This window comes from Salmo salar, chromosome 07 (genome assembly GCF_965601325.2).
Source record: "Salmo salar chromosome 07, fSalSal1, whole genome shotgun sequence".
In the NCBI taxonomy this organism is placed as follows: Eukaryota; Metazoa; Chordata; class Actinopteri; order Salmoniformes; family Salmonidae; genus Salmo; species Salmo salar.
In genome coordinates, this window is record NC_138297.1 from 42,494,530 (window position 1) to 42,638,153 (window position 143,624).

Genomic DNA, 143,624 nt, shown 5'->3' on the forward strand with positions numbered 1-143,624 from the left:
CAGAAATACAGTGTAGATTTTGTTGATGTTGTAAATGACTATTGTAGTTGGAAACGGCTGATTCTTAATGGAATATCTACATAGGCGTACGGAGGCCCATTATCAGCAACCATCACTCCTGTGTTCCAATGGCATGTTGTGTTAGCTAATCCAAGTTTATCATTTTAATTGATCATTAGAAAACCCTTTTGCAATTATGTTAGCACGGATGAAAACTGTTGTCCTGATTAAAGAAGCAATAAAACTGGCCTTCTTTAGACTAGTTGAGTATCTGGCGCATCAGCATTTGTGGGTTTGATTACAGGCTCAAAATGTTCAGTAACAAAAAACTTTCTTCTGAAACTCGGCAGTCTATTCTTGTTCTGAGAAATGAAGTCTATTCTATGCGAGAAATTGCCAAGAAACTGAAGATCTCGTACAACGCTGTGTACTACTCCCTTGACAGAACAGCGCAAACTGTCTCTAACCAGAATAGAAAGAGGAGTAGGAGGCTCCGGTGTGCAACTGAGCAAGAGGACAAGTACATTAGAGTGTCAAGTTTGAGAAACAGACGCCTCACTCAGTCATTCACTGGAAATGTTTAACAATGTTGTATAGCCTAAGCAAACATCTCTTATTGACATAATTTATCTCTATGTGAGAGTGTAATACCAGGAGACTAAACACATAAATTAAAGGTATAACAAGACATAAATCATCAATAATAACATGACACTTTGGCTGCAGTTTACACAGGCAGGCCAAATCTGATATTTTTCCATGAATTTATTTCACAAATTGGTCTTTTGACTAATCAAATCATCTCTGAAAAAGAGCTGATGTGAAAAGACCTGATGTGATTGGTCAAAAGACCAATTAGTGAAAAAAAGATCAGAATTGTCTGCCTGTGTAAACGCAGCCTTGTTGTTGTCTATATGTGGCCTACTATAATTGTGTATTATTAAAGCTTTGTACATGTTTTAATTCATTTTCATTAAATATTATGTTATTTACACTAACATTGTAATTAATGTTAGTTAGAATAAGTCATTCATGTTAATTCGGACTAATACTAATAGATAGCTCAATAGACTAACATAGATTTACTAGACTAACATAATAGACTAACATGGACCTTATGCTTGATATGTAACCTACTGTCCAAAATAGTAATCTCAACTATAGGTCAAACTTTTTGAAAATGGCACAAAGCAACAACAAAAACATTTTGTGCCTAGTCAGTCCCATTGAGAACTTTTCGAGCGGGAGATGACTGTACCTAAATGAAACGTAGGCTAAACTGGGGGAGAAAAAAATACAAAATGGAGTAGAGGGTTGACTCGCTCACGTTGAAATTCAACGTGACTTGTGGTCTTGGAACCGAGCCAAGGAAAAACGTGACGCAATGCCAACATAAGAATGTGTCACATTCAAAAGAGCTGGGTAAATGGGTCCTATGTGCCAAGGTATTTTACCTAGAGAGAGGAGAACTCTCGCACAGTGCAACAAGTCTTTGCGCGCAGTTCGAATTTTACAACCGAACTTCAAAACGTTCTTATAATGAAAACGAGGTAGGAAATATTTTGAAAAACTCATAGAAAATGTGTTGGTTGATTTCAAAAAAGTAGTCTATACCAAGATGATTTTTATTGCATGCCAGATTGTACATTAACCTACACTCTTGAAAAAAGTGTTCCATAACGGTTCTTTGGCTGGCCCCATAGGATAACCCTTTTTGGTTCCGGCTAGAAAGAACCCTTTTAGGTTCCAGGTAGAACCCTCTGTGGAAAGGGTTCTACATGGAACCCAAAAGGGTTCTTCAAAGGGTTCTCATATGGGAACCATCGAAGAACCCTTTTCGGTTTTAGATAGCACCTTTTTTTTCCTAAGAGTGTATTTAATTAATAATGCAAGGCCAGGATGCGCACTTATACCAACTCTTTGTGTCATTGGATGAAATTGATTGAATCACTGATTATATAAAGGTGTTTTCCTTGGGCATTGTCCAGCTCAATGGTCCAGCTCCAAAAACCCGATTGTTATGATGATTATGACGTGATTAAGTCTTCTGCGGTGATTATCACGTGATGAAATCTTCTGTGGCAGTAGGACGTCCCATTGCCTTCTAGGAACAAACAAGTCACATAAGGGGACAAGCGAGCGCAATAACTGGGAGCTTTTAAAGTGATATTAGTTGATCGTGGGCAGTGAAGAGCATCAGTCTATACTTCGGTGAGGCGCGTCAATTTTAACCCACGACATCAGGAATCGCAACATTATTTCAGATTTGAGTGCATCATTGGACAGTGATGGTAAGAGAAGTCACATTGGCAACATTTGAGAAGCTTTGCATTATTGTTATTCAGACTTTGCAGAGTCAAACGATAGACAAATCTGTGCTTTTCGGGTTTTTATTGTCAATGTGTATTTTTTTCTGTTGCATCTCATTGACCAACTTCTCATGTAGTATGCGAATGGAACTGCGTCATCTGTGATTTATACTTCTGCTGTGTTATGTTCAAAATAAGGCTACTTTGAATCTATTTTAACATCTGGCAATGATATCGAGTGCTGTACTCTTAAAACGTGGTAGAGTTTCAAAGTTGTTCTCCTCTTATCGCCTATTTGGAGAAGTTGGGCACAATTATGATCGGAGATTGAGAATGTTTGTGTGGGTCTGGGGATTCCAGAGAGTTGTAAATGATCTAGTTACCGCGCCCACTTTTTGATGCAAACAACTTTCACTCCAAGGAGTTGAGCTGTTGCTGTTGAGGGAATGCCAGTTTATATTCGTTTAGAATAATGTTTTTGTTTTCATGAAAATATGTTATTGGAAAGAAGTCTTATTTTAATCAAAGGATTTTACGTAAAACTTTTTTTCTTCACGGAACAGGCTAAGAATTGTATCAAACTGCGTCATGAACGCAATGTAGAGAATAGGCATCTTTGGTATAGTAGGCCTAACCTATATCCTACTAGGCCTACTGTTCACTTTATGATTTTGCTTTATATAAGTTATTCAATATATATAGCTAGAGAGCAACGAATATAATGTAAACTCCCAGTTTAAGTGTGTACATTTGTTTTAAAACAGTTGACAGGCCATTGCGCAATGCTCAACTGAGTCGACCTCCACCTCATCAATTCCCTGGCTCTCGACCCTGTTTACACCCAAAAAAATGGTGGGTTAAAAACAACCCAATTTGTGTTATTTGGTAACCCAGCACTAGGTAAATATTGAACACAACATATGCTGAATTATTTATTGAATAACCCAACATTTTGGGTTGTTGGGATTACCCCAACATGGGTTAATTTAGCATCAATCGGTTTTTATTCACTTTCATGCAGGGTTGACCCACCAACTTTAAAAATGTTATTTTCAGGAGGGGTGGCCTATAAGAGGCGTGGCTTTAGGATAGTTACTTTTGGCCACCCGTGAGACTTAAGTGTCATTCTTGTTAATCATGTTAAGTTTGTTCAGTGCAAAATAAAATGTACCTATAATATTTTTGCACATGACATATTTTAATATAAAATGAGTAACATGATTACTTACATAACAAAGTGCTAACTATCCCAACATTTGGATATACATAGGCTCTTGAGGGACTCATACAGTTGTGTAAGCCTCATTAAAGCTATAAAAGGGTCAGTGTTCAACCTTAAAATGTGATAACAATTAGGGATGTGACAAATAGTAAACATTTCTTAACGTTTAAACTGCAATTTTTTTATCGGTTTTCCGTTAAAACACGAAGAAAAATTCATAAAATTCAACGTGAATTCACAATGGAGATGCGCTGCTGCAAGCAACGGTTTGAGGTATCACAGTGTGTCCTTTTCAGATGGTTAAGCATTACACCTGTACCTCCATTACTGTACCTCAATTCCACTTTGCAAGTTAGCATTTCCTTCTCATTTAACTTCTTAAAGTATTTCCATACGGGACTTTGCTGCTGTTGCTTGCCTTTCTCTGCCATTTTTCCAAATCTTAACGACGATGACATAGGGGTGGAGAGTTGACTCCAAAACAATTGATTCCTTCACTTCCTCCACGTTGACTCCCATTTCTAAGTGCAAGATTCGATTCCACTAGGAATCGACTCCTAAGATTCCGTAATTTTGGAATGGAGGAGACTGATTTGTTGCCGTACTTACGAAAATGCAAACACTTGCGTCTTTCATAGCGAGCCAGTGAGGGACAGAGGGAGAGGGAGGGCACAGTATAGGCAGGTTGGCCACCAGGCAGACAGAGTCCGAACTGACACTAGGCCTATTGATCGGCAATCAAAAGCTGTATCTCGCAATAGAATGCTGTATCTCGCAATTTCTTGGCTTGCAATGTCTCACAACTTCAGTAAAGCAGGGCCTATCATGAATGAATAGGCCACGATATTCTACACGCAACAAACCAAAGAGTGAACACAAACTGTCATCATTAGCGGAGCACGAGGGAGAGAAATGAGGGGGCAGGCAGAAACGAGTGTATATGTCTTGGTAATCTGTATCTCGCAATGTCTTGTCTTGCATGCCTTGCAAATTCACCAACGTCTTCTCCCCTGGTTTTATTTAAAATACATAACTTTCCCCAGGCCTTAATTGCCTATTGTCTAGATGTCCATAACATGGAAAATAATGTATTTTGTGATAACTGCATTTTGTAGGGTAAAAAACAGAAAAACTTTGTTTTTCATTTAGGGATTTTTCTTAACGTTGAAGATCCCAATTTCATTTAAACATGTTAACGTTCAGACTCCTAATAACAATACAACAGAACAGATTAACCGGAATGACATTTACTCTCACGGGTCACCAAGTGTCTGAAAGCTAGGTCCCTACTAAAGCTATGCTTCCAGTCTTCTGATCCAACCCGCTTGGTCATATCTTAATAACTTAGCATCAATAAAGAAAACAACCCAACTAAGTGACCGAATGCCTGCAACCCAGCAGTTGAGTCACCCAAGCAACCCAGCAGTTGAGTCACCCAAGCAACCCAGCAGTTGAGTCATCCAAGCAACCCAGCAGTTGAGTCATCCAAGCAACCCAGCAGTTGAGTCATCCAAGAAACCCAGCATAGTGTATGCGTCTCTCAAAGTACAACATACTAAAAATCTTATTTTACCTGTTTGATTCATATTTTTTAATTTTTTTGTATGTGTTTTATTTTCAATTTGGCTGTTTCTTTGCGTTTTCTTTATAGATGAACGTCTGAAAAGGTTGTCCATCTGATGCATAAAACCTAATGTTCACAATGTGGAATAATGGTTTCTGTTACACAAGCGTGTTTCTTTGTATGAGGGGGCTGGCATTTTAATGCAGACGTAGTTGCATCCCAGACGCTGTAAAGTTTGCTCAATCCCACCGGTTAACGATTTTTTTAGAAATGATTCACTGCCTGTCTGGCGCACCTTTTTTAGTGTGGTTCCTTCCCATTCACTGATGCTGATAGTGGGTAACTGACTGATACACTCTGGCGGGTAAAACTGTATTTCAAGGAGGCAAAATAATAAGAAAAAAAGATCTAGATGTTTCTAACTTTGATAAGAAAGGTCAGGGAAGGGAAGTTCTCATTATAGACCAGGGATAGACTCAGCAAGGCTAATCTGACCAACCTAACAGGTATTTATTTGAAAAATTCTGACTTACATGTGATCTATTGGATATTAATGAATATTTTCTAGACTTTGGAAGTTGTAATGTAGGCCTATACTGTATAATGGTTTACTTGCTATTGATTTTTTTTATTGAATTGCTGTGGTGAATTATGTGATTTTTGAACCTATTAATTTAAAAAAAAGCTGATCAGGGCCTGTATTTACAAAGAGTCTCAGAGTAGGAGTGCTGATCTAGGACCTGTCCATATAATCATATTCCTTATGATCTAAAAGGCAAAACTGATCCTAGATCAGCACTCCTACTCTGAGAGTCCTAGGTTTCCTTGGTGTGTAGAATGTTTGCGTGTCACTAAAAATAAGAAAGTGTTCATTTAAAACAGTAGTATTGGACGGTTGTAACTCGTAAACTACAAAAACGTGTAAAATTCCTGAAGTTCAGAATGTATCCCTGTAATTACATGGGGTGACTAGAAGAGCACATAAAACATTCTCACATGAGTTGAAACATTCTCCATACGTTTCCCGGGCCGCACTATGTGACCTTTCCTCCTGACCTTTCACCTCTGGCAGCCAGAGCAGAGACCAGAGCAGGTGGAGCAGGTTCATTTTTACATTCTTCAGGCGTTCTTCTATTCTGATTCTATGGATGTTGGAGATTTATTTGGTGTGTGAGTAATTAACCATATGATAAGAGACCAAGTGGGTTAGGTAGGGCAGGGGTACTCAACTCTTACCCTACAAGGTCCGGAGCCTGCTGGTTTTCTGTTCTACCTGATAATTAATTGCACACTCTTGGTGTCCAAGGTCTATATCAATCCCTGATTAGAGGGAAACAATGAAAAAAATGCAGTGGAACTGGCTTTAAGGTCCAGAGTTGAGTTTGAGGGAGGTAGGGCATGTGTGTTTGATCACATAAAATTCAACGATGCCCTAAAAGGGCAAACGCTGAACAGAACAGGTGTTCTGTGTGTTTAGTGTGTGTTGGTATGAGTGTGTGTGTGTGTGTGTCTAAACCTAGGCCACACCAGTAGTGACCTGGGCCACACCTCATAGAAAAACAGACACCTCACCTTTAACCCTCTCCCTTTCTCTCTCAGAGACATTGAGATGGCATCATCATTATCATCTGATGGGGCCATGCTGGTCTGTGGGAGTATGGAGGAGCTGAAGCAGAGGGCCCAGGGCCCGGTGAGAAGGAACCTGTTTGGGCCTGTGGACCACGAGCAGCTGCAACAGGACTTCCAGAGGCACCTGTGTATGAGCGTGGAGTCGGCCAACAAGCGCTGGGACTTTGACTTCAACGCCGGCCGGCCGGCCACCAACAGCGCCAGCGTGGAGTGGGAGGAGGTGAAGTGCCAGGATGTGCCGGCGTTCTACCACAGCTGTGTGGTAAAGAAGCCGGTGATTGGCATCGCCGGGCGGAGGGCAGAGAGCGAGAATGTCAGGCTGGCGCCGGCATCGTCTCCAGGGTCGTCCGGCTATGGAGAGGAGTACCTGGAGGTGACCACCAGGGAGAGCTATAGGATCCAGACGCCGGAGAAGATGGCGGCCAGCCAGAAGGCAGGAGCAGTCAAACGGAGACAAGCCGCCATAACAGGTCAGTGTCAATGAACGGGAGAGGTGCTGCACCTTTCCCCCTATTGTTTTCCTTCTATTGGGCTTGGTACAAAAATCATACGAAAAAAGGCAATAGAGAGTTAGTAGCCTACAAAATGTTGGATTCTAGAGGTTAACTTGACTATCATTATAATGATAATAAATAAATAATAATAATAAATACATTTGTATATTTTTTACTATTATTATGATTATTACAACCACAAGCCCTGAGGTCTTCATTTAAAGAGAGATAATAGAAGTTTATAGGTTGTTTTGAACTTCATATGAACCTGTTATTAACCTGTTAACTGTTATTAACCGTTGAGTGACAGCGGTGAATACCTCAGTGTGCTTGCAAAAGCACTGTATTTCAGCTATGTTAGGAACAGGCCTTACAACAACACTGTGTTGCCTAAGCCATTTTTCCAAACAGTTTCCCAGTTATAAGCCTTGCTGTGTGTGTGTCCCGTATTCCACCCTATCCTCTATATCTAGTGCACTACTTTTAACCCTATGGGTCCTGGTCAAAATTAGTACACTATACAGGGAATAGGGTGCCATTTGGGATGCAAACATTATTTCCCTTACATTACTGGGACTGGGAACTAACACCTGTTCTCTCTCTGCTGGTCATCCACAGAATTCTTTGTTGTGAAGAAGAGGAGGGCCATGCATCACAAACGGTCCTCCCTGCAGTAAACGCATCCCAAGAAAGAGCAACATTCAGTGGGCATGCTTCGTTTGGAAATCACCTCATGAAGATGAATTTATAATCTCTGCAGCTTTCTGTAGCGACTCTGACTGTCAAAAAGCTCATAGCTACAATATGTTTTAAAAACTCCTGACAAACTCTTGTTGATTTCCACACAAGGAAGCTAACTAACGTCCTCTCAAGAGTGAAACATCTCTGAGTGGAAATGATGGATATGTTTGTATATATATTTATATAGCTGTATTACATCTATTTTCTAAGCTTGCATGATTGTCTAAGCTTTAGATTATACTGTGAAATAATTCAAATAGACTCGTCAGGAAAAAACCTAATTGCCTCTGTTGTAGGAGACTTCTTCCAACAGTACCCTCGGTATAGTATTTCTTAACCCCTAACCACCTCAGCCCACTCTCTTAACAGCCTCTCTCAGAGTTTTGATAAGAGGAGTTCAACTATTCCTGACCTCACTCCACGTGTCGTCTTCAGTTTCACCACTGGCTGTAAAAGTATCAGCCACTCGAGTAAGAGGCCCCGGGGTCACCTCAGGTCAAATTGGCAACGCGACCGTGAATAGCCTAGGGTACGAAAGGTCAACGGTGAAGTTCCAGCACTTAGGCTATCAGGCGGTGCCTGCATCGGTAGGGACTTTTATGATGATGATACATCTTATTGAGTAATAATGCTTCTCAATATATGTATTTTATTACGGTAATTGTTTTATTCATAACAACAAGATACTAAAGTGTCATATCAGCTTTTTGGTTTTGAGTATTATTACAGAGTGATATAAGGTGTCAGCAGGCAACAAGCTTAAATGAGCTCAAGTTCATTCTCAAATATTGTTATTATGGCTGACATACTCTTCACCGTTGGCACCACCGTCTCTGTAAAATTCATCAAGAATTTAACTACAAAACTGAATAAAATGTAAAAAAATATATATATATTTAGCTCCCTTTATCTTTCCATTATCTATTTAGCCCGCTTAATTTTGCCCCATTTATCTTATTAAGGTATTAAAACATTTTCTTGGAAACTGTTTGGTAACAAAACTGAATATACCTTGTATGTTGGCTTTTGTTGGCTAAATCCTTTTTACAATGTCTCATTTTCCACTCTTGTCTTTGTATAATGACAGCCTCTAGGTTTTGAACACGACTCTTTTCTGTATGAAGGTAATGTAGCATTGACATTATTTGGAGTTCAAGTTATAATGGTGTTGTAGTTCACAAAAGTACTTTGATCCTTAATGCATACGGAACATTCCAAGTTCTGTCAGTAAATGATTATTTTAATGAGGAGCTGAGCTGTAACACATTTCCCTTGCTGTGCTAAATACTAGACTGTTGTGACAACTGAGGCAGTTGACCAAAATAAATGGAAACACATGATTTGTGAGACATATGTAAGCGTTGGCTTGAGTCAAGGGACATAGCCATAGAAATCCACATACCTTAAGCATCTCCAAATACATCTCAGATATACCTGTGATTAATGCACAGTATCACAGATTTATCCATTGGCATTACATTCCAAACTTTATACCATTCATTCTCCATAGCCAGAGTCACATCGCAATACTGTAAATAATAGTGGCAAAAATAGCAGTCCTACAGGGAGTGCCTTTCCTAAATGTGTCATGTTTGAACAAATAGCCATCATTTGGATTACCTACCTCATTGAGCGATTGACAAAAAAAGTGAAAATAATAGAAAAAAAGATATACAAAATAAAAATGGTCAAATAATTACAACATATTTGTTGGAAACTACAGGAGATCATTTTGTATTACTGTTCATAGCTGGTTCAGTGGGTAAGCGGGTTCAGACCATAGGCATTAGTTACACATCAGGTAAACGAGTCAGTGTGTCAGAGTGATAGGCCCATTCCAGCTCAAAGTAGGACTTAGCAAACTCAAGTCCCCTGGGAGTCCTGAGCTTTGTTATCTCTAGCTCTCTGGCTTGCTTTGCTTTGACTGGTTTCCCAGAAGTAGACAGAATGGAGGATAGGGGGTAGGGACGTTATTAATAGACAGCAACAGAATGATGTCCGAGACCCTGAATCAAAGTGGTTCTATAGCCAGACAAGTGGCCTGTGTTCTAGAGGGCTTTTGCCTGGATCCAAAGAGGTCATTATAACACCGCCCTCTTGACTTGCCAACGTAGAGAGACGTCAACAGGACGTCTTGATTTCCGTTTACACACTTCACCTCACAAATGGAATCGATTATCCATTTTTATTTAATAATGTTTTATGGCGTTTTTGTTGTTTTGTGTGTGTTTGGACTTGAGTCTATATGTGCATTTTGGTATATATGCACCTGTCTTTCAACGTGTTCAAAACAAATCTTTAAAAGTCTGTTAACTTATTTTTAACTATGTTTTGTTTTTGTAGGGAAATAATTCTAAATACCCTTAAGGTAAAACTAATTGATTATGTGTATTGTTGAACTGTCTTTGCACTAAAACATTATTGACAAGATAATTCTATAGTTCTGATTCTATAGAGCTACTCTCATGGAAGGGGAAGTGTTTAGAAAAAACAAACCTTCACTGCTGAACTGGGACACAGACTATGGGCTATCATAGTTTGGGTCGGACACAAAATGATAAATAGATATTAGGTGCTTTCTTGGTATTACAACAGTGTTAAAACAAGGTAATACTCAGCCCTAATATTACTGACTGTACTGGTTTTCCCAGAATTCGCTTGGCAAGCGAACTGTGATAAGTTAATGATCATAGATCTGTATACAGCTACTGGGCTGCTCAATCCTGCATCCCCCCTGGCCCACAGTGTGTCCCACAGTGGCAAAATATACTTTGATCTAAATCTAATTAACCTGTCTATCACAGGTATATCAAAACATAGTATTGCATGCCTTATATGAATGAATGGATAATATCCTCATATACGTTTTTGATAGGATAATGGTTAATGTATGCAAAATGTATTACAATGTAATTACATGGAAACAGACTATTAGCTTTGATTTGGTTTGGTAATAGTTTGAAAATAAAATGACACATTTCAAAATTGTGAACGTTTTTGTGGAGGATTCAATGACCGGTTTTTGGTGCACTGTTGACTTTGATGTTAATTTGTTACAGTATGTTTCAGATTATTAAAGATGTAAATAAATGATATAAATATACCACAAAGTATTGTTTGTTTAGACTCGTCTTCATTCATAATTTACTACCTCCTTCTACATTAATATGATCTTCAGTGTCAACACCTGGAAAATCTAGTAGGCCTACTAATTCAACACATATTAAGCCTACTAATTATATAAAACCTACTAATTATATTAGGGGCGACAGGTAGCCTAGTGGTTAGAGCGTTGGGCCAGTAACGGTTGCTTGATCGAATCCCCGACCTGACAAGGTAGAAATCTGTCGTTCTGCCCCTGAACAAGGCAATTAACTCGCTGTTCCTAGGCCGTCATTGTAAATAAGAGTTTGTTCTTAACTGACTTGCCTAGTTAAATAAAATAAAAAAATTAGGCCTACTAATACTACACGTTTTGATGGTATTATTTTTTGCCTTAAAGGCTCCTCCTGGTGGTTCTGAAGTGACGTAACACGTCTGTAACAGGGCTGAGCAGGCTGAGCAGAATGTATCCACTACTGCTCTACAGGGTGGCTATCCCATTAGTAATTTACCGCGAAAGTCCTTCTGAACAGATCCTCTTAATTTGTCTCCATTTTATATGTGAAAATAAATCATCCTGCCAAGTATGCTAATTCAATGTTTCTAAATGCTGGTTTCATGGCTTTATGAGATTTCTACAAAGAAGTCAGTTGTGTGAATACAGTTCAGGTCATTAAAGTTCAAATTCATTGAGGTGGTTTCACAAAATATATCGTAAATTCCCTTGTGAAGAATAAAATATAGGAGTCAACAGTTTTGAAAAAGTCAATTTTCTTTTCTTGAAAAAAAATAAAACATCACATAGGCTCATTAAAATATGAATTTAAAGTGCACATATGGAGAAAAAAACGAACATTCATCACAGATTAAGAACATACATTCGATAATGATACAATTAAATACACATTCCATTTCACCAAGTTTAGCAGGTCCTGGACCAGCTGAAATGCACTTGTGACCTTGGTTAAAACCACTACAGTAATTTAGCAACTGATCCCAGTCCAACCAGGAGAACTACTTGTACCGTTTTAATATATGTACCTACAGTAAATAAAATCAGTATACTTTTAACTCATTTTGATAAGACATTTTTTTTTTACATTGATGTAATCTTACTGTTCTTTAAATAAATAAAATATTTCAGAGGCGTGCAGTTAATGTTTACTGACCGTTAAGACTTAAAAAAGCTGCTTCAAAACTTTATCGGCAAACGTACATTGTTTTACACTGACCACGTTTAAATGCACACCAATATTCCGTTTTTATTCGGGGTACTCAAGTGGGTTGACACACGGTAACATCATATCCCGTTTACAATAATCCGAAAAAGTTTTGCTGATGCTCCGTATTGGACCGTGTAGCCTACTGGCTAATTTCACCCTTAATTTATACACTTTCTGTTTATAATTTCTGATAATTGGTAGGCCATTTGTTTGCCAACTATTGTTAGATAAAAGCATCTTCTCTTCTGTCATAATCTGTTGTCCCAGAAGACAAAATAAAGTAGTGCTCACCAGAATAACGTTTTACATCGATAGAATGAATGCAGTAGTAATCTAGCTAAAACCGGTAAAGTTGTCTGTTTCGTTTAGCGACCGGGGAGAACAGTGGAAAGATTCCAAAAACAATGGAACGATTGGTCTGTGCAAAATGTCCAAATGTCATCAGTTTGACCGGTTTTAATTAAATTAAAAGCTGAGAAAACGATTAAATAGGTTTATGATAAGACTGTCTGCTTGCATAACAGCATCAAAGATAACACATTACACACGCATTTTCTCAAGAGATGCTGAAAGAAAGAAATAATATTTCTCCACTCATGTTCCCGAGACAAAATTAACATTTGTTGTCTAATTTTACTGCAAAAAAAAAAAAAGAATAATTCTGCAGGAGTTAATATTATATTAAGCTACATGTGAGAGGTTATAGGCCATATTTCAGTTACTATTTAACCCATATGAATGAGCTACTATCCAGAATACTGTGTGCATGTAAACGTGGTCACTGACTACTGTATGTGCTACAAGCAATGACTGAAAATCCACCAAGCGGATGTGTGACTGTGAGATTCTAAGAGCGAGTGATGGACTCCAGTGAGTGTGTGTTTTGTGTGTCTTTGAAATCTGATCTCTACTAAGCAAATGAGCAGATCCAATCATTCTATACAAGTAATCATTATACACGCCAGTAAACAGGTAAAGGAATTTGATTAACTGACAGCTGCTTGGAACTTCCTATCTCAGACCACAAACATTGAGAGGGCCCTGCCCCCACTCGTAAAAGGCTCTGAAGTAATATCTTTAAAAAACGTGTTTCAGACCAAATATATACATAGATTGGACATACACATTAATAGACATGTTGTACAGACATCTACAGTAGTGATCAGTGGACATAGTCTGATTGACTGACAGCTAGTAGGCCCCATAGGGAAGGAGTAGGAAACAACATGGCCCCGTGAGGAAGGCGTCACAGCTGGTGTGTCCGCGCCTGTCTGTCCCTCCACATGGCCCGAATCTCGGTCACGATCAGCGGCAAGATGAAGACTATGCTGCCCCCCGTCTGTGAGGCAATCCCAACAGGACCAAATATGTCACAAACAGGGACAACACAGTACCTTATGTAAGATGCTCCTGAGGGGAATTAGTGACTAATTCACGGAATACATGAACATTGTCTCACATTATGGATTAGACAGATGATCTTACCATGACTATGAAGAAGTAGAACACACACATCCAGCCCAGTTTGCTCTCGATCAGCGACACCAAGTACTGAAAGACAAGGTAAAATACTCAACATTAAATCACTGGAAAGCACATATTTATGTATGTATGTATGTATGGGGCGGCAGGGTATCCTAGTGGTTAGAGTGTTGGGCTAGTAACCGAAAGATTGCAAGTTCGAATCCCCGAGCTGACAAGCTACAAATCTGTCGTTCTGCCCCTGAACAAGGCAGTTAACCCACTGTTCCTAGGCCGTCATTGAAAATAAGAATTTGTTCTTAAGTAACTTGCCTAGTTAAATAAAGGTAAAATACTTTCTCGGTCTCTAGTGTGTGTTACCTGTCCCGCTGCAGCTCCAATACTCCCAGTCCCGTCCACTATGCCGGTGACGGTAGCCAGAGCCTCCTGACTGCCCCTGAGGGCCTCCTGTCGCCCCAGGTCTGCAGAGATGGCTGAGCTGATCATGTTGGACGGCCCTCCTATGAAGAAACCCGTGGTGGCCAGGAGAGCTGCATTCACCACCTGGTCCGGAGGGGAGTCTGAGGGGGGACAACACAGGGTTAATTCACATGTTTTTTTGTGGATTATGTATGAGACAGGAAGGGATATGGTTCTAATTTTCGTTTTTCCCCTATCAAGGGCTCCCCTTGCTGGTCTAGAATTGACATAACACAATAATGAACAATTTCAATTTTTCTCTCTCTCTGACCTAAAATAAAAAAATGGGAATACTATTTCGTAATAAAATTGAATGTTGGCCTGAATAATATAGTGAGATGTTTTGGGCTAGAAAAAGGAGGAAGGCAGATGAAGAAAGGAGTACTCACGGCTGTACCCCACCAGGGCTCCCATAGCCAGCAGCAGACTGACAGCTAACACTGGAGCTCTCTTCCCCATGCAGTCTGAGATCAGGCCCTGGATCGTACCACCTGTGAGAGAGAGAGAGAGAGACAGAAAGCAGAAGATTAATACACAATTTACGGTCCCGTCTTAAGGGCTCTTAAGTCCGTCTGCATCGCGTTCCAAAAATTCAGTCGCACAAATGTACGTGGAACTACGTAGAGAGCGATGCAAACGGACCTCCATCGGCTTGCGTAAGACTACGTAGACCCCTTTAGACAGCATAGATAAACGACTCTGCATAGCTAGCTAGGATGTTACCACATCTAAACCGCAGTCAACAACACCAATGCCAATGTCATTCATATTAACCAGTCAATACAGCTAGTGTTAACTAGGCTTGGCCCGCGACACTCACCTATGATGCCTCCCACGTCGTACCACACAGAGAGCCTGTCGGCCTGGGCCTCCTTCCAGCCAAAGTTCCTGCTCAGGTAGAAGGGCAGCCAGAAGAAGAAGGAGTAGTTGACCAGCTTCAGACAAGCGTACGCCAGGGAATACTGGGGAGAGAGGATGACAGTCACCAGTTACTGAGAGAGTCATCACAGAAAGCCAGAACTAAAATCTTCACATCGTCAGATGCTCCATAATACAATACTTGCTTTATTGGTTAATTTGCACAGGCAAGGTTCTGGGAGGAGAGGTTGAGAGAAAGAGACTAACGCAACTAGCGACGTCTTCAACACCCCCTAAACAAAACTGTCAGCTAAAGAATAGAGACAGAATGGAAACGCTTAAACAGGGACGGGCAGATATCAGAGAGGCAGGGAGGATGATAAGATGATAGAGATATAGAAATAGATAGGGATGTAGACGGGGAGGGGTGAATGAAAGAGGGAGATAACAGGGTGAGTGCGAGAGAGTGAGTGGGTGACAGCCAGCCAGAGTTAGAGGGATCATGAGAAAGAGACAGAGAAAGAAAGAGGGAGAGAGAGAGACACACAGAGAGCTCTAGTAATATCCCACTCACTGGCAGCACCCCGGGCAGGCAGAAGGCCTGGCAGAATCCGATGGCTTTGGGTGTTTCCCGCGGCTCCTCATCCCCCTGCTGGATGGTGTAGTACCCTCCGTCACACACCTCCTCCGATCCCTCCTCTTCCCCCTCCTCTTCCTCATCCTCTTCATCACTCATCAGAGGCCTGTGGCTGTCTGCATCTCTCTCCACTGGACTCAGACCTGTCTCTGACTCCAAACACAGACCTGATGGGACAGAGAAACGACATTCTTCATCAAAAGAGTCACACAGTACATTGTAGCTATATGAGCTTTATATCATATTCCACATACCGTAATTTCCGGACTATAAGCCGCAACCTTTTTCCCACGCTTTGAGGTAGGCTACTGTTTACTGCAAATTTTTTATTTTTTGTTACAAGCCGTGTTTCGTTAAAGCCTATTTATTTTTGTTACAAGCCGTGTTTCGTTAAAGCCTGTGTAAAGTTCATTTGTTTCAATGTACCGGTAGGCACCTGCGGCTTATAGACATGTGCGGCTTATTTATGTTCAAAAAAAAAAAGTAAAATTCAGTGGGTGCGGCTTATATTCAGGTGCGCTCAATAGTCCGGAAATTACAGTACAGTATTACAACTTCCTCACAAATTTTTTAAAATGTTTATTCTATTCTACTGAGCCATTTACTTTATGTTCGTATTCTTATCTTTTATTATTTCTTATTCTTGTTCCATTTTCGAGAAGGAACCTGCAAGTAAGCATTTCATTGGACGGTGAATACCATGCGTATCCTGTACACGCGACTAATAGAAATCGAAACTTGAAGTGAAAGAAAGTACAGTACGATACAACGATAGGGAGACAATACCAGATCAATGAGGGAAACTGGGCATGCGTGGACCCAATACTCACCCACTTCTTTAGGGGAGGTGAGCAGACCAAAGAACACCACCACCCCACCAGCAAACTGCAGCACTGAAGTGACCAGGAAGGCATACTGCAGAAACACAGCATAACACCGAGGTGCCTTGTATTGTGAATTGTGCTGTTCATACTCTGTGCTTTCATGTTTTCTTCCCTGGGATCACAGATGGACTATATAGCTAACTATGTAGCAAGGGGTTGAGAGAAAGACAATACCGCATAAATTCACTTTTCTCTAGACAACAATGTAGTGACCTTTTCTTCTAGACTTACTGACTAGACCATACCAGGTATTGTCTATGCAACATGTCCCTTTTTCATCTAGACCTTATAAAAAGGTGAATCCCAGAGCAGATCTGTAATATGAATATCTGTGTGCATCTGCACTCACCTCATATCCGTACTTGAGAACACTGGATGCCAGGAAAGCTCCCAGAATGTTCCCAACAGAGGCACAGGCACTCCACAGGCCAAACACAAAACCTCGCCTGGAGGGAGGAGGAGACATACAGCAGTTACATCACTCTAAAGAACATGCACAATACATACAACATACTCAACACAATACTCAATTAGAACCTTCTCTTCTAGAATACAATAGAACCAGGAAGAAATCAGTACATCACTTCCTGTCCATATGATTTCAATCACTTTCTGACCGCACCTCTTCGATGTAAAATAAGATCTTAGATAATTTAAAATAGGGCCTAAGCTACAACATTTGTGAAAATGAGTCTAATCTGAGTTCACGTGTTTTTAGATAATTGGCGTTTAATGCTTAAAAATTGTATTTTTTTATTAAAAACGTTAAAAAAAAGAAATCATAGAATAGATTGACAACCCCGTTTGTAAACTTTTAAATTATATCAAACTCAACCGTTTATCTCTATCAGAGATAAAGACATGGACGTCTCATGGTAGGGTGGGGTATTGTTACAGGTTTTGCTTTTTTCATTTATGTTTTGAGGTTGGACTTTAGCACGTATAGCTTGTTAGCACATAGCGCGCACCGATTGGTGTCACCTCGTTAGTCAGTATGTGTTACACCTGTGCTGGTTTCCATCATGTTAGGGGATCGTGTTTTACCTGTCCTGGCCCAGGTGCTATTTAAGAGCGGCTGGCCCAGTGCTCCAGTTGTCTTGATAGATGTGGAGGGTTAACACCTTTACAATCCCGTATCTGATTTTGTTTTGCTTCCTGTCTTTAAGTTTGGTGTGGGTTTTTCTTTTGTTTGCCTCTTGGGCAAATTTAGTTGGTGTCTTTTAGGTTGCAATTGTTGTTGCTAGTCAACTTTCAGTGGACACGCCCGTGTCTTTCAGAACCTCTCCTAAAACCCCACCTGTTTCATTCTGGTTGTTGGTCAGTGACTCTGTTAGTTCCCCCTTCTGTTTGCGTGACATTTCTGGTTTTCTTGCTGGGGAACGCAACAGTGTGCGAAATGGGTCAACTTTGAACACCTATCTCCTGAATGTTTTGGCAATCAGGTCTAAAATGTTACTTTCTGACCAATTTCACCATGGGCAAACATGTATGAAAGGTTTCTGGCAAATCAGAAAGTGATTGAAATCATATGTAACGACCCCACAGTTAAAGCAATCCCTTAAGGCTACTGTTCGTAACGACAACTTCTGATTGTTGACAATCAGGGAGCCTTACTCAATCTGTGTGAATGATCGGCATTGATCAGTAGTGATCAATGCAGATCATTTTGACAATATTACAATATTATTTTTCCGCTAGTTTTCTGTACCTGCACCTAAACTCCAGTATTTTTCCTTCATAGCTTGTTCTCCATCTTATTTTTAGGGAGCCCATTTGTTTTCATCACTTTTATTTCCCTGACTGACCAAAACTAGTTTTCTCATGGCTCTTTCTCTAACATATGGTGAGGAATACGTTTGGACCATCGAATCGCAATAAAATCACAACATCCAATCACAATACATACAGAATTGTGGGAATCGCAATAAATATCGTATCGTTATAATATCGTATCATAAGGTCTCTGGCAATTCCCAGCCCTAATGATCAGCGTTGGAGTATACTAGTGCCATGGCAGAGAGAGGGATATGATACTCACCCCGACTTGCCGAACCAGTTCCCCATGACTGCCACCACACAGGGCCAGACAGCAGACTGCAGTAGGCCGTTCAGCACCCAAAGTCCACAGTACAGGTAGATGTTATAGAACTGCAGCCACTCAGTCAGGGTACCAAACACAAACTCCTGGGAAGTGAATGAGGGAAAAACAGAAGGTTATATTGGATTACGTCATCAATAGAGCACAATGAAATGTAATGGGCTCAAAATGCAGAATCTGCAGTATACATGACTATTGTAGTAACTCCGTTTTAACTAAGTACCTATTGTGAAAATCTGATGTAACAACCGTGTAGATGTATATGAAATATAAAAAGCAATGCCCCACTTACCACTATGGCTGAACCACACAGACCAAAGGAGAGGACATGCCGGAGGTTCATGCGGTCTCCGATCACTCCACTCATATAGAGGCCCTGCATGAATATTGAACAACACACGCATGTTTACTTTGTCCTCCTGCTTTGACTATTTAAAAATAATGATATATATATATATATTTAACTAGGCAAGTAAGTAAAGAACAAATTCTTATTTTACAATGATGGCCTTCCCCGGCCAAACCCTCCCCTGCGGGTCAGTACTCAACCTGTTTACAACTACTATATATCTTCAAGATTAGGACCTGTAATAAGAACTCCAGGCTATACGTCACTTCCTCATGACAGGGCCTGGAAAGCACAGCCACAAAATCTTTAGCCCAGCTGAGTGGGGTCAAAGGTCAGGGTTCAGAGTGGGGAGGTCAGAATAGGGAATGTGAGAACACTGCATCAGTGTGCTTGTTTCCATGTTGATAATGAAAGATAATATTCGCGAATTAACGCCACAGTCAACTTTCAGTGTGGGGCAGGAGAGCGAAGTAAATCTGATCTGACCGATTAGGTTACACCCCCCCCCCCCCCCCCCCATGACCCCAGCTGGCCCTGACACTCACCACGGCGTAGGAAAACAGGAAGATGGTGTCGAGGACACCCAGGAACAGAGTGGCTTCATCGGAGTCTGCAAACAGGTTATTCTCCTCCCATGTCAGGAGGAAGATTCCGAAGAGACAATCAAAGATACATACAGTAACACAATAAATAAACATTGTATCATATCAAACAAAAAGTTTGTCAGAGCAACTGAATAAAGGGATTTATTTAACCATTTGACCATTAGTGTTAGCTGTACTTCATGGTCTGTTTGAGCATTCATCAGTAGCTCCACTCCACACGTGATAACACTTCCTCATCCACTACACAAAAAGTAAATATTGAGGACTGCACCTGAAGAGATCACTAAACAAATCCAATAGTGCAAACTAAACTAATTATATCAGAGGCCATCATTTAGGGGAGGCGAAAAGGGGGGATAATTCAAGGAAGTGAATCCGCATCCTCCTGAGTACGTACCTCTCCGGGTGAGAAGGCAGGAGAGCTGGCATTCTGCACAGAGGGAGTCCACTGGGCTGAGATGCTCACTTTCACATTACTGAAGGTCTTCCTTGAGGCATGCAGGAGGACATAGCTGTAGAGAGAGGGAGGGGAGACTTAATAAAGCCCTGTTACATTCTTAGCAGAACAAGGGACCAGAAACATCCAGGGCCTTCCAATGCTGTGTTTAGCTGTTTAAAGCAGCTGGTGTGTAGGTCAGTACTCAACCCGTTTACAACTACTATATAACCTGTAATAAGAACTCTAGACTATACGTCACTTCCTGATGACAGAGCCTGGAAAGCACAGCCACAAAATCTTTGGCACAGCTGAGTGGGGTCAAAGGTCAGGGTTCAGAGTAGGGAGGTCAGGAGAGGTCATGTGAGAAACACAGGGACAGATTCAGTATTAATCGGCTTCTTACTGCTCAACTGTCTGATACGTTCACTTTCTCCTACTCTGATAACAACCAGTCTGACCAAGAAGCAATGATGTCATTTAAAAAATATATGTTTTTACAGTGTAATTACAGTGGAGAGCTGTATAAGACTGTGAGTACTGTAGCTCCGGTCCAGGCATTAGCACGTGTTGGGGCCCCTGGCTTAGTACTGTATTTACTTAAGGAGGATGTAGGCCTATATGAGCACAAGTGAGCCTGCGTATCAAATGCGTATGTATGCTCTGGTTTAAGTGCTTGTGTAGTGAGCATTTAGGGCAAAGAGAACTGGAATAAGAACTCGGAACATTCAGAGGGTCTTATACCAGATCTCGACAAGGCTGGTGGGAGTTCAGGAGTTGAGTTTACCTAAAGAAGGTGAGGAGGAAGGCAACCAGGTGATGGTGGGTGTACTGCGCCAGGAAGCCACAGCACGGGCACGACATCACAGGGGTCACCAGGAGGGATAGGAGGGGGTGGAGGCCTTCAAGGGAACAGCAGTAGGAGGCAGGAGTGGGAGGGGGTTCAGCGAGGGAACAGCACCACACTAGTTTATCCAGCAGTACAGCCTAGATCACAGCACAGCAGCAAACACAACTCTAAGTCAGAAACACAGGTTTGCCTGAAAAGAGAGAACTGGGATTTTAAAGTCCTACGAGACCAAGTGGATATTTGTTACCATGGTAAACATAGGTAAAAGGTATAGGACATAAATCCACAAACAGGTGACCAAAGGTCTTGGTTAGCCTCTTCCAAAGAATAAAACCACACGCTTGTTACCATTAACCTGCTTCTCATCATGGGACCTGTTAATGTTGCGACAGTTCTTTTCTGGTAACAGAACAAAATAGTCAGCTCATGGTAACTTCTGATATAGCTGTACTTTAATCAATGCAAACACGTGCGTGGTATATGTGTGGTTCGTATATATACGGTCTCGCTGTTTTGCCTCGCAGGGTAAAACAGAGAAGAGAGCGACACATCCTATTGTTCTCGCTTTTATACTCTGACAGAGATAGTTCCTGCTCAATGCTGGCCTGTCAGAGGGAGGAGGAGCGTGGTTTAAACTTGCTCCTCCTATCGTTGGCGTGCAGGCTGGTCTCAGCCTAGTGACGCACTTCCTGTCGCCGGTTGTAGTTCTTCTTGTCTTCAACAGTTGATTTATCCGTAGTTCATATACTTAATATTGTAGCATAGCGTCCCCAGTATATTATATAAGTTATGCATACAAATAGCCAGTTCAACCCTAACAGACCTTACTGTTAGTTATACAGCCAACAAACCTTGGAATCTGGTCTGAAACCTTTATCTGGTGTAAACACCCTCTGACTCACACTCTGCCAATAAAGGCAGCAACATACAAAAAAGATTTGAGATTTCCTTGCCTACTTTTTCCCATGTACTGATTCTAGATAGGAAGAATATAGCTATTGGTTTGCAATAAATAGTCTTGGGAGCTGTCTTCTGTCTGCTTCTGTTGCTGGCCAGCAGTGCAGCACTTAACTCAAGTGACTCACTGGTGATAGGTAATGCATATGGAATACACTAGCTTGATACTTCTCTTTCACTAAATATACATTTGGCATTGGACAACACTATATGGAAATGCAAATATGTAATCAACATTGAGGTCAGACGGATAAGGACTTACCTTTTTAATTCACCTAAACAGCGACGCTAGCTTGAGATCATCTGTTTACAGTCCAGTCTGCTATTGTACAGTGGAGCAATCGGTTTCTTTTTGTTTTCTTCTGCTGTGGTTTCACATTTCCTACTGCCACCAACAGGACTGGAGTGTACCGGAAGTGAAAGCACGCAACACAGATCCACATGCCCCTAGTTTCAGCCAATCGTGGTGTTTCGAGTCAGTAGGTGAAGGCATTAACCAATAAGATTGCGAGTCGTGGTGTTACAGCTCGGGAATGCAACCTGCTATCGTTTGTCACCTACGGATCAGCTGTGCGATTATCGTCTGATAGAAGAGCCGTTGTTGTTAGTGCTTTTCAAGGTAAGTTCTCTCTTTTATTGTGTTTTTTTTAAAGCTTATAATTAGCATACAGAACAGAAATGTGTTTCATAGTTTTCACAGGCTCTATGTGCTTGTTGTTCTGATACTCTTTTTCTCCCCCCATCCACCTTCAATGGTTTAAACTGCCTTACCAATTGCTTTAAACACAATGTAAATGGTTGGATCATTCTGTGGCTGATTCAACCGTCTATTCACTAGGATAAATACATTTTGTAGATCATGTCCCTAGCTAAAGTGGGATTTTAAAAAGAAAAGCCTATGTCACACAGCAAGTTTTACAGATTTGCCATGCCGTGCTTCCTTTCTACAGTACAGGTTAAAACATGCTTACATAGTTATACTTTTGTCAATTTTACATTATAATTTGCTTGTGTAAGTAGCAAACTGTAAACTAACTGTCAAACCTCTCTCTTTCCTGGGCAGGGAGGCAAGTGCGAACCACCGATATGGCCACAGCGCAGTCAGTCTTAATGTTAGCAGTATGCATTCTCATGATAACTGAGTTCATACTGGCACAGAGGGACTACTATGACATCCTAGGCGTGCCAAAAGATGCCTCCGAGCGCCAGATCAAGAAGGCCTTCCATAAGCTAGCCATGAAGTACCATCCTGACCGAAACAAGAGTCCTGACGCAGAGGCAAAGTTCAGGGAAATAGCCGAGGGTGAGTCCTGTCAACTTCTGGGCACTCCCCTTGTCTGTTACATCAGGGCTCCTTACATCAAGTCCACATCAAATGTATTGGATGGCGTGTTAATTATTCATCCTGTAATTGTATTGATACTTTTGTAAACATTTCAACAAGTAATAGATGTTTTTCAATCTTTTAATATGGTCAGTGTAATTGACATTTTCAGGTGAACAAGGAGAGCAGTCATAGATTTTTTTTTTATTGATATTATCAATCTGGTTTAATTACAAGTTTGCAAACGGGGATAACAATATCCCGCACAGGAGCAGAGAATGTCTAACTGGCCTTCGCTGAGAAGGCCCAATAGCCTAATCAGCGACACTAAATGTACTGCGAACAGCAGCCCGAGAGGCTTGTAGGAAGTCGAAACAAAAGGCCAGTGAGCTGCTACAGAATCACAGTGTTCGCAGACAATACAATAATAATCCGTGTGTTCTCAGTTCTTGTACGACTAGTCTGGCATCAGTCACTATACACAGATATGAGTTTAATCCGTAACATTCAGCATCGAATCTAGTGACCATCAACCCGAGTGTCACAAACAGAACACTGGAAATCACGTGTAATACAGAAAGGGAAAATGCATAAATATGCTTAACATTGAGTGAATCACTCTAAACTGAATATGAACGTTATTGATCTTAATATTCCCATTACAGTCAGTTATGAAGTTTTTAACTGTTAAAGCATTTGCTGTTTTTCTTATGTCTGTGGACACCACCAAGAGACTTATGTTTCCTTTCCTTTGCCAGCGTACGAGACGTTATCAGACGATAAGAGGAGACTGGAGTATGACCAGTTTGGACATGGCCCCTCCCCTGGTGAGCCAGGCACAGGAGGTGGGAGGAGTGGACAGCACTTCCACCAGAACTTTAACTTCAACTTTGATGACCTGTTCAGAGACTCTGACCTGTTCGGTCATAACCAGCACTCCCATCACAAGAGGGCCTTCAACAGCCACTTCCAGGCCCACCAGGAGGCCCAGAACAGGCACAAGAGACACTTCCGGGGCTCCTTTGGTGGAGCACTCTTTGATGACGTGTTTGAGGACATGGAGAAGATGTTCTCGTTTAACGGACACACAGGCGGGGCGGACAGCCGGTTCCAGGGCTCAGCGAAACATCACTGCAGGACAGTGACACAGCGCAGAGGGAACATGGTCACCACATACACAGACTGTTCTTGATTTATCACTACCAGAAATGCATCCCACATTCCACTACTCACTGGGTATGGGTTTAGCTATTGTGGTTATTTTGTAATTACTTTTAATTTAGAACTTTGTGGAACATGGTTTTGGAAAGAAAAAAGTGTGCTATAACTGTGTTGATGCCTATGGGCCATAAAACAAACTGTTCTCAAGCAATACCTTTCACTCGTTTTGGATATAATTTAGCTGGGCTTATGTATTAGGTTCTTACTTATGGATATCATTGCATGTTACGATGCCTCCATTCAGATTTAAATTTACTTTGTTTACATCGTGCTATGACAAGCGCCGACTCTCCCATTTCTCAGGATCTCTCTTGGCTTCCATCTTTGAGAGTAGCAAATGTATTGAGTTGGGAGAAAATATATCACGCTTTCTTTTATTTTCATTCTGGAACATTAAAATGGCAAAACCAAAGTAATTCTCTCTTTCAGAAATAGTTCTTCCAATATCGTGAAAGAAAGTCCAGTGTTATAGCACATTTTATATGGCTTATGGCTTGTAATTTTAGAGCTGTTGTATTTGATTGGGGACTTATTATGGCATCCCCCTCCAGTGTGTTAAGTTGCTATCACTTATTTCAAGGCCCATCTTAAACCTTTCCCAGTTGTGAATAGAGCACTTGAGTTGAATCTCATCGTGAAGTTGAAGAGAACCTAGCTATAAATGTATTTAACAACGCTATACACCATTATCAACTGTTACCTCTAGTTTTTTTTCCTGCAAAGTGTTCCTCTTCTGCCATTTTTATTTTGTGCAATATTTGCATTTGGCACCTTTTTTGTTCTGTTGTCTCTTTCTTTGACTTTGCTGCCTGATTTATCATTTTGTGTGAAACCAATGTTCACTTATTGAATGCTGTCTGCACTTTGTTAATCCTAAGGATGATCTATTTTTAAATATTGAAAGAATGAGTGGTACTTGTTTGGAAATAAAAATATATTTACTCTAAGGTCCCTGCAGACTAAAACATATTTCTACGCTATATGTAACAGTGTAGGTTCCGTCCCTCTCTTCGCCCCAACCCGGGCTCGAACCAGGGACCCTTGCACACATCAACAACTGACACCCACGAAGCATCGTTACCCATCGCGCCACAAAAGCTGCAGCCCTTGCAACGCAAGGGGAAACCCTACTTCAAGTCTCAGAGCGAGTGACGTCACTGATTGAAATGATATTAGCGCGCACCACCGCTAAATAACTAGCCATTTCACATATACATTTTAGTAATTTAGCAGATGCTCTTATCCAGAGCGATTTACAGTAGTGAATAGATATATTTCATGCATTTTTTTTAAAATATTTCTTTTGTACTGGCCCCCCGTGGGAACCGAACCCACAACCCTGGCGTTGCAGACACCATGCTGGCGTTGCAAACACCATGCTCTACCAACTGAGCCACAGTGAATCATGTTCTATATCACATTCTATACTCTAAATCCAGGGGTTTAGATTACTGTAGTATCTTCTAAATGTGTGTCTATTCTATTCATGCTCTGACATTTGATCAATTTGTGTAAATCTCTGAATAGGTTTACAAAACATATTTTTGCCTGCCACTGTAATGTAGCTACTACTTTTTAGCCTAGCGATTTGAGGTGAGCCAGCAACCAGAGGGTTGCCAGTTTGAGTCCGCGTCTGACGTTAGAAATCTGTCTTGAAGTGAGCTGGCGACTGGGGTGTTGATGGTATCAAATCATATATACATTGCCTGCCGTTGTGCCCTTGAGCAAGGCACTTAAGCCCCCACAAGAGCTCCCTGGGTGCCCAGTGTGTCTTTTGGAGGGGTTGGGTTAAAAGCTCAAATCAAATTTCGGTTGGAGCTTGTGTGCAGTTGACCAGTAAAGTAATCTTAATCTTACACGTCCATGGAAAAACAAACGTTTTTGAGCAGCAGCCCTATTCTGGGAAATGGAGTCCTATTTGTACAATTTTAGCAGCGTTTGGCATCTGGAAGACTACAAGTCCCAACAATACACAACGCAGTCGCAGACTGGTGGGAATGGTTTATTTCAATGGTGTCTGTGGGACATTGAATGACTTTTAACACAGCTGGTGGATAGCTGCTCCATTAACTTATCTCTCTAGAAAGGTGTCAATTTAGCTTGAACATGGAGGCACTAATCCCCGTTATAAACAAGCTTCAAGATGTCTTCAATACGGTGGGAGCAGACATAATACAGCTGCCGCAGATTGCAGTCGTTGGAACCCAGGTAAAATCCTTCCCCTTAGCTGTCAAAATAGGGCTTTGCTGCTAGGCTCTTCACATGACCCTGAAAGATGGCTAAATAGCTAGCTACATAACTAGCTACATGCATTGCTATCTATCCAGCTATTTTGTGTTCGAGGTTTTCATTATGTTCGGGCAAAACATCAGGATTGCTGAAAATGAGCCATTGAACTGGAGCGTGGTGCAGTTAAAAATACACCTCTTTCTATTCTGCTTGTGCACGAGTCAGTTGTGTGGCTATTATTGGTGTGCATGTGTTAATAGACAGCTGGAATGTTCCATTTGACCCGGGCAAAGCCTGGTTTTTGTCAGCAGCCATTATGAAGAACATCTGTCAATTACTGTAGGACCATTTTTAGATCATCTTCATTATCAGTTCTCCTATAATCAGGTCACCACCACCTTATGTACCATATTATTTTGTAACACTGCTGTTCTCAGATCTGTCCTTATGAGATGAGCTGTTAACCCAACTTCATGATGTGACATACTGTGATGCCTGTCTCCAGAGCAGTGGGAAGAGCTCTGTGTTGGAGAGCCTGGTTGGCAAGGACATGCTGCCCCGTGGGACAGGTGTAGTGACCCGCCGGCCACTCATCCTACAGCTAGTCCACGTGGATCCTGGAGATGGCAGGAAAATGATAGATGAGAATGGTATGCTGACTGACCACTAAGCGCGTGTGTGTGTGTGCGTGTGTGTGCGTGTGATTCCCCATTCTGTAGTTTCAGACCACTTTGTGTCATTGTTTCTGACCTGCCACTCACGTTGTTGTTTCTGACTCAGCGTTTTGCACCCCTTCACACCAATTGTACCGTTTCATACTTCAGCAAGTCGCGAAACTCAGAAGATCACACGCTCGTTTAACAAATTCAGTGGTTTTATCCGCCCCCCCCCCCCCCCCCCCAAAAAAAAATGGAACGTTTTGATTGAGGCGACCAGGTAGATGTGCAGCTCACACCAGTACTGTATCATGTTAAACCCAGAGGGAGCTGTTTTTGCAATAACCACATTGTTTTGGTTGGGTGAAAATGTGTATCTAAACCGTGTGTTATTGTATTCCACAGGCGTGGAAGGAGATGAATGGGGCAAGTTCCTACACACCAAAAACAAGGTATGACTCATCTTAAACACTGATACGTGTTGCTACTCATGATATTCAGTTTTCTGTGTTGTCGATTTGAAGAAAAAAATGCATTAACAAAGCTGGTCTATTTCAGATCTACCCAGACTTCAGTGAAATCAGGCAGGAAATCGAAAATGAAACGGAAAGAATTTCAGGTATTAACAAGGTAAGACGATCGCAGTGTAATTATTTAACACTTTTTATAAATTGATCTCCTTCACATCATACGTCCCTAACAATTTCAACAAAGCTAGTCATTGTTTGTCATTGTATTTCCTATAGGGGATCAGCGATGAGCCTATTCACTTGAAGATTTTCTCTCCTAATGTGGTGAACCTCACTCTGGTGGATCTACCCGGCATCACCAAGGTAACAGTGACTGGAGATGAACTGTACTAAGCGTCTGCTCTGTATAGGAGAACCTAGAAGCCTCGCAGACATGCAGGACAACAGAAACCTTGGCTGGAGCTTGATACACTAGAGAGACTCCGTCGTCAGTCACTCCTCTGTGTTTGTGCTCCCCCCCCATACAGGTCCCAGTGGGAGACCAGCCCCAAGACATAGAGGTGCAGATCAGAGAGCTGATCCTGAAGCACATCTCCAACCCCAACTCCATCATCCTGGCTGTGACCGCTGCCAACACAGACATGGCCACCTCAGAGGCCCTCAAAGTGGCCCGTGAGGTCGATCCCGACGGTCAGTACTGGGTTTGAGTTTTTCCCCGCTTATTTAGTTGATGGTAACAGTTTGGATGTCAGGGTTTTGACCTGCATTTCAGTTTTCACATCAATGTAAAAGGGCTATAATGCTCATTTTCATCCACAATGTTTGGGCAGCCACTTATCTCTCTCTGCGACTGGTAAAAGTGTATGGTGTGTACAGTATGTTGTGTTAGACTCATTTCTCTAGTCTGTTGTTGTGCACAGGCAGGAGGACACTGGCGGTGGTGACCAAGCTGGACTTGATGGACGCTGGTACCGATGCTATGGACGTCCTGCTGGGCCGGGTCATCCCTGTCAAACTGGGCCTCATCGGAGTGGTCAACAGGTCTGGCTTTAGACTCTACTGTGGCACGTTACACTCCCTCCCAATAGTAGCCTCTACTCTACCTTACATAAAAATGAACATTAGCTGAAATCTGTCTCGTGCTATTGTGAAGCTGACATGTTTCTATCTGTTTCATGCAGGAGTCAGTTGGACATCAACCATAAGAAGTCAGTGAGCGATGCCATCCGAGATGAACATGCTTTCCTGCAGAAGAGGTATCCCTCTCTCGCTAATCGAAATGGAACCAAGTATCTGGCCAGGACACTGAACAGGTGAGAATATTATTGTTCCCTTCCATACCGCAGTTTAGTATAAGTATTACATAAGCACATCAGAAATGGTAGTAGCAACTACATAGTTGCCAGTAAAGGTTCTTAACTCTGATTAGCCAATAAATCACAAAGTGCAAACTACTTTATCTAATGGAACTTTGAGATCTTAGATATGGTGCCCGTAGAATTACCACTACTAGAATGGAATTCTGTAATAGGATTTTCAAATAAAGGCAATCAAAAATCTATCCGATTTTATTACGAGTTGCGGCAGGAAGACTCCTCCAGCACAGAAGCAGATAAAATGTCTAACTGGTCATCACTAAGGCCCTTACAGTGCATTTGGAAAATATTCCGAAACTTTGATTTTTTCCACATTTTGTTACGTTACAGCCTTATTCTAAAATTGATTAAATAGTTTTTCCCCCTCATCAATCTACACACAATACCCCATAATGACAATTTATTTTGCAAATTTATTTTAAAAAATCACATTTACATACAGTAGGTATTCAGACCCTTTACTCAGTACTTTGTTGAAGTACCTTTGGCAGAGATTACAGCCTCTGGTCTTCTTGGGTATGACGCTACAAGCTTGGTACACATGTATTTGGGAAGTTTCTCCCATTTCTTCTCTGCTGATCCTCTCAAGCTCTGTCAGGTTGAATGGGGAGCGTCACTACACAGCTATTTTCAGGTCTCTCCAGAGATGTTCAAGTCCGGGCTCTGGCTGGGCAGTGAAGGACATTCAGAGACTTGTCCCGAAGCCACTCTGCATTTTCTTGGCTGTGTGCTTAGGGTCGTTGTCCTGTTGGAAGGTGAACCTTTGCCCCAGTCTGAGGTCCTGAGCGCTCTGGAGCAGGTTTTCATCAAAGATCTCTCTGTACTTTGCTCCGTTCATCTTTCCCTCGATCCTGACTAGTCTCCAAGTCAATGCCGCTGAAAAACATCCCCACAGCATGATGCTGCCAACACCATGCTTCACCGTAGGAATGGTGCCAGGTTTCCTCCAGACTTGACACTTTGCATTCAGGCCAAAGAGTTCAATCTTGGTTTCATCAGACCAGAGAATCTTGTTTCTCATTGTCTGAGAGTCCATTAGGTGCCTTTTGGCAAACTCCAAGCGGGCTGTCATGTGCCTTTTACTGAGGAGTGGCTTTCGTCTGGACACTACCATAAAGGCCTGATTGGTGGAGTGCTGCAAATACGGTTGTCTTTCTGAAAGGTTCTCCCATCTCCACAGAGGAACTCCGGAGCTCTGTCAGAGTGATCATCGGGTTCTTGTTCACCTCTCTGACCAAGGCACTTCTCCCCCGATTGCTCAGTTTTGCTGGGCGGCCAGCTCTAGGAAGAGTCTTGGTGGTTCCAAACTTCTTCCATTTAAGAATGATTAAGGCCACTGTGTTCTTAGGGACCTTCAATGCTGCAGACATTTTTTGGTACCCTTCCCCAGATCTGTGCTTCAACACAATGCTGTCTCTGAGCTCTATGTGCAATTCCAAAAACATGGCTTGGTTTTTGCTCTGACATGCACTGTCAACTGTGAGACCTTATATAGACAAGTGTGCGCCTTGACAAGTCATGTCCAGTCAATTGAATTTTCCACAGGTGGACTCCAATCAAGTTGTAGAAACATCTCAAGGATGATCCTTGGTTTCGAGTTACATAGCAAAGGGTCTGAATACTTACAGTATGTAAATACGTATTTTTTATTTTTTTTCTCAAAATGTAAAAACGTTTTTCGCTTTGTCATTATGGGGTATTGTGTGTAGATTGAGGAAAAAAACGATGTAATTCATTTTACAACAAGGCTGTATGTAACATAACAAAATGTGGAAAAAGTAAAGGAGTCTGAATACTTTCCGAATGCACTGTATATCCTAATCAGCTGACAACTGTTCTGTTAACACCAGCCCAGAGACTTGTAGGAAGTCAAAACAAAAGGCCAGTGACTTTGTCAGCTACTACAGAATCACACAGTGTTCACAGACAATACAATAATAATCACTGTGTCCTCGGTCCTTGTACCTCCAGTCTAGCGTCAATCACTATCAACAGATATGAGTTAATCCGTAACATTCAGCATCGAGTCTAGTGACCATCAACCCGAGTGTCACAAACAGAACACTGGAAATCATGTGTAATACAGGAAGGTAAATGTCACACTTAACTGAACATGAACTATTTTCATCTTAAATATTCTCATTACAGTAACCTACTGTATCTAATGAAACTTCAAGGTCTCAGATACTGTGCCCATAGAATTAGAACTATTGGATTGGAATACCCATTCAAGTGCCATTCAAATCAATGTTCTGTAATTCTATTTATATGATTCTATTTCTCCTGTCCCTGCTAGGTTACTGATGCACCACATCAGAGACTGTCTGCCGGAGCTGAAGACGCGTATCAACGTGCTGGCGGCCCAGTACCAGTCTCTGTTGAGCAGCTACGGCCAGCCCGTTGAGGACCGGAATGCCACACTTCTGCAGCTCATAACCAAATTCGCTGCAGAGTACTGCCACACTATCGAGGGCACCGCCAAGTACATTGAGACGGCTGAGCTGTGAGTAGTAGTACCATCTCAATTCCACAAGGTGGTGCCAATGTGTGGGCAAAATGCCTGTGAAAACCAAGATGCACTTTTTTTTTTATCTAGGCAAGTCAGTTAAGAACAAATTCTTATTTTCAATGAGGGCCTAGGAACAGTGGGTTAACTGCCTTTTTCAGGGGCAGAACGATAGATTTTTACCGTGTCAGCTCAGGGATTCGATCTTGCAACCTTTCGGTTACTAGTCCAACGCTCTAACCACTAGGCCACCTGCCTCCCCTACACTTCATGTAGTAGTACCTGTATTATGAAATGCTTGAGATGAGTTTGAGTGTTGGCACTATTACTTTGATTCATAGTAGCACATCATGTTTGTCACAACATGTTAACTTTATCTATCCTCTTGTTTTGTAGATGCGGTGGTGCCAGAATCTGTTACATATTTCACGAGACTTTTGGGCGAACATTAGAGTCAGTGGATCCCCTAGGAGGACTCAACACCATAGACATCCTGACTGCCATCAGGAACGCCACTGTGAGTAGAAGTTCTGAGACGTTCTTCTTCTCTCCTTACAACAACAGCATTGACTAAAGAGTGGGCATACCTTCAAACTGGGGAATGAATAAATAGTAATCGGTGTCTTTCTATCAATGCTACTTTGTCTGAACAACACAGGGTACACGTCTGTCTCTACTCTAATTTCTCTCTCGTTCTCTCCCTCTTTCATTCTCTCTCAAGGGCCCTCGTCCGTCTCTGTTTGTGCCTGAGGTGTCGTTTGAGCTGCTGGTGAAGAAGCAGGTGAAGAGACTGGAGGAGCCAAGCCTGCGCTGTGTAGAGCTGGTCCATGAGGAGATGCAGAGGATCATCCAGCACTGCAGCAACTACAGCACACAGGTAGACACTGTGCACGCACATACACACACAGACACGCACAGACACGCACACACACACACAGTCTTGTATAACTAACCTTGTGGGAACACACAATTCAGTCCCATTCAAAATATTATTTTCCCTAAACCTAACCCTTAACCTAACCATAACCCTGAACTTAGCCTAGCTCCTAACCCTAAACTTAATTCTCACCTTAACCCTAAACTCCATATAAATAGCATTTAACCTTGTGGGGACCAACAAAATGTCCACAGTTGGTCAACTTTTTGTTTGTTTACTATTCTTGTGGGGACTTCTAGTCCCCACAAGTAGAGTTAAACACATCCCCGCACACACACACACACACCTGATACCTGTGTTTTCCATAGGAGTTGTTGAGATTTCCAAAGCTCCATGATGCCATAGTAGAAGTGGTCACCTCTCTGCTCAGGAAAAGGCTGCCTATCACCAATGAGATGGTAAATTTAGGTTTAAACGGTTTAATGTGCACCTGGGTTATTTGTATGCCAATTGCATCCGGTTATTGTATCGCATCACATACATCTCTCTTACTCCAGGTGCATAATCTGGTGGCCATAGAGCTGGCCTACATCAACACCAAACACCCTGACTTTGCCGATGCCTGTGGGGTCATGAACAACAACATAGAGGTGACAGCTCATTACCTTTTCTCTTGACATGAATTCGGCATAATAATAGTTGTGTGATGTAATAATAGTTGTGTGATGTAATAATAGTTGTGAGATGTAATAATAGTTGTGTGATGATGTATAGTACCGGTCAAAAGTTTTAGAACACCTACTCATTCAAGGGTTTTTCTTTTCTTTTTACTATTTTCAACACTGTAGAATAATAGTGAAGACATCAAAACTATGAAATAACACATATGGAATCATGTAGTAATCTCAAAAGTGTTAAACAAATCAAAATACATTTGAGATTCTTCAAAGTAGCCACCCTTTGCCTAGATGACAGCTTTGCACACTCTTGGCACACTCAACCAGATTCATGAAGAGCGTCTGCTAAAATGACTAAAATGTAAATGATGTAGTCACCTGGAATGCATTTCAATTAACAGGTGTGCCTTGTTAATTTGTGGAATTTCTTTCCTTCTTAATGCGTTTGAGCCAATCAGTTGTGTTGTGACAAGGTAGGGTGGTATACAGAAGATAGCCCTATTTGGTAAAAGATCAAGTCCATATTATGGCAAGAACAGTACAAATAAGCAAACAGAAACGACAGTCCATTACTTTAAGACATGAAAGTTTCTTCAAGTGCAGTCGCAAAAACCATCAAGCGCTATGATGAAACTGGCTCTCATGAGGAACGCCACAGGATTGGAAGACGCAGAGTTACCTCTGCTGCAGCGGATAAGTTCATTTAGAGTTACCAGCCTCAGAAATTGCAGCCCAAATAAATGCTTCAGAGTTCAAGTAACAGACACATCTCAACATCAACTGTTCAGAGGAGACTGTGTGAATCAGGCCATGGTCGAATTGCTGCAAAGAAACCACTACTAAAGGACACCAATAAGACGAAGAGACTTGCTTGGGCCAAGAAACACGAGCAATGGACATTAGACCGGTGGAAATCTGTCCTTTGGTCAGGAATCCAACTTTGAGATTTTTGGTTCCAACCGCCATGTCTTTGTGAGACGTGGTGTGGGTGAAAAGATGATCTCCGCATGTGTGGTTCCCACCGTGAAGCATGGAGGAGGAGGTGTAGCCAACAAGTGCTCAGCATATTTGGGAACTCCTTCAAGACTGTTGGAAAAGCATTCCCGGTGAAGCTGGTTGAGAGAATTCCAAGAGTGTGCAAAGTGTCACCAAGGCAATGGGTGGTTACTTTGAAGAATCTCAAATATAAAATATATTTTGATTTGTTTAACACTTTTTTTGCTTACTACATGATTCCATATGTGCTATTTTATAGTTTTGATGTCTTCACTTCTATTCTACAATGTGAAAACCCTTGAAGGAGTAGGTGTTCTAAAACTTTTGACGGGTAGGGTATGTCATTTAGTAAACGCTTTTAGCCAAAGCGACTTACAGTCCTGCGTGCATACATTTTACATATGGGTGGTACCGGGAATCAACTGAGCAACAGAGGACATGTGTGTTGTAAAAGTGATGTAACTTTCCTCCTTGCTGTCTGTGTCCTGTAGGAGTCGAGGAGAAACAGAATGAGAGAGCTGCCCACTGCAGTCCCCAGGGATAAGGTAACTAACTATCCACCGTACTTTGAATCGCTTCTATAATACTCTAAACAAAATAGCTCCCATGCTCAATCTCTCCACCTCTCTTTAATTGCAATATAATACCAATTGTCCCTGGTCTTTTCTTCTTTACCTCTCCTGACTTCACAAGTCCCTTCTCCATTCCTCCTCTCCTCTCTTCCTCTTAGTCAGTAGTTAATGGTCCAGTCAGCCAGCCTCCCATTCCTACCGAGCCCCCTGCCCCTGTGGACGCGGAGGGTGCCAAGGTGGGGCATGGGTGTGGGCATGCTCCGTGCTTCCTGCTGTGCTCTGCTCTGTGTACTCAGTCTGCTCCCCAGCACTCATGCCCTCTCTTAACAATGTCCTCTCTGCCTTCTCCCTCTCTGTGCGTTTGAGCTTGGCTCTGACTTAAATAGATTGGTTTGCGTTGTGGTTCTGCAACTTGTGGCACAAGTTGCTGTAAAACCGGCTTTACATCTGATTGTTTGTGTTGTGTGTAACCTCAGCCTCCCGGAGCAGGGCCCCAGGGGGACCAGGAGGGGACAGGGAACTGGAGAGGCATGCTGAAGAAAGGGGACGACGGGGCCCCCGGCTCTGGCCCCGCCAGCCCCCATAAGGGCCTTGCCGTCAACCTGCTGGATGTGGTGAGCAAATAATAAAGTTATTCAATTTCAAAATGCTGTGTGGTGCCCTTCAATGATTGGCTGATGCTCCTCCCGCAGCCCGTTCCCGTTGCCAGGAAGTTGTCTTCTCGGGAGCAGCGTGACTGTGAGGTCATCGAGAGACTCATCAAGTCCTACTTTCTCATCGTCCGGAAAAACATCCAAGACAGGTGCATGTGTTTTCTGACACTGTCCCTCTCTTATTTGGAACGAGGTAGCCTAGTCAGTTGCACAACTGAATGCATTGAACCGAAATGTGTCTTCCGCATTTAATCCAACCCCTCTAAATCAGAGAGGGGGTTGCCTTAATTGACATCCACAGTGCCCGGGGAGCAGTTGTTGTTTGGGGTTAACTGGCTTGCTCAAGGGCAGAACGGCAGATTTTTTTTCACCTTGCCAGCTCGGGGATTCGAACCAGCGACATTTCGGTTACCGGCTCAATGCTCTTAACCTCTAGGTTGCCTGCCGCCCGTTGTATTTCTGCGCAGTGTTGAAGTCTAGAGGTATTTTCTCCCATTAGGCCAGCAGCTCAGATTTCTCCCTCCTGTCTTTCTCCCTTCCTCTGTCCTGTAGCGTGCCCAAGGCAGTGATGCACTTCCTGGTGAACCATGTGAAGGACAGTCTACAGAGTGAGCTGGTGGGTCAGCTCTATAAGTCTGGTCTTCTCAACGACCTGCTCACTGAGTCTGAGGACATGGCCCAGAGACGCAAGGAGGCTGCAGACATGCTAGAGGTTGGTACCTTAACCATGAACAGAGAGGTTTGACATGCACCCAAACATTGGTACAGGAAGTAGATCAAAAAAGCAACAACTAAAGGTAGCACTTCAATATTATATTATTCACAACAAGCTTCATAGTCAAGTGTATCTCGTTGTGTGTCCACAGGCTCTGCAGAAGGCCAGTCAGGTCATTGCTGAGATCAGAGAGACTAATCTGTGGTAAGGAGGAGAACTCCACTGAAGTCAATCTGTAATCTACTAATCATGTCTGGAAGACAGAAGGTGTGTATCTACTTATCATGTCCAGAAGGCTTGGGATTTGCCAATGTGAAAATGCACTGTTGTGGTTCATGTAAGTGTGTTGATTGAAATATGGTACTGGCTCACAGCTATGTTAAGGCTAAATACATATTTTCGCTCACCTGTATAAGAAACTGATACCTCATTAAGGCATATCTGTACTGTGTAGTTATAACCAAGATGATATTATTATTATTATTTTTTTTTAAATTGAACCTTTATTTAACTAGGCAAGTCAGTTAAGAACAAATTCTTATTTACAATGGAGGCCTACCCCGGCCAGACCCAAGCGACGCTGGGCCAATTGTGTGCCGCCCTATGGGACTCCCAATCACGGCCGGATGTGATACAGCCTGGATTCGAACCAGGTACTGCAGTGATGCCTCTTGCACTGTTTTGAAGGCCAAACCTATCTTCAGCTGTCTGAGTGTAACACAACAGGGAGAGATTGCTGGATTGTTCTTTCTGTAGCCTAAGTCAAAGCTGAAACTCAAACTTCAGTTTCACACCGTAGCCTTCAACTGGACAATATTTATTTGTGTAAATATTCTCCTGGTTCACATACATTTGATACTGCCATCCCACATTGTTTATGAAAATGTATAACACTCCAAAATATACCGTAACCCTAAAGATCTTTATTTATTAAATGCATTTAAGTTATGTCAAAAGCACTGGTGCCGCTTTCTATGTCATTTTATGTTTACAATGTGCAGGCAATATGTGGTGGATCCCTCACAGGGGGAAAAAAACACATGAATTTCACGTGATCTCGTGTGATTTTTATGTAAAGTTAATGTGACAACATATGAAGCAACGTGATAACATGAAGCTACACGTGACCACGTGACATTTGAGCACATGTGAAAACGTGATCTCATGTTAAATAAATGTTAACGTGATACCATGAACATTTTTGCATGTGAAAGTATCAAATGTCATTGAGAATATTTTTGCCTTAAAGGCATAATTGACATTCAAATTAAACAGTTCCGGAGACATCCCCAAGAACGTAATTGTGTTTTTTGTTGTTGTTGAAGTTACTGTATTTTTACAGCTAAGTGAAGGTGTTCACATTAAAGGACAGTATGCTGCTCTATGCTGATTACTTGGGAATCAACCTCACTTGGGATTTGAACTCACAACTTCTTGGTTGATAATTACCTGAAGTTTGTGCTGCACCACCAGGTCTGTGGACCTAAGGGAGATTGATTATACATACACTGAGTATACTAAATATTAGGAACACCTTCCTAATATTGAGTTGCAGTTTGCCTTGTTGCCCTCAGAACAGCCTCAATTCATCGGGACATGAAATCTACAAGTTGTCAAGCGTTCCACAGTGATGCTGGCCCGTGTTGACGCCAACGCTTCCCACAGTTGCGTCAAGTTGGCTGGATGTCCTTTGGGTGGTGGACCATTCATGATACACGCGGGAAATGCTTGAGTGTGGAAAAACCCAGCAGGGTTGCAGTTCTTGACACAAACCTGTCCGCCTGGCACCTATCACACTGTTCAAAGGCACTTAAATATTTCCTCTTGCCCATTCACCCTCTGAATGGCACACATACACAATCCATGTTTCAATTGTCTTAGGGCTTAAAAATCCTTCTTTAACCTGTCTCCTCCCCTTCATATACACTGATTGAAGTGGATTTAATAAGTGACATCAATAAGGGATCATAGCTGTCATTATTCTGTCATTATTCTTATTTATATATATATACACACTATCCTTTGGGGTCACTTAGAAATGATCTTGTTTTTGAAAGAAAAGCACATTTGTTGTCCATTAAAATAACATCAAATTGATCAGAAATACAGTGTAGACATTGTTAATGTTGTAAATGACTATTGTAGCTGGAAACGGCAGATTTTTTTTTAAATGGAATATCTACATAGGCGCACAGAGGCCCATTATCAGCAACCATCACCCCTGTGTTCCAATGGCACGATGTGTTAGCTAATCCAAGTTTATCATTTTAAAAGGCTAATTGATCATTAGAAAACCATTTTGCAATTATGTTAGCACAGCTGAAAACTGTTGTCCTGATTTAAAGAAGCAATAAAACTGGCCTTTAGGCTAGTTGAGTATCTGGAGCATCAGCATTTGTGGGTTTGATTACAGGCTCAAAATGGCCAGAAACAAAGACCTTTCTTCTGAAACTCGTCAGTCTATTCTTGTTCTGAGAAATGAAGGCTATTCCATGTGAGAAATTGCCAAGAAACTGAAGATCTCGTACGACACTACTCTCTTCACTGAACAGCCTAAACTGGCTCTAACCAGAATAGAAAGAGTGGGAGGCCCCGGTGCACAACTGAGCGAGAGAACAAGGACATTAGAGTGTCTAGTTTGAGAAACAGACGCCTCACAAGTCCTCAACTGGCAGCTTCATTAAATAGTACCCGCAAAACACCAGTCTCAACGTCAACAGTGAAGAGGCGACTCCGGGATGCTGGGCTTCTAGGCAGGAATATTTACACACTCTCGAAGAATAAGGGTATGGTTAGGGTACAGTGTTGTTACCTGGGGTATTTGCATATTTGGGGGCATGGTCAAATATATGTGTATTTGTGGCAACCATCAGTAGAAGTTGAAACGTTGGATGGTTTTGCCAATGGAAGTTAAGCACCTCCTTTGACATTGCAAACTTTGTAAAAGGATGTGTTGGTAATGAGCTGCACTGTAAAGAGGGTAGTGTGCATTTTCCACTAACTTAATGGCAGCTTGTTGCTGTGAATTTGTCATTTCTCAACTGAAAACCATTTGTCAGTAAATTATTGTAAGATTCACAATAACTAACTGGCAAAACATTGTCAGTAACCTACAGGCAACTTGCTGCCGCTAGCAATACATGCTAGTGACCTATTGTGTCTTCACTGAATCTTCTGTTGACAACATGCGCATCACTTGCTGATTGGCAGCATACTGTAACAGCAGCCTGTCAGAATATTGCAGGCATGGCTTTCAACTAGCTCTTTTTGGTCTCCCATGAGAAGGAGTGTCGTCCCAGTTAATGTGGTCTGTTGTGTTCTGTTCATAAACACTAAGCTTGTACGCTGTTGGTTATCCAGTCTTATTAATGGCTAACATAAGTGCATGTGATGTCAAAGAGCCATACAATATTTCAATCTTAGCTAGTCACCATGTCATTGTAATACTCACTTTCCTACCAGACCGTCAGGTCAGTGAGTGTGACAGATTAGCTACAGGAAGTTACTGTGAATCTTACAATAACCCACTTACAGCTCGTTGACAGTAAATTATTGAAAATAAAACTTTCTATGAACTAGCTGCCATTATGCTACTGGAAAGGCACAGTAACCTCTTAACAGTGCAACTTTTGACTGTCAGCTGTTCTTACAAAGACTGCAGCACTGACAGTGTCAAAAGAGGGGCTCAACCATCATCAACATCACGATGAACCAGTTAAACTGGTACAACATTTCCACTGACGGTTGGCACAAATACAACAAATGTCCCCAAATATGCTAATGAGCCCCTGCCAGCACATTGCATCACCTACATTTAAAACTGCAGTAATGATTGAATATATTGGGTACATAAAAAAAAAAAAAAAAAACATTTTACTAGATTATCCGCACATGTACTCTAAAAGGTACCGACCAGTACCATGTATACCTCTGAAGGTACCTTAAGTGTACCTTTGACCTTTTGTAAACCAGGGAACAACATTGTACCTTAACCATATTCTTATTTTTGAGTGTGTAGATATATGTTCTAGATAACAAATAAGTTACAAAGCACTGCTGACCAAAAGTGTGCAAGTTCAAGCCCAAGAGCATTTATGGACACTTAATGTTGTGTCCCTGAGCTATGCTACTTTTTTGTTGGTGTAGATAATCGCACAATTATTGACTTGATTCTTTGCAACTTGTTACAGTGCAGAAATGTATTCTTGCCAATAAATCAGTTGTTTATTTCTGTCATGGCCACAGACCAGGAAATTCAGGTTGCTGGTATCCCCCTTACGGAAATCCCACATGATTTCATATGTGAAATACCAGGTGAAAGCCTGTTTTTGGAACACTTCACATGACATTTCATATGTGAACACGTGTTTTTGGAACACTTCATATGTATTCACATGACATTTCATATGTTAAAACGTGTTTTTGGAACACTTCATATGTATTCACATGACATTTCACATGTGAAAACGTGTTTTTGGAACACTTCATATGTATTCACATGACATTTCACATGTTAAAACGTGTTTTTGGAACACTTCATATGTATTCACATGACATTTCACATGTTAAAACGTGTTTTTGGAACACTTCATATGTATTCACATGACATTTCACATGTTAAAACGTGTTTTTGGAACATCACATGAGATCATGTTTTCAGATGTGAATACCGTCCCAAACCGTCCCAAACAATTTATAAGTAAAGTCATGAAAAGGTATGGTGGTTTTAAAGTAAGTGGTTCGCTGTTCAGCTAAAAGGTGTGGTGATATTTCTGCAGCACCACAAAGTCTGTAGTATTTCCTTACATATTCATTACCTATGCACTTAGCAAAAGAATGCCATGTGCACTGCTATTTTAGTTATCAGTTAATCAGTATTTTCACATCATTGATTTAATTGATGTATTTCAGACATTTGAGGGTTTTCTGTATAGATATCTAATGTTGGTGGGGCATATTATTCTGCTTTAATGTTATTCCTGAATCACTATGGTAAATATAATCGTTTTTCTTGAGTGTATTTTTGAACAAAGCTGAGATTTACTTTTAAGTCCCAAAGTGCAGGAATACAGGTGAAATCAGTTGACACAGACATGGTGAAGTAGCAGGGAGATCGGAATGCTGTTCAAATCCCAGGTAAGGACACAATAATAATTACTGTTTAAATAAACATATACAATGTAATCGTGTGTCAAATATGTAAGTTGAACACACTACGTTAAAAGCGCTGTGTGTGTATCATAACTTATTTTTGTTTTCACATGTGTAGTGTTCCAAAAACACGATGTCGCATGTGAAACATCACATGTGAAGTGTTCCAAAAGCATGTTGTCAAGTGAAATGTCTTATGCGACATCGTGATTTTCTACATGTGACATCATGTGGTTCTTCTGTAAGGGATTGCACTGTGCAGGCAATATTATGTGTTATGTCGTACTGTGGTATTCTATGTGTGGTTAATAAATACATTTATTTCAATAACTTGTTGCTTTGTCTCAAAATAATAATTGATTGAGACCAAAGCTTTAGCGCTACTGGAGCCACAGTATTGTACATTATGCTATAGTAATATATGCCAATTGGCAGACGCTTTTATCCAAAGCGACTTACAGTGGGGGAAAAAAGTATTTGATCCCCTGCTGATTTTGTACGTTTGTCCACTGACAAAGAAAGGATCCGTCTATAATTTGAATGGTAGGTTTATTTGAACAGTGAGAGACCAAATAACAACAACAAAAAATCCAGAAAAACGCATGTCAAAAATGTTATAAATTGATTTGCATTTTAATGAGGGAAATAAGTATTTGACCCCCTCTCAATCAGAAAGATTTCTGGCTCCCAGGTGTCTTTTATACAGGTAACGAGCTGAGATTAGGAGCACACTCTTAAAGGGAGTGCTCCTAACCGCAGCTTGTTACCTGTAAAAGAGACACCTGTCCACAAAAGCAATCAATCAGATTCCAAACTCTCCACCGTGGCCAAGACCAAAGAGCTCTCCAAGGATGTCAGGGACAAGATTGTAGACCTACACAAGGCTGGAATGGGCTACAAGACCATCACCAAGCAGTTTGGTGAGAAGGTGACAACATTTGGTGTGATTATTCTCAAATGGAAGAAACACAAAAGAACTGTCAATATCCCTCGGCCTGGGGCTCCATGCAAGATCTCACCTCGTGGAGTTGCAATGATGATGAGAACGGTGAGGAATCAGCCCAGAACTACATGGGAGGATCTTGTCAATGATCTCAAGGCAGCTGGGACCATAATCACCAAGAAAACAATTGGTAACACACTACGCCGTGAAGGACTGAAATCCTGCAGCGCCCGCAAGGTCCCCCTGCTCAAGAATACATATACATTCCCGTCTGAAGTTTGCCAGTGAACATCTGAATGACTCAGAGGACAACTGGTGAAAGTGTTGTGGTCAGATGAGACTAAAATGGAGCTCTTTGGCATCAACTCAACTCGCCGTGTTTGGAGGAGGAGGAATGCTGCCTATGACCCCAAGAACACCATCTCCACCGTCAAACATGGAGGTGGAAACATTATGCTTTGGGGGTGTTTTTCTGCTAAGGGGACAGGACAACTTCACCGCATCAAAGGGACGATGGACGGGGCCATGCACTGTCAAATCTTGGGTGAGAACCTCCTTCCCTCAGCCAGGGCATTGAAAATGGGTCGTGGATGGGTATTCCTGCATGACAATGACCCAAAACACACGGCCAAGGCAACAAAGGAGTGGCTCAAGAAGAAGCACATAAAGGTCCTGGAGTGGCGTAGCCAGTCTCCAGACCTTAATCCCATAGAAAATCTGTGGAGGGAGCTGAAGGTTCGAGTTGCCAAACGTCAGCCTCAAAACCTTAATGACTTGGAGAAGATCTGCAAAGAGGAGTGGGACAAAATCCCTCCTGAGATGTGTGCAAACCTGGTAGCCAACTACAAGAAACGTCTGACCTCTGTGATTGCCAACAAGGGTTTTGCCACCAAGTACTAAGTCATGTTTTGCAGAGGGGTCAAATACTTATTTCGCTCATTAAAATGCAAATCATTTTATAACATTTTTGACATGCGTTTTTCTGGATTTTTTTGTTGTTATTCTGTCTCTCACTGTTCAAATAAACCTACCATTAAAATTATAGACTGATAATTTCTTTGTAAGTGGGCAAAGGTACAAAATCAGCAGGGGATCAAATACTTTTTCCCCCCACTGTACGTACAACAGTCGTCCGTGCATTTTCAAATGGGTAGCACCAGTCTTATACATTTCTTCAGCCTCAGACTTTTCATTCAAACTTTTCATCTTTTTCATTAAAATCAAACCAGACACTGAATTAAAAGCAAACGTCTCTTTATTGTTTCTAGCTTAATGCAAACAGTGACCGTGATAACAGTACATTTCCATAGTAATTTGCATGCACGCTGATAACAAGAACAACAACAAAACGATCCTCCGTCATCATCTGGCGTCTCAGTCCTGAAGACTTCATCCTGCCAGGTCTCATTATCTCCTGACCGCCTTGGCCTTGCCTCTGCCTTTGGCACTGTGAAACCACACAGCGTAGACAGACCAGTCAAACACCTCTGTCACTATCTATCTGACCAGTAGGTGGCGCTATTATATTGGTATACTTAGGAACAATACACGTAGTTATAGTAAGAGCTGAAAGAGATAAGCTCCTCTAGGAGCTAAAAGGAATACTAAAAGCGATTATTATACTAATGTAAGGGAATACATATGACCAGCAACATATTTTAAATATCGAGGACGTGTATAAGGTTCTACCAGGAACATCTTCAACAAATCTATCCTAAATATTTTCTATGATGTTTACAGCACCCGAGAGGAAGAGTAGAGTTTTGAAAGAACCAGTTAGAGATAGATAGATTGATGTATGAAAGAGGGGGGAGTGGAGGGATGGAGGAGGGGTTGGGAATGGAAACAGACAGTTCTGTGAGAGTTGGCATGCATCGCAGGATGAAAGGGAACACAGAACTTTCACACACAGGACCGAGGGTTAGTAAAGGACGAGGATGAATGAATGACATGGCGATCGTGTCCTATCTTCAGCGCTCTTACCGTGATGTTCTCTTAGGGCCAAATCCTAACTCTCATTTTCTCTTAGTTTCCCATTGACATCTGTGCATGACTAAGTGAACATTTGACTGAATTGGAAGTTAGAATTTCACCCATAATGCACCATTTAAATGTATAATTTATTATAGGCTCTCAATCTATCATTCCTCAAGCTTGACAGATGAGTTAGAAAGCTATAGCCAGCCAATACCTGTATGTAAAATTCAACTTACCATCAGAAAATAGTGGACAGGAGTCAACCCATTTTTCCAGAGGTCATTTTTTGGAGGCATTACAGTACATACTGTATGAACTGCAATACATACGACTTAACTACGTTTCTTAGCCTACAAATACTATAATCCTCTGTCAGTTTTGATGATGACACAATGTTCTGGGGCCAATAGTAGGCTGTTGATTAGGATCACGATCTTCCCAGACTATTGGGGTCTATTCTAGATGAATGGAGAGGGATGGATGGAATGGAAGGAGCCACTCTAAAGACTGGTCAAATTAGGATGCAGCACTACGATCCTAATGTTTTTCCCCAGGTTGGATCATATGCTCCGAGCTAGTTCTCTTCAAGCAGGATCATGTGACTTTAAAAGGCCTTGGGGTTAAGACAGTGAACAGTGAATGGATGAGAGACAATGGGTGTATCTCAATAGTCAAAAGTAGCTCCTTCTCCTTGTCTCATTTCCTTCATCTGCACGGATGAAAAAAAAGCAGGAAAGGTTGCTTTCCCATACCCTGTGTCTTCAGATCAATACCAATTAGTGAGAGGAGACGAAGAGAGGAAGCCACTTTAGACTTTTGAGACACCATTGAATGTTCCCAACTGCAAATGTCTTGATAGTATTCCAACACTTGGCTTTATTTAATGTTTTCTTTTAATGAGAAACATTAATTATAATTTGTTGGTTGGTTTAGGCCCCCCAGGCTCTTTTAAATAGAGAAGAATCTGACCAGTGTGGCTCTGGGTACTTACCTCTGGTGGTCCTGGACACGGGCCAGAAGCTGATTGATCTGTGAAGGGACACACAGTGGAGGCTGCCTAAGCACTGAGACAACACACTGACTGAAACCTGTAGGGAAACCTGGGATCCTGCCGTTTGGAGCCACGGCCTGGCTGCACCACCACCTGTCTGAGTGTGTGGAGTGTGTGGTTCACCTGTGGTCCACCACCTGACCTGACCCGGTCACCGGGTTGCGCTCCCCTGAGCCCCGAGTGTAAAATAAAAAACGCTCACTCTGACAACAACGACTGACAGCGGACTACACAACAGTGAGGTTGACGCCCCCACAGCCGATTACTCACAACTTCTGCTGCTCATTGATTCGGGTCTGGAGAACATTCATCTGGAAGCAAGTCAGAGTTTTAGACAGCTGCGCCCCTCGTAGGGTGTCCTCTTAGGCAGTAGGATTAACACTACCAGCTTCAGAATAGGGGATGTGGCTTGTTATGCATGTATATGTTTAAACTGCTTTGTATTTCGTGAGTGTAAGTTACTCTCTGTGAAATAGACTGCATTCACAGCATGTAAAGGGACACATATAATGCTTTGGTATAGAGCACAGGCGGCTGGTGGCACCTTAATTGGGGAGGACGGGCACATAGGAATGGCTGGAACGGAATAAATGGAATGGTATCAAACACGTGGTTTCCATGTGTTTGATACCGTTCATTTTACATGAACATTTGAGTCATTTAGCAGACCCTCTTATCCAGAGAGACGTAAACAGTTAGTGCATTCATTTTAAGATGGGTGAGACAACCCGGTCACAGTTGTAGTAAGTACATTTTTCCTCAATTCACTCCCGTCATTTATTATGAGCCGTCCTCCCCTCACCAGCCCCCTGTGGTACGCAGTCATTGGATGACAGAGGAGATGATAAGGAGTTCAGAGGAGATGGTATGGAGGTCAGGACACATGAAGAAGACCCAGACCCATTTGAAGTAAAACATCACAATCTTGTAATCATCACCGTATAATACTGTCATGTTATAGGCACGACCAGTGATCTTGTTTTTACCCTGTGGATCACTACGCGCAGTACAGCCATGGGTTTTGTCACCATAGCTTGGACCGGAGTGAGAACACTTACGTCGTATTTCTGCTTCTTCAGTTTCTCGCTGAGGTCGAACTTCTCCGCCTCCAGCTCCATCATCCACTGCCACAGCTCATTGGCCTTCTCCCTGCAGGACGACAACCAATGGGACGCCAGCGTTCAGTCAGCGCATGGGGTTCTACTTTTGGTCTCTCCTTCACAGGAGACTTTCTAAGCAACTATGTGTATTTATCTGCATTTCATGTTTTCTTCGATGTATAAACCTGTACAAGAGATACTTTCAACAATGAAATAGAGCTTTCGGTGTGTGTCTGAAATGATACCCTATTCCCCACTTTTGACCAGAGCCCGGGTGCCATTTGGGACTCAGTCAAAGGCCTGTGAGTATTTCGGGGTAATTAAATATATCATACTTGAGTTTGTCCTCGTTGAGATGGTCGATGATCAGAGCCTTCCTTCTGTCAGCCAGAATCTTCTTCTTCTTTTCTCTCTCCGTCTGCTTCTTGGCTCCCTTCTTGCCCTCTTGCTGTGGATGGACATCACCGCAGCACAGCGAGAGGGCATGCAAGTGTCAAGATAACCACGAGGGGGCAGCAACTCCGAGGCAAATGTTGTAATCATGAGAGAGAGCTAGCGCTAACCTTCTGTTGGATGCCACCGTACGTGTGAGTCATGGTAGTGAGGGCCTTCTTCTTCTTGGCGTCATCATCGTGCTTCCTACGCTGTTCGTCTTGCTCCCTCCTCTCTTTCTCTTCCTGCGTCGGGGAGTGAGCAACCGAAGGTTAAAGAAGAGGAGAAAACAACTTGGGCCGCAGTTGGCCTTGACATCACAATTCAAACGTTACACAATGCAATGAGAGACTCACGGCTAGACGGGCCTGCCTCTCTTTCTCTTGCTCAGCACGAATCCTCTGCTGCTCTGCCCTCTCGGTACGACGCTTCTCCTGCACGCACGCACGCACGCACGCACGCACGCACGCACGCACGCACACACACACACACACACACACACACACACACACACACACACACACACACACACACACACACACACACACACACACACACACACACACACACACACACAGTTACAGTCCGTGACAGATAAGCATCCAACCTGATTCATCTGTGTACCTGAAGACTACGTTGGCACACTGAGCCTGGGCTTAAGCTATGGGAGCCAACCAGAATGCCAGGTCTGCAACGTCACTCATTACGTGTGCAGTTCACCAACACGCCCATGTAGTGTTCCAGCAGTGTGTGTTTGAGCTCCAGCAGTAGAGGTAGAGGACTTACAATCCTGTTGACGAGACTGATGAGCTCATCTTCATCTTTCTTCCTCTGGACAAAGTGAGACTCAATCAGAGAGGTCAGCTCAGCCATGTCCTTCTCTTGACGCTTCCTGTGCAGGTCCTGTAAAACAAACAAACACACAGACACACAGACACACACACACACACACACACACACACACACACACACACACACACACACACACACACACACACACACACAGAGTGAATATTGCGTTGGGTACTCTTTTTGCTATATTCAGGTAATCTAGCTGGTAGGATTGCATCACTCACGTCAAAATCGACTTTACCATCTCCCTCTGGTAGCTTTGGAGGGGCAACATTTGGCATAAAACTTCTGAAAAACATCAGAGATGATTCCATCAAATACTCTCCACTTAATTACTTTGATTCAGTGACACGGCAAACCACAAGAGAAAGTTGTTGGCCGAAATAGAATCAAACACTTACTTTGGTTTGGCTTTGGAATCTGTAAGTCACAACAGAAAAGGCTTTTATATTTATTTCAAAGTAGAAATAAGAAGTGATCAAATTCAATATATATTTTTTCTAAATCTGATTAGTAAAAATCGAAATGTTTTGAAATGTCTCTTAACCAAATTTAGAAAAATCCTAAGGTTTGAAGTGTTTTTTAAAACATAAATGGCTTTGAAAATATTTCAACAGACGTTTTTCAAAACTTCAAAACCTTTTAACACGAAATCTAACTGTGCCTTCAGTATGGTCTGTTGTTTTATAGCAAAAATAATAAAACAAGAAATAACTCATTTTAGACTGAGACACATGACTCTGAAGAGAGAGTTTCTGAAATTCTATACAAAATACATCCAGAGAACTTCACAACAACACCTTAAACTGGTTACAGAGAACAAGACTAGACCTAGAACTATAGTTACAAAGAACTAGACCACACTCACCTTGAGTCTCTCCACTGGCTGTTGGTGAAAAACATACAGAAAAAGAAGGGATGATTACGCACAAGACTCATTCATACATGTTCAGTACACTATGGTAACACATTGGATTATTACTGCAGGATATTTCAATGATAGGCCTTATCTATTGAAACCTACTGTATGAAAGTGTGTATTACGCAACCAAAACCAATGCATTATCACATAGTGATGGCTCAATGTTCTGACAGGCAGCGGAATGGTATGAAACACAAAGTATTAGATACTAAGGAATACAAAAGAACATTCACAGCAGACCGCCACAGTCTATAGTTATAGGAGTACACTTCATGCATTCTGTACAAGACAACAACGTATAACAGGTACCTTCTTCTGCAGGTGTTTCTATGTGAGGGACATGAGAATGATTTGTTTAGTAGTCGATAGACTGAAATGTGGATCAGTGAAGTGTGAGAATATGACGTTGTAAAGCGCATGCTGTAAAGGTCTATTGATATTGAATCAGTACATATTAGTCAGCAATGGGGGTTAATCAGTATTAGCTGGGTATGCTAAGGTGGCACAAATGGTACCAGTGAAAGGTGTGCTATATAAGCAATAAGGCCCGAGGGGGTGTGGTATATGGCCAATATACCACGGCTAAGGGCTGTTCTTATGCACAACGCAGCGCGGAGTGCCTGGACACAGCCCTTAGCTGTGGTATATTGGCAATATACCACAAACCTCCGAGGTGCCTTATTGCTATTATAAACTGGTTCCCAACGTAATTAGAGCAGTAATAAAAAAAAACATGTTTTGTCATACTCATGGTATACATCTGATATACCACGGCTGTCAGCCAATCAGCATTCAGGGCTCGAACCACCCAGTTTATAATACAGCTTATAACATACATGCATCTGGGATATCAAATGCAGCTCAAACTAAGTGAATTCGAAGCCAAGAAAAGCTTTACTTTCTACTACTGCGGGGGGCAGCTCTGTTATAAAAGCATCATCAGACTGATTAGCAAAGATAGGAAAGCATGAAGCGAATAATACAATATGAGATGATGCACTGTACGTATTTGTAAGATGAAGCCAAAGCTTTACCTTCTACAACAGGTGGGGGCTCTGTTGCAAGGACACATGAATGAATCAATAAAGCAGGAAGCAAATAATTATGAAAATGAATGTGCAGAAATATTTTGTTGCGGCTTTGACAGCACAGGTGGGCCAGATTAGCTGCAAGCTGTTGTCGTGCCTAGTTAATACATTATGTTACTATTGCAGATAGAAGGCTACAGTATAATCCATGCAGGGGAAAACTTTGTAATGTAGAGGTAAAAAAATCAAAATTACCTTCTACTGCAGTGGGCTCTTTTGTAAGGATAAGAGAACGAGGAGTGGATCAGTTGAGTGTAAAAAATATGAGGTAAAGAAAAATGATATATATTATAATTGATATAATAATAAAAATAACTCAGTCAGTGTTGTGAAAATAAGCAGGTACTGTATGTTGCATTAATATAATGCCGATTGCTCATGTGTCTTAGATTGCTTCACTGGCATTAAGGAATGTGTACTATTAGCACAAATGCACATCTATACTAGAAACTAAAGACCATGGTAAAGCAAAAAAGGTCTTTACCTTCTATGTCTGGCTCTGGTTCTGGTTCTGGTTCTATGGTGAAGATACAATGTTAGTATGTGAATAAAGCTTGACGCAAAGAAGACAGAACCGAAACAAACATGTTCCACGACATAACGCCAAACTACTGTTGGTAAAATAATAACACCGGTATACTTTTACTCTCAACACTTAAGTCTAATATTGATACTGTAGCTAGGGTACATCCTAATATGCAGCAATGACATTTCATGTTAAAAGCAAGAGAGCATTACCTGGTTCTACGTCTGGTGTGGGCTCTACGGTAACGGTAGGGAAGGATTAGTAAGTGGATCAATGATTATGATTCACTAATAATAGTCATGTGCAAAAAACAAGAAGCATATCAAGCCATGACACGGTTTACCTACGACTGCAGTTCTGTGGTAAAGTCATATCGTTGATTAGTGAATTTGCAATGAGTGAAGCAAATAACTTAAAAAGGGAAGGTTCAGCAATTTTACACATTTAGACCTACAGTAGATACATCGCTTAACTATCACTGATAGAGATTATTACTTTTTTGGTACTAAGCCAATAATAATAATAATAATAATAATAGCCAAGACAAAATGTACCTTCCACAGGTTCTGAGGCAGATTCTGTTATAGCTAAAAGCATAGGATTGTTTAGTGTCAGCCACTGTTACGCTAAGGCAGAGTCAATAAGGCAGAGAGAAATACAGCCTTTGGCCTGATTATGAAGCAAATATTATTTTACAGCTCCGTGAGGAGAGATATTATGTACGTTATACATTACAGAATATCTGCGGGGCAATTGCTTTCAACTTCATTGACTACAAAAACACTGTGCTCATTCCACATTTCTTTCCTAAATGTTTCTAAATGTAACATATTTGTACAGTATGCAACTTGTATGTGGGGTACATTACATGTACATTAGCATGCAGAATCTGTACATAGGAAGCATTGAAAAAGCATTACCTTCCTCTGCAGGAGCAGCATCTATTGTAAGGACATCAGACATCTGAATAAATCTTAAAGCCATTGTTTTGTTCATAATTAATACAGCCAAAATCATTAATGCAGCATTAACTATAGGAATACTGTATGCCATCTGAAATGAAGGTACCAGTGACTAGAGCCAAAATGTTACAGTGCATTCTATGAAACTAGCATGTATGACATAGGAATATAGAGTATTTCAACACTGAAGCAAACTGAATCTCTAGCTGTACAATATCCATATCTTGATAATACTATTATTTATGGAACTGTATACATGCAGTTCACAGCACATGGGACGCTTTACCTTCCTCTGCTGGGACTTCAACCTCGACTGATGAGTGGACAGAAGATGAATTAGTGGTTCAATACAAGGCAATGAGTTGGTAGAAGCCCTAACCACTGAACTAGGGTCAGATATTGTTTAAAGATAATAATGATTATGGTTTAGAATTGGTGTATGGTGATCTGATCCTAGAGCTGTAGTCAGGGCCACTTCTACGATAAGATCAAGGCAAACTGTTTATTTACACCATCAAACTGGTATGAAACAAACGTTCATACATAATGATCAGATTGGATCAAATTGTTTGAATCTGATTCAGTATCAGTATGATTTCTATACAATACATACAAACATTTCATGCAACCTTTGTCAGAACATTGAAAACCATTCTAGAGTGAACAACACATTGTGTTTATGGAATGGAGAGTGCATGGTGTAACATCTGTTTAGCTATTGGATGGAATATGGAGTAGGACACATGAAAAGGGTATAAGTCTCATACACATTGGATATCCATGTAAGCATATACCACAAAGACAGAAGGGTAGGAAACCAGTATACAAATGATATGCACATTCCAAATGTTTATATTGACAGACAAATGTAGACATAGCATTTGAAATTTCTCATAAAAAATATCTAATTTAATGTATATTTTGATCAGATACACGAAGCATGCTTTTTTTTTTTTTAATTCATGAATAATTGTAGTTTAAACAGTAAAGAATGGCCTATAACAGGCTTTGTCAATGACACAAGAAGGACTTGCTACAGTATATCTATCATGCACTCAATCAAACAACGTCTAAGTAACGCACAAAGCCATACAAAGCTTTTACCTTCCTCTGTGGGGGTTTCTGCGACTGCGCAGACATAGGTTAAGTCAGCTCAGCAATATATTTGAAATATAGCTAATATAGTCAATCTTAGCAATATATGTGCAACTGAGTGTACAAAACATTAGGAATACCATCCTAATATTGAGTTGCACCTCCTTTTGCTCTCAGAACAGCCTCAATTCGTCAGGGCATGGACTCTACAAGGTGTCGAAAGCGTTCCACAGGGATGCTGGCCCATGTCGACTCCAATGCTTCCCACAGTTGTGTTAAGTTGGCTGGTTGTCCTTTGGGTGGTGGACCATTTTTTATACACACGGGAAACTGCTGAGCGTGGAAAAACCCAGCAGTATTGCAGTTCTTGACACACACAAACCGGTGCGCCTGGCACTTAAAGGCACTTAAATCTTTTGTCTTGCCCATTCACCCTCTGAATGGCACACACACAATATGTCTCAATTGTCCCACGGCAAAAAAATCCTTCTTTAACCTGTCTCCTCCTCTTCATATACACTGATTGAAGAGGATTTAACAGGTGACATCAATAAGGGATGATAGCTTTCACCTGGATTCACCTGGTCAGTCTATGACATGGAAAGAGCTCCTAATGTTTTGTACACTCAGCTTAAAGTGGCTTGAAGCATATTTCGTTTAGCCAAAAAGTAATAATCAATTCTCAAAGTCTTACTGTACCTTCCTCCCTGAAAAGAAAACAAACAAAAAAACATGAGACATGTTGTTGGAAGACATTGTTTTGAATAACATTTTCAGTACTAAATACACTGTAGTGTAGGCTATAGTTTCTGAGACGACAAAGATAAATATGCCATACTTACTCATTTTCTTCATCTGCCATGTTTAGATTGGATTACCTGGACATGAGAGACAAGAGTACTGATGTTTTCTGTTTCACACAAATAACCACGAGGAGAAGGAATACAGTGGTGAAATGACATGGATTGATTGCAAAAATACTAGACAAAGATTGAAACCTTTGAATCTTTCCTGCCCACACAAAGCTGTGTCTAAAATGGCACCCTACTCCTGATATAGTGCACTACTTTTAACCAGGGCTCTAGTGCACTAGATAAGGAATAGGGACCATTTTAAACGCACTCAGGCCTACTGACGTTTTCATCTGCGGCACATAGAGATACACAGTACAGTAATATCTGATGTGTTTGAGTTGAGTGTCTGTATGTGGTTCTTTCACCACTGGGACTGGCTGCCCTGAGGCCCTCAGCTCTAAACAGCTCCAAGACTAATCCTCAGCCATTTCCTCTTGGCATGGAGGGCTTCTCCTCTCTGCTCTATATGCAGGATAACCTGATGTCTGGATAACACACTAACCATTACACTGGGACTGGGACAGCAACAGACACTTTGAGGGCCACATTTAAGCATTTTTGCACCAGGCACTAAAAGGCACTGTTACTTCCCAATACTTTATTCATAGATTTCCAGTTTAAGACAAACAGATAACAGTAAATTAAACTTTTTTTATTTTATTTTTTACAACCCTGCCATCCCAATCGTAAATCAGTGTACTATAAATGTGTTTACACTCTTCTAGAAATAGCAGGTGAACACTTTGCACAGGTGCTAAGGAATAGCACATATCTCCCAAATATGTACTGGCATTAATTAAACTCCAACGTATTATTTCAAGCTGATGGCCTTGTCATACCAGATATGGTGCATTAAAGGGACAACCTGAAGGTTATCATTACCTTTACAGACAGGAACAGATTCATGAGGTTACACGGTTCTATATTTAACTAACAAATGTAAGAATGCTATCGTGTGGATGAATCATTTGAGATGACAACTTTCCGTTGAAAGATAAATCCTCAGATCATAAAACTAGAGTCACACCGTTGATATACAGAGGGGCTATTTTTAACAATAATAAAGCACAGTTCACCAGCAGGTGTTAGGTGCTATTCCAGACAATGAAGTTGGCTGAGCTTATTGAGCGCCTACATGCTTGCACACACACACACACACACACACACACACGCACACACACACACACACACACACACACACACACACACACACACACACACACACACACACAGTAAATCAATGAATAACATGCCAGTCAAGGCCAGCTATTTTGGACAACGGGTTGGCCAACCCTCTAGAGCTGTACATACAGCACCCATCAACTCCACAGCTTTTAGCAACATGCGTTACATTCCCAAAATGATCCCATTATGAAACTATCTATCAGAGGAGATGGGAGTCAATCTTAACATTGACCATATTTGCCATGAAGGTAAAACTGAAGCAAACCTAGAGGGCTGGATTAGAAAACCATTACTCCTCACCTCACCCATCCCTCCTTCCCTCCTTCCCTATCCTTCCCTGTGCCCATCCTCTGACCTTACATGCCAGTTCATGACAAGTGAAGTGTATTTGGGACACACTCCTATACATAACATACATTTGGACGGAAGTAACTAGCCTAGAGTGTATTTCTTCAACACCGACTTCAACTCAGTTGAGGACATAGTGTCCCAGTCCGACCTCCAAATGGCTACAACAGAGAACTCGAGCTAAGAGAGATGTGAACTAGAATATACACCATCTGTTTAAAGAGCTGTGTCTCAAAACATATTAACTGAAATCCACCAAGAATTTGCAGGCAATGAGTCTTGTTTCCCTGTGGAATTAAATGTGTTTTGCTTTAATGTGCGCGGTCAGCGTTGGGCCCTGGCTTGAGCGCTGGAATAAAATGGTTTGACAGTGGCAGGAATGTTGCGGGTGCCGCTTTCAGCATTAACCGGCATTAAGTCAAAGCCCAAAGCATGCTAACACCCAGGTCCCCCTACAGAAGACGAGCTTAGTGCCCACTGACTGTCTGTCTCTGTCCAGTCTGGGCCATGAGAAGCAAATCAAACAAACGCAAAGAAACAGAATCCATACACTTTTCTCTCTGGCATTGCCTGAAATGTATTAGTTCAGCATTTGTGAATGCAAAAAAAAATATGATATGGTCCTTCTTGCCCAGAAAACATTTATTCCACATCCCCAGATTGACATGGGTTACAAAACAGGAGTCGAACCCCAGACCAGGCATTCACTCACGCACGCATCCCAGTAAAGTGTCATTGTTACAGTCAAGTCAGGGGTCACAGTCAATAGCCTTACCTCCAAACCCCACGGGAAAGAGAAATGGACCGGTCTTATTCTTTCAGATCCAGAAACAGACAACTTCAATGAGACTCTAATGCTCACATAATGCAGCCCTGCCACCCATGTGACCACCTCTTATATCTGATTGGTTAGGGCAGTGAAGTCTATTGTTAGAGATAAAGGAAGCCTGATATATATCTCAACCATTAAAGCAGGTCGGGCTATATTCATGTCATACTCACACAGACTGTTAACATTCATTTGGTTCCGAGTTCCAAGATAGGTAGAGGTAAAGCTGTCTAAGCAGCCAATGATATAATGAGTTCCGTGTTAGAAAGAAAAAAAGGGAAAATAAACTGGACAAATTGGAACAATTTATATCTCTTTATTGCTGTTGTTGAGGCAACGGTACAAATATTTCATAACATTCATTCTGTAGGAAACTACTCACTACTAAAACAAGGTTGTATCTGAAACCGACAGATAGAGTTCCTTGCATAGTTAACTCTACACAATAAATGAGGATGTTTGAAATAAAAATACAATTTAAAAACGGACAAAAAAAAGCAAATGACCAAAATATGAAATAACAGCAATGTAAAATAATGTTAGATATTTTGGTCAGACTCCATTGCTTGTAGTTCTAAGGAGTCATGGAATGTGATTGTCAAGGTTTACACAGAACAATCTTACAATGCCCCTGCTAACCTTTATTTAATACCCATATTATCAAAGCATGTCATGCTAAATGAATGAATGAAATGTGAAACATAGAACATCAATAATGAAACGGTAAAAAAAGAAGAAAGAAACAGCTGAAGTCATACTGTGTTGGCAACGTGTAAGGTACAGTTTATTCGGTGCACGCAATAACAAGGCCGTGAGGCCGTTGTATGTAAAGGATTTGTGCTGTAAACACGATCTTACATACCACTATGGAACTTTTAGGAAAACTCAAACCCAGAACAAGCGTCAAGCGCAATTGTTGGCTGGAGTCAAAATCTGTCTTCTTTTGACTGACTCAATCCTCTATCATTGTCAATATCGAAATGTGCACTTTCCCTTTTTTTCAGAGTCCTATAGTCAGTACATCAGATTTGGGTTTAAACGGCAAGGCGACATACGGCTTAAACCAATGCCGTCTCAAGGTACAGGCACAGTATATAAATGTGTATCTGGCCTGCCATATTCAGACAAACTCACTGACAAAGCTGAGGTCCTTTACCTCCTAAATAGAAGCCATTGGAACATGTATGTGAATAAGCCCGGCGGTGTGGAACGACGTGGGTCAGAGAATTCTCTAAGGTGAGGATGTAACTCTAAGTACACCTGCAACATTATGGATTGTTTGAAAGTGTAACAAAGTGAATTAGAGATTCAAACAGCAGGTACAAAAGCTACAAAGACAGCCAATGACAAAACACGTAAAAAACATAAATAAATTGAAACTAGGATAATAAACGTTATAATAGCCGTCTTAATATACAACTTTCCTTTCGTTGCTTGCACTGCCTTTCATTGCCTCTTGTCGGTTGGTAGTCACTCAATTTTAGAGTACAAAAGCGAAACAAATCTTGAGTATAAAGCTGTAATAGAAGATACAGTATGATATTCATAACGACATGTACTTATGTGCTAACATATATTAACTCAGACCATTGTTGCACTATTGGTAAGACAAAAAAAGTGAAATAAGCCAAATCTACGGAGTCCGTATAATCTCTCTCCTGAACTGGTGAACATGAATAAAATAGCTGTGTGTGAAGCTTTGCTTTAAATATAAATAAAAAAGAAGTGAGATGGACGACATGGACAGAACATTGATGGTAGATGTCTGTCTTTGGAACACGGATATGATTGTGGAACTGGAAACCTCATATAAAAACATTTCTCTACTATATCAAAACTACACATGTACTGAAGAGCGCATGGGAAATATATCTAATTTCAATTAAGTTTTTTTCTTCTGTAAGTTTTTGCTTATAACATATAAAACAAATGACCATATCATAAAACATCCAAATTTCACAGCATATTCTTTTGTTTGTTTGTTGTGAAAGTAAGTCGTAGTAAATCGTTGTGCAAAGGCACTACACTGTCATGTTTTACGAGATGGTGGCTGTTCGTTTCAGTACAGTGCTTATTAAATAGAATCTCCTGTTTCTCTCCATTCCTTGGGTTCCCTCAGGGTGGTGGTCATATGTTTTTTTGGGTATAATACACATAGAAAAGGAAGAGTCTTGGATTGTCTTGGTCCCCACCAGCCATCAGAAGAAGCTCTTTGTAATCATTCGTGTCCCATACCTGCTGAGGGACAGAAACATCTCGATAAGAGTTACAGTCAGAATCTAAGCATTGAATACTCTAACCTCAAACCTACAGTACCAGTCAAAAGTTTGGACACACCTACTCATTCCAGGATTTTTCTTTATTATTATTTTTTACTATTTTCTACATTGTAGAATAATAAAGACATCAAAACTATGAAATAACACATATGGAATCATGTAGTAAGCAAAAAAGTGTTAAACAAATCAAAATATATTTTATATTTGAGATTCTTCAAAAGTAGCCACCCTTTGCCTTGACAGCTTTGCACCCTCTTGGCATTCTCTCAACCAGGTTCAGGAGGTAGTTACCTGGAATGCATTTCAATTAAAAGTTCATTTGTGGAATTTCTTTCCTTCTTAATTCATGCATTTGAGCCAATCAGTTGTGTTGTGACAAGGTAGGGGTGGTATACAGAAGACAGCCCTATTTGGTAAAAGACCAAGTCCATATTATGGTAAGAACAGCTCAAATAAGCAAAGAGAAATGACAGTCCATTACTTTAAGACATGAAGGTCAGTCAATATGGAAAAGTTGCTTCAAGTGCAGTTGCAAAAACCATTAAGCGCTATGATGAAACTAGCTCTCATGAGGACAGAGTTACCTCTGCTGCAGAGGATAAGTTCATTAGAGTTAACTGCACCTCAGATTGCAGCCCAAATAAATGCTTCACAGAGTTCAAGTAACAGACAAATCTCAAAATCAACTGTTCTGAGGAGACTGCGTGAATCAGGCCTTCATGGTCGAATTGTTGGAAAGAAACCACTACTAAAGGACACCAATAATAAGAAGAGACTTGCTTGAGCCAAGAAACACGAGCAAGGGACATAAGACCGGTGGAAATCTGTCCTTTGGTCTGACGTATCCAAATTTCAGATTTTTGGTTCCAACCTCCGTATCTTTGTGAGACGCAGAGTAGGTGAACGGATGATCTCCGCATGTGTGGTTCCCACCGTTAAGCATGGAGGAGGAGGTGTGATGGTGTGGGGGTGCTTTGCTGGTGACACTGTCAGGGATGTATTTAGAATTCAAGGCACACTTAACCAGCATGGCTACCACATCATTCTGCAGCGATACGCCATCCCATCTGGTTTGCTCTTAGTGGGACTATCATTTGTTTTTCAACAGGACAATGACCCGACACACCTCCATGCTGTGTAAGGGCTATTTGACCAAGAAGGAGAGTGATGGAGTGCTGCATCAGATGACCTGTCCTCCACAATCACCCGACCCCAACCCAATTGAGATGGTTTGGGATGAGTTGGACTGCAGAGTGAAGAAAAAGCAGCCAACAAGTACTCAGCATATATGGGAACTCCTTCAAGACTGTTGGAAAAGCATTCCAGGTGAAGCTGGTTGAGAGAATACCAAGAGTGTGCAAAGCTGGCTACTTTGAAGAATCTCAAATATAAAATACTTTTTGGGTTATTACGGATTCCATATGTGCTATTTCATAGTTTCGATGTCTTCACTATTATTCTTCAATGTAGAAAAAAGTAAAAATAAAGAAAACAACTTGAATGAGTAGGTGTGTTCAAACTTTTAACTGGTACTATATGTCTGATGGGTTAAACCCACACATCCATCCATCCACCCACCCACACATACATATCTATTAGCAAGAGATTTAGGATGTCTCGCCTAAGGACAAAACCATTATGCCTTTACCCACAGTCAGTCAAATTTAGCCAGCTAAAGAGACCTTTGTGTTGGTTGCAATCTTGATCTGGTGTTAAGTCTTTGCAGTATGACTAGATCCTTCAGTAAGAACAGTTAAGCAGGCCTTTCTGCATGAGACTGGGGTTGTTGCATGCTGCTCAATGTGGTGTCAGATGCCTGTGAGGTCCCTGCCTGCCTACCTGTCTCTACTGACATTTATATAAACTGACGCCTGTCATGTTGTCATTTGCCCTTCTCTCAGCGACAACAAAGAGGAGGGGGGGTGAATACAGGGTGTGTGTGTGTCGAGAAACGTTGGATGTGTGTAGCTATTTCAAGTGTCTCTCTCTCTACTTTAACACATTTAGGATTAAAGTAGAGAAACAGATTGTCTTGGATCGAGATTTTCAGAATGCACTAACTATGGAGCCACACCTTGCCTGAACTGTGAAGTGAGCTTGTTATATTGAGTTTGCCTCTCCTCTGCTAGCCCCTGACAAAATGAGGTGTATGGCGTGATAATCTTCCACCACACGAGCTAGTAATGTGTCAACCCAACAGCTGTTCATTTGTTCACAGCCTGGAAGGTCCGACCCCAACAATAGAATCCAGGTCGGAGTAAGGAGCGGAGGGGCGAGGGGGGTTGATGCAGGGGAGTTGAGGATGGGGGGGGGGGGGGGTTTGGAAAAATGACACATTACACAGACACGTCCGGCATCCCTGAAGGTCAAACAGTTCTCTCTACCGGGACAAAAGAGTTGTGGCGCGCGGGCCACTTTGGAAATAGAACACAATGCGAAAGTGGCATCTGAAAACGCCATCGCCAGAGAGCCAAACAGCAAATAGAGATGATTTACAGCCGACACCAGGTCCCAGGGGCGATGGTGTTGCAGGGTGGGAGGGAAGGAGTTATGTGAGCTGGGGAAGGAAGGGAAGGAGTTATGGGTGCTGCTGGGCCACAGGGTCGTCGGTAAATTACAACAGGCTCCTTTCCCTGTCCTTTTTCAGATGGAGCAGAACCCTTTAACCTCACTGACTCTGGGTGTGTATCGTCAGCAGAGCACAGACCTATGAATAACGTAGATACAAAGACACGCGTAGGCCCAAACAAGATGGGCACAGATACACACACAGTCAGTCCCCTTTTGACCTCAGCCTAAGGCTTCAAACTATGTTGGTAATGGTAACAGAATGGACTCACCGTTGGAGACAGATTTATTCTCCCCTCTGCCAGTCACCTGAGAGAAGATAGGTGGAGAAATAAGTCAAAAGAGAAAGTCATCTGAGGTAGCAGTCACTTCAACAGTCCATTTAGTCAATGCTGCCATTTCCTTTCAATCTCAGGCCGTGGTTCGACCAAATGTACCTCTTCTACATTAATAAGGAAGGGTTGACGTTCATTTGAGTATGATTTCCATTATTTTTAGGGCCTTCGGTTGAGAGGTTTGAGACAGAGTGCAAATGCCACAATAATGAGCCAAGAAGCTTATTCCAGCCAAACGGGGGATTTGGGGAAACAACATGAACAGGGTTCACATCCTGCCCAACACATCCAAACCCTGCATCCACATCCCTAAACACACAGCCACACTAAGCCTATCCAGTAAAGCCCGGTCGTGGTGGTTCGTGGACGACGTCTCCCATAGTTCCCTGTGGTAACACTGTCCTGACTATGTCCCAAATGGCATCCTATTCCCTATGTAGGGCAATACTTTTGACCAGAGCCTCAAAAGGAGTGCACTATATAGGGAATAGGTTGCCGCTAATATCCCGCCCGCTCCCATGAACCCATCCCAAGCCCATCAGGCTCCTATGTCCCCTATCCCCTCATACAGCTCCCTTGACATCACCACAATTTGTGGTTAGTTAATAACACAGCTCATAACCGCTAGCCCCCTACCTTCCCCTGCGCCACGCCTGGTTTACGTCAGCACTAACCAGCAGTCTAGTGCCCCTCCAGCTCTATGTGGCTCGCCACAGCATTGGACTGCACTGCTGGCAGGCTGCTGTACTCTGTCTGTGTGTTCCGCTATAGGGAGACAGCAGAGCAAGGCATGCCAGGGCCTATTTCACAAGCCTCTCTGCTCCAGGGGCCAAATTTAGAGCCATTCCATAAATAAATATCATTATTGTGTCTTTTATCAGTGAAATATCATCCTAGTAAATAACGGAGGACACTTGGTGGGGTTGTGGCCAACACTGTGGTCGTTGGAGCGCCATGGGGTCCTGTATTGTGAGGGTCACAGTAGAGGTTGGAAATAGCTGTCCTTTCAACTGCCTGTTCAGGGTGTGGTTAAAAGGAACCACACATACAGTCGCAAGGATTGGTTCTGCTAGCAAGGCCAAGTGTATGTATTATGTGTAAAATTAAGTGTACCTCTACAACAACATGAACTGAAACATACAGTAGAGTAGAAAGGACTATATAGGAAGCGTGGGTGCTGCTGTGTCAAGAGGGGCATAGAAATGAGAGGATGGAAAACAATATAGGACAGCCATTTTGTGAAAGGCACTTGAGGCACTAATTACCCATAGTATAGTATATTTAAGCAATAAGGCACGAGGGGGTGTGGTATATGGACAATACACCATGGCTAAGGGCTGTTCTTAAGCACGACGCAACGCGGAGTGCCTGGATACAGTCCTTGCCGTGGTATATTGGCCATATACCACAATCCCCCGAGTTGCCTTATTGCTATTCTAAACTGGTTACCAACATAATTAGAGCAGTAAAAATAAATGTTTTGTCATACCCGTGGTATATGGTCTGATATACCACGGCTGTCATCCAATCAGCATTCAGGGCTCGAACCACCAAGTTTATATATTTCAATAGCACAATACATGGCCCTTAACATTGACTTCTATTTACAGTGCAGCTTTCCTGGTTCCAGATCTTCTTGTGCTGCCTTTCCAACTCCTATGGTCATTGCTACAAACAGATCTGGGACCAGGCCAGAGCGAATTATTACCAATAAAAGAGAAGACCTGATGTCATAGCAGACCGAGGTCATTCCAGTGATAATATTAGTGCAGTGAAGTTGACATCTTTAAAACATCATTACCTCTCCAGGGTTTCCAGACTAGTTAACGGTGAAGTCAACTAGCTAAGAGAGCTCTTCTTCAGAGCTCTTCAAACAAAAACAAGACAAAGCAACAAGCCGTTGTTATCCCCCTAGCTGGAAAATGTACATCATATGATATTATTAACTAACAGATGAATACTACAGGGCCTCAAAACATTCCCCAGGTATAATTTTAAGTGTACTGTTGTTGTGTGACATGTGAATGTACTGTAGAGTTTACTGTAAATGTGTCCTAATTGAAACCCTACTCCCTATGTAGCGCACTACTTTAGACCAAGGCCCATAAGGCTGTAGTAAAAAAAATAAAAAAAAAATAAGTGCTCTGTGTAGGGAGTAGGGTACCACTTGGGACACAGCTGTGTGAGAAAGGATGATGGTACAAATTCCAGTAATTTTTTGGGATTTTTGCTAAGTTTTGACATATCTGTAACTATACTGAATAAAAATATAAACGCAACGTGCAACAATTTCACAGAGTTACACTTCATATGAGGAAATCAGCGAATTGAAATAAATTCATTAGGCTCTAATCTATGGATTTCACATGACTTGGAATACAGATATGCATCTGTTGGTCACAGATACCTCAGGATCTCGTCACGGTATTTCTGTGCATTCAAATTCCCATTCATAAAATACAGTAGTGTTCGTCGTCCGTAGCTTATTCCTGCCCATACCATAACCCCCCCGCCACCATGGGCACTCTGTTCACAACGTTGACATCAGCAAACTGCTGACCCACACGATGCCATACACGTGGTCTGCGGTTGTGATGCCGGTTGGAAGTACTGCCAAATTCTCTAAAATTACGTTGGTGGCGGCTTATGGTAGAGAAATGAACATTAAATTATCGAGTAACAGCTCTGTTAGGCATTCCTGCAGCAGCATGCCAAATGCACCCTCTCTCAAAACTTGAGACATCTGTGGCATTGTGTTGTGTTACAAAACTGCACATTTTAGAGTGGCCTTTTATTGTCCCCAACACAAGGGGCACCTGTGTAATGATAATGCTGTTTAACCAGATTCTTGATATGCCACATCTGTCAGGTGGATGGATTATCTTGGCAACGGAAAAATGCTCGCTAGCTGGGATGCAAACAAATTTGTGCACAACATTTGAGAGAAATACGCTTTTTGTTGCTATGGAAGATTTCTGGGATCTTTTATTTCAGCTCGTGAAACATGGGACCAACACTTTACATGTTGCGTTTATATTTTTGTTCAGTGTACATTCATGGCATTAGCCATGGTCTAAACTCAGGTATGTGTGTTTATGTATATGTGTGTAAACACTTAGAAAAAAATTCCAGGTTCTTCCTGGAATCAAAAAGGGTTCTTCAAAGGGTTATCCTATGGGGACAGCTGGAGAACCCTTTTAGGTTCTAGATAGTACCTTTTTTCTAAGAGTGCATGTGTGTGTGTACTATGAAGAGTTCAGGTGGTTCAGGTTACCTTGGCTGGGGAGGAGCCCTTGTTTTCCCACAGACTTCTCTTGTTGGTCACATCTCCTGGCTTTAGGTCCTGCAGAGAGAGAAAGGAGGGATGGAAAAAGGGAGAGAGGGGGGGCCCTTGCATCAGTGTCTGTAGTCCTCGTCAACTCACATTCAAGACACACAATTCCAACAATGGCTGCAGTATTTTAGTTGAGGAAACAGAAGTACGTCAACAATTGGGTTGTAATACCTGAGGTGCTGAGAAAAGGGATGGGAGAAGAGGCAGAAAGAGAAGTTCAGCAGGAAGAAGAAAGGATGACAAAGAGAAGGACTACCTCAGAGAGATGCTGAGCTAGGAGAGGAAAGGAGAAACAGTCACTTCAGATTGAAGAATGGAAGAAGCTTCTAAAGGAAAGAAGACAGAAGAAAGTCAGTAAAGAATATTTCAGAAATGCAATTCTGTTATGCTCCTTTGAACCACAAGAGGGAGACACAGAGATGTTTAGTCACTTCAAGACATAATTTGTCAGCAGGCAGAGAGGCAGACCAGACCAAACATTCCCAAAGAGCAAGTCATTCACCCACATCAGAATCTATATCGGAGAGAGCGATCATGACTCATCAATCAAGTCTTTTATGTCAATTATTTAAGTGAAAGTCACTTTCAATGTCCGTGGAAAACTCACAGGGGTTGTTAGCTGGTTAAAAAGGTACACATCAAAGGTTGGCAGTAGGTATCATGTTACCGACCGTATAACCAGCCACACCAAGCCACTCACAATGCTCTGACCTTCTGCACGACTTCTTCTCAACACCACGTCACCATGGCAACGGCCCTCTAGCAGCCGCATGGTGTATCACTACGCCACCATGATCTATGACTCCGACTGAGGTTATGGCAGTGGCTACTGTATGTAAGTTTGCATTCTAGTGCTGCCCTCACACTTTGCACCTATTTGAAAACAGGTCTGGGTGCAGCATGAACGTCTTAAAATAAACACTGTCTGAAGTTTAAATATGGTCCAGGAGTGGACTACAGAGATTAAAGGACTGGGGTGCGTCCAAAATGGCACCCCTATTCCATGCACTACTTTTGAACAGAGCCCTATGGAGAACTCTATAAGTGCTTTTCCATTGAGACTTAACCCAAACCAGTGGGCCGCCAGTGTTTATAATTTTTTTAACTTAACCTTTATTTAACTAGGCAAGTCAGTTAAGAACACATTTTTATTTTACAATGACGGCCTACACCAGCCAAACCCTCCCCTAATGCGGACGGCGCTGGGCCAATTGTGCGCTTCCCTACGGGACTCCCGATCACGGCCAGTTGTGATACAGCATGGGATCAAACCAGGGTCTGTAGTGATGCCTCTAGCACTGAGATGCAGTTCCTTAGACCGCTGCGCCACTCGGGAGCCCCAGAGTTTAAGTTTTATGGTAATGTCAGCTCTTGCATTATTGTGTTTCCATCAGTGTGACATGACATTTCAGTCATTTAGCAGACACTCTTATCCAGAGCAACTTACAGGAACAATTAGGGTTAAGTGCCTTGCTCAAGGCAACATCAACAGATTTTTTCCACCAAGTCAGCTCAGGGATTCAAACCAGCAACATTTTGGTTACTGGTCCAACGCTGTCAACCACTAGGCTACCTGCCGCCTAAATACTTGTGACTAAAGACTTGTGACTAAAGACTAAAGACTTGTGGCGAGCAGAATCAACGACCTCTGCATCATTCAAGACTTGTGAGAAGGTGTTAAAGTTCACAGTTAACAATTGTTATATAAATGCCAGCTGAAAAGTACCCAGGGCTTTGGCTCCAAATTAGAGCATGTCCAACATAGCCATGGCTCAGTGAGACGCGGGTGCCGGCCCGCGTAGATGGAAACAGAAAAGTCTGAGCCTTTTGGGTAAAATACTGGGATAAAAGCGGCATATGGGCCCTGGTCAAAAGTAGTGCACTACATAGGAAATAGGGTGCCATTTGAGATGAAGCACTGGTATGTTGGAATGCATCCATGCAGCCCAGCATGCGAAGCAGTCTGTCTGACTAAAGCCCTAAGTCCTTCTGATAACCTGCATGTGATCCATGGTAGGAACCATGCCACATTTCATATTAAACTAATACATACTCCGATAATATGTGATATGTACTTTTTACAACACAAATAAATGACTGCGGTTATGTACTATGTGTTTTTCCTTCATGACTTCATGGTAATAACTCAACAGCTCATCCACTTTGCCATTTTTCTTTTAATATGATTTATATTTCAAAATTCATTAGGTGACGCTAGACTATTTTATCTTACTACCGCTCCGTTATTTTACAGGCAATTATTAATACAAATGTACAAAACATACATGGTAGCTAACAACGCTTCTCAAAACTATTAGAAAATACTGTATACACTGAGTGTACGAAATATTAAGGGCATCTTCCTAACATTGAGTTGTAACACCCCGCCTTTTGCCCTCAGAACAGCCTCAATTCACCGGGGCATGGACTCTACAAGGTGTCGAAAGCGTTCCACGTGGATGCTGGCCCATGTTGACTCCAACGCTTCCCACAGTTGTGTCAAGTTGGCTGGATGTCCTTTGAGTGGTGGACCATTCTTGAGACACACAGGAAACTGTTGAGGGTGAAAAACCCAGCATCGTTGCAGTTCTTGACACATTCAAACCAGTGCGCCTGGCACCTACCGACTACCATACCCCGTTCAAAGGCACTTAAATCTTTTGTCTTTCCCATTCACCTTCTGAATGGCACACACACACACACACAATCCACGTCTCAATTGTCTCAAGGCTTAAAATCCTTCTTTAACTTGTCTCCTCCCTTTATCTACACTGATTGAAGTAGATTTAACAAGTGACATCAATAAGGGATCGCATCTTTCACCTGGATTCACCTGGTTAGTCTATGTCATGGAAAGAGCAGGCGTCCTTAATGTTTTTTACACTCAGGCTAGTTCACGGAAAGCCCTATCCATCATCATTAAATGAGCTTAAGTCTCTGGTCTGATGAATGCTTGCTTACACTACAGCTCAAGTGCAGGAGCAACACTGAGTTGTGGCCGCACATATAGTATGTTTCATAATGAGTGTCTGTTCGCTGTCTCCCTTGAAAAAGACGTTGTTCATCTCAATAAAGGATAAATATAGGATTAGATAAAGAGGTGCAAAGAGGACAAACACACTGTACAGTAAGTGGTTGTCGTGGAGACGACCTACCGCGGGCCTTCCTCCCGGCGTTTTGCTCTCGGGGGTTTTATTCAGCCAGTCGTTGATGCGGCCCGCCACACCTATCTTCATCCCAGCTGCTTCCTGTGTGGAGAGGGGGAACAGAAAAAAAAGACATGGGCAAAGTTCAACTCCAGCAGAACGCCCTGGGCTGGTCGTCATCGAGGATGAACAGGAAGTGGCAGTGAAACGAACCCCCCCCCCCCCTCAAACTGCTGGAGTTCCAGATTCCCAGTTATTTCCCGGTCCCCACCTTGTACGTGCCCCCGCCGCCCCCGGGCGAGTTGAACACGCTGCCTTTCTCCCACATGCTCTTAATGTTGCGTATCCCATCTGTCACCATGGGCAGGTCCACGGCACCGGAGCGTGGGGACCGCATATCCTTGTTCTGTATAGGGAGAAGGGAATGGGAGACTATGTTAGTGTTGGATTCAGAGTGGGGAATGATCGGTGTTGGCAAAGGAGAGAAGAGAAATTTCTTATTTTGTGTTTTTATATCTGGAACTCTTTTTGTGACTTGTTTAAAATGGGTGTGAGGAAGGAGCCATACAAATCAAATCAAATTGTATTTGTCACATGCGCCGAATACAACAGGTGTAGGTAGACCTTACAGTGAAATGCTTACTTACAAGCCCATAACCAACAATGCCATTTTAAGAAAAAACAAGTGTTAAGTAAAAAATAGGAAATAAAAGTAACAAATAAAGAGCAGCAGTAAAATAACAGTAGTAAGGCTATATACAGGGGGTACCGGTACAGAGTCAATCAATGTGAGGGGGCACACAGGTAATTGAGGTAATTGAGGGGGCACACAGGTAATTGAGGTAATTGAGGGGGCACACAGGTAATTGAGTCGAGGTAATTGAGGTAATAATAAACAGAGAGTAGCAGCAGAGTGGGGGGGGGGGGGGGGGGACAATGCAAATAGTCTGAGTAGCCATTTGATTAGCTGTTCAGGAGTCTTATGGCTTGGGAGTAGAAGTTGCTAAGAAGCCTTTTGGACCTAGACTTGGCACTCTGGTACCGCTTGCCATGCGTTATTAGAGAGAACAGTCTATGACTGGGGTGGCTGGAGTCTTTGACAATTTTTAGGGCCTTCCTTTGACACTGCCTGGTATAGAGGTCCTAGATGGCAGGAAACTTGGCCCCAGTGACGTACTGGGCCGTACGCACTTATCTCTGTAGTGTCTTGCTGTCGGAAGCCGAGCAGCTGCCATACCAGGCAGTGATGCAACCAGTCAGGATACTCTCGATGGTTCAGCTGTATAACTTTTTGTGGATCTGAGGACCCATTCCAAATCTTTTCAGTCTCCTGAGGGGGAATAGGCTTTGTGTGCCCTCTTCATGACTGTCTTGGTGTGTTTGGGCCATGATAGTTTGTTGGTGATGTAGACACCAAGGAACTTGAAGCTCTCAACCTGCCCCACTACAGCCCCATCAATGAGAATGGGGGCATGCTCGGTCCTCCTTTTCCTGTAGTCCACAATCATCTTATTTGTCTTGATCACATTGAGGGACTGGTTGTTATTCTGGCACCACACGGCCAGGTCTCTGACCTCCTCCCTATAGGCTGTCTCATCGTTGTCGGTGATCAGGCCTACCACTGTTGTGTCATCGGCAAACTTAATGATGGTGTTGGAGTTGTGCCTAGCCATGCAGTCATGAGTGAACAGGGAGTACAGGAGGGGGCTGAGTACGCACCCCTGAGGGGCCCCAGTGTTGAGGATCAGTGTGGCGGATGTGTTATTACCTACCCTTACCAACTGGGGGCGGCCCGTCAGGAAGTCCAGGATCTAGATGCAGAGGGGACTAAACACCTAGTCCCAGGGTCCTTCGCTTAGTGATGAGCCTTGAGGGTACTATGGTGTTGAACGCTGAGCTGTAGTCAATTAATAGCATTCTCACATAGGTGTTCCTTTTGTCTAGGTTGTAAAGGTCAGTGTGGAGTGCAATAGAGATGGTATCATCTGTGGATCTGTTGGGGTGGTATGCAAATTGGAGTGGGTCTAAGGTTTCTGGGATAATGGTGTTGATGTGAGCCATGACCAGCCTTTCAAAGCGCTTCATGGCTACAGACGTGAGTGCTACTGGTCTGTAGTCATTTAGGCAGGTTGCCTTAGTGTTCTTGGGCACAGGGACTATGCTGGTCTGCTTGAAACATGTTGGTATTATAGACTCAGACAGGGAGAGGTTGAAAATGTCAGTGAAGACACTTGCCAGTTGGTCAGCGCATATTTGCAGTACACGTCCTGGTAATCCGTTTGGCCCTGCGGCCTTATGAATGTTGACCTGTTTAAAGGTCTTACTCACATCGGCTACGGAGAGCGTGATCAAACAGATTCTCTCTTGCATGTTTCAGTGTTACTTGTCTTGAAGCGAGCAAAGAAGTAATTTAGCTTGTCTGGTAGGCTCGTGTCACTGGGCAGCTTGCGGCTGTGCTTCCCTTTGTAATCTGTAATAGTTTGCAAGCCCTCCCACATCCGATGAGCGTCAGAGCCGGTGCAGTAAGATTCAATCTTAGTCCCATATTGATGCTTTGCCTGTTTAATGGTTTGTCGGAGGGCATAGCGGGATTTCTTATAAACTTCCGGGTTAGAGTCCCACTCCTTGAAAGTGGCAGCTCTACCCTTAAGCTCAGTGCGGATGTTGCCTGTAATCCATGGCTTCTGGTTGGGGTATGTACGTACAGTCACTGTGGGGATGACATCATACACTTATTGATGAAGCCAGTGACTGATGTGATGTACTCCTCAATGCCATCGGAAGAATCCCAGAACATATTCCAGCCTGTGCTAGCAAAACAGTCCTGTAGCTTAGCATCTGCTTCATCTGACCACTTTTTTATTGACCGAGTCACTGGTGCTTCCTGCTTTAGTATTTACTTGTAAGCAGGAATCAGGAGGATAGAATTATGGTCAAATTTGCCAAATAGATGGCGAGGGAGAGCTTTGTACGCATCTCTGTGTATGGAGTAAAGGTGGTCTCGAGTTTTTTCCCCTCTGGTTGCACATTTAACATGCTGGTAGAAATGAGGTAAAATGGATTTAAGTTTCCCTGCATTAAAGTCCCTGGCCACTAGGAGCGGCACCTCTGGATGAGCGTTTTCCTGTTTGCTTATGGGCTTATACAGCTCATTGAGTGCGGTCTTAGTGCCAGCATCGGTTTGTGGTGGTAAATAGACGGCTACGAAGAATATAGATGAAAAATCTCTTGGCTTATAAATCAAAATGAATGTAGTATAGTATCATTACCATTATCTAAAGCATGTACTGTAGCTTTTAGATTAAGAGCAGTATTGAAATATAGTGTATGTTCTAGATATGATAATCAACAATGGTAAGAATTATACAATCCCAGTCAACACAAGATGTCTTTTCAAAGTTTTTTCAACAAAAAAAATATCATTTTCCTACAACTTTTCAACATTTTGTTCTCATAGGGCTCATTGGTAACAGTACTAGTCAGGTGATTTGTGTTGATGTGTAACCTCTGACCTGGGCAACAGAGGTGTACTGCTCCAGTCTGTTGTCAATCTTAGAGACGACAGGAGAGTGAGTTGTCTTCACCGTGCTGGTCAGAACATATAACAACAGAATTAGCCAAAGGGTCATTTTATTACTGAACTGTGTGACTTCACACTGAGAGCACCAGTTGTGATTCAAACAATTAATGGAAACGACCGCTCACCTTTTCTGTGCCGACTTGCTCAGAAACTCTGCCCTTTCACCAATCTGTAGAGAGATCAGTGAATTATGCATCAACCATTTATTAGGCAGTAGCCACACACACACACACACACACACACACACACACACACACACACACACACACACACACACACACACACACACACAAAAAAACAACCCCTACCAAATACACACAGCACTCCCACATCACACACACCATCCAAACCCAACAGCACCCTCTACTCCTTTCTCCTGTTCTACCTTTCCCTCTTTTTTTACCAGACCCATTACATCCTTGTTTAGACTGGGCTTTTCCTAGCCCAGCAAGACACAATGTGACTGACTGTTCTGTTCTCCACAGCACTAGGTACAGCTACTGTCACCCAGCCAGGAAAAGCAGAGCAGAGAGCAGAGCAGAGAGCAGAGCAGAGAGCAGAGCAGCACAGGCCTTTTTCAGGCCCTGCACTGTGGGAACCTCGCTCCGACTGCTATTTATGATATATGACAACAGGGCTAAAATGGGGGGGGGGGGGCGATCCTGAAAAGAAAAAAAAAAACAACCGTCCATCCCCGCTCCCTCTAAAAAATTAAATAAAAAAGGACCCTGCTTGGTCTCTAGCTCGGCTCTGCTACCGAAATGTGGGTGTTCCTAAAATACTCCTCTTGACAGGAAATACCCTATTCTCAAGCTGCAGCAGCACCATTCCAAAGCGGGTACACTAATCCTATTAACCTAATCGGTTTCCTGCATCCTCCGAGTCTGACGTTTTTTGAAGGGAGCAGCTCTCTTTATTTAGCTAACTGTGTTTACTCCCATTTGCAGCTTCTGGAACGTTGTATCCTGATGTAACTACTCTGGAATAGTGCAAGAGGATCTGAGTATGTTCTCATGTGTTTACGTTACACTGGAACTACCTGACATTTGGGCAGAATTACGGTATCGTGACTTGAACTACAGGAACAACACACAGGAGGAATCAACGAAAAGACATAAAACTACTGTTAAAACGGCTAGTGTGTAAGTCTGAATCAGACAAAAAGGTACACAACTCACTCCACTGCAAAACAACAATGTTAGCACAGACGCTGGAACGAGTATAACCTCACAATAATGCATCACACACGCATTAGCTATGAGTAGAACAACGTTGCCCATAGACACTGATCTAGGGTCTGGTTTACGTTCCTCCCTCCTAATGGTTCAGGTTAAGATATGGGGAAGGGTAATCTGATCCTAGATCTGTAACCTATGGGCAACTTCTACCATCAGCTGTACCTACAGTGAACATGATGACAAAGTAAAGCTGCGGAGAGGAATGGAAGGATGTTAACATTTACCAACAGACCAGACCACAAACAACAACAAATGGAATTAGATTATTACCTTAAAAAAAAAAAAAAAAAAAACACTAACACACAAAGTAAGACTATTTCAGGGCAGGTTTCAGTGTGCCCAGCCTGTGAGATGAATATTTTCTAAACTTAAGTAATTAGATTTTCTCCACTGGCAGAAAAGTGAAAACCCCCATGGACATTCACTGCATGGGAGTTCATTTCAGCAACGCTGGAGCGTTTATTCACATAAGTTGATTGAACACACTACTCCATGACAAATATTATCTTTAAAGTGATAAGTTGTGGAGTTTCCAGTTTCCATGCCTTTAACGCAGTAGCAAGACAACAGACAAACCCACACAGACAGAAGACAACAGAACAGAGACACTTATTGTCAACAACAATGACGCCATAACGTTCCCAGTAAAACGGTCCTGTTACCTACAATGAGGTGAATTAGGATAAGGTAGAGATTATGCCATGAAAAAGACTAAGAAGTACAAGCTACTATATGGGAGCCAACTGTTACATCTGGAGTAGCTTTTGGATCCCTGCAGTGTACTTGCTAGATTTATGAAAGGGCTGAATAGGTTAAAGCTATGTGATAGTATTCGAACCTGGTCATAGACAGACATCGTAGATGGAGGTGACTGAGAGGTCAAAGGTCAAAAGTTGTCGACTGACCTTGAGGGAGGATCCTCTGGGACTGAAGCATTTGAAGGGTTTGGCCTCTGCGTCGACAGTCTCCACCCCCATCTGCTGTCTCTTCTCGGCCGCCTCCGCCCTCCTCCGCTCTATCTCCTCCTTCATCCTCCTCTTCTCCTCCTGAGAGATGCGGAACACAGCAGAACTCTCAGTTATTAAACGGTCACACACGCACGACCAAGAATGTACGCACGCAAACAATAACTAAGCACGGGCATACTCCTCTAAGTTGAACGCACCACTCCTCTAGTGAAAATACTTCTTTACAGTTTATTTTACTCTATTACAGTCTGTTCTTATTGGTACTGTACAGTAGGTGCAGTAGGTAACACTATTTATATTGATGTCCAGGCTTCTATTTGATGTCCACTTATATCCAGGCTTCTATTTGATGTTCACCTATATCCAGGCTTCTCCCACCCTGACACAAAACTCTCTTATGCACCACAACATGAGACGACCCCATGTTCAAAGCCAAGCACAGCGCAGAGACCTGTCGGGAAATGACAGAAGTTGTGTCTGAAACGGCATCCTATTCCCTATATAGTGCACTACTTTTGACCAGAGCCGTATCCGCAGAGCCCTGATCAAAATTAGTCCACTTTATACGGTGCCATTTGAGATGGAACCAGAAAATCCTGTCAGCATAAGACAGAGTACAGTACAGTAGACTAGGTGATTGGACGGCGAATGGCGCGGCGTCAAGTGCAAGTATGTACACGCAAATTATGGACTGACTATCATAGCTTAGATATGTGAAGGTGAGGTCATATAGCAGGGGAAGAAGAATGATGGCCTATAAAGGAATTATTATTGGGATTCAAATAGGAGTGCGCCGATAAGGATGCAGTATAGTAAGATCATGTCATGGTGAAGCAGGCAGGAATATGACGTATAGCTGTTATCTTCAACAGGTGTTATGACTAAATCAAGTGTAGTCTTGAGATGAGGAGAAGAAGGGAGGGAGAGAGACGAAGGGAGAGAGAGAGAGAGAGAGAGTGCAGAAGAGTGGCAGAGAGAGAGAGAACCCCTACCTCCTCTCTGGCCTTCTTCTCGGCCTCCTCCTGTTTCTTCTGTCTCTCCTCCTCTTCTATGATCTTCCTCCTCTCCTCCCTCTTCTTCTTCAGCTCCTCCAGCTCCTGCTCAGCCTCCTGCTGCTTCTGTCTCATCCTCTCGAACTCCTCGCTCTCCGCGTCGTCACGGCGGCGCTTCAGCTCCTGCAGCTTAAGCTCCGCCTCCAGGCGCGCCGTGTCGTCCTGCTCCTCCGCCCCCGCCTCCGGGGAACGCACGCTGCCGTGGCTATGGGACACGCACAGGAAGACAGGTTAATGTCGTCACACGGGTAGAAAGACAGCCACACACACAAGCCTACACATGCACACGTACACAGACACACTAAGACTCAGTCTGGCGCTGTCTAAGGTAACAGTGTGTCTAAGGTTTCACTCCAGTGCTTCCCTCTGGGGAGCTAGGATTACATGACCCGTGTCAAATACAGCAGTTCTGCTCTAGAAACCAATTATGCTAAACAACAGTGTGTTTGTGTGCGCTGGGATAAATATGCCTTTCAATTACATTACAGACACCTTGGGCAATACTCTCCCACCCCCCAGGTTTTGAATCATGACCAAAGAATATATATATATTTTTTAAACTTTTATTTAACTAGGCAAGTCAGTTAAGAAAAAAATTCTTATTTACAATGACGGCCTACACCAGCCAAACCTGGACGACGCTGGGACATATGTGCACCGCCCTATGGGACTCCCAATCACGGCCGGTTGTGATACAGCCTGGATTTCAACCAGGGAGTCTGTAGCGACGCCTCTAGCGCTGAGATGCAGTGCCTTAGACCGCTGAGCCACTCAGGAGCCCGAATGCTAAGACCACAGAATGCGTGTGTGTTTGTATGTGTGTGTATGTGTTGCGTGTAGCATTATACCATTAGCGCACATAAGTCTCTGGCTCCTACCTCAGGGTCCTTTCTGTTTTTTTGTGTTTTTGAGGAGTTTCCTCGTGCAGACCTCCATTCTGCTTTTCATTCACCTGCAGGCACAGAACACACGCTGAGCACACTGAACTCTGGGAATGAAGGAATGCTTGTGTCTGTGCGTGGGTGCTTCTATGTGACATCACACCATTCCAACCAGACCAGTGACTCCACTCTGTGACCCTGGCTTTGTCCAAAACGACACCCTATTCCCCACTGGACTACTTTTGGCACAAGTCTTCAAAGTAGTGCACTATATAGGGAATAGGGTGTCATTTGGGGACACACATCTGAAAGCAAAACGGGGTGGCAGAAAGTGAGTAAACATGACAACAGATGCAAAACACAGGTTTCACACACAACCTCTTCCCCACAGAGGCAAACATGCAGCTGAACACACAGTGACCGTATTGTGACCACTCCGTGGAGGGCATGGCATTAAACCACGTTAAAGATAACCACATGACCATGACCTCAACCGCACCTTATAAGATGTAGCTCTATTACCGTGGATGCAAAACCACACTGTGACCACAGTTAGCGTCTGGAGAACTTCAATGTCTGGGAAATATTCATTTAGGCTACACCGCTACTCTGCTCCATTGACAAAGACACTATGCATTGTCTTTAGAGTTATTATACACTACGATTTCTGAGAATTATTTCGGAGACATTTGAGTTATCCAGAGATGTCCATGCTCCCATTTCACACCTCTATGTTAAAGTCTTACCACATCCAAGCCGTTTTGGATGGTTGACATCACACAGTCTTCCTCAGTCTCATTGTTCAGTGTCACTGTTGTGCCCTCTACCTCTAACTGATCTGGTTCCTCTACCTCTTCTTCTACCTTATCACTTAATTCAGCATCTTCTTCAACCTCTACCTCTGAATTGACTGATTCCTCAACCTCATTTAAAACCACTGCTGGTTCTTCTGTATCTTCCTATGAGAAGGAATGGGAGTGTCATGTTTGATCAAAATCAGATAAATAATCAGCAAACTCCAACCACCATTCCAATCAATATATCCATGATCATACCTCGTTTCTAGTTTTTTCCTCAATGGATACCTATGGATAAATAAGGTACATTTTATGAATGAAAAAATGCTGTTGGAAAATAAATTGAAAATGGACAGATATGTCCATAAAAGAAGAATAGACTGACCTGTTCTCTCATATAGGACCGTCTCGGTTTCTCCTCCTCCACCGCCTCTTCCTCCACTTCTCCCTCTCCCTGCTCAGCCTCTTCCTCCTCCTCCGGAGCGGCCTCCCCCTCCTCCTCCTTTCGGCAGTTCCGCTCTTCCGCCTCTTCTTCGTTGTCCTGGTAACGGCCCCTGCGGTCGACGGACCTCTCCTCCACAGTATTCTCCCCGCTGCCGTGGTTACCGTCATTGCCGGGGTTCTGATCCTTCTCTCGCTCCAGAGCTTCCATCAATCTTTTCTGCCTGCGCTCCTCTCGTTTGGCCATGCGCTCCAGCAGGGCCTGCTCATCATCGTCTCCTCCACCCGAGGAGGTCATAGAGGACGACACAGACACAGTCTCTGTCACGCTGAGAGAGAGAGAGAGAGAGAGAGAGAGAGAGAGAGAGAGAGAGAGAGAGAGAGAGAGAGATGCCACAGTCAATCACACAGGCAATCACTACCACACAGAGGAACAAAAACAGTAACCACTGAATTCGCTATGTGGTCACTGCTTCTGAAGTTAAACTACCACCACTCTGCTGGACATTCCCCAATATCTGGACACCACGAATATGGATTTCTCTTCGGCTCATATGGACATCAACAACGGTGGAAATAGCATTTCAGCTCCATTTCCAGTTCACACGTCTAATCAGTTTACCTCACCGAATCTTCTGGCTTCCTAGCTTGAGGTTGTTCTTTTATCCACAGGTTAGGTCCAACAGCGTAACTTAGTCCTACACGAAAGTTCATGGCTGCTTTTCTCTCCCAGAAACGTATCCAGTCCACATTGCACTGGCGACTAGCTACCTCCTTTGCCCAGCCTCATAGCAAGCTGACAGGGCATCCATACAATACCGTACGTGGGTCTGCATCCAACCCTCCAACCACCTCACACATACCGACAGAGTTTAATACAGGCTGACGACACCGTTTGGCAAATGTTAGCACAGAACCAAACACAATCAACAACGGGTCGGGTTACGCCCGATCACAGGTCGAGACAATCCCGGACTTGTTCAATAACCACAGGATATGGCTGTGACCTCACAGAAAGAAACCATTCTCCACTACAACAGTGCTTCTGTACTGGTGGATGTCAGAGCAGCCCACTACTTCCAGTGTCAACTGCTGTACTGACATGGACATGGTATGGGGCGGACAGTAGGGTGAGCTATTTATGACTGATTGGTAGACAAAAGAAGAGGGTCTCTGTTTAAATTATGTAAGTCTATGTCTGCGATAATCTACTGTAAGACTCGTGCTTCTTCAACACTTTAGAAAGGGTACTAGCCTAGAGTATGATAGGGACCCACAGGGCACCTATTCCATTGAGAGAGTATACTAGAAAAAAGAACACAAGAGGATAGGAAAGGATAGGACAGCTGACAGGAAACCTGGAGCTTCCGTGGACTTCCTCCAGGGATGGCCTGAGCTGCATTCTAACAGCGGATGAGATCAGGGTTACACACCAAGGATTGTTATAGCTTCGTTATTAGATTTAAGATTTTTATTTGAAATTCAGTTTAGTTGTTTCAGTAAGTTTTCAGATCCACTCTACTCGTTTTTATTTCGTTCAAATTTGATAAAAACATTTTTATTTCGTTTTTCATGTCATTTCTTTTCAGTTTTAGTTTAAGGGACAGAAAGAGGAGCCATTTATGTGTTTAGTGTGTGTTTTATGGGATGTCAGTTCTTGCCACTGTGGTGCAATAATGCATAAGGGGATGGGTCAGGTCATAGGTTAGATGTAAAGGTAGACTCAGCGAGATGACGTAGATGCACAAAGTAAACAGTGGCAGTGGGTCAATTTACGCAACAACCAGGAACGATGAAGTGCAAGATTCTGGCCCGTAGCTACCACATTGAAGCAGCGTGAAGTGTACCCATGCACATGTGCAGATACTCTGTGTGACCCTGTAAGAGCAAAGTCTTGCATCGTGCTCGTCTCAAATGACTCGCTCGAGCAGATCACTTTTGTCAAATCTTTCAACGTGTGTTGCATTCTGGGGATAAAAATGGTCCAACTTAGGGCCCCCTGAGTGGCGCAGTGGTCTAAGGAACTGCAGTGCTAGAAGCGTTACTACAGACCCAGGTTCACTGTGGCCGGGTGTCCCATAGGACGGCGCACAATTGGCCCAGCGTCATCCGGGTTAGGGGAGGGTTTGGCCGATGGGGCTTTACTTGGCTCATCGCGCTCTAGCGACTCCTTGTGGCGGGCTGGGTGCCTGCAGGGTGACCCCAGTCGCCAGTTGAACGGTGTTTCCTCCGACACATTGGTGTGGCTGGCTTCCGGGTTAAGCTGGCGGGTGTTAAGGAGCGCTGTTAGGGGGGTCATGTTTCGGAAGACGCACGAGTCCACCTTCGCCTCTCCCGAGCCCATTGGGGAGTTGCAGCGATGAGAAAAGATTGAAAATTGGGGAGAAAAAGTGGGTAAAATGCAAAAACATTTCTAAATGCATAAATAAACGGTTCAACTTCCGCCTACATCTTGACTGCATGTGATCAAAGGTCATGATGTTTCTGCAGTTGCTTCTCACCGACTTCATCCTGCAGCCATCGTCTGCATTGTGGGAGGCTCTATTGTCAACCAATCATTAGGCTGTTTTTGTTTGACCCACGCAAACATGACTGAAACAGGGACCAATTTGCCGTGATTTATGTACAGTTGATATATACAAATACATGTGATATTTGAGGGTCTCTCTCCATTATTGACTGTACTAAGTGTACACACATTATATTATATTAGGATTTTATTTGTTTGGTGTGTGATATTGGGGATTAGGTACATGTTTATTTCGGCATTGTAAAGAAAGCCTTTTATAAACAATGGCAACACTGCCATGTTGATCTGAGCCTTGCTGTTAGAAAACCACATTAGTGTCCGACTTTCGGCTGTCGCAGATGCAACTCCCCCGACTTCCCTCCTTGACTTTCGTCTACTGTCGCTTTAGCCTTACCAGTCAAACGCGACAAATATCTGCTGTGCTGCTCTTGGCAAAGTCATCTTGCCTGCCAAAAAACTACAACTGAACATTTGATTTGATTACTTTTGGAGTCAAAGATAATAGTTTCCGTTAGTCAGTATAGTTTTTCAAACAGATGTATTAATTATTTTATTTCAGTTTACTAAATTGATTCGTTTTCGTTTCAGTTTGACTTTCAGTTAACTATAACAACCTTGTTACACACACATCCATTATTATAGGGGAAACTGGGTTCAAACCACAATCTCCTTCGCACCACAATACTGTTAGCCCCTGAGCTAAAGCCTAGACATTGTGTTTGGGAGCTAACACAAGTCTTCAGGTCTTACCTATGGCTGTTGGTCATCACCACGCTGTCACTGGGCTCCTCGCCTCCCATCCCTCTCATCCTCTCCTGACGCGCCCTGCGTCTACGCTCCCTTGCAGCCTCCTCCTCATCCTCATTACTACCCTGGAAGGCCATCCTGAGGCAGGGAGAAAGAGAGAGGAGAGAGAGTCAAGTAAGTCATTGTTCTCCAGATAATTCTCCAGTTATTTACAGTGCAATACAAAAGACTCACGGTGTCTTTTACTTGACTCACTGTACTCACATTCTACCCTGCTCTGCTCTGCTGAGCTCAGGCCACTGGTGCTGCTGCTGAGGTTTCACTTTTCACAGCCTGATGAAAACAGTGTCTGGAGATGTGGCTTGGCCAGCGATGAGAGGAGAGGACCCCGACTGTAACATGGCCGCTGGCCTACGCCTGCCTCAGCCCAGGCTCGGCCCATTGGAGGGGTGGAGTGGTGGGGAGCTGTAGTGTGTGAAGGGCTGTAGCGTGTACAGTGTCTGTGTGTGTATAGTGTGTGCACGTGTGTACAGTATGTGAGTGTGTTTTGCCTGTACTATGCTGGCCAGCCGAGAACTACACTAAGGCCAGATCACTGATCTCAACGCCCTGCAGTCTGACAGTCCGACAGGAAAGTCTCTAGCCCACAGATAGGTACCAGTCCATTCTATTTAGATTAATCTTCAATTTCATGAAACATTGGGAAAGCCTCTCCCATTAAAGGACTGAATCAACTTCTTATCTTCCCCGCCTCTGGTTTTTTTTTGTTGTGAGAAGAGCTCCATTCTGTCTGCCTCTGTGTGATCTTCAAAGTCAGTGTCAGGCATCGGCTAAGCTAAGCAAACATCATATGGCCGCTTGGCAGTGCGTACTGCATGTTACTGAAGCATGTGCAGTTAACATGCTAAGCAGAGTGGTTTTATGGGAGACTTTACAGCTCGCGAACAGCAGGCTCTCCTGCTGGGTAAGCTGACTGAGGAATGTTGTTATAATTGAACACAGAACTCTGCTCACGCCCAAACCAAACCTGGGGGGACAGTGACATCATGATACTGTATTCTCTCTCTCTCCATTTCATATATATATATATATATATATATATATATATATATATATATATATATATATATATATATATATATATATATATATATATATACACACACACACACACACACACACACACACAGGGTGTTTCTCAATATGCATACTACCATGCTCCATGCTTCATGCTCCGAGTTCGCTCTCTTTAGTACGTTCTTGGGAGGAAAACCAATGATAACGTAATTTTGAGAAGCACTGTGCACTCTCCCAATACTGCATTACCTTTGACCAATACAGACAAAACAAGATATCATTTGTCAAGATAATCCATCCACCTGACAGGTGTGGCATATCAAGAAGCTGATTAAATAGCATGATGATTATACAGGTGCCACTTGTGCTGGGGACAATAAAAGGCCACTCTAAAATGTGCAGTTTTGTCACACAACACAATCTTTAATAAAAGGCCCTTTGTGGGGAAAAACTCATTCTGATTGGCTGGTGATGGCTCCACACTGGGTGGTTGAGTCACTCTTTGCTACTTTGTTTTACAAACTGCACTTGGGGATATAGCCAGTCATCTATGTGCAAATGTTAAAGATGAAGAGCAATATAGACTGTTAGATTAGAGATTCTAGTCTGATGGGATTGTAAATGTGTATCAAATTGTAGAGAGGCGCATACCTTTAGCATACACACACCACCTCTCTCCCTGGCACTCAAACTTACATACACTCCCATGCACTGTAAGTGAGAGTGACCGAAGGAGAGAAAGAGAGTGTGGGTGTCACTTCAGTTTATAACCCAATCCGTCATTGTTTTCAAGAAATGGGTCTTCGTTTTTTTTACGTGGCTGCGTCATCTTACATCAACAATCCTGGGAATATTTCGGCTGAAGCTCGCATCAAAACGTGTACAAACAAAGTACGCATCTGAGAATTGCCCTCCGCGCTCATACTCTGACTGCCTCAGTTTGCGGACTTGTAGCACGGTAGTATGTATATTGAGAAACTCACACACTCTCTTTCACTAGAAGCTCTATTCTAACAGTCTAGTTCGCTCGTCATCCTTAACATTATGCACATATATGACTGGCTATATCACCAAGTGCAGTTTGTAGAAAACAGAGTAGCAAAGACTGACTCAACCTCTGGAGAATAGTATAGTCCCAGAAACAGCCTAAATGTCATGGGAAACTGAGACAACAGCGTCTAAAAATGGATCCGACCAGTCCTTAGTGGCACAGCGCAGTTAGAATCACAGTATCTCAGGGTTGACGATGCTTTATGAAAGTCCGACAAAACTCTTAACAGCTTCGTTAGCATTCTTGTCAATCAAACGCTTGGCGCTCTAGACTGTTGCGCCAATGAAGGCCCCAATGCAATATCCTCATTCCTTATAGACCACCTACCGCTTCAGTACGCCCTCTCCTCCCATCAGAGAGAGAATAGAGGGAGAGGTCTTATCCTATATTCAAGATAATACATCTTCCTATACAGTAGGAGCCTGAGAGTCCAGCCACAGCAATCACATTCATGTAGGTCTCTCTCTCCCTCTCTCTCCCTCGCTCGGGCCATTATTGAGGGTGGCCTTACTCGAGGAGTGCTTACAGTATAACTACGTTGACTGACAGTTAATAAAGTGCATTGCAAACTTTGGCTAGACAGCTTCCCTTGCAATGACATGTAAAACTTATGTCGGCCATTACATGAAGATGTTTTCCTTGTGGAGTAAATTCTGCAGCTGGAGGGTGAAGGTAATCGTTTTATTGCAAGTGTGTGGAATTTAACAGTAAACACTTCTGCATTTGTTTTAAAATCTAACAGAATTTGTTGCTGTTGTCCGTTTTTACAATGTGTACAATAAAGTTGATTTAAGCCTAATGTTGCATTCAGTTCCTGACTACTTGAGTAAGTACAACATGTCCAGTCACACTAGGCCCAGTCACCAAACACATTAGGGGAAAATATTTCCAAATATTTTCTTTACGGCAAAATATCTCAGCAATGTCTGTGGAAACAACTTCGGGAAAGCCCATGAGAAAATACTTCTTCACCTCCACTGGACTAAAACGGAGAGAGTGAGAGTGAAAGAGAGAGAGAGAGCACACAGGGAGGGGGGGGGGGCGTGATTTACTGCCAGAACGGCTGGCCTATTCCCACGCTTCGCCCTGTCCTTCACTTTCTCCTCTAGGCCCAGAGAGAGAGAGCGAGAGAGAGCAACGCCATAGCCCCTATCCTGAAGTCTACAGACATTCTAGAGACCTCTATCTTGTTATCAGTGCTCCATAGACCTACATACCTTTTATCTGCTCATCACCCACCTCTATAGCTGCTGCCCCTATTTCTGAGCACCTGAGTAAGGACAAGTACAGCGCTTCCCATGGTGAGATTCCTGCTTGGGGCGTGGGTTCCTTTTGAGTTACAGCTTGACATTATGGGTCATGTCAAGACACAGTCGTTCGGTTTATATACATTGTGGGGCAAAAAAAAAAAAAATCCCCCAAAAATGGAGTGGGTGGAGCACCAAAATGAGAGGGAACCAGACTGCTCCAACTGTACTGTAGTCCACCCCAAACATTCAGAGCTGGGCAGAGGCCCTAACAGATACAGACACAACAGATACAGAGTTTATGGTGCAGGCCGCCGGTTGGGGAGGGCATGTTTGGAACGGTCCATTCACTGAGGATGGGTGTTATTTCCTGACCTCTTCCTGGCCTCCCTGGAGATCTGGCCTGCACACAGATGTGGAGGAGATGGGGGCAAAATGGTAGCTTCGCTTCTCAAAGGGCAGCAAACAAACACTGGCCTGCACAGAACTGTTTTGCATGTTGCCTAGGCTATGACATATGGTATAAATGAAGTAAACCGCATTGGGCTCTGTCACCAGAAAAAAAAGGCGTGTGACATGACAGAACACAGGACAGGGTTATAAGGTTTGGGAACATTCCAACAGAATATCATTTTTTAAAGGGGACAAATAAAAACAGCACTCAAATCATTCCAGTGTGTGTGTGTGTGTGTCTGCGTTACATTGTCATAGCAAAGCCCTGGTCAGTCACAGAGGACAGAGGACAGTATGTGAACTCCACTGTGCAGGCCACCAACCAGACAGCTTGAGATCCCAGCTGTATCATTGTATGTCATTTGTCACAGAGCGCAGTACAAAAGGCCCAGTCAGGCAACCTCTGGGGCCACAGTGACCAGAAAAACAAACACTGGTTTCTATACCACATTCTTTAGGGGAGCAGTGTGGATGCCTTTACATTCATTTGACTGATTAATTCCATCAAACTTTCATTCCAGTATGTACAGAGTAATAAACACACCCAGCAGAACTACACAGTAGATAGTGAAGCGGAGTCCACCTTGGCCTGGTAGTATCTGGCCTGCTGGTGATTAGGGCTGGAGCTTCACCTCTCCGTCAACAAGACAGATTGTTCTGTTCTAGACTGGGTCTGACACAATGCAGAACCACGAGTGCTGGGGAACTCCTTGGCCGCGCACACACACACACACACACACACACACACACACACACACACACACACACACACACACACACACACACACACACACACACACACACACACACACACACACACACACACACACACACACACACACACACACACACACACACACACACACACACACACACACACACACAGAGAGAGCAGACAAGAATCTTGGCTGACTGGGCTAAAGGAGGCGAATGGAGCTTGTCAAGCCTTCACCACCTGATGACGGTCCAATCTGGCTGAACCCCTCCAGGACTTTCAGACCTCCAGATTGCATGTACACGGGCTATACAGTAACCCAAGCATGCATGCATACCAGTGGAGGCTGCTGAGGGGAGGACGGCTCATAATAATGGCTGGAACGGAGCAAATGGAATTTCATCAAACACCTGGAGACCATGTGTTGGAGACCATTCTACTCATTCCGCTCCAGCCATTACCACGAGCCCGTCCTCACCAATTAAGGTGCCACCTGTGATGCACGCGCACACACACACACACACACACACACACACACACACACGTTAGCCCAGCCATGTAGTCCTCCTCCAGGGCCTAGCGACTAGGAAACAGCTCCTTGTGATCTCTACTAGTAAACACTTATAATGTAAAAGTTTTTGGCAGCCCTGACTGCAGATCTTATTGTATAGACTGGAATGCTCTCACTCCTCTGTGTGTGTGTGTGTGTGTGTGTGTGTGTGTGTGTGTGTGTGTGTGTGTGTGTGCATATCTGTTTTCTTTTTACATCATATTTGGTGATGGTTGACTGGATTGGTCCAACAAGACAACATGTGTTTTTGACTTGTTAGATAAGGAGAGACATGGAAATATTGTTCAGACTTGTTCAGTAGCTCTGGTCTGCAGAGAGCTCTTATCATATCTTCAGCAAATGTCACTGCCATATTGCTCAGTAAGGGATTGGACCTCCAGAGATACACATTTGCATATCCTATTGCCCATGATGCATTTTCATGTTTTATGATGTGTGTGGCCAGGTTAAATGACTATTGTTTGTAAGTATAATCGGGATAATAATCGGGCTAGTAACCAAAAGGTTGCAAGTTCGAATCCCCGAGCTGACAAGGTACAAATCTGTCGTTCTGCCACTGAACAAGGCAGTTAACCCACTGTTCCTAGGCTGTCATTGAAAATATGAATTTGTTCTTAACTGACTTGCCTAGTTAAATAAAGGTAAAATAAATACAAATAAATAAGGGATGAAGTTACCCAGACAGGCTGGGCAAACTAAGCTCCTGGAGTTAAGTAGCCTACTGCAGGGTTCTCCAACCCTATTCCTGGAGAGCTACCCTCCGGTAGGTTTTCACTCCAACCTGATTCAACTTTTCAACCAGCTAATTATTAGAATCAGGTGCGCTAGATGAGGGATGGAGTGAAAACCTACAGGACGGTAGCTCTCCAGGAACAGGGCAGGACAGCCCTGGTCTCCTGGATCCTTGCGCCGTAAAAAGAGACATGGTTGAGGTGATCCATTTGAGATGAGTTCAATTGAAATGTCTTGGCTTGTTACAGTACGTATTACAGTAACTCATTTGATTTGAGGATGCACAGAGGTTTTTTATACGAGGTCAACAGTACATTCTACCAGTGACATGATGAGAGACAAAGCAGAACTTATTGAGTCAGAGAGAGAGAGAGAGAGAGAACACAACACAGGTCATCAGATCAGTGGTAGATTACTGCCTGCACGAGGAAGAGAGGAAGCCAATATTTGCTGAGTGATGTTTTTAAAGCCCTGAGGAGAGTCCAAACTATTTAAGGGTTGGCTCTCTGGTTCCAACTTGGCATGGAGATCACAGGGACCTGTAACAACCTGAGCCCAGCTCAAAGCCCTTTAACTGACTTCAACTGGGCTCTGAAGAGCACTGAGGTCATATGATCACAACGCTCGCTGTGTCATCAACACTCCCTCTGGACAACACGTGTCCCTCTGGCTGCACACCTACCGTTATGACGTCATGTTCAGAGTGGTATGTTTACGCAATAAGGCCCAAGGAGGTGTGGTATATGGCTAATATACCACAGCTTATGGCTGTTCTTAAGCACGACAACGCGGGGTGCTTGGACACAGCCCTTAGCCGTGGTATATTAGCCATATATCTCAAACCCCCGAGGTGCCTTATTGCTATTATAAACTGGTTACCAACATAATTAGAGCACTAAAAATAAAATGTTTTGTCATACGCATAGTATACGGTCTGATTTACCATGGCTGTCCGCCAATCGGCAATCAGAGCTCGAACCACCCAGTTTAAACTGATAAACTCCAATGAGATAAAACAACAATATCATAGATATGTAAGTGTGTGTAGTTGTTGATGGACATGGAAGAGGTTTGAGGTTCAGAGGAGGATGAGTAGGAAGAGGAGGAGGAGGAGGAAGAAGGGATGTAGGAGGAGAGGGAAGAAGAGCAGGAGTAGAGGTTGGAGACGAGACGGAGGAGCAGGAGGAAGACGAAGAGGAGGAAAAGTAAGGAGAGGAGATGGGAAGAAGAGGAAGACGAGGAGGCCAGTCTTACCGCTCAGCCTCCAGGCGCATCTCCTCCCTCTTCTGCCTCCTGAGCTCTCGGCGCCGCTCAAAGTCGTCATCCATGGTTATTCCCTGCAGGATGACATCATCATCAACAACGTTGTAGTTTACATAGCAGACCACCATAGTCTCTGTGGTGGTCCTGTCTAACCTGCCTAAATGACTACGGACCCGTAGCACTCACGTCCGTAGCCATGAAGTGCTTTGAAAGGCTGGCCATGGCTCACATCAACACCATTATCCCAGAAACCCTAGACCCACTCCAATTTGCATACCGCTCAAACAGATCCACAGATGATGCAATCTCTATTGCACTCCACACTGCCCTTTCCCACCTGAACAAAAGGAACACCTACGTGAGAATACTATTCATTGACTACAGCACAGCGTTCAACACCATAGTGCCCTCAAAGCTCGTCACTAAGCGAAGGATCCTGGGACTAAACACCTCCCTCTGCAACTGGATCCTGGACTTCCTGACTGAGGGCAGGTAGCAACACATCTGCCACGCTGATCCTCGACACTGGAGCCCCTCAGGGGTATGTGCTTAGTCCCCTCCTGTACTCCCTGTTCACCCATGACTGCATGGCCAGGCATGACTCCAACACCATCATTAAGTTTGCAGACGACACAATAGTGGTAGGCCTGATCACCGACAATGACGAGACAGCCTATAGGGAGGAGGTCAGAGACCTGGCCGGGTGGTGCCAGAATAACAACCACTCCCTCAACGTAATCAAGACAAAGGAGATGATTGTGGACTACAGGAAAAGGAGGATCGAGCATGCCCCCATTCTCATTGACGGGGCTGTAGTAGAGCAGGTTGAGAGCTTCAAGTTCCTTGGTGTCCACATCACCAACAAACTATCATGGTCCAAACACTGAAAATATTTGGCATGGGTCCTCAGATCCACAAAAAGATATACAGCTGCACCATCGAGAGCATCCTGACTGGTTGCATCACTGCCTGGTACGGTAATTCCTCGGCTTCCGACCGCAAGGCACTGCAAGGTACTGCTCAGTACATCACTGGGGCTAAGCTGCCTGCCATCCAGGACCTCTACACCAGGCGGTGTCAGAGGAAGGCCCTAAAAATTGTCAAAGACCCCAGCCACCCCATTCATAGACTGTTCTCTCTGCTACTGCATGGCAAGCGGTACCGGAGCGCCAAGTCTAGGACCAAAAGGCTTCTCAACAGCTTTTACCCGCAAGCCATAAGACTCCTGAACAGGTAATCAAATGGCTACACAGACTATTTGCATTGTACCCCCACCCGCCAACCCCTCTTTTACGCTGCTGCTACTCTCTATCATCTATGCATAGTCACTTTAACTATACATTCATGTACATATTACCTCAAGTTGCCCGACTAACCGGTGCCCAGGCACATTGACTCTGTACTGGTACTACCTATATATACTGTAGCCTCGCTACTGTTATATTCACTGTCAGTTTACAGTTTTTTTTATTTCTTTACTTATCTATTGTTTACCTAATACCTATTCTTTACTTAAAAATTGCGCTGTTGGTTAGGGCTTGTAAGTAGAGCATTTCACTGTAAGGTCTACACCTGTTGTATTCGGCGCACGTGACAAATATACTTTGATTTGGAAGGACATATGAGTTTATCACCATCCGGTACCTCTGTATCCTATGCTGGGTCATATTCATTAGGGCACGCAACAGAAAAACTAAAATAGGCGTTTCTTATTGGTAGGTAGTCCCTCCCTGTTTCATTCTGTTTTCTTCTGCTTGATGCGTAGTGAACACGACCCTGATGTCTTTCTGCTCTAGACCTCGATACAGGGATGCACGTTTGTGTGCCTACTACGATATTCACTACCAATACTAGCCGTAAAGTACTATAAAAACATTGATATCTCTCCAAGCCAGACACACAGTCACATTTCACTATGAAAACTAAAAAACAAAAGGAGAAAGTGAAGGAATGAAGGAGGAGGAGAAAGGAGAAGAAAGTGTGTGGAAGAGGAGGAAGAGATGTTAGCGCAGGATGTTAACGCTCTTCACTAAAAATACCCTGGGTACGTGACCGAGGAGCGGGACCACCCAGAAGATCCTTTAGCCTGTCATCATCAACCTACGCTCTTCTCTTACAATAACACAACTGTACACAACCCCAATCTAGCCTACTGCTACAGCTAACAGTAAAGTGCATTGAGTGAAAGGCTACAGTACTGTACCTTAGCAGTTGTGACGATTAGACCTTTAAATATACTGTATTCCCTCTTAAACCATTCCAGCCACTGCTTTATCCCAGCACGGCTACAACACAAAGAGTTCCTGCTGCTGCACAATCTTTCACCGGCTTCAGCAGTCAACAGAAAAGGCAAACGCCTCTTCCTTTCCACCTTCTACTCCTCCCCTCCCTCCCACTCTCCCTCCCTTCCTCCTTCTCCCTGTTGCTGTCTTTCCCTTCTTTAACTCTACGCCCCCACCCACACCGCCCCTTGTTCTCTCCTTCCCAAATCTCTACTACTTTTCCTGTTTTGTTTAGAGAGCTGTCAGTGGTTGGCTAGGATCAGATCTGGGATCAGTTTTAGAGAGGCAGGGTGCGTTCTTCAGGCTTGCTTCCTGAGTTGTGCTGTAGATCATGCTGTAGCCTCTTGCTCTGTGGCCCTCTGCAGCCTCACACAGTGAGAGGACCAAAAAGGGTCTCCAACACGCACACACACGCGTAGAGGAAACACAAGGACAGGGGAGGTACGCTTTAAACAATACCCATCACTCCAAGGGCTAGTCCCTCTGTCCCTTTCTTTCCCTCCCTCTCTTTCTCTGTCTCTCTCTCTCTCTCTCTCTCTCCTCTCACAGACCCCACCTCCTCATTTTAACTAGAGGACTATCAGAGTCAAACTACGATGCCTGTGTGTTTCGGGCCAGATTATTTCCAACACAGCAATCATTTGCTCTCTATGTTTAGATACACTTACGCCATTTGCAGGAGGAAGAAAATTGGCACTTGGATTTCGGCAATTCGTACAACTGTAATTAGAATATTTAAGAATAATGATTTAGGCATAGATCATAATTTGATATTATATTCAACAGGATTTTGAGTTTGCCTGTGAGAGTGCAGAGCATTCCAGAGTATAGCCCTCAATAAAATGGAGAGATGTCAGTGTCGCACCGATTCCTTGAGGGGACCACCCATATTCCGTCAAAGCTAACATACACGGAGCAGAAGAATGGAGAGAGAGAGAGAGAGAAAGAGAGAGGGAGCTTCCTGGAATTACATCTTTCTGACTTTCCCTCTGAGGGTTTCATAACAGAACCGATTTTCGCCTGCCTCTCCTTGTTCACTGTAAACTATGGTCTCTCTCTCCACTCACTACCTCTCTCTCCTGTCCCTCTCTATCGACTGTAAATTAAGGGCTCTCTCTCTCTCCCTCTGAACTAAGGTCTCTCTCTCTCTTCCACGCTCACTCTGCTCTCTCGCCCACTGTAAACTCTCTCTCTCTCCCCACTGTAAACCGATTACTTTTTTCTCTCGTTCCCTCTCGGGCTGCCAGCTCCTGAGAGCTACAATGGCAATAATGAAACATTTACCAGTCAAATTAATGCTCTGCCGCAACTCTCTGGCTGACACTACCCAGCGCTTAAGGAACATTATATTAAAAGCCACGTTGATGTTATCCAGACAACGCGAGCTTTATTTCCCCCTATCATTTTAGGACAGGTTTGTGTTAACACCACCCAAACAATGTGCCCTCTATTCACAAGGAGAGAGCTAGAAGAGACCGTGGCACCATTTCCATTCTTAGAGGCATTGCAATGTTAATATGCAGTGAAATGTTGATGTACTGTTTTGCTCTGTGAGTCCATAGAACATCGAGGCCTCTTTTTTTCCCATGAGTCATTACTGTGACACACATTCATCTCAAAAGAGTATGCCTCGGAAACTATCTGAGGAATGCAGCATTTTAAACTCTGATGTTAGCCTAGCGTCTTGAAAGAAGCTTCAAGTTACTCAGTCACATGCCATTTAAAAAAACAAACTCCAGAAGATTCTTCCGGAGGACGAAGCACTTTAAGTTGTTGGGAAGAAGAAAAAAAGTTGTCAAATGTAACGTTAACATTGGCAGGCCTGTCAGCAGATCACTTACACCCCCCCTGACACTTCTTCGCCGGATAAACAGACAAAACGAGAGCGGGAGGGGAGAGGGAGTTCCACTGGGATACAACAGCAGCTTTTAGTCCATCTTATCCAAAGATCGCCCGAGTCCAAGACTGATTAAAACACACAATATTTGGACTGCCACCCACCGACTTTTTGACTGCAGCCGCTCTGGACGGCTTGAGCGTGGGACTAAAATTAACTCCCGAGAAAAAGAGGCAGAACGAAAGAAAGACAGACAGAACGAATGAGTAAAGAAAACACTGATCCCAACACAAACATGGTCTACTTAGAATATATTCCAATATATCCTTAAACGGCACCAACATGCACCGTTTACTGCAGTGGGGACATGCGAGTAAACATGGTCATGCTATGGGACTAAGGCTTCTACTTTTGGCATCCCAAGGAATGCTCTGTTCTTTTCCCTTTAAGAGAAGAGAAGAAGATGAGGGGATTGTGGGCCGGCTCCCACCCTCCCAGCTCCCTGGCTCTGCCTGTACCTGCAGGTAAAGCGCAAGCAGTGTGCACATTGCCATGGTGACCCAGGTGTGAGGGTTGGCCAGGTGTGGTTGGGAGGGAGGGAGCTGGGAGATATAGAGGTATCCCAGGTATCTGCCATGTCAGTGCAGGGCTGGCACAAGACCCAAGGATTGTGTGGCAGGAGCAGAGAGGGAAAGGGAGAGTGAGGCTAAGGCCAGGCATCCTTCACCTCCTCTCTCTCGCTGGGGCCTACTCATTAGGAGATGCTGGAGGAATGTGAGCTATGTGCTCTTTGCTCTGGCCCCTGTCTGGGCCTCTCAGGTGGGGTGGAGAGGTAGGCCGCTGTCACTCTTACTCACTGTCAGTCTATCCATAGGCTACTGTGAGAGCCTGGAATGGCCATGTACAAGAAAAGTATTCGTCACAAGCGTTGCCATTATAATCATCCTCATTGGCTTGATCATCACCATCTTGAGTTCACCATATTGTAATATAATCGAACCATTCCATTCAATTCCTGACAATGGCATGCATTATCTGAGCTACAGATTCATGCAGCAACAACAGTATCCCTGATTCCCTGTCCTATGGTTGGAGACATTAATCATGTCTGGCTCTGGCACTGACAGACAGGGACGGGGAGGGAGGGAGGAAGGGGGGAAAGGGTGAGTGAGAAGCTGCCCGAGGGAGGAAACGGGAGGCGCACTCTCACCTGGAGAGAGAGAGAGAGAGAGAGAATCTGAGCACCGGTCAGTCAGTTTGTCAGTCACTCCAGCCTCGGCCTGTTCCACGTTGAGGAGGAGGGGGGGGGGGGGGGTCTTAAATCTGTGTGGAAAAGGAGAAAGCTATTAATACTTCATTCCATGCCATTCCCCCCCAGGATGCTATTCACTTAATGAGTTCCAATGAAACCGAGTGATCAAAGGGCTGTTTCTGTTTCGAGGCCCAGTTCCGTCAGTGAGTGTGGTGCGAGTGCCAAGACAGAGAAATCTATCATTCTAGACTATGGCTTTGACATTCCCCTGGGTCAGGTCACCCCAACCGAGCACCTCGACTCCGTCTGACTGGCTGACTGGGAGTCAGGGCTTTGTCGGTCTGTCAACGCTGTAGGTGTGTCACCTCCTGATCCCGGTGCAGTGTCATTTAGGTGGTGAGCCAAAATCATATTACACTGATCTCAGACCTGCTGGAGTAGAACCTATTGGTGGACTCAGGTCTTAGTTCAGGTCTGTGTGTATTTGTATGTGTGTTGACTGTCTGTGTCTGTGTTACGGTGCAGTAGACCAGCTAATGGCCTGTACAGTAATGAGACTGTACATCGTCCCCTCCGGAGCTAAACTAAGCTCTGCACAGTGTAACAGTCAATCCTTGTCAGTCAGGTGACATGCCAGGATTCCCCATTCCCACCCAGCAGTGTTTATACAGGAGCCATCGGGACTGTCTCACAGTCACACAGCCTGCACTCTGTCTACTCATACACAGAGTAGAGAAACAGAGCACAGTTTAACTGTAGTTGATATCATGGTCTTTTATATGCAGACTGACTGACTGACTGCAGACTGACTGACTGACTAATGCTTTGCAGGTGCTCAATTGGCAGTTTGAGTTTGAGCAAATGCTAAAAGGATACCTGTAGGGGTATGGGTATGTATTCAAATGTGGATAGCAATGCAGAGGGCAGAGAAATGTTCCATCTCTGAGAACATCTGGGAGTGTGTGTGTGTGTATGTACGTGTCTGTCTTGGTGTGTGCGTGTCTCTGTGCGGCCAGCCAACGTGCGTGTGTCCTGTCCATCGCCACCTGTAATGATGTGTTTGGAAGAGGTTGTCCTCCCTTGGTTCCCGTTCAGCGTGATCTGCCTCTCTTCTCACACGTCGGGCCCCTGGCCCCGCCTCGGGTCCATTAACACATTTACTGCCTCTGGCCCAGCCCAGGCTGTGAACCGCGCCAGGATGTGGCCACATAAATTCACTGGAGTATTTGGCATGGGGGAGGCCATGATTTCTGACTCTCTTTCTCGTTGCCTCTCTCTCCCTATCCCCCTCTCTCTCTCTTTCCCCCTTCTCCCCCTCTCCTCGTCTGTCATGGTACAGACACTGCTGTTGGACCACAAAGGCATGATCAGACCAGCTGCTGACTACGTGCTCATCGTGAACACTGGGAGAATGTGAGGAGGAGGAGGAGTGTATGGCTGTGTGCATGTGTGTGTGACTGCACATACTTCCTCCCTTACATACGGATGCCAAGGGAATGTCAGCCAACTCAGCTGACCTGAGGACAGATCTCGTGGTGTCAGAGTAGAAGACTTTAGCTGGGACACATCTTTCTTTGGGCAGGATATAAGGTGGCCAAAAGCGTCTGAGCTCAGATTTGTTCAGCTCGATCTCAGTACCATCTGCTTCATATGTTAGGGCTCTATCCGCTCCAGAAGAAATTCATTCCGCGAGATGTTTTGGTTAGCTCTAATACGGAAGAATCCGTCAAATTAAAGCACTATTCATAGAATAGTGGAGAGCTGAGAGCCCATTGGAAATGACAGTATAAGGACTGACTAAACTGGGCGAGTGACTGGGTAAGAATCTGCCTGCCATGCCTCCTTGAATTCTTAAGACGCACCATCATTAGCGACTTAGTCTGATGATCACACACAATCCCTCCCAAATCACCACAGATTGCTATTGTGCTGACTTTGGCTGTCAGATTGAGAGGAGTGAGGGGAAAATATTGGGGCTAAAAGAAAAAGAGGTCTAAGCCTTTGAGTTTCCACTTGGGGATGGAAAAGGAGACTCCTGCATGCATTCCCAGACAATGGTTTACAATTCCTGACACATCTCCTTGCCCAGTGATTCATATTCTGACTGACTGCTAGCTATAGCCTAAGGTTATCTGTAACAGCTCACAGCTGAGAATCCATCACTGAGACACACTGTAATCATCACAGGCACAAACTGATCCAATGTATTACTGGATGTTGCTGTCCAATCAGTGTGGTGCTAGACAAGGTTCTTTCCCTGATATGCTTGACATCTCAGTTACTAAACGTAGTGTGTGATGTAACATTTTCGTCAAATTACTCACAGTCACATAACCCTTTTTGGGAAGGAAAAAAAGCCCCCGAATGTCTTACATTTCATCATTCTGATGAGAGATTACAAATTTTGCCCCAAGATGGAACATTGACACATGTCCCAATGCCAGTGTGATTAACTTGGGTTTTTCAGCATGGCATGTTCTATTGGTGTTTTAAATAGAGCAGTCATTACAATAAATCTATTTTTACCCTTCTGGTTTGGTCCCATACATGGTTCTGGTCCCACACACACATCTCCTCTTCCCCCCCCCCCCCCCCCCCCCCCAGAGAGGCCTTCCTATGTCAGCAGAGACAATACACCCACCACGCCATAGTTAATTCCCATCATCTTGGGTTGAACCATCAACCCTAGCCCAAAACTCAGTCCAAATGAGATAACTGCCAACAGCTGATAAGAGTGGACAAAGGAGGATGTCAGTAAAACATTATCTTGCTATAAACACTGTTTTAAGAGAGTCATTTGCATCAGGATTAGTTTATACAGGGAACCCTAAATCACATTGTAAAGACGCAGGTAGTTTCAGAACGACGAGCAACTTCAGTACATGAGATGAGGCCTTTTCTGCTGTCCTCGTTGTGTTTTAAAAGGCTTGTGCTGTGCCTTAACGGTGCATTTTCAACGTCGGATTACCAATCAGCCCATATCAGAGCAGCACGGCCCAATGAGAACAAATCCCACACAAAATAGGGATGTTTTTTTGTACACCATCAAAAGGCTACTGCTCACTGGCTGTACTCTATATGACCAAATATGGAAGAAAAAAAAAGCTCCCTTTCCCGTAACATAACTGGGAGAGAGAAAAATGTTTCTAGCTAACATGCTGTGCAGTGAGATACAGGCAGCTCTCACACTCATAACATACTGACCACAAAAGAGTGGGGTTAAAAGGGCCAGGGTTCAAATAGTACTGGGTATTGTTGAAGTACGTTGAGTGTTTGCTTGAAGTCTGCCTGGCGTGCCAGATGGGGTGGGGTTTGCACTTTTGGGGCTAGTCCACAGTGGTTCCACTGCCCCAGGCAAGCTCAATCAAGCACAGTTAAACTATTTGAAAGATTTTAAATACAATTTGAATCCGGGTTTGGTTAGGGCTGGCTGTATCTCTAAGCAACATGATGGATGATGCTGTCTCTCTGGTGGCATCTCTGGGACAGTGCAAAGTAAACCCAGAATATTATTAGCCTGGCTTGCCCTAGACCACATTGTGTGCAACTCTATATCTTTGTCTGGCTGGATCTCTATGGTACAAGCGTGTGTGAACCTGTGGTAAAGGCTGACTCCATTTTAAGCCAGTAGGGAGTTGAAAATACCTAACCTTTCTTTGTTCATTCACGAAAGTGCTTGCATTCTGCACTCTAAAGCCGGAAGGACTGTACCATAGGTTACATTCCTCTTGGCTAAACAGTCTCAATCCGAGATGTCTCAGCCCTGCGCTGCAGTTAGAAACCGTTTGTTTATCAGCCCCCAGACTATTTGGTCACTGACAAATGCCTGCCACTATTGTCAATCAAAGAAGATAACCAAACGAGTGGCTAAGAGGAAAAACACTCAACTCAGCCGTAGAACAAAGCAATAAAGAAGCTCACTTAGCTTTTTTTCTCTCGTATTTAGTCAACATGGAGTGGTTTTAACTTTCGGCATGTAACCTTTGAAATAATACATCAAGAATCTAGTCCAAATATCCAGAACGTCAACTCATCTCAATAAATGTCTGCCTCAGGTTAGCGTTTTTCATCATGAATATTGTTCTGGAGGCAGCTCTGTAGAGTGGTCACTAGCTGGCACAGCCACAAAGTCATACCATCTGATCTGAAACCTAACCATAACCATAACCACACTGCTAACCTTGAATTAAGACCAAAAAGAAAATAATACAAATCCAGAATTTTTACAATATAGCCAATTTTGACTTTGCAGCTGGCCTATCTAGCGGAAATCGCACGGTTCTGTCTCCAGGACAAGATTCATGACAATAAATGTCAACCTGCGCTCTTGACACAGGATATCAACAGCCTTTGTCTCGTGTAACTCCACTAGGACATACAGTACACTAACTGTCTCCATATTCTTTCTATACCGACGTTGGTATGAAGCCACTCTGCAGCAGTTTGACAGAAGGGGTGGGGTGGGGGGCACTGAATGAATCATATTTAGTGGACAGGAAACTCACTCAGTGAAAACACACTCACTCACGACCGGGGACTTTGACGAATGACTCTCTCACCCCACCTTTTCAGGAGAAAGGCTTCCTCTTCCTTCATCCTGTCTGCGTCCCAAATGTCACCCTATTATCTATATAGTGCACTTCTTCCAAAGTAGTGCGCTATGTAGGGAATAGAGCGCCCTTTTGGGACATGTCCCGTTCGTGACAACCCGCCATCTTGACACCTGCCGTCTTTTAGTAGAAACGCCCTCCGAACGGGCCCTGAACCACTCCTCAACAGATCAGTCATCTGAGGTTCACTGACCAGAGAGAGTAGCAGGGTGTAGCAAGGCAGGGGTGTTGACACCTACATGATGTGTTTTACTCAAAGCAAAGCACTACTGATGCCAGTACAACCAAAAGGTCTGAATCTGCTACTCTGGTATTGCTCTCTGTCTGCAGTTTGGGGGCCACTCGGGAAGGGAGCACATCCTGTACCAAAATAGACCTGTGTGTCACTAGAGGCCCCATAGTAGGGGCCCTTACTCATGTATGGAGCATGAGCAAGATGGAGCATGATAACATAGTGAAGCGTAAGTAACAGTCCCCACCAAACCGTCGATCTGAGGCATTCCTAGTCGATTGCCAAACATTTCTAGAAAATAATAACGATAAAGCCAATCATTCCTACATTTTTCTGTCTCGCGCTGTTGGCAGTAGGTGGACTTGTTTCAGCTGCCCTGCATGCCGGGTAGGCGAAGTGTTCCCATTTTTACCATTTCATGTGTCTGAAGGTACAAACTCCGCTTACTCCGCGTGCCCAGAGAGCAAATCAAGCGCACCTATAGGCCTACCTCTAGCCAATCGGATTGCTCAGATCATGTGTCGGTCTGCAGCTTCCTTGAGCGTACAGCAAAGTAAGTTGATACTGTGATTTCAAAACATCGAAAACCATGACTAGAGAGAGACTGTCAACGAATACAGCAAAGAGCTGCTGTTTTTATGAGTGAGTTAATGTTTAAGTTCATACTCAGCAGCACTGTCAACACTTTTTTATAAAAACACTGCTATATCCCATAAAATGCGCTTCTCCACTTGCGCTGCAACCAGCAATGCAGCTTCAATGAATGAGTAGCAAAGTGTATCTATAGGCTTGCGTTGTTGTTATTATTATTATTATTATTATTATTATTAGCAGCTTGTGTCTTTTTTTAAATCAAGGAATATTTCACTTTCTCTGGTCATAGGAGTAACAAGATGAATTGGTGCAGAAATAATGCAGTGTGACTCGAGTTTCGCCGCCAGCTGGAATACGGTCGCCCCTTTTTGGTCAGTCTTAGCTGAGGGACTAGAGCTGAGGGACGGTCCAACTGTGAGATGCTCTCCCCCCCGCTGAGACTGACCAACAAATCCAGACACAATCAGGCCAGTAAAATAAAGAAAGCACATTATTTATACCCACTGAGCTGTGTCTCACAAGTAATACAACAAGATCACACACGTCGAGTTTTGAAATATACTTTGAAAATTGTCTGAGAAGAACAACATTGGCAGGCAATTCAAGCGTAGCCAATATGCACTGATAATGTATTGGGCCTATAGCCGACTACAGACATCATTTCTACAGAGCTCTTTTTAATGTCGCATAGGCCTACGTTTTTTAAGTCAAGTTTTTAAAAGAATTCTGGGCCGTAGATCTCTGTCTTCATTATGACTCAGAAAGTGATCTTGACTCAGACAAGTTTGGGGACCACAGGCTTATACAGTACATGTATAGCATGACAACGTCACAAGAGTTGTCTACAGTATACAGCATGGGACCATAGAGGCTAGAATGTCCCCTGGTAAGCAGCTTATTATAGTTTGGGCCCCTATTCATATTCAATCTCCCATATGGTACATACATAGTGAATCACATAGTGAATCATTTAGCTCGACAGGACAGGCACTCAGCCACCAGGCCTACAGACCAGTGTTCCTGCTGTAATCCCCTCTTGATTTGACAAGAACAAGGCATTTAAAAAACACAGCCTCTTTAAGGGTCCCAGGGGATCTGGGCTGAGCTGCTCAATTTTCTCCACATAATTATTATGACCCAGAGCAGTGGGGAATGGACTCAGACAGACACCGTATCTGTCACGGCACCTGGAACACATGTTCTGGAACATACAAATGTATTTCTCATAAAGCCCTGAGAAGTTCCTGATGTGTCTTGTAAAGAAAAAAACAAGTATCGTACACCAAAACATTTCTGACAAGTTTCCCCTAAAAAAAAAACGTAATTATGTTTTGCGGAGATTGAGAGACCCTTCGATTGCCAGAGAAAAAAATGTGGCTATACTTTCGAGAGAAGGAATTACTGGAAAAAAAGATGAATGAAAACATCTGACTGATTTATGTGCCTGGTCTGTATCACAGTTGGAGAAATGCCTTCCTGTCATGCCTTACATGGAAACATACAAGCAGCACGAGCCGCAACGAAGCCATGGAGCAACCGCTTACACACCAGGAGAAGCTTGTGAGGCCTGCTCAGAACATGACACAGACACTGACAGATGTTTGTGTATCGCCTTTTTTTCTGTCTGTGTATACCCAGGGGGCCGTGTTGCCCCACAGAAAATTGGTACCATGACCACTGCCTCAGAATTACACATTTTACCTCAGAGCATACATTTTCATCAATCCGATCGTTTAGCCACGCGCAAATCTGTAAATCAGGCTGCGGAATGTGCTTTCTGAAGTGTTGCGCAAGGATATTCAAGGGTATTATGTGACAAGAGATCTTTCAAAATAAGGGGCCTGTTGCATTCCTGGGAAGAGATAGGAGAAAGATAGAGGAGAGAGCACGAGAGAGAGAGCACGAGAGCACGAGAGAGAGAGAGAGAGAGAGGATTAAGATTCTAGCTCTAGCACGATGACCTCACCGAGGGCTATTACTCTGAGTGGACGGGAAAGGTGGAGAGGTCCAGCATTTAGGCTACTTCGAGATCCCCTTGAGAAAACATTTTGGTTTGTTTAGTGAACAAATACGTTTAAAAAAAAATAACTGTCAGAATAACTGATTATAATGGAGCTCGTTGTGACGGAGTTTGGAGCTTTTAGCTCTGATGGCTGCCGGCGCTGTTTTTGTTTCGGACGAAATACGAGGAAGAGATAGCGGACGAGGTCTGTTGCTCTTTGCATCCAAGCGTCACTCAGCAGGCCTGAGCACATCTGTATGGGGGGGGGGGGGGGGGGGGGGGGGGGGCACTGCATTGGGGCTAAAGGCAAGGTGTAACACAAAGAGATGTGTTCAGTAGCAGTACAGACTGATGAATGGGAATGGGAGTGGAAACCGTGACCAGAGACAAGGGCTAATTTATCAGTCAAGCTCCTCTCTTCCGTAAACTCCTACCGGTTGAGGTTCTCAGTGCACTGCTAAAACCATGGTCTTAACTGTGACGTGACGGATGTAACGAAGCTGTCCTCTGGTCAAGTCTACTTCCCACCACCACAACCAAATCCCTCTGTGAGATATCCGTGAGGGAACCGGGCCATTCTAAACCATCCACTTCATTTTGAAGAGCCATATCAACAACACCACCATCTTAGACAGAAACCAGGAGTCTCCTATTCCAACCCTCTTGGTGTTCTAGAGATACCTTGCTTACGACGCAATGTCTAGGTCTGTCTGTGTGTAATAAATATGAACGTCTATACAGTGTGTTTGCCTCTAGTGTAAATATTGCTCCCCTTCGGACTCTGAGCCTGCAGCTAGCTCAGTGGAAGGAGAGTGTGATATAATTGGAATCGATAGTGGTGAGGTTCAGCTCCTCAGACCATACATTCCTGTCTGAGTGGAGAGAGGAGAGAGGAGACAACCCTTCTTGTGCCTCAATAGGCTACACTATTAGAGATCTCGTTTCTGTGCATATTTCTGCTGGATGCTATTATTAGCGTCGTAGAGGGCCAGCGGTCTGTCTGAGAGGGGTTGCAACTCTGTGTGCGCCCCCCCCCCCCCCCCCCGAGGCGATAGTGGGGGCCAGAAGCCATTGATCTCCATAAAGCACAGGTATATATATATATATATATATATATATATATATATATATATATATATATATATATATATATATATATATCTCTTCTCCTAGTCCTGTCTGTCAATGGGCCCCATCAGCACGCAACCTCCACACGCAAACAAAACAAAATCTCAATAGATCTCAGTAGCATAGCCGTTTTTGTCAGTGAAACATCTTGAGCGTTGGCAGTTTGTTAAATTATGTCAACTCAGCGGTGCTTGTCTGTCAGGACAGAAGGCCGTTCCTTCTCTTCTTCTCCCTGTGGCTCTGACTTCTGACTCTGCTGCCAGGCATTCCAGGAAACACTAGAGCTCTAGGAGCCATAACAAAGCACTCACTCTGTCTCTTTCTCTTCCTCCTTCACTCTTTCTCTTACTACCCCAGTCTCTCTCTCTCCCTTCTATCTTTCTTTCCCCATCTGCCCGTCTCTCCGTTTCTCTCGCTCACTGTCTCCTCTCGCTCCCACTACTCTTTTTATCTCTCTCTGTCTTGTCCAGTCTTGGAAGCCTCGTGGTTAGTTTTCTCGTGAGTGCCTTAAGTATTTTTGTATAACGGCGCATTGCCTCAGTTATACAATTTCAGACTATAAAGTATTTTTACGTGACTACTGATGCTACATCACTGACACAACTCTAGGTAAGAACACTACTCCTCTCTTCAACATGAGGTGACTTTTACTGCCAAACAAAGGATAAAATTCAGCTTTATAGGTTAATGCATGTTATTGAAACCGTCTAATTCCTAAATCTATTAGAATAACACATCTCAGACAACCATGAAATTGTAAATAATTAAGTAGTCGGTTTAGGAGAGTGCTCAGGTTCGCTTTATAGGGGTTCGTTCGGTTTTAGCTAATGGCAAAATTGGAAATGAGATTACTCTGTAAACTTAAGTATAATGGGAACAAATCCGAAACCCCCCAGGTTTCTTTTCTGCTAGTAATCTGCTCCGAAGGAAAACCATCTCCTTTTCACATGATACCCATCCACCTGTGCCACACACACACACACACACACACACACACACACACACACACACACACACACACACACACACACACACACACACACACACACACACACACACACACACACACACACACACACACACACACACACACACACACACACACACCTTATTCCCTTCCAGTCTGTTCCCCCTGTTTATGTATTGAACCTGAGTGACTGGTATTTCATTTCAGATGGGCTCAAACCCTGGGCCAGGCAGTGGTGGTGTACTATTACTGGCCATTAACTTTAACCTGAACTAATGGCTGCTTATTATCCAAGGTGGTCCCTCAGATGTCTGTCATAGTAAACGGGTGGCACAGAGCTTCAGGGCCCAGACCAGTCAGACATCCTCTCCTCTGTCCTAGGGAACCTGCCAACCCGGGGCAGATATAGACACAGGCCTCCCCCTAACAAGCTATCATTGTTCTACTTTTTCCTGTGTTTTGTTACTCAGCTGCTGGGTTCATTAAAGCAGGGCTTAATGAGGCCTGCCAGCTTGTCACCCCAGCCCTCATCTCTCTTCTAACCCTCACCCCTAGTACCCAACCCTATCCACCCCAAATCTCCAACTCCATCAACCACACCCCCTTCTACCCTCCTCATCCAAACCCTCTACCCTACTCGACTACCTCACACCCATCCACCAAACCAACGCTTTAATCTACTCCCATCTCACCCAACGTCATACACCCACACTCCTTCCCTCTTCCATCCCCTCCTCTCCCGAAACCTCCACCCCACCCAATCGCATGTGTTCAATCTATTCAACCCATCTCACTCAGACAGGTAGCCTTGTCATATCTTAGCTAGCTAGCAGAACGCTCCTCCTCATGAAGACCTGTCTGCGTTCATCTGATGAGAGGAGAGGCATTAGCGCTAACAGGCCTGTAATTAAGAAGCGCTCACGCTCCATTAATGAGCGTGCTCACTTCGTTTAGTCTAACCGTGCATTGCGTAAATAAGCAGCGGGGGCCTAGCAGATTTGCTCCATTGTCTTTGGGTAGCCTAGCATCACACTTGTTAGCGAGTTGCTTGCTAAGAGTTGTTGTTTTGTTGACATAGTGTCCTCATCTTGGCATGTGTGGAATTGACTGATTGCCACTTCTTTTTGCATTTCAATTTGTTAGCCGGTTTTCTCGATCTGTCAGACTATTGATGCTACAGATTGGGTCTTGTTCCATTAAATAATTAGGCCTACTCATCAATTTATCTTTAACTCAAGATGGCCGCCTGTTAGGCAGAAGGGTTGATTTTCAATAGTAATACTTGTCAAACTACTTCACCATACTTGAATCAATGAATCAGCTATCTTCCTACAAGTGTACGCAGGAGAGTTGAAACCCAGCATGAATCCGAATCTGTCCCTTCTTAGCAGAGTTTTGGCTAGCACCTCAACAACCATAAGCACCAGACTCGTTCCCCTAGACCTGGGCTGTTTAAAAATAACATGACTGATGGTTTCTCACAGTCACCTTGAGCAGGTCTCTCATGAGGTAAGACATTCTCGTTTGCCAGCCTCACTCCCTGCAGAGGAGCTCTGATTAAAACCCCTTTCAAAAGGCAGTGGCTATGTCCCAAGTGGCACCCTATTTCCTCTATAGTGCGCTACTTTTGATTAGAGCCCTATGGGCCCTGGTCAAAAGTAGTGCACTATTAAGGGAATAGGGTACCATTTAGAACTGAGGCAGTCCACCTGCCAGCTCCATGTTACCCAACAGTGAAGTGAATTTATGAATTACCCAATACTGAAATTATTCCAAACTAACAAATTCAAGCTGGGCTCGGGTCTCGCACAGTACTGTATATGGATGAAGGGGATACTTACATTCCCCTTTCTCTGAAGTGGGGGAGAAGTTTTTGGCATTATTAGATGCCAGGAGAAAGAGAGAGAGAGAAACACAACACACAGTAATGCGCGCGCACACGCACACACACACACACACACACACACACACACACACACACACACACACACACACACACACACACACACACACACACACACACACACACACACACACACACAAAATAACTGCTATATCGGGGATGGATCCTCCATGTCAGCCATTTTCAATGATTTGATCTCCAGCTTTAATCAGATTTCATTGCCTTCCTCTGTATGGAGCAATGACATGTGAAGTGGAAAAGAAATGGAAGATCTGCTCGCTGCTCCGCTCCTCTCGTTGCTTGGAATACATTCCTGAGCAACCCTCAGAGGCTTATATGTCAATGCCGGAATATGCTTCTGATTACAAGGGAGAGAGTACACTCAATAAATGCACTCTTAAACAATTACTACTGCTCCTAATACCAGCCAGAACACAGACCCCAGACCGGGCTGGCTAATTCAGGTGGATAACATTACTGGAGACAATTTGAAGGTCTGCACCTTTAAAACATAACATTTGGCTCCAACAGGAGAAATGGCAGCCGTCATCGCTTCGGATTGCTGCTGTGCTGTGCAAGGGAGTGTTGTCCAAAGCTGTAGCCCTGATCCAGACAGGTCAGAAGGATCCAACTCAGTCTAACTGTACTGATACCGTAGTTCAAAAGTCACATCGTTTGAACTGAAGCAGCACAATCAACACAATGAAGCGACAAAGCTTGTTACACCATTTGTTTTTAAAGGGTAAACTACATACTGACTTAGATGATCTCCCACTAAAGTGTTACTCAAAGTACAGTGTTACAACTAGCGCTGCACATCAGCATCCTGTGTCACACCAGTCAGAGCCTAGATTTGTGTGACACACAGATGAGTAATATCCTCATCTCTCGTGTGCTCTCACAGTACGGAGAGTCAGCAATAAAGTGCAGAATCCTGTCTCCAGAACCCTACGTCTGCATAACTCGAGGTCTCACAGACACACAAATCTTCCATTGATGTCAATCGGAGAACTCGATGACGCAAATCCTCCAGTTTCTCGGATTTAAAAGAAGGTACCACTCTGCGTGTCTGAGCCTGAGGTAAATCCAACGGTTGTATATGAATGGTAAAATCCCCGTGTTACCTAAGAGCCTGATTCCTCCAGCTGCTCTGTCCCATGAGAGCCAGCATTCATCATGAAATCCCCACACTCCCCTTCGCTTTCACCACCTCCACCATCCATACAGTACCACACACGCCCGCACACACAAATGATTATTAACTAACTGGTTCCAACACAAGAAAATCTAGGCAAAAATTCAGTAAACTTAAAATGATGTGTTTGCTAAAATGTTCATTCAACTAGAAATGATTTTTTGGGCTGTGGAACTAGTTACACACACACACACACACACACTGCTTTTAACATACATTTCCGACACACATTGACATACACGATTACATTGTGCATGTTCATTTATACAGTAATTAATATTCAACATTTTCTCACCTGGGATTTGAGCTGACAACTATTCAGTTCACAGTGTTCTGATCTTCCAGCTACGCCACCATGGCTGTGTCAATAACTGATTTCACCTGTATTGCTACACATTGGACTTAAAAGTAAACCTCAGATCTGTTAAAAGTACACTCAAGAAAAACTATTTTATTTATCATAGTGATTAAGGAATAACATTAAAACAAAGTAATATGCCCCAACAATAACCTTACAGAAAAACCAAACATTGCTTAAATATGTAAATCAAATCAATAAATGAGAGAATAGTCAGATTAACTGATCATTAACACAGACATGGTGGCATAGCAGGAAGCTCGTTCTGCCATGAACCAAGAGATTGTGAGTTCACATTTTTTGTTTAACTAGGCAAGTCAGTCAAATTCTTATTTACAATGACGGCCTACCCCGGCCAAACCTTAACCAGTGAGGTCATGTGTTTGGAGATGGAGAGAGAGTCTATGAATAGCGACACGAGTATGAGGGAACAGACGGTGTGTGTGTGTGTGTGTGTGTGTGTGTGTGTGTGTGTGTGTGTGTGTGTGTGCCTGTGTCCCAGGTGAGGACATGTTGAATACTAATTACTGTATAAATGAACGTGCATGACGTAATCATATGTGTCAAATATGTGAGTTGAAAACATTTTAAGTTAAAAGTAACAAGTTCCACAGCCTTTTTTAGGTAATCATTTACAAAAACAATAATAATTTCTTGTTGAAAGAGTATATGAGACAAATTGAGGAAAGACATAATTTTAAGTTGACAGAACTTTTGCCTACGTTTTCTAATGTTGGGCCAACTAAAAATGTTAAGTTCAGGTAACACTTTGACCGAAAAGTAGAGTAAACACAAAAAAAAAGGCTGTGGAACCAGTTATTTAATAATAATTAGTTGAAACAACTAGATTTGCGGGTGTTTTATTTTTTTAAGTGCGCACACACACACACACACACACACACACACACACACACACACACACACACACACACACACACACACACACACACACACACACACACACACACACACACACACACACATACACACACCTGTTCCCTCATACCTGTGTCGCTATTCATAGACTCTCTCTCCATCTTCAAACACATGACCTCACTGGTCCTCCACTCAATAGCATCTTTCACACACACTGTTGGGATTTACCTGACTATATTACCTATATGACCTTTAATTCCCACAGTAACCTACAATATGGGACTTTTAAAAAGGTGATGAAAGCCTTGATCAGCTATGTTTGTTTAGTTTTGGTGGCTGAGGAGAGGTGGGGAGAGAGAGGAGGAGGGAGGAGAGGGAGAGAAGGAGGAATGTTAGCTGGCTGTAAAGGGGTGGTGGGGGGGGGCGTGAAGAGACTTAGTGCCGGTGGACTGGTCGAAGCGCTAGGCATGTCTGTGGTCCCTATGGGAAGACGCCAAAGGAAAACACAGAGCAAATCAGCTCGCAGAGACATTTCCTGTGCTTGTTTTATCAGATGAGGAAAGAAGCCCAGGGGCAAAAGGCCTGCTCAACAACGTAACACACTTTCTACCCTGTCGTCGTTTTGGGAGCTGAACATAACACATCTTTAGAGGATGACATAAGTAGAAGTGTATGAGTCTCGGGGTAGTGAACTGAACTTACGCTCCCACGATAACACCCAGCCTTGAGGTCTATACCTTGGGGTGAAAAATGTACTTTTACCTTATAAGACTTGGATTGAGTAAGCCAAGGGATCCTGTACCGTCGCCCATCTACTAAAAAGAGAGTTTGTTGTGTTGTGAGTGAGTTGGATGTGAAAATATCCTTATACAGCTGGTGGAGTTCTGGAGGCCTCGTTGCCTGCCAACTGGCATTCGATGGGTAAATGTGCCAATTATCAACACAGTCTGCCATGCTACCAATTAGGGAACCTGGCCTTGAATGATAGCACTTCAAAGTCTAAGAAATGTGGGAGAGGTTTGATCTAAAAGGCCTTCTAATCTGAGCGACAGCAAAAAGAACGAGTGTCAGCGTTCTTCTTCGTCACCAGGGAGAAATCCAGACTCTTCGTTCCCCAGAAGAGTTCTACTACTGCCAGAGTCTCTCCATACCAAGGACTGAGGAGACATACGAGCCTGGTTTGGCACGGGTTCTAAAGCAATGCAGAACCTTTCCATTGCAACCTGGCTGGGTAATGAAGAACAACAAACAGAATATAAAGTTGAATTACAGAGAGGATTTCATGCCATGAGAGGAAAGATTAAAAAGGAGAGTGAGGAATTTTTGATTTATATATTACTAACAAAACATCTGTAAGCCACTTATTGCATATTTGCTGGGTCCTAAATAAACTAAATCTAGAGTTTCAGTTTCAGCTGGCCGCTCTTACTTCACAAATTAGGAATGCCGCATTTGACCCATTTTTTGATCGTCACCAGTTAAGAGTTAAGCAGATTCCTTTTTTTTCCCTCAAATTTTCTAAATGTGCTCCAACTTTACCATATTATACAACTTACTGTGTGGTTCTGGATACAGTGCATTCAAATTACATGCTATCAAAGCAGAAAATAAATAACAGTGAGTATGCTGTGGCCAGAGTCCAGGGCAGAATCACTTGAGGTTTAGTTCCATGTCAATCATCCTCCACTTCAAATGAACTGAATGCTCCACGAGAACAGTTGTCGAGAGGACACAAATTTGAGCTTTGTGCTCCAATTCGATTTTTCCCTTGGAGACATTGATGGTGTTGACTCTTTTGATCAAAAATGAAGAAGAGACATCTTTGTTGTGTAACTGACAGCATATAAAGATGGCTCCTCGATCCTACAAATATATCTTGAGGCGGCAAATCTGCATAAAAATCAACCCAAGTGGCAATAAACTGAACTAGGCAAAACATGCTTGACATACTTTAAGTTGTCCGTAATAAGACAAACCAGAAAATAGGCTCTAGCGAACTCTAAGAACACTGTGTATGATTGGATTTACATGTCAACATGTAATAATTATGAACTCCTTGCAGAACATTTGACAAACATAAATTGAATATATTACAATGGTAATAGCAAAAACGAACAAACGAATAGTTTGTGTTACACAATTTCCCGATGCGAGTTCTCTTTTTCGTACTTCAGTTTAGTTGGCAGTCTCTCTCAGTGGTGGTAATAGTGACTGTAGGCTTGCAGGCTGCAGCAGAGATATTAAGAACTTCTGGAACTGAATACTGCAGTGGATTAAAGCTCTGCCTCGCATCACAGAGGCACTGCAGAACTCTAGGTCTGCATTTACACAGGCAGCCCAATTCTGATCTTTTTTTCTCTAATTGGTCTTTTGGCCAATCAGATCAGCTCTGAAAAATATTGGATATGAAAAGATTTGATGTGATTGGTCAAAATTGTGCTGCCTTTGTAAACGCAGCCAGAGAGACTCAGAGAGACACACAGAATAAAAAAAACGGAGATATTTCTCATGAATCCTAAGAGGACGCCACCTTTAAAAGACATTATGCTTCAACTAGCCTTCTCTCAAATACTAACTGTATCTAACAAATAGCCTTTTCTCATAACCACAGTATCTCCAGGCACTCCTTTAAAGAGAGAGGGCCTGGATTCACATCGTCCTCAATAACTTCATCAGCTTCTCAACCCTGAAGACAGTGGTATTGATTCCAGAGTAGAATGTGTGTTTTCACACCTGCAGGTCAGTCAGAGAGCAACAAAACGTTATCTAGTACAGTTAAGGGGATCTACTATATCGTTTGTGAATCCAAAGGCTGCATTTAAGCCCTGCCCTTGGCCACAATCTATCGCATGCTCCAGGGTGAAGCCTCAAGTCTATGTCCAAGTCCCATCCCAAAGTTCCAACCTTCGGCCAACTAGGCCTAAACTCCCTTCTCTGGTCCTTGAGGGTGTATTCTCCTCCCTTCCCCACGGGTCTGAAGCCATCTTTAAGTCTTTTTGAGTAATGATTAAGGTTATGGAAGAACTGATCCTGAAACAGTCTGTAAACGAAGGGCAGAGAGAGCAGAGTAACTACAGCCTGTACTGCACAGGGCACACCAGGCTCCGGAATCCCAGGGCAGTGTTCCCTACATCCTGCCCGGGCCCTAGCCCATGCCAAACCCTTGTTATCACTGTGCAGAATTACCTTCAGACCCCCCTTCCCTCTCTCTCTCTCTCCGCACAGCACAGCGCATTACCCAGGTTCTTTATACGCTAAAGAAAAGAAGCCGAAAGAGGCAAAAAAAAAAAGAGGCAGAAAGAGACGAAAAAACTAAGCCTGGCTGTTATGCATTCCAAAGGCTATTCCAATCGTCTGTCAGCAGGTTCAATCTGTTCCTTATAAGGCATTCCCCTCATATTTTCCAAACACCGCAGTGTTATCAGATACAGCTTCATGGACAATTACTGTGCTGTCTAGCTTGGAGAATTCTACAGCTCCATAGCCCCCTAACCCCCTCTTTCTACCGTTCACTCACTTCACAGTAACTGCTTTGTAATCAACCTGAGATCAAACGGAAAGCTGAGATAAACTACGTTGAAATAAAAAGAGGTGGTTGGCTGGTTGGCCCAAGTGATGGTGGGATTACGCAGGACATGATTCCTTCAAACGTCAAACTATTTGGGTGGATTAGAGTTATTGCACATCTCACTGCAATGGTTTACTGTACCACAATCCGGTCAGATGAGAGCGAGACAAGGTTCTTGGAATACCACACACTGTTTGGACAGTGTTGAATCAGTGAGTGGCCTTCTAAAGCCAGTTATAACATCAGCGTTTCCTGTTGCTTTGATAAACTTAGATATCAAGTTGATTACTCAGATTAATCATGGTTTAACCGGGATCAACTGGTGCTGTGTAGCATCAGCTAGATCTACATAGGGATAAGGATTCTAGCCAACCCAGTGCAGATTGTTAAGCCTACCCCTGATGAGGGCCAAGGCTGTCATTTGGACCCCCAGTGGAGAGGACCTGACCTGATGAATCCTTTTCTTTCATGACATCCCTTGGCTCAGGCAATTGAAGACAGCTAGTATTCGTCTACAAGAGCCAGTAAAATCCCACACCACAACGCAAAGGCCACAGCTTACTGTTGGAGAATGTACAGTGCTGGCAAAGGCTCCCCACAAATATTTTGGGATAGATTTTGGGTAGACAGAAAATGAAAGGAAAGTGCTTTTAAGTGGAAAATTCTTTATTTTGTGTAAAGGAGGATGTTGTTTTGTTTGTTTTTCATTGAGGTATTATCCAGTTAAAACGAATGCATTCATAACGTAATTATTTATATAGGTGTAATTCATCCTAAAGTTAGCCTTCTGGCAAATACCAATCAAAAGCATAATTAAATCATCACATGCCACATTACCTGAAATTGTCAATTAATATGCATTAGTATTGTCTATTATAATGGAGGGAGATCTGGCTCCCATCCCTCTCCATGAGTTTGGAGACTGCCTCCTCATATTTGTCTGATAAGAATCTATGGCTTGGGGCGGGCAGGGACTGAGGGGACATTCCAGAATTCACATCCAGATCGGTAATAGGTTTTGTAAAGTGATTTGCCATATAATAAAACATACTATACTCGATAACAACCACATTTCATAGCAATGCACAAATAATCTACATTAACTCTTTAATTCTTTATAGTTTACATTTCGTTTTTTTTTAAAGTTATTAGGAATCTGCTGGTTGTGCGCACCGTGTGCAGTTTGCTGTAAAAATGTATAATTTTAAAATGACATAATAAATCGTAGCATTGCATAGCCCCAAAAGAGCATCGTACAAGTTGTAAACATAAGCACTACGTTCGTGCGCGCTACACAAATTTCACCAAATTGGATAAACAACACAAACAATTTCGGAGGCGCAAAACTTACCTATTGAGTTCACAAAGTAAACTATTGTTTATTCACCTTGTTAGAAAACAACCACGAAGCAGGCCAGTCAATGTAGAGAGATAGAATCTGCCTTCGGATCGGTCTGCTCCACAGTATTCAATAATAGGTTACTACAAAGCGTAAGCCCCTCCCTTCAAAACATAATCGCACACATCTCTCATAATGTTTACAGCTGGAGAGCCCTATGCATTGTCCGTAGTCTGGTCAAAGAGCAACCAAGCCTATGTATTTAAAAATTCACTCTGGCCAAACTTGTCAGAGAAAAAAACCCACCATGATATCAAAAGTCAAAAACTCAGTCCATCTCTTCGTAAAAAAATGAAGAAATAATGCCGGCATTGAAAGTAATACCACAAAAAAAAATCGAAGCAGCCAAAACTCACTTGCAGAATGCCCTTTTTTGGTTATCCTTCAAGGGGCCTCTGAAAGAAAATCTTCTGTCAGGAAAGATCATATGAAATGTTAATCTTGGCGGAAAAGTGGGCCGTTTGCTCAAACAAACACTTAGAGACTAGCGTAAACCCTATTTAGAAAGGACTCAAAATATCCCCCATTCTTTTGATACATGCTGGGATTAACCAGGTAATAAAGTGATACTTTTTACACATTCGTGTATTGCAGGGCACCTTTAAAGTTCTTTAGACAACGTTTTTACTCATTCAGTTATGTAATAGCCTACATTTTTGTGTGATTAATTTGGTTGAGATGTCATTCTTATCATTCTGGTCCATGGTGACCTTTTTTTTGTCAACAAATTTTGAGCAGAATTAAATTGAAAAGCGTATTTTCCAGATGTTGATGTCAGGTGCATTTTAGGTGCTGAATTAAAGGAGAAAATATGCATTTTCCGTACATTGAAATCAGGTGCATTTTAGGTGCTAAATGAAAGATGAACCTACATATTTTCTGGACATTGAAAATTCTTAATTTCCAGATGTTCTCGGGGTAAGCACAATAATACTTTTCCAAGCCTCTCATTATAGGAAAGAGGAGCCAACTGAAGATTGCAACATAATGTTCATTATTGTTCCCATCCGTCACGTGTTCAGTGCATTCAGAAAGTGTTCAGACCCCTTGACTTTTTCCACATTTTGTTACATTACAGCAGAAATTGATTAAATTGTCCTCCCCATCAATCTACACACAATACCCCATAATGACAAAGCAAAAACTGTTTTTAGAAATGTTCGCAAATTTATATATATATATATATATATATATAATATATATATATATATATATAAAATGGAAATATCACCTTTACATAAGTATTCAGACCCTTTACTCAGTACTTTGTTGGCAGCGATTACAGCCGCAAGTCTTCTTGGGTATGACGCTGCAAGCTTGGCACACCTATATTTGGGGAGTGCCAGAAACCCCTGGCAGTTCGCAGCCGTCCCATTGTATTCCTGGGGAAGGAAGAGACGAATCCCACTGGGACCAGGAGAAGGAGGGGCGTGTAGTGGAGACCCCGGCTGTGTTGGTGGAGGCGCTGGGAGAACTCCCTGTCTCTCCCGGTGGTCCATTGTCTGGACAACGCAGTCCATGGCGGTGCCAAGATGGTGGAGCATTGCTGCGTGCTCCCGGACACGCTCCTCCACCCCAATATCCGGGGCACCTGCTCCTGCTGACTCCATAAGTTTGGTCCGGTATTCTGTAAGGGGTGCATACTGGCGGCAGAGAAGTCAGACGCAGGAGAGCAAAAACTGTGTTTCCAACGGTGCAGTTAAATAATAAAAATCACCGGAAAACAGAACAATCAATAAATGGGTACAAAACCCGACGCACGCCAGACCTAACGTGCACATGCACTTACAATAAACAATACCGGACAAGGACATGGGGGGAACAGAGGGTTAAATACACAACATGTAATTGATGGAATTGAAACCAGGTGTGTGGGAAGACAAGACAAAACAAATGGAAAATGAAAGGTGGATCGGCGATGGCTAGAAGACTGGTGACGTCGACCACCGAACATCGCCTGGACAAGGCGAGGGACCGACTTCGGAGGAAGTCGTGACAATGGGGTTGTCTGGGGTTGTCTGTTTTACTGCTAAACAACCAACCAGTCTATTGCACAAGCCATTATTATGCGGCAGACCATCCTTGAGCTGTGAAGCACCTCCTCTCCTGATTAAAACATATTTACATGTAATTTTATATACAGTTGAAGTCGGAAGTTTACATACACTTAGGTTGGAGTCATTAAAACTCATTTTTCAACCACTCCACAAATTTCTTGTTAACAAACTATAGTTTTGGCAAGTCGGTTAGGACATCTACTTTGTACATGACACAAGTAATTTTTCCAACAATTGTTTACAGACAGATTATTTCACTTTTAATTCACTGTGTCACAATTCCAGTGGGCCAGAAGTTTACATACACTAAGTTGACTGTGCCTTTAAACAGCTTGGAAAATTCCAGAAAATTATGTCATGGCTTTAGAAGCTTCTGATAGGTTAAGTGACATCATTTGAGTCAATTGGAGGTGTACCTGTGGATGTATTTCAAGGCCTACCTTCAAACTCAGTTCCTCTTTGCTTGACATCATGGGAAAATCAAAAGAAATCAGCCAACACCTCAGAAAAAAATGGTAGACCTCCACAAGTCTGGTTCATCCTTGGGAGCAATTTCCAAACGCCTGAAGGTACCACGTTCATCTGTACAAACAATAGTACGCAAGTATAAACACCATGGGACCATACCGCTTAGGAAGGAGACGCTTTATGTCTCCTAGAGATGAACGTACTTTGGTGCGAAAAGTGCAAATCAATCCCAGAACAACAGAAAAGGACCTTGTGAAGATGCTGGAGGAAACAGGTACAAAAGTATCTATATCCACAGTAAAACGAGTCCTATATCGACATAATCCGAAAGGCCTCTCAGCAAGGAAGGAGCCACTGCTCCAAAACCGCCATAAAAAAGACAGACTACGGTTTGCAACTGCACATGGGGACAAAGATCGTACTTTTTGGAGAAATGTCCTCTGGTCTGATGAAACAACAATTGAAATGTTTGGCCATAATGACCATCGCTATGTTTGGAGGCAAAAGGGGGAAGCTGTCACGTCCTGACCAGTAAAGGGGTTATTTGTTCTTATAGTTTGGTCAGGACGTGGCAGGGGGTATTTGTTTTATGTGTTTCAGGGTGTGTTTGTGTGTGTGTTCATGTATTGGGGGTATTTGGTTTATATGGTTCGGGGTGGTTGTGTATGTAGAGGGGAATTTGATTTATGTATTCTGGGGTTTTTGGGTTATCGTTCTATGTTAGTTTATTTCTATGTTCTGTCTAGGCATTTGTATTTCTATGTTTTGGTAATGGGGATTGGGGCCTTCAATTGGAGGCAGCTGTCTATCGTTGAAGGTCCTATATTTAGGAGTGTGTTTGTTTTGGGAATTGTGGGAGATTGTTTCTTGTTTTGCTGTGTGCCTGACGAGACTGTCTAGTTCGTTTGTTTTTGTATACGTTGTTTGTGTTTTTCCTTCTTCACTAATAAAAAGATGAGTATACATTTTCCCGCTGTGTTTTGGTCTACACCCTACGACACCCGTGACAGAGGCTTGCAAGCCGAAGAACACCATCCCAACCTTGAAACACAGGGATGGTAGCATCATGTTGTGAGGGTGCTTTGCTGCAGGAGGGACTGGTGCAAATTATGTGGATTTATTGAAGCAACATCTCAAGACATCAGTCAGGAAGTTAAAGCTTGGTCGCAAATGGGTCTTCCAAATGGACAATGACCCCAAGCATACTTCCAAAGTTGTGGCAAAATGGCTTAAGGACAACAAAGTCAAGGTATTGGACTGGCCATCACAAAGCCCTGACTTCAATCCTATAGAAAATTTGTGGGCAGAACTGAAAAAGCGTGTGCGAGCAAGGAGGCCAACTAACCTGTCTCAGTTACACCAGCTCTGTCAGGAGGAATGGGCCAAAATTCACTCAACTTATTGTGGGAAGCTTGTGGACGGCTACTCGAAACGTTTGACCCAAGTTCAACAATTTAAAGGCAATAATACCAAATACTAATTGAGTGTATGTAAACTTCTGACCCACTGGGAATGTAATGAAAGAAATAAAAGCTGAAATAAATCCTTCTCTCTACTATTATTCTGACATTTCATCTTCTTAAAATAAAGTGATGATCCTAACTGAGCTAAGACAGGGAATTTGTACTAGGATTAAATGTCAGGAATTGTGAAAAACTGAGTTTAAACGTATTTGACTAAGGTGTATGTAAACTTCCAACTTCAACTGTAGATTCATATTTTAAATATGCTGAGATAAAGTCCAATAAAAATGTTTTGGCCTAAAGTCCATTACAACAAATGTTAAGCATATTGCCTCAGCTGTTTATAATTGAGCTGAGCGCCGGGAAGAGGTCGTATGAAAGGGGTCAGCAGCCATGTCCTCTGGGGGTACCCCTTGTCAACAAGCAGGTGACATCCAGGGGGAACAACATTGCGCTCAAACAGCATGTTGAGGCCACTCTCATTGAGCACTCTGGAGTCATGTGTAGACGCAGGCAAGTTGGCTACAACATCAAGCATCATATAGACTGCATTAATAACCACTTGGGTGTTAATACTGTGGTACTGCCTTCCATTGATGAATGTGTCCTCATCCATGTGTGGGGCAATGATTTTGATGTGGGTACAGTCAATGACGCCAACAACTCCGGGAAAACCAGCGATTTGCATGAAAGCAGCTTGTTTTTGAATAATCTGGCGTTGAGTGGTGGGAAATCAATGAACCTTCGATTGATTTAAGGTGCCGTAAGTGCCATCAGGGTTTGACAGATTGCTCTGCTCATAGTAGTCTGTGATGGACCCAAAATCATCGCTGTTACACTGTTGCATTTTTCCTGTTGCCAAGAAGTGTAAAGTGCCAATTACTTTGATCTCTGCTATGAGAGCACACGATCATCCAGTAGATGGAGAAATAGCATTAAGGACAAGGTCAGTCACATAAAGTATACCATCCCAATCTAACCAGTATCTTTTGAATAAATTGCCATTATTAAACGTTTTTAAAACATCCCTCCTCTCCCTAAATGTGTGTGTTTGCTGTCGTCTCAATGCATCCATCTTCTGGCAACTCCTAACCGGTTAGGACACCTCTCAAGCTCTCATAAATACACCCTGAGATATGAGTACTTTTATGTCACAGGAATGTTGATAACATTTTTTACAAATATATATTTCACCTTTATTTAACCAGGTAGGCTAGTTGAGAACAAGTTCTCATTTACAACTGCGACCTGGCCAAGATAAAGCAAAGCAGTGTGACACAGACAACAACACAGAGTTACACATGGAGTAAACAATAAACAAGCCAATAACACAATAAACAAGTCAATGACACAGTAGAAAAAAAAGTAAGTCTATATACAGTGTGTGCAAAATGCATGAGGAGGTAGGCAATAAATAGGCCATAGGAGCGAATAATTACAATTTAGCAGATTAACACTGGAGTGATAAATGAGCATATGATGATGTGCAAGTAGAAATACTGGTGTGCAAAGAGCAGAAAAGTAAATAAAATAAAAACAGTATGGGGATGAGGTAGGTAGATTGGGTGGGAAATTTACAGATGGACTATGTACAGCTGCAGCGATCGGTTAGCAGCTCAGGTAGCTGATGTTTAAAGTTGGTGAGGGAAATAAAAGTCTCCAACTTCAGTGATTTTTGCAATTCGTTCCAGTCACTGGCAGCAGAGAACTGGAAGGAAAGACGGCCAAATGAGGTGTTGGCTTTGGGGATGATCAGTGAGATATACCTGCTGGAACGTGTGCTATGGATGGGTGTTGTTATCGTGACCAGTGAACTGAGATAAGGCGGAGCTTTACCTAGCATAGACTTATAGATGACCTGGAGCCAGTGGGTCTGGCGACGAATATGTAGTGAGGGCCAGCCGACTAGAGCATAGAGGTCGCAGTGGTGGGTGGTATAAGGTGATTTGGTAACAAAACGGATGGCACTGTGATAGACTGCATCCAGTTTGCTGAGTAGAGTAATGGAAGCTATTTTATAGATGATCTCGCCGAAGTCGAGGGTCGGTAGGATAGTCAGTTTTACTAGGGTAAGTTTGGCGGCGTGAGTGAAGGAGGCTTTGTTGCGAAATAGAAATCCGATTCTAGATTTGATTTTGGATTGGAGATGGTTGAAAAGCATGCATTTGGTTTTACTAGCGTTTAAGAGCAGTTGGAGGCCACGGAAGGAGTGTTGTATGGCATTGAAGCTCGTTTGGAGGTTTGTTAGCACAGTGTCCAAGGAAGGGCCAGAAGTATACAGAATGGTGTCGTCTGCGTAGAGGTGGATCAGGGAATCGCCCGCAGCAAGAGCAACATCATTGATATATACAGAGAAAAGAGTCGGCCCGAGAATTGAACCCTGTGGTACTTCCATAGACACTGCCAGAGGTCCGGACAACAGGCCCTCCGATTTGACACATTGAACTCTGTCTGCAAAGTAGTTGGTGAACCAGGCGAGGCAGTCATTAGAAAATCCAAGGCTATTGAGTCTGCCGATAAGAATACGGTGATTGACAGAGTCGAAAGCCTTGGCCAGGTTGTTGAAGACGGCTGCACAGTACTGTCTTTTATCGATGGCGGTTATGTTATCGTTTAGTACCTTGAGCGTGGCTGAGGTGCACCCGTGACCGGCTCGGAAACCGGATTGCACAGCGGAGAAGGTACGGTGGGATTTGAAATGGTCAGTGATCTGTTTATTAACTTGGCTTTTGAAGACTTTAGATAGGCAGGGCAGGATGGAAATAGGTATTTGGGTCTAGGGTGTCACCCCCTTTGAAGAGGGGGATGACCGCGGCAGCTTTCCAATCTTTAGGGATCTCGGACGATACAAAAGTGAGTTTGAACAGGCTGGTACTAGGGGTTGCAATAATGGCGGCGGATAGTTTTAGAAAGAGAGGGTCCAGATTGTCAAGCCCAGCTGATTTGTACGGGTCCGGGTTTTGCAGCTCTTTCAGAACATCTGCTATCTGGATTTGGGTGAAGGAGAAGCTGGGGAGGCTTGGGCGAGTAGCTGCGGGGGGGGGAGCTGTTGGCCAGGGTTGTAGTAGACAGGAGGAAGGCATGGCCAGCCATTGAGAAATGCTTAATGAAATTTTCGATTATCATGGATTTATCGGTGGTGACCGTGTTACCTAGCCTCAGTGCAGTGGGCAGCTGGGAGCAGGTGCTCTTGTTCTCAATGGACTTCACAGTGTCCCAAACTTTTTGGAGTTAGAGCTACAAGATGCAAATTTCTGCTTGAAAAAGCTAGCCTTTTCTTTCCTGACTGACTGCGTGTATTGGTTCCTGACTTCCCTGAACAGTTGCATATCGCGGGGACTTTTTGATGCTATTGCAGTCCGCCACAGGATGTTTTTGTGCTGGTCAAGGGCAGTCAGGTCTGGAGTGAACCAACAGAACCATCTGTTCTTAGTTCTGCATTTTTTGAACGGGGCATGCTTATCTAAGATGGTGAGGAAATTACTTTTAAAGAGTGACCAGGCATCCTCGACTGACGGGATGAGGTCAATATCCTTCCAGGATACACGGGCCAGGTCGATTAGAAAGGCCTGCTCGCAGAAGTGTTTTAGGGAGCGTTTGACAGTGATGAGGGGTGGTCGTTTGACTGCAGACCAATAGCGGATACAGGCAATGAGGCAGTGATCGCTGAGATCCTGATTGAAAACAGCGGAGGTGTATTTGGAGGGCAAGTTGATCAGGATAATGTCTATGGGGGTGCCCATGTTTACGTATTTAGGGTTGTACCTGGTGGGTTCCTTGATGATTTGTGTGAGATTGAGGGCATCTAGCTTAGATTGTAGGACTGCCGGGGTGTTAATATCCCAGTTTAGGTCACCTAACAGAACGAACTCTGAGGCTAGATGGGGGGCGATCAATTCACAAATGGTGTCCAGGGCACAGCTGGGAGCGGAGGGGGGTCGATAGCAGGCGGCAACAGTGAGAGACTTATTTCTGGAGAGATTCATTTTTAAAATTAGAAGTTCGAACTGTTTGGGTATAGACCTGGAAAGTATGACAGAACTTTGCAGGCTATCTCTGCAGTAGATTGCAACTCCTCCCCCTTTGGCAGTTCTATCTTGATGGGAAAAGTTGTAGTTGGGTATGGAAATCTCAGAATTTTTGGTGGCCTTCCTAAGCCAGGATTCAGACACGGCAAGGACATCAGGGTTTGCGGAGTGTGCTAAAGCAGTGAGTAAAACAAACTTAGGGAGGAGGCTTCTGATGTTGACATGCATGAAACCAAGGCTTTTTCGATCACAGAAGTCAACAAATGAGGGTGCCTGGGGACACGCAGGGCCTGGGTTTACCTCCACATTACCCGAGGAACAGAGGAGGAGTAGGATGAGGGTACGGCTAAAGGCTATCAAAACTGGTCGCCTAGAGCGTTGGGGACAAAGAATAAAAGGAGCAGATTTCTGGGCATGGTAGAATAGATTCAGGGCATAATGTGCAGACAGGGGTATGGTGGGGTGTGGGTACAGCGGAGGTAAGCCCAGGCATTGAGTGATGATAAGAGAGGTTGTATCTCTGGACATGCTGGTTATAATGGGTGAGGTCACCGCATGTGTGGGAGGTGGGACAAAGGAGGCATCAGAGATATGATGAGTGGAACTAGGGGCTCCATTGTAAACTAAAACAATGATAACTAACCTAAACAACAGTATACAAGGCATATTGACATTTGAGAGAGAAATACAGCGAGGCATAAAGTAATCACAGGTGTTGATTGGGAGAGCTAGCTAGACAACAACGGGTGAGACATCAATAGCTGATCAGCTAAAACAACAACAACAGGTAAAATGGCGATGACTGGGCAGAGAGGGTCGGTTAACTACACACAGAGCCTGAGTTCGCAGCTGGGGCCGACAGATAAAAAAAAAATAAACAGAAGGGAGTACCGTGATTAATGGACAGTCCAACAGACATCAGCTACGTAGCCAAGTGATCATAGGGTCCAGGGGGCAGCAATAGATGGAACAGGGAAGCCGCGGAGTAGTCGCTACTATGCTAGCACGCGTGCGACACGGCGTTTAAAGTTAGTAGCCCGGGGCTAGTAGAAGCGTCTGCTCCGACGTCCGACGGAGGCAGGTTGAAGGCACAGCGGATGGAGTATTCGTCAGCAGACCAGTCGTGGTGGTGCGGCGGGGCGCCGTGTCGACAAAGGATCCAAGCCAGATGGCGAAAGAGGTATTGTAGTTGTAGTAATTTAGTTTGCTAGCCGGGAGATGCGCCTGGCTCATGGCTAACTGGTGCTAGCTTCGGGGCAGGGGCAGTAGCCACTATAGCCACTCGGTAGCAGCGGTGATCCGGTGCCAAGGTCCAGAGCTTACGGCGAGGATCCGGTGGAGTAGTGGGTTCTAGCCGTGTTTGGGTGGAGTCCGGGTGAACAACTGAGTAGGCCGGGAGGTGGGCCTCAGGGATAGCTTCAGTACTAGGTAACTCGGTGGGTGCTAGCTAGCTGTGAAGATCAGGAGTAATGGTCCTGGGATTACGGCAGGAATCCGGCGTTGTAGTGGAGAGACAGTCCGATACTGGTAGGCTGGCGAGTATTATCCAGGCAAAAAAAGGGCTGGTATCTGTGCAGAAGGTAAAGGACGCTAGCAGTGGCTAACAATGACTAAATAGCTTGTAGCTAATTAGCTGGTTAGCTTCTGATGGCTAGGTGGTTCTTGCTATAAGGTCTAAAAATAAAAATAATAGCGGTCCCGTATCACATTGGGTGAGGCAGGTTACCGGAAGGTATAATTGAATTAAAATGGAAAAGAGACTGAAAATAAAATTGAAATATATACAAAAAAGACGAAAAATACAAAAGTACACGAGAGGATGAACAAAACATGTCTGCACTGCTACGCCATCTTGGAAAATTGTAAAGTACTGTAGAACCACATTTTGGGGCAATTTCCTACTCTGAGACGCTTGATAACTACGGGCTCAGATCGCAATCTGAACTAATATTAAACGTCTAGGCGAGGGCTCTCCAACCCTGTTCTAAATGTTAGTGGGTTGGTAAGGAGCCGCCACCCCATAATAAAACAATAGAGCCAGTGTTCTGCAGATTACTAGGAAATAGCAGAAGGGCATCTCTGCTATTTTGTTTTCCTCTTAAAACAATGATATTATAGACAAAGGCTGCATTTAAACAAATGAGGCCATTGAACCAGAAAAATACACATGCATAGTAATTCTCTATTGCACATGTTAAGTCATAATCCATACACATGGTATAAGCAATATGTTGTGAGTGTGTGTGTGCGAGTGAGTGCCACTTTATGTGTGTGACAAAGTGTTCGTTAGATTTTGTCATGTTCTGTATAAACAGAATTCCAATCAACCTTGCTCACATCAGATAAATCCAGCAAACACAAAATATGAAATGTTTGTTTGCTCTCTGCGTAAAGCGAGATAAAGTCCCAGGTATTTAACATCAAGGTAGATAATTCAGACCGGCACGTTTCCCCTTCTCCTTTACCCACAAATCCCCAGCCCCACAAATCGCCAACCTTCACTATTCTCATGCAAAACCACTCTCATGCATAATTTGATTGCTTAAAATATTATGTAGCCGAGGTATGTTTATAGTTGTTATAATAACCTGGAGCTCTGCAGGCTGTTGTTGTTCACTCCATAATTAAATCATGATCTCAGGTGTTTACCTCAGCAATACACTGTGGTTTATGCTATGCCAAATCAAATCAAATTACATTTTATTCGTCACATTCTTTGTAAACAACAGGTGTCGACTAAAAGTGAAATGCTTACGGGCCTTTCCCAACAATGCAGAGAGATCGAAAATGGAGAAATAATAGAAAAGTAAAACACATAATAATAAAAGTAATGAGCAACGATAACTTGGCTATATACAAGGGGTACCAGTACCAAGTCGATGTGCAGGGGTACGAGGTAATTGAGGTAGATATGTACGTACAACTAGGAATAAAGTGACAGAGAATAAACAGTAGCAGCAGCCTATGTGATGATTCCAAAAAGTTTGTGCAAAAAAGGTCAACGCAAATAGTACAGGTAGCTATTTAGTTAACTATTTAACTAACTATTTAGCAGTCTTATGGCTTGGGGGCAGAAGCTGTTCAGGGTCCTGTTGGTTCCCGGCAAGCGGTGCATCGGTACCTCTTGCCGTGCGGTAGCAGAGAGAACAGTCTATGACTTGGGTGGCTGGAGTTTTTGAAAATTTTTAGGGCCTTCCTCTAACACCGCCTGGTACAGAGGTCCTGGATGGCAGGAGCTTGGTCCCAGTGAAATGTACCCCTTCCTTTCTAGGAAATATATATCCAATGGCAGCTTACCAATTAGTAGAGAAGTCAATTACAATCTGATGGAGATGGTTAAAAGCTTCAAGCTCCTAGGCGTGCACATCACTGACAACCTGAAATGGTCCATTCAGACAGACAGTGTGGTGAAGAAGGCGCAACAGCCCTCTTCAACCTCAGGAGGCTGAAGAAATTTGGCTTGGCCACTGACATGGTGTCTACACCGGGCACACGAGTGTGTCCACGTGCGCTATCGCACGCATGTTGATTTTGTCCATCCACACCAGACGTGATCAGGACATGCAGGTTGAAATATGAAAACGAACTCTGAACCAAATATATTCATTTGGGGACAGGTAGAAACACATATGAAACATGGACATTTAGCTAGCTAGCTTGCTGTTGCCCGCTAATTTGTCCTGAGATATAAACATTGGGTTGTTATTTTACCTGAAATGTATAAGGTATTTTTTTTGCTGGATCTTTGTAGAATATTGACCTATTTTGAGACACACAAAATCGTGTGTCCTCTACTCCAAAAATGTATCCACAGATAAAAGTGGAAACCTAGTTAGTTTCTACTAATTTTTCCTAGTTCAGTCTTCTTCTTCTGTGGATTTTATATGGCGTTGACAAACAACTTTAAGATGCGTTACAGCAATCAACTGGACTGAAGTGTGGACCTTGTTCATCTTTCAATCACCCGTGTGGGTATATGCTCCTAAAAACCAATGAGGAGGTGGGAGACTGTTAAATATCAGACTGTCAGACTGTTAAATAGTCACCACTAGCCGGCCTCCCACCCGATTACTCTACCGTGCACCTTAGAGACTGCTGCCCTATGTCTATAGTAATTGAACACTGGTCACTTTAATAATGTCTACATACTGTTTCCCCACTTTATATGTAAATACTGTATTCTAGTCAAGGCTCATCCTATACAACTACAGTACTGCTGTACACACCTTTCCTATTCATATACTGTCCAAACTGTCTGTACACGCCATCATACATTATACAAAGTATTTACACCCCTTGACTTTTTCCACATTTTGTTGTGTTACAGCCTGACTTTAAAATGGATTAAATTGAAATGTTGTCACTGGCCTAAACTCAATACCCCATAATATCAAAGTGGAATTATGTTTTTAGAAATCTATTAATTTTAATTATTTAAAAATGAAAAAATGAAATGTCTTGAGTCAATAAGAATTCAACCCCTTTGTTACGGCAAGCCTAAATAAGTTCAGGGGTAAACATTTGCTTAACAAGTCAAATAAGTTGCATGGACTCACTCTGTGTGCAATAGTAGTGTTAAACATGATTTTTGAATGACTATCTCATCTTTGTACTTCACACGCAGTTATCTGTAAGGTCCCTCAATTGAGCAGTGAATTTCAAACACAGATTCAACCACAAAGACCAGGGAGGATTTCCAATGCCTCAAATAAGGGCTCCTATTGGTAGATGGAAAAAATAAAAACAAGCAGAGATTGAATATCCCTTGAGCATGGTGAAGTTATTAATTACACGTTGGATGGTGTATCAATACACCCAGTCACTACAAAGATACAGGTGTCTCTCCTAACTCAGTTGCCGGAAGGGAAGGAAAACGCTCAGGGAATTCACCATGAGGCTAATGGAGACGTTAAAACAGTTACAGAGTTTAATGGCTGTGATAGGAGAAAACTGAGGATGGATCAGCAACATTGTAGTTACTCCACAATACTAACCTAATTGATAGGGTGAGAAGAAGGAAGCTTGTACAGAATAAAAATATACCAAAACATGCATCCTGTTTGCAATTAGGCACTAAAGTAAAACTGAAAAAAATTTGGCAAAGAAATTAACTTCATGTCCTGAATACAAACCATCATGTTTGGAGCATCACTGAGTACCAATCTTTATATTTTCAAGCATGGTGGTGGCTGCATCATGTTATGGGTATGCTTGTCATCGGCACCAACGAGGGATATTTATATGATAAAAAGAAACGGAATAGAGCTAAGCACAGGCAAAATCCTAGAGGAAAACCTGGTTCAGTCTATTTTCCAACAGACACTGGGAGACAAATTCACCTGTCAGCAGGACAATAACCAAAAACACAAGGCCAAATATACACTGGAGTTGCTTACCAAGATGACATTGAATGTTCCTGAGTGGCCTAGTTACAGTTTTGACTTAAATCAGCTTGAAAATCTATGGCAAGACTTGAAAATGGCTGTCTAGCAATGATCAATATCCAGCTTGAAGAATTTAAAAAAGAATAATGTGCAAATATTGTACAACACAGATGAACAAAGCTCTTAAAGACTTACCCAGAAAGACATACAGCTTTTTTATTTAATTTTATTTAACCTTTATTTAACTAGGCAAGCCAGTTAAGAACAAATTCTTATTTACAATGACGGCTTACCAAAAGGCAAAAGGCCTCCTGTGGGAACAGGGGCCTGGGATTACAATAAATAAATATATACAATAGGACAAAACACACATCACAACAAGAGAGACAACACAACACTACATAAAGAGAGACCTAAGATAACAACATAGCAAGGCAGCAACACATGACAACACAGCATGGTAGCTGTAATCACTGCCAAAGGTGATTCTAACGTGTATTGACTCAGGGGGTTGAACTCTTATCTATTCAAGATATATTAGGGGTAGCAGGTAGCCTAGTGGTTAGAGCATTGGGCCATTATCCGAAAGGTTGCCGGATTGAATCCCTGAGCTGACAAGGTAAAAATCTGTTGTTCTGCCCCTGAGCAAGGCAGTTGTTCCACTGTTCCCTGATAGGCGGTCATTAGAAATAAGAATTTGTTCTTAACTGACTTGCCTAGTTAAATAAAAAATAAAAAAATTGTTATTTTACAAATGTTATAATTTTTCTTCCACTTTGACATTACAGAATACTTTGTTTAGATCGTTTACAAAAAATGAAAAATATATTTTAATCCCAGTTTGGGACACAACAAAATGTGGAAAAAGTCAAGGGGTGTAAATACTTTCTGATGGCACTGTACATATATATTTATATTCCAGACTCTGACACCACTCGTTTTAATATTTCTATATTTCTTAATTCATTTCTTTACATTTTTGGGTATTTCTGTGTATTGTTTTGTATTGTTAGGTATTACTGCGCTGTAGGAGCAAGGAACATGAGCATTTCACTACACCTGCGATAACATCTGCAAAATATGTGTACTCGACCAATGCAATTCCATTTTATTTGATTTGAATTGTGTGTCAGTCTATTAAACAGGTAAAAAAAATAACGCAATCAGGGAGTTCTCTGAGCACTCTCATGATCGCTAGGTGTTACGGAACAAACAAACACACAAATCCTGCAGGAAGATGCCACCCATATACAGTATGACCAAGTGTGAGTGTTAAAATGTTACCCTTGCTGAAGCTGGCTACAAACTCTCTCTGCTGCTCTACCAGAAGCATTCAGCCTCAATCAGCAGCTGTGTTGACCTCCAGCTCCGCGGCAGAAAAACAACCTCCAACACCACGGCCGACATCAAAGACAGGGTGGATTAACGCTGTGCTTTCTCCTCCCTGTGTTTGGTCAACCTGAGGATGGATGCCCAGCTGCAGCCACAGTTAAGGCTACACTCCCAGAGCTTCTGGTCTCATGGTTGACTCAACATTGACCTTTGGTCCTCCTCTGACCATGGGCAAAGAAAAGATTAGTCTGAGAACGTCAGCTTCACAAATCTGTCTCCAGAGCAGCGATCCTGGTTTGAGTGAATTGTGGCAAGTGAATCCTGGTAAAAACACAATGTTGTTGTAAATACGCTGCTGTAAAATCTGTTTGACACTAATGAAACATTATGGAAAGGTTGTTACAAAGTTGTAGTGGATCTGGTGTGCTTGGCCTCAACACAAGCACGGCAAGTGACAGCATAGTAGATGAACCAGAAACACTCTGCACTTGAAAAATGTGTGAGAAAAATGTGTCACATTTTCATTCATGAAGGAACACTGTTATTGAACCCGAAATTCAAAATGAAACTGAATAACGCATGACGGTAACATAACATCCATACATGTGCTTAATCTCCCAAATCCCCCACAGGTCTCGTGAAACCCAAGCCCCTTCTGTGGATACTAGTTTTTTTAAAGCTGCATGATGACTTCGTATACGGGACTGAACATATCCATCCCCCTATGACCTCCTTCCATGGCCAATTTCCACTCTGCATTATGTCAAATGATTTATTATGATCAATTACATGTAGCGTGTTACGGGCCCACAGAGAGATTAGAAGGCCTAGATGTGACCCACCTGGCTTAGGTTCCACCTCTTCTACATGTCAAGGTGCACCAGAACACATCCCTGGGGGACACCGTCATCCCCAGCTATAAGGCTAAAGCACATACAGAGAATCTATCTTACTTACATCTTCAGGTCTATACCTAATGTAAACTTGAGCCTTCATGCCGAATTGGACAAAGTGTGGCAGAGAAGATAAAACGTTGAACATGGGACGTGGTTGAATAATGTTACTTGTTCCCATAAAACTACAGTGGAGTCTAATAATGAAACTGAAAAATGATGCCTCAATTGCAAATAAATTAGGGTGTTTTCATTTAGTCCACTTTAAAAGAACCAATCTCAGTCTTCTTTAAAGTGAATTCTGGGGTAAAGAAAAGCAAAATAACTCAGTTCTCTTTGTATTCACACTGCCCTTGCCTTTGAGTGAGTACTCAACTCTTTTGCCTGTTCACTTCACCTATTTTGTGGGCCGAGTCCTCTTTGCATTCATATTGCTATGTTTAGAAAGGAACTAAGATATTTTTTTACAACATGCACTGTGGGTTTTTACAAAGTGCAGGACAAGCTATCCAATCAGAATGTGCTATGGACAGCTAGATATACCTACTTACATTTTGGAAGCTAATAGATTGCATTCAGTTCAAATATGAGACATGCTAATTGCAATCAGAAGATACTATTAACATGTAAATGTGATTGGTAACAGAATAAATAGCAATACAATAACTGCAGAATAAATAATACTGTTGTACAGCCAAGGTAGGCTACTTTAAGAGCTAGAATAGATTTTGTACGCTATGTTGTGATTCTCACCAAATATTGTCTTCTCACACTATTCAAACCCCACAATCAATAAAAAATGTATGAATCTCTCTTAGCCTATAGATCACATTTTGCAAACAAATAATCTGAACCAAAAACTCATTTTGGAATATCTGTGCGTCCGTGACATTCGCTAATCAATATCCATAAACGGCACAGGTTTTTTGTCCGCGAACCTGCACATCATCATCTCTCTTTTGTGGTACCAATGTGAGGGATTATGGCAGGGGAAACGGTGTTGCAGTAGTCTAGCGTGTGGTGCGGGAATAATGAAACGCGAACCTGGGGAGCTTTGCGTTCACATTGTCCTAAAAAAACTGAACCGGACCGCGGAATTCAAGCGAACTGAACTCATACCACCTCTCGAGATAGTCTCAAGTTCGGTTTGATTCGGGGCTCTTTTTCCTGGGTCTGAGTTCCTTTGGAGTGTTCACACTGCACTTTTTTTTTTTCGCGAACTGGGTTCACAAAAACTGGCTGAAAGGGAACAAGTGTGAAAACACCCTTACTTATCTCGTGATGAAATGGCTTACATCATTTTCTGCACACTAAGCAGCACAGCCCGTTACAATAATTGAGCCATCTCCATTCTGAGCAGGTGGGGAACCATCACCATGACAAGGAGGCGGCTTCAGAGACGTCTGACGCTGCATTCTTAAATCCCATAGCATAAAGATACTGTCAAGTGTGATGGGCCCTGGCACGTGCCCAACAGCCTATGCTCCATAGGAAGCCTAATAAAACATCCCACTAAGGCAGGAGGTGGACCACTCCTCCACACATCTGCTGAGTGTGTTCTCTCTCAGCATGTGGTTCAGGTCACTACTTTCATTGGGCCTTAAAGAGCATCTCCCCCATGGCCCTCCAGTGATCGTGCCATACCGACTGATGTCCATAAATGGAAGTCTGGGTACTTTCATTGGTTAGTTCTGAAAGAATGACTTCAACAACCTCCCTAGTGGGTAACCCTTGTTTATTGTCATTTAAGGAAATGCCACTAGTCTGATACAGAATGCATGCATTTTACAGGGCGACTGCTGAAAGGAAATATTACACTGGCAAGGATTGCCAGATATGGAAGAGAGAGCAATGAACAACATACTTCTTTTATAGCAAAGTTGATGTCCCACACTTCAATGTGGCCTAGCCAATTATTGTATCTCACAAGCCTGGCCAAGCTGTCTATTGATGCTATATGAGCCAATCAAAGCTTTGCAGGCCACTGCATGTTGAGCAACTGATTTTAATACCAACCCTTTACATGTACTCAGAGTGGATCTGAAGCCTTGTTTCTTGATCGTTTCAGTCTAAATCACAGTGACATACAGTACAGCAACAGACAACAAACCTTTGAACTCATTCCTGCCAGTCCAGTCACAGCAAGGTCCCATATAACATCGTGTGGGATGTTTAGTATTGCTACGGAGCCCGCATCTGCTTTCATCCAAAACTGGGCCATCTGCTAATCATAAAACGTAAAAACAACTTTATTAGAGGAGTATCTGCTACCTGAAGAATCACATTGTACTGTATTGTAAATATAAACTAAACTGATACAGCGTCTCCGTTTCGCACGACACATGGGATACAGCATGTTGATCGTTTCAGAGCCTCTGAGAAGACACTGTAAATGTTTACTCCGATCACATTTGCCTTGACCATTTTCCTATCAGCACAGGCAAACGTGTCTCATGCCAAAGAGAGCTGTGGAAAAGGGTTAGGTCCTTTATCACAGAGAAACGATAACAACACATCACTTCCATATAAAAATGAATGCATATTTGCAGAAGCATGCTGCTCGACTTCTCCACCCTTTTGTGCCCCTATGGCAGGTTACACACCTACGTGTGCCTCTGTACCATCTGTATGATCTGCAGAGAGGATGCACTGTTCCATACTCCCTTCCCTTCCTCTAGCCAGCTCTTTCTCTGCCAAAACATCGCCTCCCCTCTCCAATACAGTACTATGGACTTAGACACTCTTATGACTGGTTTTACAGGTCATTTGTAGCAGCATATTGGTCGCAGTATGGTACCCATTTTAGAAAGTGCTTATGTTTATGTCTGCCGAATTCAACCCGTTTCGGTCGCTTTAATGACTTCAAGGTGTAATTCACCTGCGCTACACAACTATTCAAACGTCTCCTTACTTTGCAAGTAGTCTTTGGCCCAGGGAAGACTGTGATCACGCTAATTGCTGACTTTGGTATTGATAACCAAAGGTCAGTGAGAGTGAGTGATACCTCCAGGTATCATTTGTAAGCACAAACCAGCCACAGGTCAACTTTTAAATGAAAGGGTAATGTTTTAACGCACCCTAGTGGTGATAGGAATGAACTGAAAATGGCAGCCTTGGTTAAACAGTCCAACTGCTTGTCTATAGCGTCACCCACAGTCTGAAAGGAGAACTGGCTCTTGAAAAGCCAAAACGACACATTGAGTGGCTTATCCATGTTATAAACAGCATCTACACTGTATGTGTATTTAATATTTGCATATTGCTATATGACAAAGGTAAACAACATGAAAGACAACTAACTTCATCATATTTTTTTTTTATCACCAATATTGGCAGACACACAGATATTAAACCAAAACAGAATAATTGATGTTTTAATAACAAACTGGAATTTAATATTTACAAAATGAACTAATATGATGAGTATATTACGTTGTTCCACATTGTACTATTTTCTCTTTATAGGAATCTAAATCAAACATGACGTCGAAAAATAATTATCTAAAGTAGCCGACACTAAATCGTTTTTAATACAAATGTTGATTAGTTCCCACAGTCTAAATAGTTCCCATAGTCTTTAGTGTAAAATACCTCACACTTCATACTTTCCTCCAAAAACACACAATCTCACTGCAAAAAATATATTTTCATGAAAATCCTAAATATGAATTAGTAAACAATCAGGTAACGCAGCCACAGATCTCTACAGAGCCAGTGTCTTTGGTCTGTTTTAGCTATTGAAAAGCTTCTTCCTGCCCTCCATTCCAGACATGGACTCCACATTCTTACGCCAGTCACCCGGGTCCACTTTCTGTGAAGAGAATGGACAGTAACCTTTATTTTACCAGGAAGTTCAATGAAGAAAAACATCTTATTTACAATGACGGCCTGGTTACCATGGTCACATACAGTATGGAGGATCAAACACGACTCAGACACAACAACAAGACCAGTGAACTCTGTATGTTGATCAGTATCATTTCAATCAAACCTTGACCAAATGTGTTGAATTATTTGGACTAAGCACCCATTGTTACCGCATGTTTGTGTAGTAAGTACCAAGAAAATACAGTACCAGCTGAAACTGCGCTGTAAACTATAACATTATCAGAAGCCATTGCATGAGTTTTTAGTCTAAACTCCCCAGTCTTACCTCCTCTTCCTTCTTGTCCTTCTTGACTGTCTTCAGGTTGGACTTAAAGTCTGACTTGGAGCTGAGTTTGGCTTCAGTCAGAGCCCCCAGCATAGCATCGGCGGACTTCTTGACCCTCTTGAGGTTAGGTCGCTTCCCCCCCTTCAGCTCGTTGATCTTTGCATTCAGGTCCGCGAGCTGAGATGTTCATACAGAAAAAAGGTTCACTCTCCTGTACCCTTATCAGCTAAGCATGTTGCCATTTATGGTCTTGGCATTTCAATGAGAATCAAAATGCTTTTATTTGAAAAAGAAAGCATTTTGTGGCACTTTTGGAACTTCTAGAATATTGAAGTCACCAATAGAAGTCAGTATAAAAATAGTTATCTTCAACGAAATACACTTGGAGGCACTTTCATGGATCTCAGGTAACTTCAGGTAACTGTCCCGAGTCTGACAGTGTAAACTCATTTAATTTACATTACAAAAAGCAAACCTCTTTCTCATTCTTGAGTACTTTTGCTTCGATATCGTATCGTGCCTCATCCACTGTGTCACATTTCCTGTGCAGTTCCTTACAGAGCTCCTGTGAAGAAAAAAGACTCAGTCATCTATAAGCCACCAAGGACTGTCGAAGATATACTGTGGGAGGATGCATCAAACAAACTACAAAAGCCACCTCTTTAAAATTCCATTCACTCATCAATGAGACAGGTAGAAGGGCGCTACAATTTTTATTTATTTTGACATGTCTAAACAAAAAAGGAGATGCTGTTCTTTACCAACAGCGCCAGGGAATAGATCCTGACAACGTAAGTTTGGATGGCTACTATCTGAGCCCCAAATAGCACCTTATTCCCTACTACCTCTGACCAGAGCCAGAGATGGGCAAATATACTATCTTGTTACAATTAAAAAATACTCTAAAGACCAATGTATCAAAATAAAAGAGCAAATACTTCTGCAAAGTATTGTATTTCATCAAAATACAGTTATTTTAGGTATTTTCAAAATACATTTGCAAGTACACGCCTTCACTACAACAACATTCTGGTAATGGTAACAAAACAAATATTTTACTTGCTATGATTGTGATATTTGGGCCGACCAACCACTGCTCCCACACATTGGCTAACTGGGCTACCTGCATTGTGTCCCGCCACCCAGCACCGGCCAACCCCTCTTTTACGCTACTGCTACTCTCTGTTCATCATATATGCATAGTCACTTTAACCATATCTACATGTACATACTACCTCAATCAGCCTGACTAACCGGTGTCTGTATGTAGCCTCGCTACTTTTATAGCCTCACTACTGTATATAGCCTGTCTTTTTACTGTTGTTTGATTTCTTTACTTACCTATTGTTCACCTAATACCTTTTTTGCACGATTGGTTAGAGCCTGTAAGTAAGCATTTCACTGTAAGGTCTACACCTGTTGTGTTCGGCGCACGTGACAAATAAACTTTGATTTGATTTGAGATTTGGTTGTTTATCTACCTTAGTTGAATGCACTGACTATAAGTTACTCTGGAGAAGAGTGTCTGCTAAATGAGCAAAATGTAAATGTTTATGTAAAAAGAAACAATTGCAAAGCACACTGGGTATTCGTTTTGGCCTTGTTTCGTGGGGAGGAGCTCATTAGAATAATTCCCTGCAAGTGTTCATTTTTATATTTACATATTGGTCATTTACCAGACACTTTTATCACACCGTAATACCATCAGACTTCTGGTACCAATGCAGGGTAAAAGGGGGCCAACAAATTGTGAACCACTATAAAAAAAATGGTATAGAAAAGTATTTTGTATTTTACAAAATAAAAATACAGATCTCAAAAATATTGTATCTTGTTACAAAATACATTGAATTGTAGTTCAGGCCAGTGAAATACAAATTGAAATACATATTTCAAAAACATGTAACTGCTTATCTGTGTCCAGAGCCATATACACCCTGGACAATAGAAGTGCACTATATAGGTACTTGAACGTTGGGCCTTTGCGTTATGTAAGTGTACCTGAAGCTCTTGCACAGATAGGCCGGAGAGTTTCAGCGGTGGTACTCTCTCGTTCAAGGTGCTCTCCCTCTCTGTCACCTTGTTGCTTTGCTCCTGAAACAGCAAGACCCCAGCTTTCTTCAGTAGTTTTTGCTGTAAGGAAACATGACTGAACAACTTAATGATAACACAGTACAATTCATAGTTTAAATGATGTACAAAATAGTCTGTTTCAAGTGCTTTTGAACTTGTATTTACAGTGAGGGAAAAAAGTATTTGATCCCCTGCTGATTTTGTACGTTTACCCACTGACAAAGAAATGATCAGTCTATAATTTTAATGGTAGGTTTATTTGAACAGTGAGAGACAGAATAACAAAAAAATCCAGACAAACGCATGTCAAAAAATTTTATAAATTGATTTGCATTTTAATGGAGGGGAATAAGTATTTGACCCCCTCTCAATCAGAAAGATTTCTGTCTCCCAGGTGTCTTTTATACAGGTAACGAGCTGAGATTAGGAGCACAGTCTTAAAGGGAGTGCTCCTAATCTCAGTTTGTTACCTGTATAAAAGACACCTGTCCACAGAAGCAATCAATCAATCAGATTCCAAACTCTCCACCATGGCCAAGACCAAAGAGCTCTTCAAGGATGTCAGGGACAAGATTGTAGACCTACACAAGGCTGGAATGGGCTGCAAGACCATCGCCAAGCAGCTTGGTGAGAAGGTGACAACAGTTGGTGCGATTATTCGCAAAGGGAAGAAACACAAAATAACTGTCAATCTCCCTCGGCCTGGGGCTCCATGCAAGATCTCACCTTGTGGAGTTGCAATGATCATGAGAACGGTGAGGAATCAGCCCAGAACTACAGGGGAGGATCTTGTCAATGATCTCAAGGCAGCTGTAGCTCAGTTGGTAGAGCATGGTGTTTGCAATGCCAGGGTTGTGGGTTTGATTCCCACGGGGGGCCAGCACAGAGAAAAAATATATATATATAAAAAAAATGTATGAAATGTATGCATTCACTACTGTAAGTCGCTCTGGATAAGAGCGTCTGCTAAATGACTATAATGTAATGTAAGCTGGGACCATAGTCACCACGAAAACAATTGGTAACACACTATGCTGTGAAGGACTGAAATCCTGCAGCACCTGCAAGGTCCCCCTGCTCAAGAAAGCACATATACATGCCTGTCTGAAGTTTGCCAATGAACATCTGAATGATTCAGAGGACAACTGGGTGAAAGTGTTGTGGTCGGATGAGACCAAAATGGAGCTCTTTGGCATCAACTCAACTCGCCGTGTTTGGAGGAGGAAGAATGCTGCCTATGACCCCAAGAACACCATCCCCACCGTCAAACATGGAGGTGGAAACATTATGCTTTGGGGGTGTTTTTCTGCTAAGGGGACAGGACAACTTCACCGCATAAAAGAGACAATGGACGGGGCCATGTACCGTCAAATCTTGTGTGAGAACCTCCTTCCCTCAGCCAGGGCATTGAAAATGGGTCGTTGATGGGTATTCCAACATGACAATGACCCAAAACACATGGCCAAGGCAACAAAGGAGTGGCTCAAGAAGACGCACATTAAGGTCCTGGAGTGGCCAGTCTCCAGACCTTAATCCCATAGAAAATCTGTGGAGGGAGCTGAAAGTTCGATTTGCCAAACGTCAGCCTCGAAACCTTAATGACTTGGAGAAGATCTGCAAAGAGGAGTGGGACAAAATCCCTCCTGAGATGTGTGCAAACCTGGTGGCCAACTACAAGAAACGTCTGACCTCTGTGATTGCGAACAAGGGTTTTGCCACCAAGTACTAAGTCATGTTTTGCAGAGGGGTCAAATACTTATTTCCCTCATTAAAATGCAAATCATTTTATAACATTTTTGACATGCGTTTTTCAGGATTTTTTTGTTGTTATTCTGTCTCTCGCTGTTCAAATAAACCTACCATTAAAATTATAGACTGATCATTTCTTTGTCAGTGGGCAAACGTACAAAATCAGCAGGGGATCAAATACTTTTTTCCCTCACTGTATTATTGCAATCAGTTTTGGCGAACATGATTTTCTAGGCACTTGTATGTTGTTGTTGTTGTGTGTGTACAGATGTAGGATCTTAATTTGATCATTCTTTGGTGCTGAGAATTTTTTGTGATTTACTTAAATTCATTGAAAACCCACTCTAGCGCAAAGTTATATTAACCTCTTACATCTAGACGTTCCGCTAGCGGAACACCTGCTCCAATATCCAATGATAGGGCGTGGCGCGAATTACAAATTCCTCAAAAATCCAAAAACTTCAATTTTTCAAACATATGACTATTTTACACCATTTTAAAGACAAGACTCTCCTTTATCTATCCATACTGTCCGATTTCAAAAAGGCTTTACAGCGAAAGCAAAACATTAGATTATGTCAGCAGAGTACCCAGCCAGAAATAATCAGACACCCATTTTTCAAGCTAGCATATAATGTCACAAAAAACAAAACCACAGCTAAATGCCGCACTAACCTTTGATGATCTTCATCAGATGACAACCCTAGGACATTATGTTATACAATACATGCATGTTTTGTTCAATCAAGTTCATATTTATATCAAAAACCAGCTTTTTACATTAGCATGTGACGTTCAGAACTAGCATTCCCACCGAACACTTCCGGTGAATTTACTAAATTACTCACGATAAACGTTCACAAAAAACATAACAATTATTTTAAGAATTATAGATACAGAACTCCTTTATGCAATCGAGGTGTCCGATTTTATAATAGCTTTCGGTGAAAGCACATTTTGCAATATTCTGAGTAGATAGCCCAGCCATCACGGCTAGCTAATTTGACACCCACCAAGTTTGACCCTCACCAAACTCAGATTTACTATAAGAAAAATTGGATTACCTTTGTTGTTCTTCGTCAGAATGCACTCCCAGGACTTCTACTTCAATAACAAATGTTGGTTTGTTTCAAAATAATCCATAGTAATATCCAAATAGCGGCGTTTTGTTCGTGCGTTCAAGACACTATCCAAGGGTAACGAAGGGTTACGCGCCCGACGCGTTTCGTGACAAAAAAATTCTAAATATTCCATTACCGTACTTCGAAGCATGTCAACCGCTGTTTAAAATCAATTTTTATGCTATTTTTCTCGTAAAAAAAGCGATAATATTCTGACCGGGAGTCGTTATTTTCGTTCAAAGACGAAAGAATAAAAACATGGGGTCGGCTCGTGCACGCGCCTCAGTCTCATTGTACTCAGATCGACCACTATAAAAATGCGCTAATGTTTTTCAGCCAGGGGCTGCAAAGACATCATTCAGCTTTTTCCTGCCTTCTGAGAGCCTATGGGAGCCGTAGGAAGTGTCACGTTACAGCAGAGATCCTCAGTTTTCAATAAAGAGAGTCAAGAAGCCCAAGGAATGGTCAGAGAGGGCACTTCCTGTACAGAATCTTCTCAGGTTTTGGCCTGCCAAATGAGTTCTGTTATACTCACAGACACCATTCAAACAGTTTTAGAAACTTTGGAGTCTTTTCTATCCAAAGCTAATAATTATATGCATATTCTAGTTTCTGGGCAGGAGTAATAATCAGATTAAATCGGGTACGTTTTTTATCCGGCCGTGAAAATACTGCCCCCTATCCATAACAGGGTAACAGTATTGCACTTTTCATCTAGCTTACTTTTGGCAAGGTAATAGCCTAACCACCTATCAAGCAACATTATGGACTAAAGCAGGGGTGTCAAACTCATTGTGCGTGGGGCCCGCATTCAGTCTTCAATGAGGTCCGGGGCGGCCGCACTGAAAACGTTATATTTTCTCACCGTCAAAATGTGCAAAAGAATTGTCCTCTACCCATAGTTTTTTTATTGGATTTGCAACATTAACAATGTCTACAATGTATTTTGGATCAATTTGATGTTATTTTGATGGACAAAAAATGAGCTTTTCTTTCAAAAACAAGGACATTTCCAAGTGACCCCAAACATTTGAACGGTAGCGTATATTTTTTGGTACTCAAACCGCTCGCAGGCCAGTTTGGACAGCCTTGTGGGCCAGATCCAGATTGTTTGCTGTGACAATATACTGTAGGTCAAATTAAGATCCTACATCTGAACATGTGTACTAGTCACATGCAGCCTGCTAAACATACATATGCTATCAGTACTATGAATATATTTTCTTGTTCACTTCCATACAGAAAGAAACTCCCACCAGACCGACCTACCTTCAGCAGTAACCTTCGGGTTGCTGAGTACTTTGTCTTTTTCTGAAAGAGAGAGATGAGACATACCAGGTATATTATAGGCTCATTACAGTCACTAATCATGTTAGCACATCTTCATATGAAGGTAGGCTTATTCATTACAGTCACTGATGATGTTAGCCTATAGTCATATGTGGTCTCTATTACAGCGGAGCTACAGAGCATACAACCTCCTGTCTCTATTGATTAGGATGAGCTGTGGTTCCTAATGTAATATAATGTAATGCTCTGCCACCAAATCACCAGACTTCATTGAAGCACAGTCTTAGAGAGAGCAATGGGCTCATTTCTACTGTGTATGTGGCTCTGTATTGATACCAAATTAATCCTTCCGTGTTGATACTGCCACGGTGGTCTTGGGATCATTTGGATGATTATCAGTTAGCCTGAGACAAATGGCCTTGCGACACGACAATTACTCAGTAATTGCTGATAGATTATAATGTCTAACATGTTAAGTCCCACAAGCTGTTGCCAAGATGTCAGTGTGGCTATTCAAAGCATGACATGCTACCTGCCTGCATAGCATATGTATACAGTACCAAAATGACCATTACAAAGGTTTGATTGTGCAAAACAAAGCAAAGTAATGGACAAAAGGGCATTTTTAAGATATGAGGTACAACAAAGGGTATGAGGGGGGGAAAATATGTCCAAAACTGACTTACCGGTCTGTTTCAACATATTGCAAACCAAACAAACAAACAAACAAATCGAAAGAAAGCGTTATTTTCTGTCCCATATTGACAACATTGCCATAGTTTGGTGATTGATTGAAAGACACAGAGTGTGACAGTTACAGACTCACCCCTCAGACATGGCTGTTCTGGTTTATGAGTACTGCTGGGGAGCCAACATAGTTGTGATCAGAGCTTTATTGGCAGAACATTCCCAACACTAGACATCATATGGAAAGTATCAGAGATGTAAGAGTCAATGTGTCATACTAGGAACAATTATCACTTATGAAAATAATGTAATAGGTTACATCACACATGTATTAGACTTGTGATTAGTATGGGCTACAGTAAAAAAAAAAAAAAACAGAAATCACTCGTATCATAGAAGTTATTGGAAAAAACAGTTGTGATTATCTGGGTGATAATCAAGGTCCCCCACAAGGTCCTCATGTCCTGACTTGGATAAAAGAGGCTGACCTTGGCTCTCTTATTACCCAGAGAACAGGGGTTCGCTGTCAAGGTTAACAGGGTCCTTGGATGGAATTGTCTGATGATAGAAAACGATGAAGGAGAAAAAGGTTTAAATACTCAAGATCCTTTTTTATTTCTCCTTACATTTTCTCAGCTTTTCTCCTCTCCCCTCAAGTGTGTGGTGCTATACCCTTGAGCCATTATCACCTTTGGTGATAGCATGAGCTACTGTGCAAGGGGAAATTTTGACCGACCAAGGGCATTGTTGCAGTATATGCTGCATCAGGCCACCAAATAACTGAGGTCCATTGAGTAAAAAGGCTGTCTGCTTTAATGTCACCATTGTGACATTACAAGGAAAGATCAAACTTGTGACCTTTCCGGTGGCATGCTGTTCTACTGGTAGAGAAGCCTTATTAGCCCCCAGTGTTAAAATAAACCCTCTGGGCTCCTTACACTAAAGTAGACACACGCGTGTGAACGGACCCAGGCTTACACACACACGCACGCACACACATCTCAGGTTGCCCGCTCCTGCCACTGAGTAACGGTGGGAGGGGACTCAAAATCAATGCCCCATTTTACAACCAAGCAGGTCAAACACCATTAAAGTACAATTTTATAACAAGAATTACTCATTGTAAATATGAGCAAAGATATGAAGTGTGAGTGCTTAAGCATTAACACACTAGCCCCAATGTGGTAAACACAAACCATACACACTGCTGGCAACTGCTGGCAACTACTGACACTTAATCTATTTGTATCGTTAATTTACAGGAACTAATCCCTGAAAAGCGAACACATTTCCTATTTGAACAATGTCAAGCCAATTCTACTTTATATTGGCAGATTGCTATCGACAACGGTCTTAACCAAAAATTAAATAGTATACTTGAAACATTCAAAAGACCCATCTGCTTTAATTGCTCTCACATATTTCTCCGAATATTATTTGCTTTCATAGACTGAGCCGAGACGATCGGATAACTTACCTTTAAAAGAGAAGCCAATCAGAGAGTGAACGTGTAGCAGTGATGTGGTGCAGGAAAAAGCGGTTTATGATTTTGAATGATTGATTTATGGCTTCTGCTGCCTCATGTGAATGGCTCTCTAAAATAGGGCCCCTTAATACGCCTCCCTAACACACATTGGCTACATTATGATCATCGTGTGTGTGTGTGTGTGTGTGTGTGTGTGTGTGTGTGTGTGTGTGTGTGTGTGTGTGTGTGTGTGTGTGTGTGTGTGTGTGTGTGTGTGTGTGTGTGTGTGTGTGTGTGTGTGCGTGCGTGTGCGTGTGTGTGTGTGTGTGGACCCTGCCCTTCCCTGTCCTCAACCCTTGAATCACTGCCCTGATATAGACATAAAGGGGCACAATGGCACTTTACTTTGATATGTAGAAGAGTTATATGAGGATGGCTCATAATAATGTCTGGAACAAAGTTTTAATGAGGATTGTACTATACTATAGTTTTTACTGTAGTGTTACTCAGGACTGTACAATATTGTAGTATTTACTTTTAATTGTATTATGTTTTACATAGAAGTGGAGGCTTTCTCCTTCAGGAAAGTCACTGGAGTAATACAAAAATAAAATGTAAGCTTTTAAACATTGTACGCATTCACATGTGGGCTCCTGAGTGACACAGCGGTCTAAGGCACTGCATCTCAGTGAAAGAGATGTCACTACAGTCCCTGGTTTGAATCCAGGCTGTATCACATTTGGCCGTGATTGGGAGTCCCATAGGGCGGTGCACAATTGTCCCAGTGTCGTTCGGGTTTGGCCGGGGTAGGCCGTCATTGTAAATGAGAATTTGTTTTAACTGACTTGCCTAGTTAATAAAGATTACACACACATTACAATGCTTTGGGTGGAATGTAGTGACGGAAGTCTATCAGAATAGTTGGGGGCGTGGCTTTGTTATTGTTCTTTTAGGCAACCCGTGAGAGTGAATTTCATCCTATGCAATCTGTTCTGTTCTATTTTTTCAAATTTTGATGATTGAATGTTCTTTACCAGCACTGAATCTTAAATGATATTGGCGTCTAATCGATGTACAGTTGAAGTCGGAAGTTAACATACACCTTAGCCAAATACATTTAAACTCAGTTTTTCACAATTCCTGAAATTTTATCCTAGTAAAAATTCCCTGTCTTAGGTCAGTTAGGATCAGTACTTTATTTTAAGAACGTGAAATGTCAAAATAATAGTAGAGAGAATGATTTATTTGAGCTTTTATTTCTTTCATCACATTCCCAGTGGGTCAGAAGTTTACATACACTCAATTAGTATTTGGTAGCATTGCCTTTAAATTGTTTAACTTGGATCAAACGTTTTGGGTAGCCTTCCACAAGCTTCCCACAATAAGTTGGGTGAATTTTGGCCCATTCCTCCTGACAGAGCTGGTGTAGCTGAGTGAGGTTTATAGGTCTCCTTGCTCGCACACGCCTTTTCAGTTCTGCCAACAAATTTTCTATAGGCCTTTGTGATGGCCACTCCAATACCTTGCCTTTGTTGTCCTTAAGCCATTTTGCCACAACTTTGGAAGTATGCTTGGGGTCATTGTCCATTTGGAAGACCCATTTGTGACCAAGCTTTAACTTTTGACTGATGTCTTAAGATGTTGCTTCAATATATCCACATAATTTCCATCCTCATGATGCCATCTATTTTGTGAAGTGCACCAGTCCCTCCTGCAGCAAAGCACCCCCACAACATGATGCTGTCACCCCCATGCTTCACGGTTGGGATAGTGTTCTTCGGCTTGCAAGCCTCCCCTTTTTCCTCCAAACATAATGATGGTCATTATTGCCATCAGACCAGAGTGTGCTCCAGTATTTAAGGTGCGGTTCAACCTGGTCTGCCACATGCCCTTTGTTTCATCAGACCAGAGGACATTCCTCCAAAAAGTACAATCTTTGTCCCCATGTGCAGTTGCAAACCGTAGTCTGGCTTTTTTATGGCAGCTTTGGAGCAGTTCTTCCTTGCTGAGCGGCCTTTCGGGTTATGTCGATATAGGACTCATTTTACTGTGGATATAGATACTTTTGTACCTGTTTCCTCCAGCATCTTCACAAGGTCCTTTGCTGTTGTTCTGGGATTGATTTACACTTTTCGCACCAAAGTGTGTTCATCTCTAGGAGACAGACGAACATGGTACCTTCAGGCATTTGGAAATTGCTCCCAAGGATGAGCCACACTTGTGGAGGTCTACAATTTTTTCTGAGGTCTTGGCTGATTTCTTTTGATTTTCCCATGATGTCAAGCAAAGAGGAACTGAGTTTGAAGGTAGGCCTTGAAATACATCCACATGTACACCTTCAATTGACTCAAATTATGTCAATTAGCCTATCAGAAGCTTCTAAAACCATGACATCATTTTCTGGAATTTTCCAAGCTGTTTAAAGGCACAGTCAATTTAGCGTATGTAAACTTCTGACCCACTGGAATTGTGACACAGTGAATTATAAGTGAAATAATCTGTCTGTAAACAATTATTGGAAAAATTACTTGTGTCATGCACAAAGTAGATGTCCCAACCGACTTGCCAAAACTATAGTTTGTTAACAAGAAATTTGTGGAGTGGTTGAAAAACGAGTTTTAATGACTCCAACCTAAGTGTATGTAAACTTCCGACTTCAACTGTGTGTACTGTGATACTAAAGCCATCCATTGATGAGATCACCATTTGGTTACTGTATTGTAACCAGCTAATGTGAAAGTTTTATGTGAAGAAAGTGTTTATGAGTCATTATTTTATGTTATGGAACCAACTTAATATCTTGATTAAGGGAATTGATTGATAAGTCATTCCAAAGTGAAAAATCTACTTGGTGCAACATGGAAACATATTTGTTGTATATACAGTATAATTTAGTTTGAATTTATGTTATTTACTACGTTTAACCAAAGAAGAAAAGTAGGTTGAGTGTTGAAAGAACATGATTTTTTCAATTGATCAAATCTCAATTATTTTTTACAATGTGTATAATACTCCCAAGACCAGTTTCAAAGACAACAAAGCCTTATGATGTTCTCATGGTCAGGTGCGGCAGCTATAAAAGCACATAATTGTTTAACTGAGCATTTTATGGGGCTGTCTGACACTATGATTCAGTGGAGCCATGCAGCCAGAGGCTCTGGCTTGTAAATGAGAACACATTGAGCTCAGTAGCGCAGGCCTAATTACAGGTAGATATTACTCTGGGTAATGTAATGGCCAACTGCGCCACTTACTTCAGTGTAGTGTAGTCTTGGGCCTGGTGGTAGGAAGGATGGTACTCTCTAGGTAACTACTGTATCTCTCTATTTAGAGATCTGAGTCAAGTTAGCGGCGTCCAGCACACGTGAGAAAATCAGAGGGTGCAGGGACAGGCCGTTTCTTGGCGTATGACACAGAGAAATGTGTGGTGTGATATACACACCCACACATCCACACAGGTATGCAGACACGCACATTAACAAGCACTCCCACCCACACACACATCGGGCACTATCCACACACACACAATGCCCACTGTTCCATGCTCTAAAATAGCTGGGGTTGATGTCACTGCTGCATAGTGATGCACACACAGTAACTCGATATGTCTCATGGTGCTGTTTTCCATGAGACTGAGTAAGCGTTCCAAATATCCCCCTATTCCCTACATGGTACACTACTTTTGACCAGGGCCCATAAGGCTCTCGTCCAACGTTTTGCACTATGTTGGGAATAGAGTGCCATTTGGGATGAAGTCTAAATGTGCTCCAGTATTTAAGGTGCTGTTCAACCTGGTCTGCCACATGCCCTTTGTCACACATCTAATTTTAGAGGTTAAACCGTCATAAACAGATAGCAAAACACTTGGGTCTTAGGGCCTTAAACTTGAAGAAGGCAGGTGGGCAGGCAGGCATTATTAATTAATAATCCATTCAGCAAGGATTCAGAGAGATTTGAGGTGCCGTCACGTGCGCTTAGTGCCACAGTGGAGACCTCAACACTATTTTCAATGCGCTCTATGTGTGTGACTGTCACAATGATCTCCCTGCTGCATTTGTCGATTGAGAGAATGCTTGTCATTATACGGGATAACTCGCCTATTATGCCGTTTTCAAAACAACTGGGAACTCGGAAATATTCAACTTCAGTGCGTTCAAGACAACTGGGAACTCTGGGGAAAAAAGGAGCTGGGATGAGAAAAATATATTTTTAAACGGTCCTCCAACTCGGAATTCCAAGTCCGAAACTCGATCCTCTTTCTAGAGCTCCGACTTTCCAACCTGAAGATCGCCGATGTCATGTTTTGACCTAGTTTTTTTTTCTCTTGAGTTCCCAGTTGTCTTGAACGCACCATTAACCGTGAGGACAATACGACAATATGAGTCCTCAGGAAGGAACTGATGCACACTGAGATTGTTGCATCATTTCTAGAGCAGGGGTGTCAAACTCATTCCATTAACCTGTTGGGGCTACAGGTTAGCAATGAACCCCGAGCCGGGATTGCTAACAAGGCTGGAAATTCAAAACATCAAAAATCTAATAATTTCAATTTCTCAAACAATCAACTATTTTACACAATTTAAATGATAAACATCTCCTTAATCTAACCACATTGTTCGATTTTCAAAGAGGCTTTACGGCAAAAGCATAAAGTTAGATTATGTTAGGACAGTACATAGCCACAAAAGTACAAACATCCATTTTCAATTCAAGGTCAGGCGTCACCAAAAGCAGAAACCAGCTTGAATTATGCACTAACTTTTGTCA

At 42.8% G+C, this 143,624-nt stretch overlaps 7 protein-coding genes and 1 long non-coding RNA gene across 36 annotated transcripts; 3 read left to right on the forward strand and 5 right to left on the reverse strand.

Moving 5' to 3' along the window:
- The first annotated feature begins 1,328 nt into the window (after positions 1–1,328).
- On the forward strand, positions 1,329–11,069 carry LOC106609234 (cyclin-dependent kinase inhibitor 1B). 2 transcript variants are annotated; one of them, XM_014207786.3, is made up of 3 exons: positions 1,329–1,550; positions 6,695–7,194; positions 7,837–11,069. In XM_014207786.3, exons 1-3 carry the CDS (start codon positions 1,540–1,542, stop codon positions 7,893–7,895), a joined length of 570 nt encoding a protein of 189 aa, XP_014063261.1. In that variant the 5' UTR covers positions 1,329–1,539; the 3' UTR covers positions 7,896–11,069. The 2 variants fall into 2 exon arrangements, with proteins under 2 accessions (XP_014063261.1, XP_014063262.1); XM_014207787.3 differs by lacking the exon at positions 1,329–1,550 and adding an exon at positions 1,630–2,291.
- A 746-nt stretch (positions 11,070–11,815) lies between these two features.
- LOC106609230 (sugar phosphate exchanger 3) lies at positions 11,816–22,322 on the reverse strand. 5 transcript variants are annotated; one of them, XM_045721941.2, is made up of 14 exons: positions 22,162–22,322; positions 20,880–21,079; positions 20,054–20,168; positions 19,597–19,677; positions 18,995–19,078; positions 18,643–18,788; positions 16,954–17,050; positions 16,551–16,635; positions 15,658–15,887; positions 15,046–15,187; positions 14,615–14,716; positions 14,127–14,326; positions 13,770–13,835; positions 11,816–13,623 (listed from the first exon to the last, which is right to left on the reverse strand). In XM_045721941.2, the coding sequence occupies exons 2-14, from the start codon at positions 20,954–20,956 to the stop codon at positions 13,531–13,533; spliced, it is 1,518 nt and encodes a 505-aa protein (XP_045577897.1). In that variant the 5' UTR covers positions 20,957–21,079; positions 22,162–22,322; the 3' UTR covers positions 11,816–13,530. The 5 variants fall into 5 exon arrangements, with proteins under 5 accessions (XP_045577897.1, XP_014063258.2, XP_045577898.1 ...); XM_014207783.3 differs by having other exon boundaries at positions 19,597–19,680; XM_045721942.2 differs by having other exon boundaries at positions 20,880–20,994; positions 22,162–22,311.
- A 73-nt stretch (positions 22,323–22,395) lies between these two features.
- LOC106609232 (dnaJ homolog subfamily B member 9) lies at positions 22,396–25,391 on the forward strand. The gene is made up of 3 exons (XM_014207784.3): positions 22,396–22,518; positions 22,963–23,202; positions 23,982–25,391. The coding sequence occupies exons 2-3, from the start codon at positions 22,986–22,988 to the stop codon at positions 24,413–24,415; spliced, it is 651 nt and encodes a 216-aa protein (XP_014063259.2). The 5' UTR covers positions 22,396–22,518; positions 22,963–22,985; the 3' UTR covers positions 24,416–25,391.
- A 1,035-nt stretch (positions 25,392–26,426) lies between these two features.
- Positions 26,427–37,467, forward strand: LOC106609227 (dynamin-1-like protein). Of its 3 annotated transcripts, XR_001329662.3 has the most exons (20): positions 26,427–26,652; positions 27,179–27,323; positions 27,735–27,781; positions 27,888–27,959; positions 28,076–28,162; positions 28,327–28,489; positions 28,720–28,840; positions 28,981–29,112; positions 31,472–31,678; positions 32,078–32,198; positions 32,403–32,558; positions 32,927–33,016; positions 33,116–33,208; positions 34,723–34,776; positions 34,962–35,039; positions 35,280–35,417; positions 35,496–35,605; positions 36,009–36,168; positions 36,323–36,438; positions 36,687–37,467. XR_001329662.3 is itself a non-coding variant. In XM_014207771.3 (19 exons), exons 1-19 carry the CDS (start codon positions 26,551–26,553, stop codon positions 36,377–36,379), a joined length of 2,133 nt encoding a protein of 710 aa, XP_014063246.1. In that variant the 5' UTR covers positions 26,427–26,550; the 3' UTR covers positions 36,380–37,467. The 3 variants fall into 3 exon arrangements, 2 of the variants coding, with proteins under 2 accessions (XP_014063246.1, XP_014063247.1); XM_014207771.3 differs by having other exon boundaries at positions 36,323–37,467; XM_014207772.3 differs by lacking the exon at positions 34,962–35,039 and having other exon boundaries at positions 36,323–37,467.
- Positions 37,468–43,502: 6,035 nt separating this feature from the next.
- LOC100194520 (slow troponin T family-like) lies at positions 43,503–55,507 on the reverse strand. Of its 9 annotated transcripts, NM_001139606.1 has the most exons (18): positions 55,433–55,507; positions 53,113–53,148; positions 52,970–52,977; positions 51,462–51,488; positions 51,134–51,154; positions 50,172–50,204; positions 49,883–49,900; positions 48,909–48,926; positions 48,546–48,563; positions 48,079–48,097; positions 47,902–47,965; positions 47,612–47,728; positions 47,182–47,259; positions 46,957–47,070; positions 46,729–46,841; positions 46,352–46,442; positions 45,564–45,604; positions 43,503–43,712 (listed from the first exon to the last, which is right to left on the reverse strand). In NM_001139606.1, exons 2-18 carry the CDS (start codon positions 53,130–53,132, stop codon positions 43,673–43,675), a joined length of 840 nt encoding a protein of 279 aa, NP_001133078.1. In that variant the 5' UTR covers positions 53,133–53,148; positions 55,433–55,507; the 3' UTR covers positions 43,503–43,672. The 9 variants fall into 9 exon arrangements, with proteins under 9 accessions (NP_001133078.1, XP_082833300.1, XP_045577286.2 ...); XM_082977174.1 differs by lacking the exons at positions 52,970–52,977; positions 53,113–53,148; positions 55,433–55,507 and having other exon boundaries at positions 51,462–51,502; XM_045721330.2 differs by lacking the exons at positions 45,564–45,604; positions 52,970–52,977; positions 53,113–53,148; positions 55,433–55,507 and adding an exon at positions 45,234–45,271 and having other exon boundaries at positions 51,462–51,483.
- A 279-nt stretch (positions 55,508–55,786) lies between these two features.
- LOC106609224 (non-muscle caldesmon) lies at positions 55,787–110,979 on the reverse strand. Of its 14 annotated transcripts, none has more exons than XM_045721949.2 (17): positions 110,683–110,925; positions 91,826–91,933; positions 86,483–86,568; positions 79,386–79,520; positions 76,050–76,434; positions 75,923–75,952; positions 75,614–75,826; positions 74,865–74,938; positions 73,927–74,191; positions 72,872–73,012; positions 70,854–70,897; positions 70,661–70,736; positions 67,420–67,554; positions 67,158–67,250; positions 63,943–64,011; positions 60,606–60,642; positions 55,787–57,721 (listed from the first exon to the last, which is right to left on the reverse strand). In XM_045721949.2, the coding sequence occupies exons 3-17, from the start codon at positions 86,554–86,556 to the stop codon at positions 57,705–57,707; spliced, it is 1,788 nt and encodes a 595-aa protein (XP_045577905.2). In that variant the 5' UTR covers positions 86,557–86,568; positions 91,826–91,933; positions 110,683–110,925; the 3' UTR covers positions 55,787–57,704. The 14 variants fall into 14 exon arrangements, 13 of the variants coding, with proteins under 13 accessions (XP_045577905.2, XP_045577901.2, XP_045577903.2 ...); XM_045721945.2 differs by having other exon boundaries at positions 86,483–86,565; positions 91,821–91,933; XR_006770636.2 differs by lacking the exons at positions 91,826–91,933; positions 110,683–110,925 and adding an exon at positions 62,470–62,535 and having other exon boundaries at positions 86,483–86,565.
- An 18,640-nt stretch (positions 110,980–129,619) lies between these two features.
- On the reverse strand, positions 129,620–137,277 carry LOC106609223 (troponin I, slow skeletal muscle). The gene is made up of 6 exons (XM_082977214.1): positions 137,266–137,277; positions 136,685–136,726; positions 132,474–132,605; positions 130,948–131,037; positions 130,473–130,649; positions 129,620–130,130 (listed from the first exon to the last, which is right to left on the reverse strand). Exons 1-6 carry the CDS (start codon positions 137,275–137,277, stop codon positions 130,050–130,052), a joined length of 534 nt encoding a protein of 177 aa, XP_082833340.1. The 3' UTR covers positions 129,620–130,049.
- Positions 137,278–137,531: 254 nt separating this feature from the next.
- LOC145880031 (uncharacterized) lies at positions 137,532–138,967 on the reverse strand. Its single transcript, XR_014392919.1, has 3 exons — positions 138,870–138,967; positions 137,881–137,950; positions 137,532–137,566 (listed from the first exon to the last, which is right to left on the reverse strand). It is a non-coding gene; the product is annotated as an uncharacterized LOC145880031 (long non-coding RNA).
- Between the last annotated feature and the right edge of the window lie 4,657 nt (positions 138,968–143,624).

Excerpts from the sequence above, each read along its gene's own strand:
- LOC106609234 (XM_014207786.3), top strand. Across the intron at positions 7,195-7,836 it reads GAGACAAGCCGCCATAACAG|AATTCTTTGTTGTGAAGAAG; the intron begins GTCAGTGTCAAT and ends GGTCATCCACAG.
- LOC106609230 (XM_014207783.3), bottom strand. The coding sequence starts at position 20,956 with ATGTCGTGCCCGTGCTGTGGCTTCCTGGCGCAGTACACCCACCATCAC. Across the intron at positions 19,681-20,053 it reads CTGCCTTCTCACCCGGAGAG|GAGAATAACCTGTTTGCAGA; the intron begins GTACGTACTCAG and ends CTGACATGGGAG. Across the intron at positions 14,327-14,614 it reads AGCCCTGGTGGGGTACAGCC|ACTCCCCTCCGGACCAGGTG; the intron begins GTGAGTACTCCT and ends GTCCCCCCTCAG.
- LOC106609232 (XM_014207784.3), top strand. The coding sequence starts at position 22,986 with ATGGCCACAGCGCAGTCAGTCTTAATGTTAGCAGTATGCATTCTCATG. Across the intron at positions 23,203-23,981 it reads GTTCAGGGAAATAGCCGAGG|CGTACGAGACGTTATCAGAC; the intron begins GTGAGTCCTGTC and ends TTCCTTTGCCAG.
- LOC106609227 (XM_014207771.3), top strand. The coding sequence starts at position 26,551 with ATGGAGGCACTAATCCCCGTTATAAACAAGCTTCAAGATGTCTTCAAT. Across the intron at positions 27,782-27,887 it reads TCCTACACACCAAAAACAAG|ATCTACCCAGACTTCAGTGA; the intron begins GTATGACTCATC and ends GGTCTATTTCAG. Across the intron at positions 28,490-28,719 it reads CCGTGAGGTCGATCCCGACG|GCAGGAGGACACTGGCGGTG; the intron begins GTCAGTACTGGG and ends TGTTGTGCACAG.
- LOC100194520 (NM_001139606.1), bottom strand. The coding sequence starts at position 53,132 with ATGGCAGATGAAGAAAATGA. Across the intron at positions 46,842-46,956 it reads ACGGTGGCATCCAACAGAAG|CAAGAGGGCAAGAAGGGAGC; the intron begins GTTAGCGCTAGC and ends GTCCATCCACAG. Across the intron at positions 46,443-46,728 it reads CTCAACGAGGACAAACTCAA|GGAGAAGGCCAATGAGCTGT; the intron begins GTATGATATATT and ends GTCGTCCTGCAG.
- LOC106609224 (XM_045721947.2), bottom strand. The coding sequence starts at position 86,556 with ATGGATGACGACTTTGAGCGGCGCCGAGAGCTCAGGAGGCAGAAGAGG. Across the intron at positions 79,521-86,482 it reads ATGCGCCTGGAGGCTGAGCG|GATGGCCTTCCAGGGTAGTA; the intron begins GTAAGACTGGCC and ends TCCCTGCCTCAG. Across the intron at positions 74,192-74,864 it reads AAAACAGAAAGGACCCTGAG|CCACGGCAGCGTGCGTTCCC; the intron begins GTAGGAGCCAGA and ends CGTGTCCCATAG.
- LOC106609223 (XM_082977214.1), bottom strand. Across the intron at positions 132,606-136,684 it reads CCCGAAGGTTACTGCTGAAG|CAAAAACTACTGAAGAAAGC; the intron begins GTAGGTCGGTCT and ends GTTTCCTTACAG. Across the intron at positions 130,650-130,947 it reads TACTCAAGAATGAGAAAGAG|CTCGCGGACCTGAATGCAAA; the intron begins GTTTGCTTTTTG and ends TGAACATCTCAG.